At 45.0% G+C, this 144,179-nt stretch overlaps 3 protein-coding genes across 4 annotated transcripts in view; 1 reads left to right on the forward strand and 2 right to left on the reverse strand.

Annotated features, from left to right (window-relative positions):
• Positions 1–24,001, reverse strand: part of LOC144694550 (uncharacterized) — a 188,531-nt gene extending 164,530 nt beyond the window's left edge. Inside the window, exon 1 of the mRNA XM_078565109.1 lies at positions 23,868–24,001. Within this exon, the coding sequence (XP_078421235.1) occupies positions 23,868–23,925 (58 nt within the window). The 5' untranslated portion in view covers positions 23,926–24,001. The remainder of the gene's footprint in view (positions 1–23,867) is intronic.
• A 29,663-nt stretch (positions 24,002–53,664) lies between these two features.
• Positions 53,665–91,966, reverse strand: pyroxd2 (pyridine nucleotide-disulphide oxidoreductase domain 2). The gene is made up of 16 exons (XM_078565106.1): positions 91,798–91,966; positions 87,825–87,844; positions 85,699–85,792; positions 83,651–83,724; positions 79,046–79,201; positions 73,733–73,886; positions 70,058–70,119; positions 68,745–68,842; positions 66,996–67,137; positions 66,158–66,292; positions 63,654–63,726; positions 62,473–62,629; positions 61,361–61,515; positions 57,998–58,104; positions 56,353–56,473; positions 53,665–54,266 (listed from the first exon to the last, which is right to left on the reverse strand). Exons 1-16 carry the CDS (start codon positions 91,913–91,915, stop codon positions 54,196–54,198), a joined length of 1,737 nt encoding a protein of 578 aa, XP_078421232.1. The 5' UTR covers positions 91,916–91,966; the 3' UTR covers positions 53,665–54,195.
• A 6,751-nt stretch (positions 91,967–98,717) lies between these two features.
• atpv0e2 (ATPase H+ transporting V0 subunit e2) lies at positions 98,718–119,788 on the forward strand. Of its 2 annotated transcripts, none has more exons than XM_078565118.1 (4): positions 98,718–98,906; positions 108,458–108,505; positions 109,609–109,729; positions 115,769–116,293. In XM_078565118.1, exons 1-3 carry the CDS (start codon positions 98,803–98,805, stop codon positions 109,700–109,702), a joined length of 246 nt encoding a protein of 81 aa, XP_078421244.1. In that variant the 5' UTR covers positions 98,718–98,802; the 3' UTR covers positions 109,703–109,729; positions 115,769–116,293. The 2 variants fall into 2 exon arrangements, with proteins under 2 accessions (XP_078421244.1, XP_078421245.1); XM_078565119.1 differs by lacking the exon at positions 115,769–116,293 and adding an exon at positions 119,445–119,788 and having other exon boundaries at positions 98,736–98,906.
• The last annotated feature ends 24,391 nt before the right edge of the window (positions 119,789–144,179 follow it).

Raw genomic sequence — 144,179 nt, forward strand, 5'->3', positions numbered from 1 at the left:
AAAAAAAATAAACACAATCCCCTACACAGTAAGGCAAAGAAAGCATGCCATTGAACTTAGCAAAGGTACAAGAGAGCAATAAGGCTACAATTTAACCAAGTGATTCAGATGAATTCATTAACCATGAGAGCTAAATTCAAGATTAACAGCCATTCAGCAACTCATAATTTACTACGTACGTTAGGACCTCAATTAACTCATTTTGACAGCTAGAATATAACAGGGAACAGGATGATGCTATTCGTAGAGATTATCATAATTACCTGCTTTGTGAAGTGGTAGATTGCAATTGTTCTTTTTAAATTAAGTTTTGATTTTCTTACTAACACTAGAAGCTACATACACTTTCTCAATAGCTACATGCATACTTCCAGCTGAGAGGATAACCATGAGTAGGAAAACCTTGCTAGCTTTATTTAAATGTCTGCACCATTACCTCTGGTTTCCGCCAAGGATCTAACCTTGCTCCCCACCCGTCCTCAGTCTCATTAAATGCGGCCCCTTGGCGACTTTGTCCGAAAGCCCAGTGTTAACATTCACATTTACGCTAATGGCACCCGGTTCTACCTCACCATCACCTCTCTCGACAGTTGTGACGTTTTCAGACTGCTTACCCAACATCCAGTATCAGGTGAGCAAAAACTTTCTCCAATCAAATATTAAGAAGATTGAAGGCATTGTTTTCAGAACCCACTCCAAACTCCATTCCCTAGCTGCTGACTCCATCCCTCTCCCTGGCAACAGTCTGAGGTTAAACCAGATGGTTCATGACCTTGGTGTCAACATTTGACCCCAAGGTGAGCTTCCCCCAGCCACATCTTAAGAGGTCAGCCATTTAGGGCTGAATGAGGGGGTGAATCAGAGCGTGGTCGATGTTTGGAATTCTCTACCCCAGAGGGCTGTGGCGGCTCAGTCATTAAGTAAATTAAAGGCAGAGATTGATAGATTTCTAAATATTAAAGACATCAAGAGATATGGGGATAGTGCAGGAAAATGGCGTTGAAGTAAAAGATCAGCCATGATCTAGCTGAATGGTAGAGCAGGCTCAAGGGGCCGAATGGCCTACTCCTGCTCCTATTTCCTATGTTCCTATTCACGCCATCACTAGGACCACCTATTTCCTTCTCTGTAACATGGCTTCACTTTGCCCTTGTCTAAGCTCATCTGCTGCTGAAACTCTCACTCATGTCTTTGTTACCTCTAGACTTGACAATTCCAGCACACTCCTCACTGGTCTCACACATTCTACCCTCTGTAAACTGGAGGTCATCCAAACCTCTGCTGCCTGGGTCTTAACTTACACCAAGCCCCTATCACCCACTGTGCGCGCTCACTCCCTCCCAGTCAAGCAACATCTTGATTTTAAAATTCTTCTTCTTGTTTTCAAATTCCTCCATGGCCTCACTCTCCAGCCCCACCACCCTCCAATCTCTGTAGTCTCCTCCAGCCCTTCAACCCTCCGAGATATCTGTGCCCCTCTAATTCTGGTCTCTTGAGCATTCCCGAATTTAATTGCTCCGCCATTGGTGGATGTACCTTTAGCCGCATAGACCCTAAGTTTTGGAATTCCCTCCCTTCACCTCTCCATCTCTATCTCTCTTTCCTCCTCTAAGACTACTCCTTAAAACTGACCTCTTTGACCATCTGACCTCCTTATCTGGCAAGGTGTTAGATTTTGTTTTATAATGCTCTTAATGAAACATCTCGATGTGCTTAACATGTTAAAGGCAACATATGAATATAAATAGTTACCGCTGCTCTTGTTTAGGTCCACTAAGGCCAATGTTATCAACACCTCCGGCCATTGTCATCCCCACAGATGTTGTGTAACTTGGTTCAACCTAGGAATGAAGCCAAGTACCATCCTTATTTCATTAAAATATGAAGCCATGTGTTTATCCATGGTGCCATGTCGTGGTGATTTCAAATCACTTCTTATAACAGAATCTCCTGATTCAAGGAATCATCCACCTGTTCCATTAGATTACAACCTTGTGTTCACATCACTGAGTTTCACTATAAGTGAATGGAATGGGAAACAAGGCTATAGAGATAAAAATCAGAAAATGCTGGGAAAACTCAGCAGGTCTGGCAGCATCTGTGCTGGGGGAAACAGAGTTAATGTTTCGAGCCCGTACGACACATCTTCAGATATAGAGACACTGGAGAAGATGCAAAAAAAGATTTGCAGGGATGAAACCAGAATAGATCAATTATACCCATGAGAATGATTTAACAGGCTGGGGATCTGTTCTCCAGGCAAAAAAAAAAGCTTGAGGGGTGATAAAGACGTTCAGGCATGGTTATGGCACAGAAAGAGGCCATTGAGACCATGCCAGTTCTCTGCAAGATCAACCCACCTTGACACTCTCCTGCCCTTTCACCATAGCCCTGTACATTTTTTACTTCCAATTCCCTTTTGAAACTCTAATTGTATCTGCCTCCACCACACACTCAGACAGCGCAGTGCAGATCCTAACCAGGCACTGCATAAAAAGGTTTTCCTCATGTTGCTGTTAATTGTTTTGCCAAGCACCCTAAATTGGTGTCCTCTTGTCCTCAGTCCTTCTGCATGTGAACAATTTGCCCCCATCAACTTTGTCCAAACGCCTCATGATTCTGAGACCTCAATTAAACCTCCTCTCAACTTTCATTTCCCCAAGGAGAACAGTCCTACCTTCTCCAATCGATCCACATAACTGAAGTTCCTCATCCTAGAGCCATTCTCATAAATCTTTGCTGCACCCTCTCTAAAGCCTTCACATCCTAAAGCGTGGTGCCCACAATTGGGCACAATACTTCAGCTGAGGCCGAACCAGAGTTTTATAAAGGTTCACCATAACTCTCTTGCTGTTGTATCTGTGCCTCTATTTAGAATGCAGAAGATCCCATATGCCTTTTATAACCACTTTCTCATCCTGCCCTGTCACTTTCAATGATTTGTTAACATATACCTACCATAGTCTCTCTGCTCCTGCACCTTGTTAGAATTCTACCCTTTATTTATACAGCCTCTTCTCATTCTTCCTGCCAAGATGTAACATTTCACATTTCTCTGCATTAAATTTCATTCACACTTCTCTGCATTAAATTTCATTCACTATATGTATCTGCACATTCCACCAGTCTGTCTCTTGAAGTCCACTCAGGAGAATTCAGGGGAAATGTCTTCACCCAGAGCGTGATTAGAATATGGAACTTATTACCAGTAAGAGTAGCTGAGATGATTAGCACAGATACATTTAAGGGGATGCTGGACAAGCATATGAGAGAGAAAGAAACAGAAGGATAATGTTGATAGGATTGGCTGAAGATGGTGAAGCATGAAGACTAGCATAGCCCAGTTGGGCTGAATGGCCTGAGTCTGGTCTCTACATTCTATGTTATTCTAGGCATAAATTCTAAATTCAGTTACAGGCTTGTGATCACTTGCTAGTTCAAGTGCTCCCCATGTGGAGTAGATGGGCCTTTTTTTTTGTAGTTTAGAAGCAGGAGGTGATCTCATTGAAAGATATAAAACTCTTAAAGGGTTTTGACAGGGTAGATGCTGAGAAACTGTTTCCCCTTGCCTGGGGAATCAAGAGCTAAGGGTCAGAGGATAAGTGGTCAGCTATTTAGGGCTGAGATGAGGAGGAATTTCTTCAGAGGTTGGTGAATCTTTGGCATTCTCGACCCCAGGGGGGATGTGGAGGCTCAGTCATGAGAGTATATTCAAGAATGAGATCGGTAGATTTTTGGACACTAAGGAAATCAAAGGGATATAGGGATAGGGTAGGAAAAGTGGAGTTAGATGATCAGCCATGATCTTATTGCACAGAGCAGGCCTAAAGGGCCATATGGCCTACTCCTGCTCCTATTTATGATGTTTTTAATGTTGGGAATAAATGGCTTCTACAGCCAGTAATCTGATCAAGCTGTAATATTGTTTGGCAGGTTATGATGTTATTTGAGTCACTTGTTGCTATAAATTCCTTACAGCTTACTCATAGTAATCTATTACATCCTTTGCAAGTCCAAACTTGAAACATGCAAGCAAAAAATTCAACCAAGCATGACAACTAATCCTTCTGTTATTAATCTCAGGGAAAAAAAGTCATTCTTAAACAAACACACTCAAAACTACAAAGGAGAGCACGTTTTCTTTTGAGAGCGAGGCAGAGAGAAAGAGAGAGAGACGCAGAGGAAGAAAAGAGAGGCAGAGAGAGTGCACGAAGGAGTACAAGAACAAGTCTGCATTTCTGTAGCACCTTTCACAGTTTCCCCAAAGTGCTTTACAGCCAATTTAATAGCTCTGAAGCGTCATCATGGAAGTCGGGCATGGCAGCTAATTTCACGGAGTCCCACAAAACTGCAAGATGATAATAACGAGATAATCTGTTTCAATGAGGTTGATTCAGGGATAAGCGTTGGCCAAGGCACTGGGGAAAGCTCCCCTGACCTTCTTCGAAATAGCGCTATGCGGTCGTTTACCTGAGAGGGCAGGCGGGCCCTTGGTTCGATGCCTCATTGAAAAAGCGGCACTCCCAACACCGCAGCTTTGGGCATATCAGTCTAGATTTTGTGCTCATGCCCCTGGGGTAGGACATGAACCCACAACCTCCTGAATCAGAGAGGAGAGTGCTATCCACTGAGCCACAATATAGGGCCGGGGTTGCTCGGAGGTCAGACCGGAATTGCTTCCTTAAAGGGTTCTGGCTGAACCATTTGACGGTTATTTGGCAGCCGAATCACTGTATGTCATACAGTGTGACATCTTTAACATTGGGACTACCAGAGTGCCACCAAAAGGAGCAACAGGTACTACAGGTGCCTATAAAAGCTTTTAATGAAATGGGTGCCTCCAGATACCAAATATAATGTATAATGGATAGGCTGAAGTAGATTCTAAGGAGTATTGAATAGATTTGAGTTTATAAACCTAGGCTGACACTCCGGTGAAGTATTGAGGGAGTGCTGTACTGTCAAAGGTGCCGCTTTTTAAAAAAAAGAAGCTACTAGACCAAGGCTCCATCTGCCCTCTCAGGCAGGAACGATCCTGTGCCATAATTTTAATGAAGAGCAGGGGAGTTCACCTCAGAGCCTGGTCAATATTTATTCCTCAAACAAGCTCACTAAAACAGATGATCTGCTCATTGCTGAATGTGGGAGCTTGCTGTGCACAAATCGGCTGCTGCATTTCCCACAGCGACTAGACTTCAAATAAACCCTTTATTGGCTGTGCGGTACTTTGGGATGTCCCGGGTCATGCAGGCATGACACAAATGCAATTCCTTCCCTTTCTTTGCGTGGTTGAATCGCAGTGACCTCCGAAGTGACGCAACAAGCCGCTTGGCCGGCCTTAGCAAATCTGAGAGGTTTATTTTGGGGTTAGCACTGGGAGCCAACAGGCACAGTTACAATACTAAATCCAACACAAAAGCAGCACGAGTCTCAGTAGTGCTGTAAGATCAGGACAGTACACTGCATTGACTTGAAGAGTACTGTCTTCAGCAGGATCAGTGCTGATTAGGTTCTAGGACGTTCAATGAGAAGACAAAACTGTTACCTTTGTGGACACTTAGCTTGTACATAAATTAGACAAGGCCACAAAACTGTTGCGGTCCCCATGCTCCCAACTCATTGCTGCTGCACGCCTCCAGTATCTGGACACTGTATATCTCTCTCTCTCTGCTATAACGCATCGTGAATTCTGACTGGTGCACACCCCTGGCTCTGCTAATCATTAGTCTCCAGGTAGGTTTGCTTTCCCAATGTATGTGTGTTGGAAGGCACCATTATTACCAAGCTTGTCGTTTCAACCCTCCGCATTGGGCAATGCTGCACTTATACCTAGAGGGGAGGTAGCCCCAAATTTGGATACAGAGCCAGAACCTCAAAGAAGTGGGACTGCTGTCGTTATAGTCATGATAATAGTTGATTGGGGTAGTGGACTCCAGTATTAGATACTATACGGTACACTGTACTAGACCGAGGGTCACCTGACCTGGGATTTGAAGGTCAGACAGCACATGTTGGAACCCGTCTTGGTAGAATTCAGTTAGTGCAGAAATGTGTTCGCGTTAGGAAAATGCGTTATCATTAAAGTTAGCTCAGCTACAATGTCAACGGCCTGTGTGCATCATTGAAACAAAAAAAAAACAAGAGAGTTGGAGGGAGCCACCTCGAGACATGGCGGCTGCCACCCTGGGTTGGGGGTTGGGGGTGGTGGGGCAGCCGTACCTCCAGCTGCAACTTAAACACTGCAGACGGAAGGAGGGGGCCTCTGCTGGCGGGCAGAGCTGCCTGGCTCAACCGCACAAGCCCATTCTCTTGGCTCTGACAATTGGCCAGCCAATTTGAAGCCAGACAACCTGGAGAATGACCCACTTGAGAGAATGTGGCTGCTTCGGGCTGGAACAGCAACATAGGTTAATGCCTTCGGGACACGAAACAAAAGCCAGCCGTTCACTGGCAACATTCGGGAAGCTTGCTTTTGTTAAAAGGTATTGCAAAAAATTCCCAGCTGCTGCTAAAATACTTCTTTCCCCAGGAATGTAACTGGCTCGTTCAGGAATTGGCACAGTTCACGCAAAAAAAAACACGCCGGCAGCTCTTCAGTATTTTGCAAAGCATGTGATTCGTTTGCTTCCCCGATAGTTAGTGCCAGTCACTCAGCACCAGAATCAGGCAGGCCAGCATTGCAAAATTCACTGCTTTACCTCCAGCTTCACCCCAACAGGCAAAATATCCCATTGGCTAATCGCTGTGTTAAAAAGGAGGTGAAGCCTGAACCAACTACACTAACCTTCAGCAAATGGTAGGGGGGGGACCAGTTCAGAGCAGCAATACAATGTACTGCCGGCAGCAACTGCATGATACTCTGTGCAACATCACAATATAATGGAGATGCCTTAGCCAGTGCCTGAATCATCCTTGAGTTTCTCGGAGCAGCAACATCTTGCACGTATATAACTCTAATGTAGTAGGACATCCCTGGACACGTTATGGAAGTTTTACCAAACAAAATTTGACACCAAACCGCACATTAGGAGGTGTGGTCGGATTTAAGGGGCCTTTTTAAAGGGAAGAGGAGCGTGATCTAGAATGGTAGAGAGAATTAGGGAGGGAATTTTGGAGATCACGGGCAGAATTTTCTGCCTGGCGGGCGGGTGGGCACGAACCAATCTCCGGCGGGCGGGGAGCCGATTCCCACCGGAGAAGCGGGCCCCACCGCCATTTTACGTGGGCGGGCCAATTAAGGCCCGCCCAGCGTGACATCCGGTGGGAAGCGCTATGCGCTTCCTGTGCGGGCAGAGGGGTGGATTCCCCAAATGCGAGAGTGCGCTCTTTCACGCATGCGCACGATAGAGCGCACATCTCCCTGAGGCTAAGTGCAGCCTCAGGGAGATCGCTGACCACTTTTAAAAATATTAAAAATAGAAAAAAAAATTCCTTAACATGTCCCCCTCATGTGACAACGTCACATGAGATGGGATATGTTCAGAATTTACATAATAAGTTTATTAAACTTTTTTAAACCCTGCATGAAACCTCATCCCGCCAGTGGATGAGGTTTCATGTTTTCTCTATTTGCCGCCGGGGCTCCTGGCCGACCCGCCAACCTTAAGGTTGGACGGGCAGGTCCTTTAATTGTATAATTGATCCTGTCAACGGCCTCAATTGGCCATTGACAGGTCGGTGGGCCCACAGCTGATTTTGCTGCGCCCCCGCCTTCCTGAAAATTTAAATGGGGCGGGATGACATTGGGGGTTCCACCCAACATCATCCCGCATCATTTTACGCATCTGCGAGCGGGCCCCGCCCCCTGCTCGCCGACGGCAAAATTCTGCCCCAGGTAGCTAAAGGCACAGTTGCCGATGCTGGAGTGACTGAAACCGGGGATGTGGACGAGCAGCTGGAAAGGCACGGAGTGCACTGCCTTCCATTAAGCTCGAAGGAAGGAGTGGCAGATTTTTTTAAAATCTCATCGCTTATTATTGAGGCATCCCAACAAAATAAAAACTTTTGCTTAAAAGCAATGCTTCTACACGATTGCAATGACTCCTGGCTTGGTGTCCACATTCTCTTTCCTTTTGAGTTGTGGGAGAGAGAAAAGTCTTGCATTTCTTTAGTGCCTTTCACGACTTCAGGGCACCTCGAAGTGCTTCAAAGCCAAGTACGCGCTTTCAAAGCGCAGTTACTGCTGTTATGTAGAAAACACAGCAACCAATTTGTAGGCAGCCAGGTCGCACAAACAGCAAAACTACCAGATCCACTGTTTCATTGATGTTGGTTGAGAGGTTAACATTGGTACCAGGGATTCCTCCCCTGCTCATCTTCGATTAGTTTCATGGGATCTTTCACATCAAATTGAGAGAACAGAGAGGGCCTCAATTTAACGCCTCATCCAACAGATGGCACCTCCCTCACTATGAACTGAAATGTCAGCAATCCAAGCAGATTGCATAAGATCAAACAAGCTTCACTCCCTGGTCTGTGCTCATTTCATCCAAAGTACAGTGGCGGCTTGTGCAATTGGTATCAGTGCTCCTGGGTCAGGAAAGGGCGGATGGTGGCAAGGAGGAGGGGGGTGGGGGGGGGAAAGAAAAAAAAACCCCTAACAGGTTCCTGCTCCTGATTCCAACCCAGTAACCTCTGCTGCATGTGCAGGTGCAAGTATGGGCAAGAACACAAGGGTTCACCTATTTTGCCTTTTAAAGTTGCTAGCCTTGCAATACTCATCATCTAGGCTCTCACACGCCAGCAACAGCCACTGGGGCAGGTAGCAAAGGCAGTAAATTCACAGAACTGCATTGTAGCACTGTAGGTGGCATCTCCCGTGGGTGAAGGAAAGAAACAACTCCATTTCACAGCAAACATCTGCGAGGATCTGACTCTTGCAATGGACGCTTGACACATCCTCCAGGATAAAGAAAAATGGAATTCTGAGGGAAAGCAGGAACAGACCATTGGGCTCAATAAGCTGGTCCCTTTTCTGACTGCAAGTAGTTGTCAAACTTTGGTACATTGTGAACCTTCAGTGTAAATTGTTCATTATCAGCAGGTCTGGCGGCATCTGTGGAGAGAGAAACAGAGTTAACGTTTCAAGTCCGTTATGAATCTTCTTCAGAACTCTGAAGAAACGTTACCTCTGGTTCTCTCTCCGCAGATGCTGCCAGGCCTGCTGAGTTTGTCCAGCATTTTCTATTTTTATTTCGGATTTCCAGCATCCGCAGTAATTTTGCTTTCATCTTCATTATCAGTCTTGGCTGTTTCTCTACATTATCCATTATGGTGAGCTGCTGCTAAGCAATACTGACTGTGGGATGTAGCTTAGTCGTATGGTTTGCGTTCTGCATGTATGAAAGACTGCATGCAATTTGAGCCATGTCTGGTCAACTTCGTAGAGGAATTCTGGACGAAATTCTTAAAGCTGGTTCTAGTCACCATATGCCACAACTTACACTGTAAAGAAAAAATACATTTCCAGTTATATAGCCCTTTTTACAAGCTCAAGGCACCCAAATGCACTTGAGGATGCTAAACTATAGCAAGTAGATCTCAACGCATTGAAGGAATGGCCCGGTTTTTTTGGCAAATGATATTTAACTGAGAAAAACAGTGTCAAGTAAAATCGAGGGCAGAGCAAATGTTAAATGTTCATGCACCCTATAGGGAATTAGTGGAATTCTCTTCCCCAGAGACCAGTGGCGGCTGGGTCATCGACTATATTCAAGGTCGAGTTCGATAGAGTGTTGATCAGCAAGGGAGTGAAGGGGACAGACAGGAAAGTGGAGTTGAGACCCCAATCAGATCAGTCATGATCTTATCAAATGGCGGAGCAGGCTCGAGGGGCAGAATGGCCTACCCCTGCTCCTAATTCCTGTGTTGTGTGCTCTTGTGGAAGAGAATTGAAGCCAGTGGTTAATGGAAGAGATCTGGGTGACGGAGTGTATCGTTTTCTAAAGGTTCATGACCAATGTTTTAGCTGTAGCTTCACCCCATTCAAGGTTGTAAAACACTCAAATGATTGTGAATCTTTGGAATTCTCTAACCCAAAGGGTTGTAGATACTCCACTGTTGAACTGGGATTGACAGATTTTTGGTCTCTCAGGGAATCGAGGGATATGGGGGAACAGGTGGGAAAATGGAGTTGAAGCCCAAGATCAGCCATGATCGTATTGAATGGCAGAACAGGCTCGACAGGTCATAGCATCCAATCCTGCTCCCATCTCATTTTCTTGTGGGCACTAGGATGTCCTCACAGGAGAATTCCCCATAAAATAAAACATAGCATTTTGTCATTGAACAATGTCTTGGTTAGACCTCAATTAGAATACTGTACCCAATTTGGGTCCCCCAGATGGTGGGAGATATTGAGGCTTTGTTAAGGGTGGAGTGAAGGGTTGCAAGATTAATGTCTAGTTTACAACATCTTAATTACCCAGATAGGCTCAATATGCTGGGCCTATATACATTCGCAAAACATAGACTCAGGAGAGACCCGACAGAGGTTTATAGGATTATACTGTGTTTATGTGGATCAATTATTTCAACTGGATCTGTTAGGAAGGGCCAGGGTTTATGCTGACAAGTTACCAAGGGTAGAACTAGGTTGGATATTAGGCGGTTCTCATTTTCCCCAGGGAAGAGAGGAACCGGCCGCCACTTGGGCAGTGAACAATGCTTCATCGTACATCTGAGAAAGCTAGCCCTCTTTCTGGCTTGGGTGATGATCACCAAGATGTGGGTATCCTACATTTTTACACCAGGGTCAATGTGGTATCCTGGACTAGCTTTGATCGCCCAAAGGGATTACATTGAGAACTTTTTGCCCAATTAGCTTGGGTTTTTTAAATCATGGCATTACCATCCCTATTTCTGTAATCTTCTTTAGCCCTATATTCCTCCAATATCGGCGCTCCTCCAGTCCTGGCCTCTTGCATAACCCGAATTTAATCGTTGCATCATTGGTGGCCAAGCCTTCAGCTGCCTACACCATAAGAACTGGAATTCCCTCTATAAACCTCTCCCTCCTAAAGCTTACTTCTTTGTCCAAGCTTACAGTCAGCGACCCTAATCTCCCCTTAAGTGGTTCAGTGGCAAATTTTGTTTGACGGAGCTCCTGTGAAGCACCTGGAGACATTTCATCTTAAAAAAGGTGTTAGATAAATGCAAGTTGTGGTTTTGCACCTCTCCCAGACAATTTCATGCCTCTAGGTTAGTAGAGAGTGTTCATGTAAGGAATCACGAATGCATAGCACAGGCCAGCTGATCTTTTCCTATCCTGATATTATGGATGTTGCATTGGATAATCCAATCCCTCACTAACTTTGTAATTGTTTGCAAAACGCCTACTTATGTCAGAACAGCATGATAAACCAACTGCATTGCCACCCAGTTACATTCGCAACCATCTACACACAAATTTATCACATCAAAGTAACAACATGCCACCACAAGGAATGTCAAGTACAGATACTGAAGATTCAAAAGGAGAAGCTAAGTCTATTCATCATGTCATTTTAGATCCCATCAGAGGAATGTGAAGTAGAATGAAATCATCTGCTGTTAAATTATGGAGCCTAACAAACAGCTGGAGAGAGGCATTTTTGTCAATGTTCTTCCTTTATCCTCAGCTCTGACTCAGCTTGAAGCACACTCGCCTCTGAGTCAGGAGAGAGACGGCGAGGTCAACTTCAAATCCCACTACAGGGCGTGAGCACAAAATTCAAAACGGACACTCCTGCACAGAAGTGCTTTTCAGGTGAGACATAAAATTGAGGCCCCATCTGCCCTCTCAGGCAGTTAGAACCATAGAAAAGTTACAGCACAGAAGGAGGCCATTCGGCCCATCTTGTCCATGCCAGCCTGAGGACACCCAGGTGCCCTTTCTAATCCCACCTTCCTGCACCCGGCCCATAGCCCTGCAGCTTACAGCACTTTAGGTGCAGATCCAGGTACTTTTTAAAAGAGTTTAAAGCTTCCGCCTCTACCACCAACTTGGGCAGCGAATTCCGGACACCCACTACCCTCTGTGTAAAAAAGTTCCTCCTCATGTCCCCCCTACACCTTCTACCACTTATCTTGAATCTTTGTCCCCTGGTTCTAGAATTCTCCAACAAGGGAAACAATTTTATCCTGTCCACTCTACCTATTCCCCTCATAATTTTGTACACCTCAATCAAGTCACCTCTCAGCCTTCTTCGTTCTAAGGAAAATAACCCCAACCTATCCAATCTCTCCTCGTAGCTACACTTTTCTAACCCTGGCAACATTCTTGTAAACCTCCTCTGCACTCTCTCCAGAGCTATTACGTCCTTCCTGTAATGTGGTGACCAGAACTGCACACAATACTCTAGTTGTGACCTCACCAGTGTTTTATACAATTCCAACATTATATCCTTACTTTTATATTCTATACCTCTGCCAATGAAGGAGTGCATTCCATGTAAAAGATCCCATGAAATTATTTTGAAGAGCTGATGTCTTCTTCCAGGTGTATTAGTTAATATTTATCCCACTATCAACACCACTAAAAAAAAACAAATTATCTGGTCATTATCCCATTTTCATAATTAATTTTTTTTACATATATATATTCATTCACAGGATGTGGGCATCTTTGGCTAGGCCAGCATTTATTGCCCATCCCTAAACTGCCCTTGAGAAGTGGTGGCGAGCTGTCTTCTTGAACCGCTGCAGTCCCTGTGGTATAGGAACACCTTAGGGTGTTAGGGAGGGAGTTCCAGGATTTTGACCCAGCAACAGTGAAGGAACGGTGATATAGTTCTAAGTCAGGATGGTGAGTGGCTTGGAGGGGAACTTGGCAGACGGTGGTGTTACCATGCATCTGCTGCCCTTGTCCTTCGAGGTGGTAGAGGCTGCAGGTTTGTAAGGTGCTATTGAAGGAGTCTTGGTAAATTGCTGCAGTGCATCTTGTAGAAGATACACATTGCTGCCACTGTGTGTTGGTGGTAGAGGCGTTGAATATTTATTGTGGTGGATGGGGTGCCAATCAAGCGGGCTGCTTTGTCCTGGATGGTGTTGAGCTTCTTGAGTGCTGTGGGAGCTGCATTCATCCAGGCAAGTGGGGAGGATTCCATCACACTCCTGACTTGTGCCTTGTAGATGGTGGACAGGCTTTGAGGAGTCAGGAGTTGAGTTACTCTCCACAGAATTCCCAGCCTCTGACCTGCTCTTGTAGCCACAGTATTTATACGGCTAGTCCAGTTCGGTTTCTGGTCAATGGTAACCTCCAGGATGATGATAGTGGGGATTCAGCAATGGTAATGCCATTGAATGTCAACGGGAGATGGTTAGATTCTCTCTTGTTGGAGATGGCCATTGCCTGGCACGTGTGACGTGAATGTTACTTGCCACTTAACAACCCAAGCCTGAACATGGTATAGATCTTGCTGCATTTGGACATGGGCTGCTTCAGTATCTGAGTCATGAATGGTGCTGAATGTAGTGCAACCATCTGCAAACATCCCCACTTCTGACCTTATGATGGAAGGAAGGTCATTGATGAAGCAGCTGAAGATGGTTGGGCCTAGGACACTACCCTGAGAAACTCCTGTAGTGATGACCTGGAACTGAGATGATTGACCTCCAACAACCACAGCCATCTTCCTATGTGCTAGGTATGACTCCAACCAGTGGAGGGTTTTCCCCCGATTCCCATTGACTCCAGTTTTGCTCGGGCTCCTTGATGCCACACTCGGTCAAATGCTGCCTTGATGTCAAGGGCAGTGACTCTCACCTCATCTCGGGAGTTCAGCTCTTTTGTCCATGTTTGGACCAAGACAGTATTAAGGTCAGGAGCTCAGTGACCCTGACGGAACACAAACTGAGCATCAGTGAGCAGGTTATTGCTAAGCAAGCGCTGCTTGATAGCATTGTTGGTGACCCCTTCCATCAAGAGTAGACTGATGGGGCGGTAATTGTCCAGGTTGGATTTGACCTGCTTTTTGTGTACAGGACATATCTGGTCAATTTTCCACATAGCCAGGTAGATGCCAGTGTTGTAGCTGCACTGGAACAATTTGGTTAGGGGCATGGCAAGTTCTGGTGCACAAGCCTTCAGTACTATTGCCGGAATATTGTCAGGGCCCATAGCCTTTGCAGTATCCAGTGCCTTCAGCCGTTTCTTGATATCATGTGAAGTGAATTATATTGGCATCTGTATTGCTGGCGACCTCAGCAGGAGGCAGAGATGACTCAACCACTCAGCACATCTGGCTGAAGATTGCAGCAAATGATTCAGTCTTGTCTTTTGCACTGATGTGCTGGGCTCTACCATCATTGAGGATGGAAATATTTGTGGAGCATCTTCCTCCAGTGAGTTATTTAATTGCCCACCACCATTCACAACTGGATGTGACAGGACTGCAGAGCTTACATCTGAACCGTTGGTTGTGGGATTGCTAAGCTCTGTCTATCCCTTGCGCTTCCACTGTCTGGCATGCAAGTAGTCCTGTGTTGTAGCTTCATTAGGTTGACACCTTATTATTGGGTATGCCTGGTGCTGCTCCTGGCATTGGTCATGCCTACCAGTGCGGCCACGGACAGGTGCATCTGCAAAAGGTAGACTGGTGAGGACGAGGTCAAGTCGGTTTTTTCCTCTTGTTGATTCCCTCACCACCTGCCCCAGACCCAGTCTAGCAGTTATGTCCTTTAGGGCTCAGCCAGCTCGGTCAGTAGTGGTGTTACTGAGCCACTCTTGGTGATGGACATTGAAGTCCCCCACCCAGAGTACATTCTGTGCCCTTGCCACCCTCAGTGCTTCCTCCCTCCAAGTGGTGTTCAACATGGAGGAGCACTGATTAATCAACTGAGAGGACAATTGGTGGTAACCTGCAGGAGGTTTTCTTAAATGTGTTTGATCTGATGCCATGAGACTTCATGGAGCCCAGAGTCGATATTGAGGACTCCCAGGACAACTCCCTCCGGACTGTATACCACTGTGCCCGCCACCTCTGCTGGGTCATGGTGGTTTCTGGGACAAAGTCATATTCACAGAATCATATTTACAATGTCAGGCTTGACTAGTCTGTGAGACAACTCTGCCAATTTGGGCACAAGCCCCCACATGTTAGTAAGGAGAACTTTGCAGGGTGAACAGGGCTGGGGGTGCTGCTGTCACTTCCGATGCCTAGGTCGATACCGGGTGATCCGTCGGTTTCGTTCCGTGTAGACTGCACAGCAGGTTTGATACAACTGAATGGCTCGCTAGGCCATTTCAGAGGGCATGTTAAGAGTCAACCACATTGCTGTGGGTCTGGAGTCACATTTAAGCCAGACCAGATAAGGAGAGCAGATTTCCTTCCCTAAAGGACATTCATGAACCGTTGCTCATCTGTGGGGGCCGTGCGCATATTAGCTGCCACACATCCTACATTGCAACAGTGATTACACCTCAACAGTACTTTATTGGCTATAAAGCACTTTGACAGTCCTGTGGTTATGAAAGGGGCTACAGAAATGCAATCTTTCTTTTCATTAAGGTTATTTCTAGTGGAGCGTCATGCTTGGTGGGTTGGACAACACTGAGGGGGGCCGGGGGGCGGGGGGGGGGAGTCCAAGGCCAGAAGATGTAAGTTACAGTTGTGACTCTCATTCAAGCTCCGGACCATATTGTCCTTGAGAACAGTGGTTCTCAATGTGCAGTGGGGCTGAACCAGAACACAAGTCACTAGTGTGCTACATGACGGCCGACAGAAGAGCCCAGTATCCTGATCTCCACCACTGGCGAAACATCACACAACCTGACCAGCTCCCGCGTGCACAAGTTACCATTAGCACGGGCAGCAACATTGACATTTTAGAAGCAAGATTTATGTTACTGTTAATTTTGCTTGATTAATATAGAACTTAGTTTCTCAGACCATTATTGAGATGGTTTTGCAACATAGTATTGGAACGTTTCAAATACAAGTGTAGTATTAATGTTTAAAATATGAAAATGTCTCTACCTTTGCTTCTGGCATGAAGTAATTTGCTTTTGATATTTCATTTAAAAATTGCACATAAATTACACTTCTTCGCGAAAAAGTAGCAAAAATTTCATAAGCTCCCATTATTCTTATGAGTTTTTTTTTTCTGTGGCAAATGAAAGTGTGTCGGGTGCTCGCACTGTATTGAATGGTAAGCTCTGAGCCCAGGTGGTGGAAGCAGAGTCTCGAAGTGCAGGAGTTCAACCTCCTCTAACACCTCCACACTCAAACCAATGTACGCCATGCCTACCTGACCTACACACACACACACACACACACACACACACACACACACACACACACACACACACACACACACACACACACACACACACACACACACACACACACACACAAACACACGAGCCCCTGCCCTGCCTCACTCTCCTTCACACTTGTCCAAATATAAAAGCACATTTGGTTATAAATGGACACCTGACGCCCACATCAAGACTCACGCCAAACTAAGTTTCCAGTGCTACTGGGTCCTCAGACTAGCGGTCACTTGAATGAAAAGTAATGGTCCCCCATTCCCATCGACAGAACCCATTTTAGTAACAGAAAGCCATAATAAGCAGACAGAAGTAACATTGACACGCTGGTAAATGTGATTAGGTAGGCAGGTCAGATGTTTGTCACATGTCGGTGCAGACTCGATGGGCCGAAGGGCCTCTTCTGCACTGTGTGATTCTGAGTAGGTGATCCACAGGGTCTACTGTCCCACTGGAACATAGCGGCAAAGTGTAAAAGATGTCCCAGACCAAAGCAGAGAAAAGGAAAGAGATAAAGACAGACAGGCGGGCAGAAAGAATAAAAAAATGCATTTATTCAACAATTTTCCCAACCACCGGACATACCAAACCACTTTACAATCAATGATGTACGTTTGAAGTGTAGTCACAGTTGTAAAGTAGTGAAATAATTCTGTGGCATAATCTACCCATCCAAATTAGCCAAAGTGCTTTCCACAAATAGTAATTCCATTTTATTGCATGTCAAGAATGCTGACTAGCTCGAAATACTGTGTTTATTAAGTATTTCTGGGACATCCCAATATGGCGAAAACATTTCTAAAACCAGACCCTGATGTCTGATGAGGAGATTTTATTTCCCCCCCCCCACCCCATGTGGTGAAGGTCCAATTTACTGTAGCCATGTGATACAGCTGAGTGGCTTGCTAGGCCATTTCAGAGGGCATTTAAGAGTCAACCACATTGCTGTGGGTCTGGAGTCACATGTAAGGTCAGACCAGGTAAGGACGGCAGATTTCCTTCCCTAAAGGACATGAGTGAACCAGGGGGGTTTTTTACGACAATCGACAATGGTTTCATGGTCATCATTGGACTTTAATTACAGATTTTTTTAAATTGAATTCTCTAGAGCAGTATACCGGGTCCCTGGATTACTAGTCCTTTGACAATACCACTATGCTACATGTTTCATGTCTTCCAACACCACAATTTTCAGTCTCACTTACTTTAGTCAATGTATCCTCCACCCTCACCTCTGCTGAGTGAGGTGAGTGGCCTCACGCCAGTAATTGAAACATAATCTAAAATGACCCCTACTGAATACCTTCCTAGCTCTCCACCTCTCTCCTCCTGAAAGACCCTCTCTAAAACCTACCTCTTTGACCAAGCTTTTGATCCTTCTGTTTTAATACCCCCATTATCCAATATCTCAAGGTACAGCACCTCTTTCGATTAGGTGTTTACAACCTTCCAGCCTCAATATTGAGTTCAGCAACTTCAGATCATAAACATCCTTTCTGTTTCTTTGGCCAGCCACTGCTGGTAATTGTTCTGTGGTTGCTATTTACGCTTCCTCCAAAAGACCCATTCGTGGTTTCGTTATTGGTCCATTACCACCCCCTATTGCTTTGTACCATCATTCCTTTGGCATTTAATCGTTCCTGTCCTCCACCCTATCACAGTCCCTTAGGTGTCAGCTCCGATTCTGTGGGTAGCACTCTTGCCTCTCAATCAGTGGTTCTGGGTTCAAGTCCCACTCCAGAGACTCGAACACAAAAACAAATCAAGGTTGACACTCCCAGTGCAGTACTGAGGAGTTCTGTCCTGTCAGAGGCACTGTCTTCTCAACATCACAAAAACAGATTATTTGGTCTTTATCACTGTGCAATGGAGTTCCGAAGAATGAGGGGGAATCTCATAGGAACCTATAAAATTCTAACAGGACCAGACAGGGTAGAGGCAGGAAGGATGTTCCCGGTGGTGGGGGAGTCCAGAGCCAGGGGTCACAGTCTGAGGATACGGGGTAGACCATTTAGGACTGAGATGAGGAAAAATTTCTTCACCTAGAGAGTGGTGAGCCTGTGGAATTCGTTACCACAGAAAATAGTTGAGGCCAAAACATTGTATGTTTTCAAGAAGTAGTTAGTTGTAGCTCTTGGGGTGAAAAGGATCAAAGGATATGGGGAGAAAGCGGGAGCAGGCTATTGAATTGGATGGTCAGCTATGATCATAATGAATGGCGGAGCAGGCTTAAAGGGCTGAATGGCCTACTCCTGCTCCTAGTTTCTATGTTTCTACGTATGTTTATGTTTCTATTTATAGGAGCTTGCTATCTGCAAATTGGTTGTTGTGTTTCCTACATTACAACAGTGACGACACTTCAGAAGTGCTTCATTGGCTGTAAAGCACTTTGGGATGTCCTGCGATATTGAAAGGCGCTATATAAATGCAGGCCTTTCTTTCTTTCCTTTCAGCCTTTCCTTCCCCTTTTTCCCCCTGGTCTCTGTACCTGCCATAAATTTATAAATCTCTAACTTCTGCCAGTTCTGATGGAAGGTCATCGATCCAAAATGTTAACTCTGCTTCATCAACCAAAGTTGTTGTAGAAGGGAGTCTGACACTGTTCCACTCCAGGGAATTCAAAGTGTACAATCACTTTTGCATCAATGAACGACACAAAGGTGTCAATGTAACTGCAGCCTGAATAAACTTAGCAACAACACACGAGTAAAACATTCCACGAGTAGAACATTCGTATGCCATGTAACAGGCAGCACATTTTAAAAACACCCCCAACCCATTTATAACAATAACAAAATTAAAAATACCTAGAAAAACTCAGCAGGTCTGACAGCATCTGCGGAGAGGAACACAGTTAACGTTTCGAGTCCGAATGACTCTTCAACAGAACTAAGGAAAAACGGAAGAGAGGTGAAATATAAGCTGGTTTAAGGGGGGGTGGGACAGGTAGAGCTGGATAGAGGGCCAGTAATAGGTGGAGATAGCCAAAAGATGTCATAGACAAAAGGACAAAGAGGTATTGAAGGTGGTGATATTATCTAAGGAATGTGCTAATAGGTGACATTAAGGGTAGAAAGCAGGACAAGCAAGGTACAGAGAGTCCTGGTGGGGGGAAGGGAAGGGATCGAAAAAGGCTAAAAGGTAGAGATAAAACAATGGATGGAAATATATTTTAAAATAATGGAAATAGGTGGGAAAAGAAAAATCTATATAAATTATTGGAAAAAAGGGGGATCGGAAAGTGGGTGGGGATGGAGGAGAGAGTTCATGATCTAAAATTGTTGAACTCAATATTCAGTCCGGAAGGCTGTAAAGTGTCTAGTCAGAAGATGAGGTGCTGTTCCTCCAGTTTGCGTTGGGCTTCACTGGAACAATGCAGCAGGCCAAGGACGGACATGTGGGCATGAGAGCAGGGTGGAGTGTTGAAATGGCAAGCGACAGGGAGGTCTGGGTCATGCTTGTGGACAGACCGAAGGTGTTCCGCAAAGCGGTCACCCAGTCTGCGTTTGGTCTCTCCAATGTAGACGAAACCGCATTGGGAGCAATGAATGCAGTAGACTAAATTGAGGGAAGTGCAAGTGAAATGCTGCTTCACTTGAAAGGAGTGTTTGGGCCCTTGGACGGTGAGGAGAGGGGAAGTAAAGGGGCAGGCGTTGCACCTTCTGCGGTTGCATGGGAAGGTGCCGTGGGAGGGGGTTGAGGTGTAGGGGGTGATGGAGGGGTGGACCAGGGTATCCCGGAGGGAACGATCTTTTATAACAATGGCCAGCTACTTCCAAAGAGATACTATCTTTATTGATAGTAAGTTTACCAAACAAACAGTCTCAATGTTCACCAAATGCATCAACAACAAATTTAGGGCAAGTAATTGGCTGAAGCTGAAAGAAGTGGCCAACAGCACAGAGTCCAGGTCTCACTGTGTCTGCCTCTCGCTCTCTGCCCTAACCCAACGTTACACAAAAGTGGATTCGCTGCTCCCATTCTAATGACAACTACCTGCCTCCTGATTAAGTTAAATTTACTTCTCAAGGCAGATGGTGGATGGGGAAAATTCATTTGACAAGTCACCTGCCTTAAGAATGTTGCAACTTGTGTTATCAAAACTGAATCATGAAACCATCACTGTAATGGAAACAGCACGTGGCCAATCTCCCTCCATGTTTAGAAACATGGTGCCTCTTTAACGCTCTGGGGAATGTGGTTGCAAATTATTCTTGTCTTATTTGATTCCTTTTTGGTGGTCATGCCTTCAGTTGCCCAGGCCCCAAGCTCTGGAATTCCCTCCCTACACCTCTCTGCCTCTCTTTCCCCCTCTAAGACAGTCCTTAAAAACTACCTCTTTAATCAGGCTTTTGGTCGTTTGACCCATCTCCTTATATGGCTCGATGCCACACTTTGTTTTATAATGTTCCTGTGAAGCACCTTGTGACATTTCATTACATTAAAGGCACTATATAAACACAAGTTGTCTCAGTAACTTACCATGACTGCAACAATTACAACATAGAATATTCACTCCAACAACTCCATACATTCTTCTCTATCTGCATTTCCGTTAAATATAGTCAAAGAGGCTTTTCATCCCAAGGAGAGTTCTACACTAATTGTCCTGAACCAATGTGCTTGAATCTCCGTCATATTCAAGTGGCCAGTGAGGAGTGAAGCAATTTTCTTACTCTTAGTTGCTGATTGGGGGACACGGTGATCTGTCTACTTGTGGTCCTCTCAAGTAATTCCCTGTGCTTGATAGTTTATGGCATGACTTTAGAGAGCAATTCGTTTGGAGGTAGCATAGACCTGTAGACTGAACTTGCAATACTAAAGTGAAGCTGTGCCACAATAAGTGCCTTCAGGACGACGGGTAAGATTCAAGGAGTTTTGGAGAGCGAGGGTGGACAGACAGAGACAGTTCACAAGATGATCAAACTGACATGGTAAGTCCCCTCCTGACAAAAATTGGTTTCTTGCGAAATGAGCTTGGGGCAAATTTCAAACTAGTTCCTTCGATGGGAGCCAGTTGGACTTGGCACGTTCATGGACAAAAATGGTTTCACGTCAGCTGGTGTGAAGTTTCAGAAGGAGGAACAGCCAATGTAGTTTCAATATCTACCTTCCCTAAAATCAACTTGCATTTATATAGTGGCGTTAACATGCAAAATGTCCCTAGGTGCATCATAAGGGAAGGAAAGGGGAGAAGAGAAGGAAAAAGTAAATAGGTCAAAAAAAATGTTAAACCACAGTGATACTGTTTGGATGGATGACTCTCAGATTGGTTAAAAGGATTAATTTTTGAGGTTATTTTTGGGAGAGAGAGAGAAGCAGAGACGTGGATGGGCTTGGGAAGAGACTTTTTTTATTCGTTCATGGGCTGTTGGCATCACTGGCTAGGCCAGCATTTAATGCCCATCCCTAACTTTGTTTAGAGGACATTTTAAGAGTCAACCCCAATGCTGTGGGTCTAGAGTCACAGGTAGGCCAGACCAGGTAAGGGTGGCAGTTTTCCTTCCCTAAAGGGAAAATGGGTTTTCACAACAATCGGCAATAGTTTTATGGGCCAGAATATTGCCGTCGGCATGTGGGGGCGGGCCCGGCACACCGACACACAAAATGACTCGAGATGACGTCGGGCCTGCATCACCGCGCGTCATTTTGACCTTTCATTGGGCGGGCGCACGCCAGAGTCGGCTGCTCACCCGCCAAACTGTCAACGGCCTATTAAGGCCATTAAAAAAGTAATTAACCATATTAACAACGCTGCCCATCCAACCTGAAGGTTGCCGGGCAGACAAAGAGCCCAAGCGGCCTTCGCGTTTTTCAGGAAACCTCATCCACGGGCGGGGTGAGGCCTTCTGAAGGTTTTTTAAAAAATAATTGGATAAATTTTCAAAACATGTCCCAGCTCATGTGACACATGATGGGACATGTTTAAATAACTATTTACTGTATTTATTAAAAAGTTTCAAAAGCTGTTGAAAAATTCACCCCATGGTCATCATCAAACTTTTCATTCCAGATTTTTATTGAATTCAAATTTCACCATCTGCTGTGGTGGGATTCGAACCCGGGTCAAACTGATCCAGTGACAATACCACCGTGCCCACCGCCTCCCCCATATCAAAACAACAAAGATGTAGATCCTACATTAACTCTCAATATGAAATTGTTCCTTGAAGCACTGTCACCTTTCACATAGCTGGTACACTGCCATAGACACTGATCAATCTCCTTGCTGACCCCAGACTGAGACATAGCCAGTCACAAATACACCATCACAATCATTTCAAGGTATAATCAGAACAAAGCTAAGGTTAAAAAACTCAATATCCCAGAACCACACTGTGGTGGCACATTGGGCGTACTCAAAAACACACAACATTGTGTTTTGGTCAGAACCAGGCCTCCTGTGAGTCCACACGTTTACACTGAATAGCTTGATTATTCAAAGATATTAACACATCGATCCAGTGCTGCTGCTTAATCAGTGTATTCTCTGATACAACAACAACTTTCATTAACATTGCAATATAGCCTTCACAGGAACATTGACAAAATATGACACTGAACCACATAGAGATCTATGAGGAAAGATGACCAAGGGCTTGGCAAGAGTGGTAGGTTTTAAGGAATGTCTTAAAAGGAAACGAGAGAGGAGGGGATTCCACGGCTGACAGTCCAGGTAGCTGAAGCTAAAGGAGAGAGGAGAGAAAACTGTCAATGAATCAAATGCCCTGTTTTTTCTAGATGAGGTCCAACAGAATTTGGGAGCATTGCCTGTTGTATTACTATAGTACAGGACATTCCTTCAGCCTCCCTCAAAAGGCTGTGGGTTTGAACCCCACTCCAAAGTCTTGAGCACATGATTTAGACTGACTTCCCAATGTTAGAATGAGGCTGCCAAAGCCACCATCTTTCAGATGAGATAACTGCATGCACTAGAGATTCCAAAGCACCGTATCAAGAACAGGGAGTGTCCAGGACCACACTGGTCCTCTTAACCAATAAAAACCACCACAGATCAAGTCAGTCATCTCATCCCATCCCTGGGGATCTTGCTGTGCACAGATCAGCTGCCATCTTTGTCCAAAGGCCAATAATTATTGCCCCAGGAAAATCACTTATTAGACTTGGGAGGACTTTACTGGAACAATGCATATCCTCAATGAGGATCAATGCCCTTAAACACACCCTTGGTCGCTTAAAATAATTCGGAGAGGAAACACACGCGTAGGAAACGCATTTACTGTTCGGAAGACATTGCATTTTCTATATTTTTTTTTTAAAAACTCAACAATGGCGCTGATTAACTGACAACACACTTAGTTTTCTTTAAAAAAAAGGGTAAGTTTAAATAAAACCTTCAGATGATATAACTTCCTTAAATATTCGCTTAGCAGCTTCATTAGGCATTTCAGAATCATTTCCAGCATTTAGAGTGCGAGGGTTGCTAGAGGGGAGGGGGTGGGACGGGACTTCAAAACTTTCAACAAAGTTAACTTTTATTGTCAATCCCAGGCCCTCAGTTGTCAATTTCCAGCTGATGGAAAGTTTCTCAATGGGGCTAAGGGCGGCCGGTTTCCGTACAAAGATACAGCCGGGGTAGGGGGGTGAAGGCACTCACCTCTGGGGAAACCCAGGAGTCTGTAGAGGTCTCTGACTGACAGCATATCGCTCCGCATTCCGCATCCTCCCAGCGCTCACTGTCCCGGGGCTCAACAGCCGCCAGTGCCCCGGCTCCGCTACACACACACGCACACACAACCTGCCCGACTAGCGGAGGGAATGGGTCGTTGCAGAGAGATCCGTGTTTGCCATCCCCTCCCTCTCCACGCAAAGCCATATTTTTAGTGCAATTTCATGCAATGTATTGTGGCACCTCCTGCAAAATTGCATTTTTTTTCTTTAAAGTCACAATTGAAGCTTGGTGCAAAATGATAATATAAGAGAGACTGGCCTGCCAAATATCATTCAAAGCAGAGAGCAATTGTTGAATTCCTTATGCTGAATAACTGAACGCTGACAACACCCAGCTGTACCTCCACATCACTTCTCCCCCTTCCACTGCCCCTTGATTTGCTGCTGGTCCAGTTGTGGGTGAGCAGAGTTTTCCTCCAGCTAAGTTTTGGCAAGGTTGGAGTCATCATGGCCAGTGCCCGGTGGCAAACTCTATTCCCTAGCCACCTACTCCATCTGTAGAACCATAGAAAAGTTACAGCACAGAAGGAGGCCATTCGGCCCATCTTGTCCATGCCAGCCCGAGGACACCCAGGTGCCCTTTCGAATCCCCAACCTTCCTGCACCCGGCCCATAGCCCTGCAGTTTACAGCACTTTAGGTGCAGATCCAGGTACTTTTTAAAAGAGTTTAAAGTTTCTGCCTCTACCACCAACTTGGGCAGTGAATTCCAGACACCCACTACCCTCTGCCTAAAAAAGTTCTTCCTCATGTCCCCCCTACACCTTCTGCCACTTATCTTGAATCTATGTCCCCTGGTTCTAGAATTCTCCATCAAGGGAAACAATTTTATCCTGTCCACTCTATCTATTCCCCTCATAATTTTGTACGCCTCAATCAAGTCACCTCTCAGCCTTCTTTGTTCTAAGGAAAATAACCCCAACCTATCCAATCTCTCCTCGTAGCTACTCTTTTCTAACCCTCTCCCCGACCACTGTCTGAGGCTGAACCAGACCATTCTCAACCTTGGCCTTTGGCAACCTTTCTGACTCTGAGATGTGCTCGTCACCCCTTCTGCCTTCACTCCATTACCTAGACCACTGTAGTGATTGAAGGTATAACCTTTCCTACTGCCTTTAGGGGTCACGTGACTTTTCTGACAAATGAGCCCTAGCCGTGGACCTGGTTAAAGCACGCAGCTTCTAAACAAGCTCTGTAATAAAGTTATCTGTTTCAAGTAAGAAACCTGTCCAGTACATCAACTTCATGACAATTGGCGATGAGGATAAATAGCTCCAACACTGCACCTCGCCTTGTGAATGTGAGTACATCAATTCTTAAGGAAAAAAAGAAATGTATACTCACCAGTCATGCCACTCTTTGGCAGAATTGACCATGGAAGACTGGAGCGAGTACATAGAGCACTTAGGTTTTTTATTTCGTGGCGAATGAAATAACCATGGCAGAGAAGCAGAAAGCAATTCTTTTAAGTGTCTGTGGTAGCAAGACATACAACCTCATCCATAGTCTGACGGCCCTGAATGCACCCAACTCTAAACCTTTTAATGAATTTGTAGACCTCGTGAAGACACATTTTCAGCCGAAGCCATCGGTAATAATGCAGAGATTTAAGTTTAACTCCAGAGTAAGGACCCCGGGACAGTCCATCGCAATTTATATCGCGAAGCTGAAGCAGTTGGCTGAGCACTGCGACTTCGGAGACACACTCAATGACGTTACGGGATTGGTTGGTTTGTGGCATTCACGACGACACCATTCAGCACCGTTTACTTGCAGAGGTGAACATTGATTTGAAGCACACCAAGGAAATAGCGCTAGCAATGGAGAGTGCTGAGAAGGACCCGCAGGCTTTACAGAGTGTGCAACCTGGCGCCATTCTTTAGTTGGGGCAGGAACCTATCGCCGGACGTGGTGCGAAAACCAGAGATATGGCAGCGAAGCGAGAGACAGTCTCCGCTGCTCAAAAAACAAAAAGGTCCAGTGGAAGCATCTCAGCAGCAACTCCAAAATTAATCTGTTACCGATGTGGGGGTAACCACGTACCAGAAACCTGCCGATTCAAGGAGGCACAATGCCATTACAGCCACTAAAAAGGGTACGTGATAAAACAATGCAGGGTGAAATCGAGATAGCCAATCAGACAGCAGACCAAGATGATTGAAGTGAATGATATAACAGAACCAGAAGCTGCTGATACTGATATCTATTCCCTATACAACGTCAAAACAGTAAAAACTGAACCAATAACCGTCACCCTTCAAGCGAATGGGAAGCCTCTAGTCATGGAGGTAGATAGGGGAGCCTCAAACACAGTGGTGGGAGAACACACATTTAAATACCTAAATGAACGTACCAGCCACTGAATCTGGAGCAAACCATGGCTCAAATGAAGACATACACTGGAGAGTCAATACAGGTAAAGGGCATCACCACAGTACCTGTGTCCTATAGGCAACAGACAGCCCAGCTTCCAGTGGTCATAGTGACAAGTGAAGGATCTAATCTTCTGGGCCGAGACTGGTTACAAAAAATTAAGCTCAACTGGTCAGAAATATTTCAACTGAGAACAGGAGGAATTCCTGAGCTGTTAAGGAAGTGTGACAGTGTGTTTCATGATGAACTGGAAAGACAAAAGGCTTAGAAGCAAAACTATATGTAGATTCGGAGGCGACACCCCAGCTGTTTAAGGCCAGACTTGTGCCTTATGCCCTAAAGGAGAAGGTGGACGCAGAATTGTGCCTCTTAGAGAAGCTGGGCATCATCCAGCCAGTCCAGTTTTTGGAATGGGCAGCGCCCATAGTCCCCGTGATGAAACCTGATCAAACTATTTGCATCTTTGGAGACTATAAATTAACCTTAAACAAGACAGCCAAACCAGATAAATATCCTATCCCGAGAATAGAAGATCTGTACACTAAGCCAGCTGGAGTAAAACCCTACACCAAACTGGACATGAGCCATGCATAACAACAGCTCAAGCTGGATGGCATGTCCAGAGGGTATGTAACCAACAATGCACACAAGGGCCTGTACCAGTCTATGCATCTACATCTTGGAGTATCATCTTCCTGTGCAATCTTCCAAAGGTCCATGGAAAGTCTATTGCAAGGACTTTCCGGAGTAGTAGTGTACCTGGATGATGTCCTGATCACAGGGTCAGCGGAAGCCAAACATTTGGCCAACCTAGAAGAGGTTTTAAGGAGATTTTTGGAAGCCGGTGTACAATTAGAGAAAGATAAATGTACATTCCAAGCACAGAAGTCACTTAGTTGGGCCACTGAGTGGATGCCATGGGGCTGCATCCAGTGGAGGAGAAAGTCAGGGCAATCAAAGAAGAGCCCTCTCTTTCCAGTGTCACTGAACTCAAGTCTTTTTTGAACATGATAAGTTATTATAGCTGCTTCTTGCCAAACTTGTCAACAGTGTTAGCACCTTTACACTTATTGTTGAAAAATAACCATCATTGGTCATGGAATTTGCAACAAGAAGAAGCCTTTGTAAAAGTTAAGAAGCTATTATACTCATCATGTCAACTAGTACATTACGACCCATCAAAAAAATTAATGTTAACCTGTGATGCATCTCCTTACGGTGTGAGAGCTGTGTTATCACACAGGATGGATGATGGTTCCGAAAGGCCAATCGGCTATGTCTCCAGAACCCTCTCTGCAGCGGAGAAAGGTTGTTCACAATTAGAAAAGGAAGGCTTATCAGTAATATTGGAGTGAAGAAATTCCACCAGTATCTGCATGGGTGACATTTCACCATTGTGTTGGACCAAAAACCATTACTGGGTTTATTTAGTGAGGATAAAGCCATTCCGCCAATAGCCTCAGCATTGGGCTTTGATTTTATCAGTGTATGAGTATGTCTTTATGCATCGTCCTGACATGCATGTTGCAAATGTGGATGCACTCGGTCTTCTTCCATTACTAGATAGCATTGTACATGCTCCAGTGCCACAAGATGTTGTGCTTGTGCTGAATTTCATGGACTCTTCACTGGTCTGTGCGAAGCAAATAAGGAATTGAACAAACAGGGATCCAATTTTGTCAAGAGTCTAAGACCTTGTAGTGCAAGGGCGGTCGAATTCACCAGTGTCTAAAGAGATAAGACCATTCCATGCCCATAAAACAAAGTTAAGTTGTCAAGATGGAATCTTGTGGGGATCAAGAGTCATTGTTCCTTCGCAAGGAAGAGAACCACTCTTGACAGAGTTTCACGGTGCACATCCAGGCATATCGAAGATGAAGATGCTTGCGTGAAGCTATGTCTGGTGGCCAGGCATAGACAGTGACATTGAAGACATGATCAGCAACAACAGAAGTTGCCCATTTCAGCTCCACTGCAAACGTTGGAAAGGCCTGGTTGACCCTGGGTTAGACTACATGTAGATTATGTAGGTCATTTATAGGTACCATGTTTTTATTGCTTGTTGATGTGCATTCTAAGTGGATGGATGTGTATGAAGTTAGATCACCAACATCGTGTGCAACTATTGAAAAGCTGTGCAAATGTTTTAGTCTTCATGGCCTATCAGAAGTCAGTGTTTCGGTTAACGGTAATGTCTTTACTAGGAACTTAGGAACAGGAGAAGGCCATTCAGCCTGCTCTACCATTCAATACTATCATAGCTGATCGAACACTTCAATGCTTTTTACCCACACTATCCCCATAACCCTTTACGTTATTGTTAATCAGAAATCTATCAATCTCTACCTTAAACATACTCAATGACTGAGCTTCCATGGCCCTCTGGGGTAGAGAATTCCAAAGATTCACAACCCTATGAGTAAAGAAATTTCTCCTCATCTCGATCCTAAGTGGCTTCCCCCTTATTTTGAAATTGTGTCCCCTGGTTCTAGACTCCCAAACCAGGGGAAACATCTTACCTGCATCTACCCTGTCTTTTCCTTTAAGTATTTTGTAGGTTTGTAGGAAACTCCAGAGAATACAGGCCCAGTTTCCCCAATTTCCCTTCATAAGATGGTCCCGCGAGAAAGGTTAACATTCTATTAGCCTTCCTAATTGCCTGCTGCACCTGCATGTTAGCTTTCTGTGACTTATAGACAAGGTCCCTTTGTACATCTACACTTTCTAATCTCTTACCATTTAGGAAATGCACTGCATATCAGTTCCTTCTACCAAAGTGGATAACCTCACATTTTTCCACATTATATTCTATCTCCATCTTCTTGCCCACTCACTAAGTCCATCCAAAACATCCTGTGGCCGCTTTACATCTTCCTCACAACACACATTCCCATCTAGCTTTGTATCATCTGCGAACTTGGAAATATTACATTTGGTCCCCACATCCAAATCATTGATCTATATTGTGAACAGCTGGAACCCAAGTACTGATCCCTGTGGTACCCAACTGATCACAGCCTGCCAACACAAGAGTGACCCATTTATTCCTACTCTCTGTTTTCTGCCTGTTAGCCAATCCTTAATCCGTGCCAGTATATTGCCCCCTTTCCCATGTGCTTTAATTTTTCTAATCAACCTCCTATGGGGAACTTTATCAAAAGCCTTCTGAAAATCCAAGTATACTACATCCATTGACTCTCCTTTATCAATTTTGTTAGTAACATCCTCAAAAAACTCCAACAAGTTCGTCAAACATGATTTCCCATTCGCAAATCCATGCTCACCATGCCCAATCAGATCATGGTTATCCAAGTATCCATTTATCTCACCCTTTATTCCCTTTTTGATTGTAGCATTTTCCCTACTAATGATGTAAGGCTAACAAGCCTGTAGTTCCCTGTTTTTTCTCTCCCTCCCTTCTTAAATAGTGGGGTGACATTTGCTACCTGCTAATCTTCAGGAACCATTCCAGAATCTATAGAATTTTGGAAAATAATCACCAATGCATCCATTACCTCTACAGCAACCTCTTTCAACACTCTGGGATGCAGAATATCTGGTCCCGGGATTTATCAACTTTCAGTCCCGTTAATTTCTCCAATACAACCTTCATTCTGATACTAATTTCCTTCAACTCCTTATTCTCCCTAGTCCCTTGAACCTCTGAATCTGAGAGATTTCCTGTACCTTCCTCAGTGAAAACAGACACAAAGTAATCATTTAACTTCTCTGCCATTCACCTATTCCCCATTATGAATTCTCCTGACTCTGCCTGTAATGGGCCCACATTTGTCTGAGCCAAATGCTTCCTTTTTACATACCTATAGAAGCTTTTACAGTCCGTTTTTATATTTGTGGCTAGATTACATTCATATTCTATTCTCCCGTTCTTTACCAGTTTCTTGGTCTTCCTTTGCTGTATTCTAAAAATCTCACAATTCTCAGGTTTACTACTACTTCTGGCAACTTTATCAGCCTTTTCTTTTAATCTTATACAATCCTTAACTTCCTTTGTAAACCACAGGTGACTGACTTCTTTGGATTCTTGCACCTTGAAGGAATGTACAGGAAACTATATGTAAGCTCTGTAATAATCCTTTGAAGACTATTCATTGCCTATGTACAGTCATTCCTTTTCATGTATTTTCCCAATCCACCTCAGCCAATTTGTCCCTCATGCCTTCATAATTTCCTTTATTCAACTTTTAACACCCTTGCTTCAGAGTGAACTACCTCACTTTCAAACATAATGTAAAATTCTATCATATTGTGGTCACTCATCCCTAAAGGTTCTTTTACAACAAAATTATTAATTAACACTTTTTCATCACATAATACTAGATCTAAAATAGCCTGTCCTCTAGTCAGCTCCTCAACATACTGCTCTAGAAAACCACCCCTAACACACGCCAGAAACTCGTCTTCCACAGCATCAGTGCTCAATTGGTTTACCCAGTCTATATGCAGATTGAAGTCACCCATGATTACTATATTGTCCATGCTACATGTTTCTCTCATCTCCTGATTAATACCATGCCCCACATTATCATTACTGTTTGGTGGCCCATAAACAACTCCAACCAATGTCTGCTGCCCTTTGCTGTTTCTTATCTCCACCCAAACAGATTGTTCTTCCGATCTGAGATCCTCCCTTACTAATACACTGATCCCATCCCTTATTATCAGTGCAACTCCACCTCCTTTCCCTTCTTATCTATCCTTCCTAAATGTTGAATATCCATGAATATTCAGTTGCCAGTCTTGGTCACCATGCAGCCTTGTTTCCATAATGACAATTGTATCATACCCATTTACCTCTATTTGTGCCTTTAAATCATCTACCTTATTGCGAATGCTGCATATATTCAGGTAGAGTGCCCTTAACTTTGTCTTTTTGGCATCATTCCGCATTCAAAGCATACTCAATGCTCTGCTTCGTTTCGCCTGCCTTCTAGTCTCACTATTACTTTCTGTTACTAACTTTACTTTCTTCCAATTTGGGCCACCCCTCAGGTTCCTACCCCCTTGACAAGCTAGTTTTAACCCACCCCAATAGCACTAGCAAATCTCCCTGCAAGTACAACAGTCCCAGTCCTGTTAAGATATAACCCGTCCAGCTTGTACAGGTCCCACCTGCCCCGGATACATGCCTTTTCATGGCAGGCGGGCCATCATCTCACCGCTTCATCACAATCGGCGCTGCATTTAAAGTCCAGCCACGCTCAGTGCTTCCAGCCCAGTGCTTCAGCAAAGAAGACATGGCCTCGAAAGGCAAGAAGACTGCAACCCTCGAGCACCTTTTAGACGCTCTGGAGGGCCGCTATGATGTCCTCTATCCCAGGTCCGGCCGCAGGACGGGAAGCTACATTACCATTCTGATTGGTAGGCAGTGGTGATCAGTGTCAATGCTGCAGGGAAGAGGCTGGCCATCCAAAGTAGCTCGAGGAGACATAGAGTCATAGAGGTCTACAGCACAGAAAAAGGCCCTTCAGCCCATCGAGTCTGCATGGTCAAACAAGTACCTAACTATTCTAATCCCACTTTCCAGCACTAGGCCAATAGCCTTGTATGCCATGGCATCGCAAGTACACATCCAAATGCTTCTTACCTTAGATCTATGCCCCCTGGTTATTGATCCCTCCACCAAGGGGAAAAGTTCCTTCCTGTCTACCCTATGTACGCCCCTCATAATTTTATACACCTCAATCATGTCAGACATCCAGTCACAAAAACACCCCTCAACCATCACCCTCTGCTTCCTGCCACTCAGCCAATTCTGGATCCAATTTGCCAAATTGTCTCAGATCCCATGGGCTCTTACCTTTGTTATCAGTCTCCCATGCGGGACCTTATCAAAAGCCTTGCTGAAGTCCAAGTAGACTACGTCAAATGCATTGCCCTCATCTACACACCCGGTCACCTCTTTGAAAAATTCAATCAAATTGGTCAGACATGACCTCCCCTTAACAAAACCATGCTGACTGTCCTTGATTAATCCCTGCCTCTCCAAGTGTAGATTAATTCTGTCCCTCACAATTGCTTCCCAATAGTTACACCACCACTGAGGTTAGACTGACTGGCCTGTAGTTCCCTGGCTTATCCCTTCCTCCCTTCTTGAATAACGGTACCACATTGGCTGTCCTCCAGTCCTCTGGTGCCTCTCCTGTGGCCAGAGAAGTATTGAGAATTATTGCCAGCACCCCTGCTATCTCCTCCCTTGCCTTACTCAATAGCCTGGGATACATTTCATCCAGGCCTGGAGATTTATCTACTTTTAAGCCTGCCAGACCACTTAGAACCTCCTCCCTTTCTATGCTAATTTCTTTAATTATATCACAGTCCTTCTGCCTGATTTCCATACCCACGTCGTATCTCTCACTTGTGAACACTGACACAAAGTATTCATTTAGAACCCTACCTACGTCTTCCGGCTCCACACACAAATTAGCACTATGGTCCTTAATGGGCCCTACTCTTTCCCTAGTTATCCTCTTACTCTTAATGTACTTGTAAAATAACTTTGGATTTTCCTTTATTTTACTTGCCAATGTTTTTTCATGCCCCTTTTTTGCCCTCCTAATTTCCTTTTTAAGTTCCCCCCTACACATTCTATACTCCTCTGGGGCTTCCACTGTTTTGAGCCCTCAGTACCTGCCATAAGCCTCCCTTTTTCTCTTTATCCAATCCTGTATATCCCTCGACATCTAGGGCTCCCTGGATTTGTTGGTCCCACCTTTTATCGTTATTGGAAATGATCTCATCCATGCAGCCAGGGTAAGGCAACCATCTCATCACTCTAAACTCACACACTCAAGCCCACCACACATTCACTGGCATCACACTCACTGCCAGCTCAAGAGACATCATCACCCATTCTCACACACACACCCTCACATCTCCATCTGGCCTCATCCCCTTTGGAAACTGCCTTCTCAGCCCTCAGCATCTTGAGGCCACTTGCACACATCAACGTGTGTCCGCACACACACCCTGGGATACCCTCCTTCTCCAGTACAGCCCTCACCCTGCATCATCTCCCTTGCCTGAGGCCACTTCCCACCCCTTCCCCAAGCAAGACCTGGCCCTGCAGCCATTGAAAAGCCAGCCACATATGGCTGGTCTGGTAGGTAGAGATCTGCCCATGAACCCCCCCCTAAAAGTGATGTGGTGCTGCCTGTGAAGCCTGGCGCTGATGACTGCGAGTGCTGCCCGAAGCAAGGTAGGCAAACAAACCTTGAAGTCCCGAGCGCAGTGCAGCCCGCCGAGCACACGCCATGCTATTGTGAAACACGCCAGCATGTTTTCCTGCCAACCTGGGCAGACGATCCAGTGGAGGGGGGATGAGTCCGGCGGGCTGGCCCTGTAATGATACGCTGATGTATTACAACGAGGCTCCTGACGATCGATAGCGGGGAACGCGGCCCACCATCTGTGGGATGAGCGGACGATCGCGACCTGGTTTCACGACGTCATGAAACCGATTTTTGGCCTTCTCGCCATATTGTCCGCTCACGCCACTGAGCGTGCCCGACGCCAGTGGGCACAGATAATCCCAGCCCTATTGTCAGAACAATTCTGAGTGTTTCCAGCACGTTTCTGTTTTTGAATAAGATTTCCAGCATCTGTGGTGATTTACTTTTCGTTAACAAGCAGCACACTTCCAAATCCAACAAATCACAGGAGAGAAATGTCATAATTCCAAATGCAACATTTTGCAAAAAATATTTCATGATAAGGAAATAAAGGGGACATTTGTCCAAATGCGTCACATTTGCAGGGATAAACACTACTCTAAATGGACCACAAAGCAACAAGAAAAAAATAGTTGCACACTTTTGCGCAGTTCATTCTTTCCCTTTTCAATATACATGCATAAATATAAGTATCAATTCTGCAACATTCTCAGAATAAGGGGCAGGCCATTTAGGTCTGAAATGAGGAGTTTCTTCAGTCAGAGGGTGGTGAATCTTTGGAATTCTCTACCCCAGTGGGATGTGGAGGCTCAGTTATTGAGCATGTTCAAAGCAGAGGTCAATAGATTTCTAGACACCAATGACATCAAGGGATAGGGGATAGTGCAGGATGATGGCATTGAGATAGAAGGTCAGCCATGATCTAGTTACATGGCGGAGTAGGCTCGAAAGGCCAAATGGCCTACTCCTGCTCCTATGTTCCCACGTTCCTATCCTTACTCCACAAATTAAATCCTGTTAAAATGCTTTGTTGCTCGCTGACACCCAGTCTTTCTTCATGTAACTGTCTCATTCCCTTAATGGCCACTACTTTTCTCATAGAATCATTGAAGAGGGCAGCACAGAAGGAGGCCAGTTGGCCTATAGAGCCTGCATTGGCACGTTCAAACAGCAATCCAGCTAGTTGCATTCAATTGTGACTTTGATGGCCTTAATAGGCCTGTTAATTGTCGGTGGGCGCCTGCCCACTGATATATTGTGCAAGTGCGCGATGACATCCAGACGCTTGCCTGATGTAATTGCGTGTCATTTTATGCTCGAGCAGGTCAGGCACGCACCCGCCCACTCAGCGAAAATTCCTGCCCATGGGATTGGGGGTAATATATTGGCACGGATTGAGAATTGGTTAGCAGACAGGAAACAAAGTGTCGGAATAAATGGGTCATTTTCGGAGTGGCAGGCAGTGACTAGTGGGGTACAACAAGGATCAGTGCTTGTGCCCCAGCTATTCACACTATATATCAATGATTTGGATGAGGGAACCAAATATAATATTTCCAATTTGCGGACGACACAAAACTAGGTGGGAATGTGAGCAATGAAGAGGGTGTTAAGAGGTTTCAAGGCGATTTTGACAGAGTGGGAAAATACATGGCAAATACAGTATAATGTGGATAAGTGTGAACTTTGGCAAGAAAAACAGAATGGCAGAGTATTATTTAAATGGTGATGGATTGGGAATTGTTGATGTACAAAGGGACCTGGGTGTCCTTGTACACCAATCACTGAAAGGGAGCATGCAGGTGCAGCACACAGTTAAGAAGGCAAATGGTATGTTGGCCTTCGCTACAAGAGGACTTGAGTACAGGAGCAAAGATGTCTTACTGAAGCTGTACAGGGCCTTGGTGAGACCACACCTAGAGTATTGTGTGCAGTTTTGGTCTCCTTACTTGAGAAAGGATATACTTGCCATAGAGGGAGTGCAGCAAAGGTTCACCAGACTGATTCCTGGGATGGCGGGATTGTCGTATGAGGAGAGATTGGGCCAACTAGGTCTGTATTCACTGGAGTTTAGAAGAATGAGAGGGGACCTCATTGAAACGTATAGAATTCTGGCAGGGATGGGCAGACTGGATGCAGAGATGATGTCTCCTCTGGCTGGGGGGTCTAGAACAAGGGGTCACAGTCTTAGGATATGGGGTAGATAATTTAGGACTGAGATGAGGAGAAATTTCTTCACTCAGAGGGTGGTGAACTTATGGAATTCTCTACTACTGAGGGCTGTGGAGGCCAAGTCATTGAATATACTTAAGAAGGAAATAGATAGATTTCTGGACTCTAAAGGCATCTTCAGGTATGGTGAGAAAGTGGGAGTATGGCATTGAGATAGAAGATCAGTCATGATCATACTGAATGGTGGAGCAGGCTCAAAGGGCTGAATGACCTACTCCTGCTCCTATTTTCAATGTTTCTATTCGCTACTAAAACGCAAGAAAAAATAATAAAAATGCAACACATATACATACAGATTAAAAATGAGAAGTGAGTCCAGAGACAAAAGTAAAAAAAGATATACAAATCAGTCTTTGGCTTGTCTGTGAGGAGTAGATGGTGAAACATTGCGGCCGTTAAGTTGGATGATTCTGAAAGAGCTGGCCTTGGCAGTTGAGCAGTTGATTTAGAGATTCTGGGTTCTGCAGGTTAGCTGAAAGGATTTGCCCTGTTTCCTTTTTGACATGGCTTTGCTGACTTGTGACCTGCTTCCAGCAAGTCCTCCTTTTTCCCTAAATTAAATCCTGTTAAAATGCTTTGTTGCTTGCTGACACCCAGTCTTTCTTCAGAGACACTTCTTTACCTGCGAGCACAGGGATGCCTAGTTGATGTTCTTCAGTTGTGATCTGCACAGCACACACTAACACAACACACAATAGAACAGCAGACTAGCACACAGGATCCAGGATTGCGGTTGGCTTTTTAACCCCTGTTCTTGTGTATTCGTGGAAGGAAAAACACAAACTTGTCTTTCACCCAGAAACTGCTTTCTTTCGACTTAGATCATGCCAACAGTCTGGGATATAACTCAACAGGAGATAGTTTCTGCTAAGATGATAACCAGCCTTCATTACCTCCACAACCACAGGAGATTACAGTTCAGTTTTTGCATTGCATCTTTTCCTTTGAAATGCCTCACTCTGAAGTAGGCCTTAACACCTTTTGATGTGCGACATTCCGTTCTCTCTGGACTAGTTGGTTAAACGTAATCTGCATAGGAATTTTCTAGCAAGTGGTTGCTTGCAGTCCCAGCCAGCTTTTGCTTGTAGGTCCTTTATTAAAAAACACATCTTACTTAAAAGTTCAATATGTCCGTAAGTAATTCAGGCCTATGATCCGCGGTCATGACACATAAAATAGTTTTTTCTCATGTTGTCTCTGGTTTTTTTTGGCCAATTACCTTAAATTTGTGCCCTCTGGTTATTGACCAGCCAATAAAAACAATTTCTCTTTATTCATTCCATCTAAAACTTTTGTGTTTTTAAATGCCTCTACCAAATCTCCTCTTAGCCTTCTCTGCTCTAAGGAGAACAAGCCCAGCTTCTTCAATCTATCCACCTACCTGTAATCCTTCAAACCTGGACCCATCCTCATAATCTCTTCTGTACCTTCTTCAAAGCCTCACGCCCTTCCTAAAATGCAGTGCTCAGAATTGGACACAATACTGCAGCTGGGACAGTACTAATGTTTTCTAAGGTTTAGTGTAACCTATGGACATGTTATCTGGAAAGCCATTTTTCAGTTTCCAAATCCCAAACTGAATGAAGATTCAACGCTTCTGCATGCTGGCTTCATAGGAAAGAAGAAAGAGGTTTTTTTTTTTGGTTCATATCCCCATCTCAAGATATATAGTTATTTTGCCAAACGCCATTTTATTCTTTGGTGGGGGGAGCTTGTGAAGAGGCAACTGAGAAATGGGACTTAGACTGAGGGTGAGAAAGTCGGAGAGAAAAGAAGAAAGGCTGATTGATAGAAGTCTAAAAGAAAAGGGAAGAAGCACAGAGGTGTGGGGTGTGAAGAAATAACAGAAAGAAGAGAAAGAGGTGAGGTAGGAGAGTTTGGTTGAGAAAGAGAAAAGTGTGTAAGAAGCGTGGTGAGAGACAACAAGGCAGTGTAAGATACCAAAGTTGCCCATTGGTGTATTTGTAAGATTAGAAATTGGTTTAATCTCAGATGATTAAAGTTTTTGGATTCTTTTTACAGAGTGAAATGGTTAAAGGTTGTTCATTTCCTTATGCTTCAGGGTTTGATTTGTCAGGGTGTAGTTTCAGCTGTTGAATCATCAGGGTGTATACGATTTGTGTCTCTTGGCTTGCTTTCATGGACACGTCAAGAAACAGTTACCCAAGGTAGTTTTGAGATAAGAAATGGAACAATGGGATGAAAACAAATTGCCATCCGTTGTTTTGAAGAGCTTTCTAGGTGTTTTGTTCATAACAACGCTTGTCAAGCCATAATCAGTTATGACAGAGTGTTCATGAGAAACAGGTTCTAAAGATCCTAAGCTTTTCTTGGTAAGTTGTAGAAAGAGTCAATACTGCAAAAGAACTATGACAAGCTTGCCTCTACCTTGGGAAATCACAGTACTAATGTCTATTCCTCTGAATGTCTACTGTTTGAAAGATTGTATATGTCTAGACTTGGTCTTGCAAATAAACATGAGTAATTGTAAGCATTAATCTGGTGTTAGGAATCAAACTTGTTACAGTAGAAAGGACGAATGGTGCTGCAAGAAAATCTCAATGTTGTCTATTATATATTGCCCTTAACTTTACTGTTTTTGAAAAGTACATCACAAATAAACACACAAAAAGCAGAACTAGAAACAGAAAATGTTTGGATTGCATACCAGATCCTTTAGTTAAAAAGTCAAAATTTCATATGGAGTCTCTTTGCTCAACATTTCACCTGGAGGGTGGCACTTCCTGAAAATTCAGCAGCCCCTTGACATCTCTGTGCCAGCCTAAATTATGTGTTCGTGTCTTTAGAATGGGGCTTGAACCCGAAATTGTTTGTCTCGGACAGCAGCCTGCTAGCCTATTGAGCAAAGCTTGTTTGAATACTGACAGAGCTGCTATGCATTTTCTGTTTGGGTCTCACTGTTTTTCATGGTTTATTACATTTGACACAATAGCATGGGCACAATGGGCTGAATGGCCTCCCCCCCCCAGTCCGTGTTGTATGGTTCGATGTGCTTTTGTGGTGTACAGCATTCAATTCCCAAATGAAGAGTTATTTGTCCATCATCTCATTATGATTCATGCACCACAAATCCGTGGTTCTAACCACAGAACATGATGCAGATATGTTTTACTGCAACTGAGGTCAACAGCATTCAAAAAAAAACAATCAAAATATGGTTATTTTTGAAGAACTGCCTGGTTTCTACAGAACCATCCTCAACACTGTGAAATTCCCCCAAGTTCAATACAGAGTTTATAGGACCAATTTTCCAAGCTGACCCTGGTCTGGTGCACTGGCTCGTGGACCGTCAGGGCCAGGGTCGGCCTCTGTATATGTGCTGACAACACCCAGCTTGACCGCTTTGCTCTTTGCACAATCCCATGACATCAGTCCACACTGTCAGTCTGCCTACCTGATAGTAACTTGTGGTTGAGCCGGAATTTCCTACAATTGATCACTGGGATGGACCAAAGCCATCATTTTTAGTTACTGATACACGCTTCACACACTTGCTACAGTCCCACCACTATTTCTTGCTCAGGTTGAACTAGACTGCGCAAGACCTTGACTTTCTGGTTGACCCTGAAATGACCTTCAAATCACATATCCTATCCACTACCAAGATCACTTCCACCTCAGCAATATTCCTCACCTCTAACCTCATCTTGCCCTTCTCTAATCGCTACCTTCATCACCTGTAGATCTGGCTTCATCAAATGGCCCTATTTCTCCACCTTCCATAAAATTCAAATTGTCCAACACTCTGCTACAGGCATCCTCCCCCCCCCACCATTAAACTCCATTTACTCCATCCCCAATACCTCCAGCTATATATCTATTTCCCTGGCCATTTAACCCCATTGTAAAACACATCTCTTTCAGCAATGTTTCCTAACCCTTCCACAAAAAGGGTACTTGCCCTTTTCTTTCTCCTCTGTGAAGCACTTGGAATGTTTTTCTCCATTACAGATGCAGTATAACTGGAAGCTGCCATAGCTCTTGAGCCTAGGTGTGTGCTGAGTTAGCTGAAATGTGAGGTGTATTGGGCATTAGTGCACGCATATTTTTCCATAGTATTTTACATAGTTTTTACAGCCCAACAAGTTCATTTGATCTTTATACTCCAAACGAGCCTCCTCCAACCCTTCTCTATTTAACCCCATCAATATATATATATATCACCATATTTTAACCATTCTCTGGCTAAAGACGTTTCTCCTGAATTCCCTGTTGGATTTTGCAGTGACCATCTTATGTTTTTATGGCTCCTTGTTCTGGTCCCATCCACAAACACCTTCTCAGCACTTAGCCTATCAAACCATTTCATAACATTCAAGATCTCCCAGGTCACCCATTAGTCTTCACTTTTCTCGAGAAAAGAGCCCCCGCTCGTTCAATCTTCCCCGATAGGTATAATCTTTCTGTTCTAGCCATCGGGTGAGAATATAAGTGAATACCCACTATCTGCACCCACACATGAAGAATGAAAACGTGGGTGAGGGATCTAAGAGGAGCAATGGAAATGTATTCCAGCAGTAACCAGAACCTTCAGAAGAGAGGAGAAATTTTTGACCAATCCATTGCATTAATTATCAAAAAATGAGTTGCCACATTTGTCCACAAAGAGTTCTTCATTCAACAACATCTCCAGATAAGTAGGGGGGGAGTGGGGACATATGAACATACGAAATAGGAGCAGGAGTACGCCATTCTGCCCCTTGAGCTTGCTCCACCATTCAATAAGATCGTGGCTGATCTGATTGTTTCGAGTTCCACATTCCCATCTATCCCTGATAACTTTGGTTCCCTTGCCTAACAAGAATCTATCTACATCTACCTTAAAAATATTCAATGACCTGGCCTCCACCACCTTCTGAGGCAGAGAGTTCCAAAGTCGCACAACCCTTTGAGAGAAAAAATTCCTCCTCATCAATTGGACAGTCAGAATCATCGATCTCCTTATAGCCATTCTCAAGTACAAGATTAAAGTTTGTGGCATCTGCCAAGACACTCAATCTCTTCTGCACCACCCTACCCCGCCCCACCCTGAAATAAGTGGAAGTCATCTGTTGAAATGGGCTCAAATAGCTGTCATGTGTGGGGCTGGAGCTCAGGAATCTGTGACTGGGAGATCAACACTCTACTGTTACAGCCAATGGATCTTCTCCAGCCCCATTCAATTTGTCATGTTGAAAATAGCAGCATAGCACATAGTTTCAGTGAAAAATGCATAGAACAACAAATTGTATAGAATAACTTAGCATATAGAATGACAAAAGGTGTTCTCTGACCTGCTGAGTTTTGCCAGCATTTTCTCTGTTTTGGTTTTGGTACAGAATAATGGTTGGGTTGGAGAATGTTACAAGGCTTTTTTTTAACTCTGATTGAGGGTTTACAGGCCATGAGAGGGAAGCTTGATGAGCCTGTGAACATCTGTTGAGCTCTGGGATCATGTTCCAGTCAATAACTCACCATAACTCAACTGTTGTATTTTCAGTTGGATGAGTAAAGGCCATTCAGTACATTCAGTCCTACTCTTCTGGTGCCCTAGGTTCCCATTGATGGCCGAAATATCACTTCAATATCTTTCTTTACCTTTATTATACTGCTAGACAGGTTATTCCAAACACTTAAATCTTTAACAGTCAATTTTTGCTAAAAGACTCTATTGAGGAACTTAATAAGAATTTGTTAGCACACTCATCACTAGTATCGCGTGACATAATTACTGTTCATTCCAGTAATGATGATTTCCCTGATACCTATACTCAATTTACTTTGCACTCATTTCCATTTAGTGGTAAAGCTAATGCTTTTACTTAAGTGACAGTTTACGTGTGAAGGAGTCACAACGTCTTCTATGGTAGCTTTCTGAATGTTGAGGTGGGCATTCTGCTGTGTGACAGTAAGACCAACAATGCACTGTAGCCCTATACTCATTCATACCAATCCAATATCTACTCTACATCCAGTGCACTTTGATCAGGCCTGGGATGTTCTGCATATTTGCATCCGGGGACACGTGCCATTGGGGCACAGAGTAAATAAGTGTCCTGAAAGGTCATGGATAAATGAGTTAACCATGTAAATACAACAACAACTTGTATTTATATAGCTCCTTTAATGTAGTAAAACATCCTATGGTACTTCACAGGAACGTAATCAGACAAGATTTGTCACTGAAAAACAGGAAATGCTGGAAAAACTTAGCAGGTCTGGCAGCATCTGTGGAAAGAGAAACAGGGTTAACATTTGGAGTCCGGATGACCCTTCTTCAGAGTGCAGTATTTTGCTTTTAGGCCAGAATTAAAAGATATCCTGGAGGGTTATGGGGCTGGTTACAGAGATAGAGATGGAGGGATTTGAAAAGGAGGGAGGTGGTGGGTGTAGCGATATTGTCACTGGACTAGTAATCCAGAGACTCAGGGTAATGCTCTGGGGACATGGGTTCAAATCCATGGTAGATGGTGGAATGTGATTTTTTTAAAAATCTGGAATTAAGAGTTTAATAATGACCATGAAACCATTGTCAATTGTCATAAAAACCCATCGAGTTCACTAATTCCCCTTAGGGAAGTAAATCTGCCGTCCTTACCTGGTTTGGCTCCAGACCCATAGCAATGTAGTTGACTCTTAAAAATGCCCTCTGAAATACCACCACCACTTTCTCAAGGGTAATTAGGGATGGGCAATAAATGCTGGCCTAGCCAGTGATGCCCACATTCCATGAACGAATATATAAAAAAAAAGAGTATTTTACAATTGAATGCCCAAATCTCTTTCCATTGACCCTTCCGGTCATTTATTGATCCTTCTGCCCGGTTGCGTCTCAGCCCATAATCCTTTCCTGCCGCAAAGTTACAGATGCGAGTCTCTTGCAATTCCTCTGGCCCAGAGGCTCTCTTCAAATTGCAACAAGGTTTTCATTTACACGGGGACCTATAGTCACCTGAAGCAGACACAAGTTAATTGCTGCAGGAAACACTGAAGACATTCCTAGCCTGTTAGAACAGATAACCATTTTACTGTTGATCATTGAAATAAAAATGGCTCTTTTGCTAGCTGTACCCAACAGGCTATTATAATGGAGGAGGTGGCATAGTGATAATGTCACTGGACTAGTCATCCAGAGGCCTCAGATAATGTCCTGGGGGGTGAGGGTTCAAATCCCATCCCATCACAGCAGCTGGTGTAATTTAAATTCATAAATTCATAGAGTCATAAAGGTCTACAGCACAGAAAAGGGCCTTTTGGTCCATCAAATCTGCACCAGTCAAACAAGTACCTAACTATTCTAATCCCATTTTCCAGCACTAGGCCCATAGCCTTGTGTGCCATGGCATCGCAAGTGCACATCCAAATACTACTTAAATGTTATGAGGGTTTCTGCCTCTACCACCCTTTCAGGCAGTGAGTTCCAGATTCTCACCACCCTCTGGGTGAAAAAATTCTTCCTCACATCTCCTCTAAACCTCCGGCCCCTTACCTTAAATCTATGCCCCGTGGTTATTGATCCCTCCAACAAGGGGAAAAGTCCCTTCCTATCTAACCTACGTATGCCCCTCATAATTTTATACACCTCAATCATGTCCCCGCTCAATCTCCTCTGCTCCAGGGAACATAACCCCAGTCTATCCAATCTCTCCTCATAACTAAAACTCTCCAGCCCAGACAACATCCTGGTAAATCTCCTCTGCACTCTCTCTAGTGCAATCACATCCTTCCTATAATGCGGATTCCAGAACTGCACGCAATACTCTAGCTGTGGTCTAACCAGCGTTTTATACAGTTCCAGCATAACCTCCCTGTTCTTATATTCTATGCCTCGGCTAATAAAGGCAAGTATCCTAAATGCCTTCTTAACCACCTTATCTACCTGTCCCGCTACCTTAAGGGACCAGTGGACATGCACACCAAGGTCCCTTGGACTCTGGGTACTTCCCAGGGTCCTACCATTCATCGTGTATTCCCGTGCTTTGTTTGTCCTGCCCAAGTGCATCACCTCACACTTATCCAGATTAAATTCTATTTGTCACTGATCAGCCCATCTGACCAGCCCATCTATATCCTCCTGTAATCTAAGGCTATACTCCTCACTATTTACCACCCCACCAATTTTTGTATCATCCGTGAACTTACTGATCAACCCTCCTACATTCAAGTCTAAATCGTTTATATATACCACAAATAGCAAGGCACCCAACACTGATCCCTGTGGAACCCCACTGGACACAGGCATCCAGTCACAAAAATACCCCTCAACCACCATCCTCTGCTTCCTGCCACTCAGCCATTTCTGGATCCAATTTGCCAAATTGCCTTGGATCCCATGGGCTCTTACCTTCATTATCAGTCTCCCATGCGGGACCTTATCAAAAGCCTTGCTGCAGTCCAAGTAAACTACGTTAAATGCATTGCCCTCATCCACACACCTGGTCACCTCTTCGAAAAATTCAATCAAATTAGTCAGACATGACCTTCCCTTAACAAAACCATGCTGACTGTCCTTGATTAATCCCTGCCTCTCCAAGTGTAGATTAAGTCTGTCCCTCACAATTGCTTCCAATAGTTCCCCACCACTGAGGTTAGACTGACTGGCCTGTAGTTCCCTGGTTTATCTATTCCTCCTTTCTTGAATAATGGTACCACATTGGCTGTCCTCCAGTCCTCTGGCACCTCTCCTGTGGCCAGAGAGGTAGTGAAAATTATTGCCAATGCCCCTGCTATCTCCTCCCTTGCCTCACTCAACAGCCTGGGATACATTTCATCCGGGCCTGGAGATTTATCTACTTTTAAGCCTGCCAGACCACTTAGAACCTCCTCCCTTTCTACACTAATTTCTTTAATTATATCACAGTCCTTCTGCCTGATTTCCATACCCACATCATCCCTCTCACTTGTGAACACTGACACAAAGTATTCATTTAGAACCCTACCTACGTCTCCCGGCTCCACACACAAATTACCACTATGGTCCTTAATGGGCCCGACTCTTTCTCTAGTTACCCTCTTACTCTTATTGTCCTTGTAAAATAACTTTGGATTTTCCTTTATTTTACCTGCCAATGTTTTTTCATGCCCTCTTTCTGCTCCCCTAATTTCCTTTTTAAGTTCCCCCCCACACACTCTATACTCCTCTAGGGCTTCCGCTGCTTTGAGTCCTCGGTATCTGCCATAAGCCTCCCTTTTTCTCTTTATCCAATCCTGTATATCCCTCAACATCCAGGGTTCCCTGGATTTGTTGGTCCCACCCTTTATCTTTACTGGAATACCTTGGCTCTGTACTCTCCCTATTTACTTCTTGAATGAGTCCCACTGCTCTGACGCAGATTTACCTAAAAGTAGCTGCTCCCAGTCCACTCTGGCCAATTAATAAAATCTGGAATTGAAAGCTAATCTCAGTAATGGTGACGATGAAACTACCATTGATTGTCATAAAAACCCACAGGTTCACTAATGCCCTTTAGGGAAGGAAATCTGCCAGCCTTACCCAGCCTGGCCTGCATGTGAATCCAGACCCACAGCAATGACCCACTTTCCTTTGGAATAACCTAGGAAACCACTCAGTTCAAGGGAAATTAGGGATGGGCAACCATAACCCATGAAAGAATTAAAAACAATGGTGGAGGAAGAGAACCAGAGACAGGAGTTCCAGAGAGTGAAGCACCTCTGGCTGAGACAGCAGTGTTTTCAATGCAAGTTCTGGAACAGGAAAAGAGGGGCTTTCGTTTATCCAGCATCTTTCACAACCACAAGACACCCCAAAACACGTTACAACCAATGAAGTACTTTTCAAAGTGCAGACATTGTTGCAATGCAGAAAAGGCAGCAACCAATTTGCACATGGCCAGGTTCTCTCAGTTTTTGTTGAATATTTATTTAGGCCAATGATCAGTCTGTGCTCATCATCCTCTTGTAATAAGTGTTCCAAAGCACTGATCATTTTCTGAGATTTACAGAAATAAGACCAAAGAGACTCCAGACTATATGATTCCTGGGTGGAAAGAGAGCTGCAATATTGCATAATAACTTTGGCTACTTAGTGAGGCTTGAAAACAGAGTATCCCTGCTGTAGGATTTGTGCTGTAGTTGTTCCACTATAATTATCAAAACTAAGAACTTAAAGATGGATGAACAATGTGCCTGGCTGTGCAAGCTAATTTACTTAAAAGATGGAGAATATCTTCAATGTAAAGCTTTCATCCATCAAACATATACTGTAGCTAACCAGTGACTAACTTCTTTCTTTAAGGTAAAGTAAATGTGATGTCAATGGGTCTCATCAGCTCCAAAATAATACATCAGGAAGACTGGGACAGATTCAACTCTTGGTAATCTGATAATAAATCAGGAAGGTTCAGAGTACTCCAGGATGCTGCTCTTGATTAGTCAACCTGTCTGGTTCCATGTCTCATCAGGGTAGGCCTGTCAATGGAGATTGGTGTACTTCTCACTCAACTCCTGGTAACCCTGCAAGCAATGGTTGATTGAGTAGGGAGGTCCCACCCGACAGGGAGGATACTGGTTCTCTACAGTGATAGCCCAGCAGCATCCCTGGCCAAAAACCTCAACACTTATTAAACTGAACCCAAGTTCTCTGGGTGTTGGGAAGTGGAATATGTCCCTAACAGGAAAAGCATGCACACTCTATAAACAGACAGAGGCTCTACTGATGTGCATTTCTCAGTATTTTGAATTTGAGACTCTTCTAAGTTTGGTCTGGATTGCTGTGCATGTCAGACATACCTCACCCATCACCGAGACTGTCTACTTCCACTTTACAACCATTTCTTACCTTGTCCCCATCTCATCTCTAATGCAGCTGAGAACCTCATCTATGTTGTCGCTGTTTTAATAAAAGTGGAAACTTTAATCACATGCGGCTTCCTTCAGCTTTGGGTGATGCCAGGAGCCCGTGTCTGTCCAGGTGGGGTTGAGCTCTCACTGGCTCCAGGCACCCTCTCCGCAAGCTGCACATTCTCCGCTCAGTGCCATCTGCCTGTCTGTCAGCCAGCTCTGCACTGCACAGGGTTTCTCCAACACTATCCTCACTGCTCACACAAATTCCACCCTAGGTGAGAACAGATGTTACTTTTTCAATATATTTTTGGGGAATATCGTATTATTCTGTGAAGAAGAGTGTGTGTGTGTGTGTGTGTGTGTGTGTGTGTAAGACATGAAAGGATAGAGGTTTGTGCATTTATCAGAAGATATTATGGTGGTTTGAGGTACAGGTAAATAGGTTGGATCTAACATTTGCATTTTTAGATAAGTTGAGAGTTTGTTTGAATATCAAAGGGAAGTCAGAGGTGACCAGAAACATTTTTGCATCTTACAGGAGTTCCAAGGGTAAACAGAAGAGGGTATATTACATTTTATTTACCTAAAAGCAGAGACAAAATAGAAACATTGAAAGATTTTATATTTGGAAGCATTTGAGTTTCAAAGAGGTTGAGGACAATGTAACCTGAGATGAAAGGGGAGGGGATGGGGGGGGTGGGAATGGTATTTTGAGGTACTGTAGAGAGCTTAGGGTGGCTGTCGGTTGTGCGAGGAAAATCTCCTGGAAACAGCTCTAGGCTGAGAGGAAGATGCAGTTTGAATCAGCTGTCCAGACAAACCAGAAAAATCTTAGGCTGCAAAAAGCAGTCTTGTTCTGAAGCCTTGGATTTCCACAGCAGAGTAGAAGAGAGTTTAAGAGGGTTGTGTGGTATGCCTGTATTAAAGCTATAGTAGTAATATTACTTGAGTAATATTACTTGATTTTTATAGTTAAACATCTATAAGGGAGAGTTGCCTGGAAGGTATTTACTTGTGGGTCTGACCAAGTAGGGAGTCTTTTGGGGGAATGTCTTGTAAGACTAATTTTAACTGTGTAACTAATCTTGTTTTCTTTTCTTCTTGTTAATAAAACTTTTACTTTTTAAAATCCCAGAAGTGCTACTGGGCTTCTCGCTGCTGAGATCAGTAGGTTTTCTTCTCGTTTTCAGAAATCAAAAAAAGGTTGTGGCCCGTAAGCCAAGTTTCCCCCTGGGATTTGGTTTGCGCAGCAATTCACACCGGCTGTGGTCATAACAATAGTCATGCTCCAACTCACCTGAAACTTTGCTGCCTACATCCTATTCCCACCTATCACTGCTGCCCTTGCTAATCTCAAAATACTCTGATTGATGTCAAAATCCATGTCTTTGCTTACAGGCACCAATTTATGGCTTCCTCCTTCGCACCATCCAATAATTTATATAGATTTTTCTTTTCCCGCCTATTTCCATTATTTTTAAATGTATTTCCATCCATTGTTTTATCTCTACCTTTTAGCCTATTTCAATTCCTTCACCCCACCCCACCCCCACTAGGCCTATCTGTACCTTGCTTGTCCTGCTTTCTACCCTTAATTAGCACATTCCTTAGATAATATCACCACCTTCAACACCTCTTTGTCCTTTTGTCTATGACATCTTTTGGTTATCTCCACCTATCACTGGCCCTCTATCCAGCTCTACTTGTCCCACCCCCCCCCCTTAAACCAGCTTATATTTCACCTCTCTTCTATTTTTCCTTAATTCTGTTGAAGAGTCAAATGGACTCGAAACGTTAAGTGTGTCCCTCTCCACAGATGCTGCCAGACCTGCTGAGTTTTTCCAGGTATTTTTATTTTTCCTTATATTTGTCACCATTTTGGCTCTTTGGTAATTCAGGCCTACACAAGGGAGCAGCCCATCTTCCGTCAGTCATTTCATCGTCAACCAATGACTTGGTCAAGGATCTAGTGGATCACAGTGATGGCATCCAAAGGCACGATGACATTCACACAGCTCAAGAACGCTTGAAAAACAGATACTTTCCCCTCGCTGAGAGCAAGCACCGGATTGCGAAAGAGAGGTTTACAGGGCCTAATTGCCATTAATATCACGGTCCAAAGCACTAATGTTATTTGACGAAGCAAAGGGCCTGAGGGTGATATTCTGACAGTTAGGCACCAGTGAGATCCTTCATTTTCCCACTCAAGTGACAACATTGGATTTCTAACGAACCAAACTGAATTTAAAACAATCAGAATGGCCGCATTGATCCACCTCGTGGAGTTTTCACATTGTCTCGTTCTTCCCACTTTCCTCAGAGCAGGGCCTCTTGTGTAATTCTCTTCCCATTTTACTTTTAAGTTCACTGGGCGTTTTCACAAGGTCCCATGTTGGAAAGTTGAGACACGGCAGGCTGGTATATCAACCCTCCAGCATTGGCCTGGAGTTCCCAGGACCACTAATGTGGGAAAAACAGGAGCAATTTTACCAGTGGCAGGAGGGGGTGGCATTGGGTGGCCTGTTCTTAAGTGGGCAACTAATGCCCATTTATGGGTCTCATCCCAATGCTTCTGGAATTTAACCCATGGAGGGAGTGGCCTATGCCAAGGATCAGCCCAGCAGGTGGATGTCCCTCCTTAACAAACCCCCTGGGTCCATTAGAGGCTTCCCCCCACCTCCAAGGTGTTCCCCCACCCTCGTCCCAGGTTCCCCCTTCCCCTCCCTGACCTCTCAAATCCCAGCAACAGTACCCACCCCCCCAACCCCTCGCCAAGGCCAACCACCACATCCCCAGTGAGACCCCCAACCACTTACAAAATCCTGACCCAGTGCTGAACACCTCCTCAAGCACCCCTCCCCCCCGACCCCAGTGCAATACTGGCCATGGCCACCACTCCCAGTAGCGCTGCTGGTGCTGGAGAGCTGCTGATCTCCGATTGGTTGGCAGCTCTCCAAGGCGGGACTTCCAGTTCCTGAAAGGCAGAAATCCCTCCCTCCAGTCGAAAAATGACCAATCGCCTGTGAAATTCCTCAGTGGTAACCATTCCTCGGCTGCCGAACTCACCCATGACTTTACAGTCAGGATGTAGGGACCTGGGCGTTTCCTTGAACACATGGTCTAGGTTGAGACCCCCAGTGCAATACTGAGGGAATGTTGTATTCAGCATTGCCAGCTTTCTGATGAGATGTTAAAAGAAGGACCAGTCTGCCCTCTCAGGCGAATATAAATGATTCCTTGGCACTATTAGACCAGCGACTATGCTTCAATAGTACTGTATTAGGTGTGATGCACTTAGGGACACACTAAGGTCATGAAAGGTGCTACATAAAAGCAACCTCTTTTCTTTCTCTGATCATAAAAGCGCCTGTAGTGCGTGGATTGTAACTTATTGTTGGCTTAGTCTTCAATAACCCCTCATAGCCAGAAGCTGACAAAATATTTTGCTTGCTCCAGCGCCTGTCTTGTGTCAGTTGTGCTGGTTAATCCCTCTGCACCATTGCATCACTCGGCAGGTAGATGCCGAATGGTGCAGAAGCCCAGGATTACTGGATCTGCTCAGATCGGCGGTGCCCCATAAACCTTTACAAAGAGAGATAACAGTTAAGTTGGCCGACCCATGCTCCTATCCCAGTGTTCGCACGTGAATGGGAGCTTTCAAGATTTATTCACTTCTCTCAATAGAAAGGATCAAAGCCATCAGATCATTTGTCAAATTAAGCTTCTATTGTTAGTATTTCCCATTCTGGCTGTTGGTCATCACTTCCAGTCCCCTATAGGAAACACCCTGGCCATGTGAAAATCCTGTCCATTGTTTTCTCAGGAGGCTAGGACAGCAAAGTTAGACTCTCTCTCCAGTCGCATTTCTCAGGTAGCAGGAGGTGAGACTGTCTGTCTGGAGAGATTTCCGCACCAGGAGCCACATTTATCTTCGGCCCAAACAGGTAGAAACAGGGGCAATTCCAATATGAAGTGCAGACAAGGTGAGCTGGGGTGGGGGTGCGGGAGACACACAGGCTGATCCCAGTTGGCAGGGGGGTGGGGGATGACCTTTTCTGTCCACCCGAGGGGAAAAAAAACAGCGCCTCAGTTTAATGTCTCATTGGGAAAACAGCACTCCTGACAGTGCGGCACTCCCTCAATGCTGCACGGGGAGTATCAGCCTGGCCTTTGAGCTCAAGTCAGTATGTTGTATTATTTATAACCTGCTTTAGCTTCCCTCAACCAATATAACTGAAAAGAAAAGTTGGTTATTAACTCATTGCTGTTTGTGGCTGCTTGCTATGTGCAAACTGGCTGCCTCATTTCATATGTACAACAGTAACATCACTTCAAAAGTATTTCATTGGCTGTATAGCACTTTGAACCACTCTGATATTGTGAAAAGTGCTGTAGAATTTTTTCTCAGTCCTAATAGTGTAGAAGAACTGGCGACAGGTTTATCTTACCATTTTCCCAGCATGCACCTTGCTCTGCAAAGGAACATGGGCCCAGATTTTCCTCACCGGGTCGGGTTCACCAAGTCGGGAGGTTTCCCGGCCTCAGCAAACCCGGTTTTCAAACATGGCCGCCCGTAGGTCGGACCTTGGGTTGTGGGGTAGGGCCGGGGTGAAAAACAAGCTGGGGCAGGTGACCCCGGAATGAGTGCGGAGGCTGCCGGGTGCAGAGGCGGGCTGGGCGTAAGGCCTGCCTCTGTGCTCCGGCCATCTGTTTAAATAAATTTTTAAAAAATCATAAAACAAAAACATTCCTCCAGCCCTCACCCCACCCCCAAACACACACACACTATGTCCCATCCATGCCAACCTATGGCAACCCATGTCCACCACCCACCCATGGCCCCTACACCCCTAGACCCACACTCCTTGGCCACTCACACCCCATGCCAAGTTAATGCCCCTCTACCCACCCCCATTGCCCGATAGCTCCATGTCAACATAGTGCCAACTTATGAAAACTCATGCCCCCATTTCACCACCCTTTGCTCTTGCCCCCACCCACGCCAACTCATCTGGTATCCTTGGACAGTTCCTTGACAGCTTTGAAACTTCTTGGTTAGCTTTGACAGCTGGACAACCGCTTTAGAGCTGGACAGTTCCAGTAAGTCTGTGCGTAAAAAGTGCGTTATCATGTTCACTTTTAACAATCCCAAAGGGTGCCCTACCTCTCCCAAAGGTGTCCTGGGACCCTATCCAAAGGTGTACCCCGACGAATCTACCGAGTTCAGACCTCCTCTTACCTGTTCTAATTTGCACACTCCAGATCCCACACTTCCCATCCTTCCAAAACCCCACTTCAGTGGAGGCAGCTGGTGATTTAAGCGGCTGGCCGTCTCCACGAATCACGCGAACCCCGACTCCAGTCCCGCCCCCGCAAATATGGGAAATATCCAGTTCAGGGGTGGGATATAGCACTTGCGGCCATTTCCAGGGTTTTCGCAACAACGGAGAGGCTCTCCGCCGTGGTGACAATCCAGACGACCGAGTCCAGTACGCCGACACAAGCATTTGATTCTGCCATTTCTCCCTTGGCGAGAACACTCCTTGGGTTGGTTTTGTTGCCGAATGCTTGTACCTGACAGTCTCAGACTGAGAAAATCACTGACAAGGTGGTCAGGTCGCTCTATTGTTAATGATACACTTCACTCTGAAGATAGCATCACCTGACCACCTTTATTGAACTGAACATCAAAGTAACAATAGATATAAAAACAAAAAACTACTGCGGATGCTGGAAATCCAAAACAAAAACAGAATTACCTGGAAAAACTCAGCAGGTCTGGCAGCATCGGCGGAGAAGAAAAGAGTGGTCGACTAGGCACTTTACAGCCTTCCGGACTGAATATTGAATTCAACAACTTTAGATCTTGAACTCCCTCCTCCATCCCCACCCCCTTTCCATTTCTTCCCCCTCCCTTTTGTTTTTTCCAATAATTTATATAGATTTTTCTTTTCCCACCTATTTCCATTATTTTTAAATCTATACCTTTAATGCCCTGTTAGTCTTTCCACCCCACCCCCACTAGAGCTGTACCTTGAGTGTCCTGCCATCCATTCTTAATTAGCACATTCTCTTAGATAATATCACCACCTTCAACATCTCTTTGTTCCTTTTGTCTGTGACATCTTTTGATTATCTGCTCCTATCACTGCTTGCTTGTCCCTACTACCACCACCACCCCCCTAACTTCTCCCCCCCCCACCAGCTTATATTTCACCCCTCTCCTAATTTTACTTAGTTCTGCTGAAGGGTCATGAGGACTTGAAACGTCAACTCTTTTCTTCTCCGCCGATGCTGCCAGACCTGCTGAGTTTTTCCAGGTAATTCTGTTTTTGTTATCAAAGTAACAATGGTGTTTTTGCAAATGACAACAGCCCTAATCCCAAAATGTAATCTACAGCCCAGTTCTTTGTTTCGCTAGTTTGAGAACAAATAGCAGTGGAACTTCAAGCAATTAATTCACATCTCAATCGCTGGCAATCAGGGGGAGTCTCATAAAACACTATTGACATTAACAGGCATTGTATATGGGGAGGCAGTGGCGTAGTGGTATTGTGGCTGGACTGGCAATCTAGAGACCCAGGGTAATGCTCTGGGGACCTGGGCTGGAATCCCATCATGGAAGATAGTGGAATTTGAATCCAATAAAAAAATCTGGAATTAAAAGAAGTCTAATGATAACTATGAAACCATTGTTGTAAAAACCCATCTGGTTCACCAACGTACTCCAGGGAAGGAAATCTGCCATTCTTACCTGGTCTGGCCTACATGTGACTCCAGACCCACAGCCATGTGGTTGACTCTTAAAATGCCCTCTGAACAAGGGCAGTTAGGGATAGGCAATAAATGCTAGCGACACCCACACTAAATTTAAAAAAAGGCCAGGATGCAGCTTTTGAAATATCGCTCTATCACAAAGAAACATGACTTAAAACTCAAGTGGATAAAATGTCAATAGGCTGTTGACTCCTCGCAGATTTTTGCTGATATTTTAAACACGCAACATTCCTCAAATTGTCATTAACTCGGCTAATTCTTCACCAAAGATTTCCATGCCTGAGCCAAAATCCAAGCAGCTAGGTTAATTTTCAGTAAAGCAAATGGAGTCCACTTTAGAACTGGTTTAATCACAGCTTTTAATGACAAATAAGAAAAACCTCAGAAGTATATTTTCCAAGTTTTCTTCGGATTTGCATTCTCCTTTTACAGATTATCACATTTAACTAACCTGAAAATGAGAAGGCTGAACTAACTTTTTTTTTTAAAATCAAGTAACATAGCAAGTTGCTCTTTCACACATTGAGTGAATGGAATCTGGAATGCAAGGCCAGATAAGGCGATGAATAAAGGATTCACTGGTAGCCTTCACAATGGAATTGTAAAATACTCGAATGAGAAAAAAATTGCAGGAATATAGGGAAAGAGTGGGGGAGCGGGGACTAACTGGATTGCTCCCTCGACAGAGCCAGGACAAGCTCAATGGGCCAAATGGCCTCCTTTTGCGCTGTACTATTCTATGATTCTTTGAATGAATATTCAATTAATAAAGCGTTTTACTATTTAATAACCATTCCAAGCACAGAGCAGGCAGAATGCATGAGCATCTTCGTTGGCGGAGGTGAACTCAAAAGCCTGGACCTCCCACGAGGGTCGTCTACCGCCGTTTCAGGTCAGACATGACGACGTGTGCTGCATTACGCCCTGCTGATCCCATCACTCCACCGCCTGATGAAAGAAAGGGGACAGTCACCAATCAGCTGTTAACAAGCATCCCCGCTGGCTCCGATCCTGTTTTCACAGCAGCTTCCCAAACCCATCATTTCCAGCACCAAGCAGGGCAACGGCAACAAGCACATGGGAATACTATCGGCTCCAAGTTCCCCCTCCAAGCCCACACATCATCCTGACTTGGAACTATAATTGCCATTCGTTCAACATCGCTAGGTCCAAAGTCCTGGAACTCCCTCCTTAACAGCACTGTGGGTGTATCTACACCACAAGAAGGCAGCTCACCATCACCTTCTCAAGGGCAATTAGGGATGGGAAACAAATGCTGGTCTTGCCAGCAATGCCCTCATCCCGAGAATGAATATATAAAACAAGCTTGACGCTCATGCACTTTCCGACAGAGGGTTCTGAATGGTGCTGGATAGAAAGAACAATGATTGATTGCTCTAGCTATTTACAATTCCACTAAACTTTTCAATTGTATTTTCAATTAGAGCACAATGGCTTCTCAGCTTCATAAAGGTAAATTTTGCAGTCCACATAATGTCTCAGAATTTGCTTCAGAATACCTGTGACATACGTGCATACTGAACCTCCAGGGTTTGTTGTGGAAGTGGACTGAGAGAGGCCTTGCTGAAGCTTGTTGCTGTATTTTGAAGCTGTTTTTCCCAGGAAGAAAGACTTGCATTTATGTAGCACCTGTCATACCCACCTGACGTCGCAAAACACTTTCCAGTCAATGAAGGACATTTTGTAATGAAGTCACCGCTGTAGGAAACATGGTGCCTAATTTGCATAAAGCAAACACCCACAAACAGCAATGTCATAAAGACCAAACAATCTGTGTTTTGTGCGTCGATTGATGGATAAATATTGGCTGGGATGCCAGGGTAAGTCCCCTGTTCTTCTTCAAAATAATGCCATAAAGTCTTTCATGTCGCTCAAGAGGGCCGACAGGGCCTCGGTTTAACGTGGCATCCAAAAAATGGCATCTCCAACACTGCAGCTCTTCCTTAGTGCTGCACCCGAGTGCCAGCCTTCAGCTCAAATCCTACAGCGGGACTTGAACCTACAACCCTCTGAATCACAGGTAAGAGGGCTACCCACTCAACTACAGCTGACCCTTGATGAAAACAAAAGCAAAATACTACAGATACTGGAAAGTGGACACAAAGTGAAATTATTATTTAAATGGAGAGAAACTTCAGAATGCTTCAGTGCAGAGGGATCTGGGTGTCCTCGTGCATGAATCGCTGAAAGCTAGTATGCAGGTACAGCAGGTAATAAGGAAGGCAAATGGAATTTTGGCATTGATTGCTAAAAGAATAGAGTATAAAAATAAGGAAGTGTTGTTGCAACAAGTGTTGTACAAGGCATTGGTGAGACTGTACCTGGAGCACAGTTTTGGTCCCCTTACTTGAGGAAGGATGTAGTTGCACTGGAGGCAGTTCAGAGGAGGTTCACTAGGTTGATTCCAGAGATGCGGGGCTTGTCTCAGGAGGAGAGATTGAGCAGTTTAGGCCTATACTCGCTAGAGTTTAGAAGGGTGAGAGGAGATCTATTTGAGGTATATAAGATGCTGAAGGGGATAGACGAAGTAGATGTGGAGCGGATGTTTCCCCTTGTGGGGCATTCTAGAACAAGAGGCCATAGTTTTAGGCTAAGGGGTGATAGATTTAAATCAGAGATGAGGAGGAATTACTTTTCTCAAAGGGTCATGAATCTGTGGAATTCACTACCTCAGAGTGCAGTGGATGCCGGGACGCTGAATAAATTTCTGGAGGAGATAGATGAATTTTTAACTGGTAACGGGTTGAAAGGTTATGGGGAAAGGGCGGGAAATTGGAGTTGAGGCCAAAATGAGATCAGCCATGATCGTATTGAATGGCGGGGCAGGCTCGAGGGGCTGAATTGCCTACTCCTGCTCCTAGCTCTTATGTTCTAAAGTATCATAGACCTGAAATGTTAACCCTCCTTTGCTCTCTCCCTCTGTCCGTCCCTCCACTGCTGTTCGAGTCTGTCTGAGTCTGTGGGTAAGCCCAGAGTTCTTTATTTTCAAAACAGTCACTAATTAGCTACTTACCTGGATGAGCTCCACTTCCACACAGGTACAGGCCTTTGATAGGCGATCTGTAGTTCGAATAGGAGGGCAAAGGTCGTGTCATGTACAGCTGATCAAGTGACATTGCTCCATGGAAAATATTCTGCCAGAAAATAAGCGCAAATTGTAAATAATTATCCATTTCTAAGCACTGCCTTTGGGAGTGATACAGAAGTGTAATGCAGTGAGAAGCATGTTACGGGATGGTTTTATGGGTATCCCTTGCAAATCCCCTCAGCACCTTCTCCAAGGCTTTGAAATCCCTCAAGAGATGGTGTCCAATTCTGGACACAATGCTCTAAATAGGGCTTAACCACAGAAAACAGGGCCTAATCATTGAGACTGGTTGACTGTGATTATCGTCCCTTTGTTTCAGTTTAAATTGTGAGCATTGAGGTCAACACCTGTTGTCTCAGATAGAGATTTAGCAAATGAAGATAGGTAGCTATATCAAACAGGGGTGGACAAATGGCTTTCACTGACATCAATTCAGGCCCATTCCCCCAGCCATTTATCCCAAATGGACACCAGGACTCTCAGAGAAACGAAACAAAAAAAAGATTGTTTCAGTCTTTTTTTTTGAGGGTTCGAGGGCCAAAATCAGGCAGAAGTGAGTGCAGTAGCAGCTTCAGTTTCCTCGGGTGGTGAGTGCTACTGAGCCAAGGACAGTGGGACGGGTATATTTTTGCCGCTGAGGTGTTAATGTGAAATAATTTCAATGGATTTTGTTTTAATGAAGTCAGTAGAATGTTGACTTGTACAGCCAAAACAGCAGAATGCGAGTCAAACTGTACAATCTGCTCAGAGCATGTCTGGAGTACAGAGCAGTGTTCAATCTGGCCAGTGAGACACCAGCAAGATGTTAAAATCCTGGAAGCGGGTGTGCGGATTAGAAATTGGATGATCCCCAGTTTTAAGGATTTGAGTGATGAAGAAAGACTGAAGAGAATGAACTTTCCCAAACTTTTTAACCAGTGCAACACCAAAGGAAAGAAAACTGTCCAAGGGCCATGAATCACTCCATCATTTTCAATGTATTGATTTGTAATCTTAAATCGGCTTTTCTTACAGTACTACTAACCCCTCCAGTTGAGTACCAATACTAACCCCTCCAGTTGAGTACCAATACTAACCCCCCCAATTGATTACTACTACTAACCCCTCCAGTTGAGTACCAATACTAACCCCTCCAGTTGAGTACCAATACTAACCCCTCCAGTTGAGTACTACTACTAACCCCTCCAGTTGAGTACCAATACTAACCCCTCCAGTTGAGTACTACTACTAACCCCTCCAGTTGAGTACTACTATTAACCCCTCCAGTTGAGTACTACTACTAACCCCTCCAGTTGAGTACTACTACTAACCCCTCCAGTTGAGTACTACTACTAACCCCGCCAGTTGAGTACTACTACTAACCCCTCCAGTTGAGTACTACTACTAACCCCTCCAGTTGAGTACTACTACTAACCCCTCCAGTTGAATACTACTACTAACCCCTCCAGTTGAGTACCAATACTAACCCCTCCAGCTGAGTACCAATATTAACCCCTCCAGCTGAGTACTACTACTAACCCCTCCAGTTGAGTACTACTACTAACCCCTCCAGTTGAGTACCAATACTAACCCCTCCAGTTAAGCCAAACACCTCCTCCAGGTCTGGTGGCGTCAAGATGTCACGTCCGATCACGGAAGCCTTGAAACCTGGAGCATACTGCTCAATGCAGTCAAACACTAAGGAGAGTCAGAGAAGACCAATTATCATTTATATGTTAGAGGAAAGGGAATTAGGCTTTTCGCAATCTTCATTTATCCTTTGCTTCTCTCCTCCTCTCCTGAAGGTGCTCACTCTTGTTAGCACACCCTAGTGACGTTTTCACATCTCCATTCCTGGTGTGAGCGGGCAATTTGACTGTGCAGGGCATTGTGACTGAACCTAATCCGGTCCTCACAGATTGTCACACTCCTGCGTTTTCCAGCAGGGATCGCTTTCTCGACAAAAACCTGGTTAATTATTCCCAGTCTGTAGCGCAGGGGCATTGAAGTCAATCTTCACAGCTGAACTGCTGTCCTAGCTGAAGTTGTGTAACTCAGCACAGACCATGGGTTCAACTTTTCTGCTGCATGTGGCTTAGTACTGCACCAAGAAATGCCATTGTAGAGCCGTTTTAACTAGCCATCAACCTATAGTAGAAAATGTGAACATCACTGAACCATAAAAAATCCCATCAAATTCATCACCGACTGTCCTGTGAAATGTTGCATTGAACAGAGGCCTGGGAGCTTACAAATAATAACACTGCATCAAAACAAAGGTCAAAACTAATCTCAATGTGCACACTGAGCCATTTCCGCCATATTTTTTTTAACCGTCTCAATACCGGACGAACGCAATGGAAAATTTTGGTTGGAAATTAGGTATAGACTTCAGGGAGGATGGGGGAAAAAAAACTCTAAAGTCAGAGTCAGAAGAAAGAAGGGTGCAGGTGGGCACTTTCAGGGGAACGTTGGCATTTCATGGAGGCACTTGTGGACAAAGATGAGAGTTGCCAGTGGGCATTGGCAAGGGCAGGGCTGATAGTTGGGGAGCCAGTGACAAGGGTCATTCATTTCAGAATGTGACCAAGAGAGTGAAGAGAGAGGTTTGCAGAAATTTAGGAGCAGGTTTGTTGGAGCATAGAATAATTTCCCACAGTGAACAATTAAGGTAAAATACACTGCATCTTTTAAAAGGAAAAGCCGATAAACACTTGATGTAAAACAAAAACAGAAAATACTCTCTCCTCCACCCTCGACCCTTTTTTATCCCCCTTTTTTCAATATCCATTTTTATTTTTTTAATTCGCTTATTTTTATTTATTTTCATTTTTATTTGTTGTTTTATCCCCATCTTTTATCCTATTTTTGATCTTTTTTTCCCACCACCATCCCCTTCCCCCACCCCACCCCCACAAGGACCATAAGACCATAAGACATAGGAGCAGAAATTACGCCAATCGGCCCATCGAGTCTGCTCCGCCCGACCACCTGTCACTTGTTCATGTTGTTCTTTCCAGAGTCCTTACCCTTGTCGCGCTACTATCACATTCTGCTTTCTGACCGTAGTGCCACCATCAGCACCCCCTTTAGCCAGCACCACTACCATTAACACCCCTTTGTCATTTTGTTTGTGTCATCTTTGTCAATCTCTCCTTTTCTCCCCGCCTATCACTGGCCCTCTATCCAGCTTCACCTGCTCCACCTCCCCCCCTTAAACAATATAAATTTCATCATATTTTTACTTCTCTTTAGCCCTGAAGAAGAGTCATACGGACTCGAAACGTTAACTCTGCCTTTCCCTCCACAGATGCTGTTAGACCTGCTGAGTTTTTTCCAGCATTTTCTGTTTTTGTTTCAAAGCATCCGCAGTATTTTGCTTTTAAACATTTGATGTGTAGGAGGACACAGGAATTATGGCAAGAGTGTGGGATTACCTTTGGCTCTAGCAAAGAGCCTGCACAGAAACAAAAGGCTGAGTGGCCTCCTTTTGTGCTTAGATGAACTCTGGTTCTTCCTGTCATTAACAGAATGTTGCTAAAGGTTCTTAAAATCCTAACTCGTTATCTGGTTGGAATGCAAAAGGATTCGTAACAGAAGAACAGCGATTTATTTGCCATCTTCTGCATCTTACCCCGAAGCAGTGATCACAAGCGGTTATGAAGCACAATGACCTTTTCAGCTCTCACTCTGTCAACTCCCTATTCCGTGAGTTCACACACATCACAGGCTGGTGAGAGCTGGGGGTTAAAACTAGGCCTCAGGTGAATTGAAACATTCTGACAGACCCTGACTTTCAGCAAATGCCTCCCGCTGCCTGTCTGTGGACCAGTAAGTCCATTCGCCCCATCCAGGCTCTTCTAGCCCCGTCAAGAGCCCTAAGATCAGCTGTTAATGCAAGAGTCGAAAAAAGCAACTGGGGGCCTTCTGGAATTGGGAGATCAGGGACTAAAACATCCTAATATGTGGCTCGGTGTCAATTTTTGTCTGATTACACTGCTGTGACATTAAACGTTAAACATAACATTAAAGATGCTATACAAATGCAAGTTGTTGTTGTTGTTGTTGTTGTTAGGCCCAGCATAACTATCCGAATGAAGGAAGGGCCCACCCGCCTCATTCTAATTCAGCCAGTGCCCCAGTGGGAAATCGTCTACGGAAAGATGGCGCAAGGACCGATCCCAACACCATCTGCAAGTTCAGGGCTTTTTGATATATGTTAGACGCCACCTTTTCCTGGGATGTTTTCCCACATCCAAAGCCCAAAGGGCCTGCAGCTGCGTTCCTGCTTCCTGCCTGCTACGCAGCCAAGGTTTGGCAACGGGCACTGTCCAGCAAGAACCTGCTGGTGTCCGGAGGAGAGGGAAAAGTTGTGCGTCTGCCAGACATCTGCAGAGGAATAATCACCCCAGCTGCCTTTTCGAAGCAAGTGCTCTGGGAAGCTTTTACAGATGTGCAGTCCCAGCCTGGAGACGCGCCCGTCGGGAGACGGTATTGAGAAATCGTAGCCGACGCGCCTGCGATTTCCTGATGGGCAAGACTCTGCAAAAACTTTGTAAAACTGGCTTTCCTCCTCCTCCAGGTACCGTCCCTAAGAGGCCTTTGGCAACCATGGACTTCCATTGGATTGGTCCGTGATTATGCTTGGCAGAGTACTGCAGAGGTTTGCTGTTGCCTTTTGGAGTATGGCCGACCAGGAAACTCTCCCGCTCTTACCGTCTGCCATCAGGATTGGAAAGAGTGACAGGTTAGTAATCGACCTTATTGAAAACTGGCCTTGCTGCATCAACATGACCAAGGACCAGACAGTGCAGGGATTTAAATATAAATCATGTAAAGTGCACAGCCAAATCCCTCAGTGGTGTATTTTGATTAAACTCCTTATAGAGTGCCCCTTGGCAAGCCCACTAGTTCTAAGCGACCCTCTGGCACTCCATTGTATTGCGGTATCTACCTCTATCAGCATAGCAATTCCTCTCCAGCTCGTCCCATTCTTTCCCTCCTTGCAGATAGTACGGTGTGTACTGGGTGAAGATGGAGATGACGTGGCAGGCTGGTGGAGCGATGGTGGGATCCAGGATCGAGGGGATGCATAACTCCAGCAATGGTCTTGTTGGATGGAGGAAAAGAAGAAATAAATTCATGTTAATCGTTAACACACCTTCCGAAGGGGGGTTTAATGAGATGCAAACACGGGCAATTTTTTGCTAGTGCCCTGAGTTCCAGAACCGAGGGCACAGATGGAAGATATGGAAATCTGAAGCAAACAGGCAATTTAGACAGAATTTCTTTAATGAAAAGCTGGATATATGTAGATGGGAAAAAAAAGAAAAATCAAAGAGAGGAAGATAGGTAACTAAAAGCAAGGGTGAGAGAAAGAAAGAGAGAGCGGGAGAGGGAAAGAGGGGAGAGAAAGGAAGAAAGAAAAAACATCTTTGTCTTTAGTGTGTCCCAAAGTATTTCACAGCCAATGAACTACACTAGGAGCCCACTATAACACGGGCCAAGGGTTCATATCTTGAGGCTGCATTATAAGCGAGGCCACGTTATTTCATAGCTGGTGCTTTGTGCTCAGGCTGAATCCTGGCCAATATTGTGGGCATGACCTTACAGTTTCCGATCCTCAAACTCCAAAATAAATGAATGAAGCAGGTGCTCTGTAAAATCAATTAACTCGTCAAATGGCTGTTTCTTTATTAAAGTGGGCGGCTGTGTTCATAATGGGGGTTGGGGGAGGGGGGAGGTGCAGTCTTGTGGCCACATTTGCGGAATGAAAATTTTGGGGGTTGAGGGTGGACCCGCATTTTACCAGGCTATATACCAGGACCGCGACCTGGCTGGGCCCCAGTGAACTTCAGAAGAGCAGTCACTGTTGCTTTATAGGGAAGTAAAGCCGCCAGTTTGCACGCTGCACAGTTCCACAAAAAGCATTAAGATAAAGGAGCAGTCAAGCTGATTTTTTTTTTGGTGGTGATGGTTGAGAGATGAATGTTGACAGGACAGTGGGAGAACTCCTCCCCTGTATGTAGAATTGTCACCCAGCACAACCGATTCCTCCGATCATACCTGGTGGATGGAATCCCTCGGCAGGCTTCCTCGAAAGCCTCTTTGATATAGGCCATGTCCTCACAGTTCAAATGAATGGTTCCAGCTATACACTGGGAAGGTGCAATTCCATCATTTCTAGGTACGGCCAGAAAGTTTGGTAAGCGATCCACAGCAACTGGCAACATCAAAACAGAAACAATATTATAATTTTTCATATAGGCCACTTTTCTTTCAGAGTTAGCATACAGGTGCAGTTATTCTGACCTACATTGACTGCTGGTCTGTCATTTCCTCAGTTTTAAAACTGGTTTTCAAATGCCTCTGTGTCCTTGTTCACTCTCCTATCTCTGTGACCTTCTCTGGTCTCAGGACCCTCCGGGATCTCTGCGCTCCTTGCGCATCCCAGATTTTAATCACTCCTTTATGAGTGAGCCTGCCTTCAGCTGCCTAGGCCTTAAACTCTTGTAATTCCTTCCCTAAATCTCTCCACCTCTCTCTGCTCCTTTAAGACCTACCTCTGACGAAGCTTTTGCTCAGCTGCCTGAATGTTCCCTGATGTGGCTCAGTGTCAAATTTTGTTTGACAACACTCCTGCGAAGGGATATTTTACTACGCCAAAGGTGCTACTTAAATGAAAGTTTTTGTTGCTGCTGTTCTTCCCATTTTCTATCCTAGCCTTCATTATCAGTTGAATTGGATCGGTGGGGACCAGATACTCTGGGTTGGGCTGGGAGATTGCTCTTTACTGCTGGGTCCAAGGTCCAAATCCAGGTCAGAGTAATGGGGTGAACCCCAAACAATACCAGGTTCCAAAAGTTCCATAAACTGGCCTGTATTACCCTCGAGTTTCGAAGATTCAGGGGTCACCCAATTGAGGTGTTTGAAATGACAAAAGGATTTGATACGAGTGAATATAGAGAAGCTATTTACCCTGGTGGAGGAATCAAGGAGGCACGATCTTAGAATTGGAGTTAGGTTGTTCCGTAGTGAAATCAGGAAGCACTTTTTCATACAGAGGATAGTGGAAATGGGGAATTCTCCACCCCGGGCAAAGGGCTGATTACTCCTGGGCCCCCATCACGCGCCTGCCATCAACTGAGTCAAGAATAACAATGACATCAGCCGGGGAACAAGTCACCCTGTTACCCATGCTCACGTCAACCAAACCCATCTTGCCCTCCACCGAAGAGTCCGCATACCATTGATTTTTGTGACGGGAGAGGTGTAGTCAATGGATGAAACTTCCTTAATAAAGTCTTTGGACAGCGAATCCTGGAACAGACAGAAATCAGGTTCAAATTAAAGACTTGCGTTCACTGAGCATCTTTCACAACCTTTCTCCAGATAGTCAGTGCTGTAATGTTGGCTCCCAATGTGATAATGGCCAGGTAACGGGTTTCCCATGACAATGGTTGAAGTAAAAGTATTAGCTAGGAACACCGGGGAGAACTCTCCTGCTCTTCTTTGAAATAGTGTCACAGGATCATTTACACCCACCTCAGCGGGGAGATGGGGCTCCTTCAGAACCAGAAGTCAGCCTGGAGTGGGGCTTGAACCCACAAATTTCAGACTCAGAAGTGAGTGCGCCATCCACTGAGCCACAGCTGTCACTTAACATCGGACAAGGAAGCTGCCTGGGTAGATGTTCTACTTGCTGCCTGGTGATAAAGCTGATGTTGCAGATTGCCTCTACACAAACGGCCTGATATCCATTATCATTGCCTTATCGTGCCTGCTGTTCAGGTGTAGTCTCAGACTCGGCCCAGCAGGAGCACCCTCAGAGTCACAGCTTTTCATCTGAACTCAGGGAACCGGGCAGGGGGTGACTGGAGATGAGAGGGGTGTTTAAAATGAAATGGTTTTACCCAATCTATTCCCACCTCCACTAAGGAGACGGATGATGCAGACATTCTAGTTAATGAGGAGGAGTGCGAAACATTAGATACAATGAGCATAGTGAGAGAGGAAGTACTGGAGCAACTGACATCCTTGAAGGTGGATAAGTCACCAGGGCCGGATGGATTGTATCCCAGGCTGTTAAAGGAAGTCAGGGAGGAAATGGCGGATGCTCTGAGGATCATTTTCCGATCCTCACAAGATACAGGCGAGGAACCAGAAGATTGGAGGTCTGAAAATTATAGATAGTTTCTTTTTCATCTTTTTCTGGCCGGCACAGACATAATGGGCTGAATGGCCTCTTTCTGCGCTGTGACTTTTCTATGGTTCTATCCTGGTCTGGCTGACTGTGGTTTGAAATCACAGCAATGGCACTTGCCTAAGCCAACAGGCCTCTTCTTTAAGTATATCATCATGGCCTGGCTGCAATATTAACTCAAGACCTTTGCATAAGAGCAGTGGTGCCTTCCTCACAACAACATATGTTCTTGGATCAAAGGCCCAAGTTTAAATTTGTTGGCATTTCCATGTGGGCTGGGAGGAGGAAGGGTATTTCCCTGGTACTTGCCCAACCATAACTGCGATAACTCATACAACCAATCTTATTTTCAGGAATTGTTCCATCAGGGCCATAGCTGAGACCTCCTGCTGTCAGAAACACTGCCCGACTGTTCGTCACTACTGCCAGTTTGGCTGGAAACCAAACTTCTCCATTAAACTGAGTGGCAGGAACTAAAACCCTTCCGGCTCTCTCACATTGTTGGCATGTGAGTTTACCATTCACCTTGACCCGCCTCCGACCCCTCCCCAATGCAATGACCCCACCTCCTATTCAAATCAGCCCCAAGGTCCATCCACGTTTACTAGGCTGAAATATTCTGCACGTGACTACTCCAATGCTTGGAACTGAGCCCTAAAGAGCAACAAGATCCCAGCTATGCCACTCCATCACTGCCTAGCTAATCTCAGTCATGTTTTTTTTAAATTCATTTACAGGATGTGGGTGTCGCTGGCTGGGCCAGCATTTATTGCCCATCCCTAATTGCCCTTGAGAAGGTGGTGGTGAGCTTCTTTCTTGAACCGCTGCAGTCCATGTGATGTAGGTACATCCACAGTGCTGCTGGGGAGGGAGTTCCAGGATTTTGATCCAGCGAAAGTAAAGGAACAGCAATATAGTTCCAAGTCAGGATGGTGTGAGACATGGAGGGGAGCTTCAGATAGTGGTGTTCCCATGTGTCTGCTGTCCTTGTCCTTCTAGGCGGTAGAATGTGTGGGTTTGGAAAGTGCTGTTGTAGGAGGCTTGATGAGTTGCTGGAGTGCATCCTGTATATGGTACACACTGTGGCCACTGTGCATTGGTAGTGGAAGAGTGAATGTTTAAGGTGGTGGGTGGAGTACTAATCAAGCGGGCTGCTTTGTCCTGGAGGTGTCGAGCTTCTTGAGTGTTGTTGGAGCTGCACTCATCCAGGCAAGTGGAGAGTACTCCCACAGTGAGGATTTTGACCCAGCAACAATGAAGGAAAGACAATTCATTTACAAGTCGGAATGAGGCGTATGGCCCGGGCGGGGAGTTCAGGAGCCAATTAACCTCCATTAATCAGTATTGGAAAGCAAGCATGAAATGGTGAGCAGATAAGGCTGCGATATGGGCTCCCCATCGTTAAGCAGTCTGCTGACATTCGCTCTCTAAAGAATGGGTACCTGAGCGAGGTTATCTGAGGGTGCACAGAAACCTGGAAGTGAATGAGTCTCCACCTTAGAAGGGGAGTGCAAAGGGTATGGAAAAAAAGACATTATCCACTCTCACCTGTGGAGTCAGCTTGAGGAAGGTCACATGAGCAGTGGCATTGGATAAAACCACTTTGCTTCTTATCTCAGTTCCATCTTGCAACACAACTCCCTGTGCTGTCCCGTTACTGTCCACTAGGATGGAGCTCACTGGCTGGTCAACACAGGGACAGAGAGAGAAATGTATTAACTTACAGTGAGGATGTTAAAAGAGTGAATATTATTAAATTTCATATTTATCAAAGTACTGAAAACTTGGCGGTAAATTGCTCTATGATGCCACAAGAATGGATGTGTCACAGATACAATGGGGTTGCTACCCTAAGCAGAATGGTTAAGGCACATGGTTGAAATAGAGGAAGATTTACCCTTGTGTCTATCTACGCTTATGATGCTTGCTTAGAGTACCAGCATTAGGTGAAAAAGCAAAAGGAGTTTAATTCTCCACATTTATGCTCCACAAATAGAGCACAGAAGGATGCCATTCAGTCCATCATGCCTTTGCCAGCTCTTTGAAAAAGCTATCCAATTAATACCACTCCCCTGCTCTTTCCCCATAACCTTGCAAATGTTTCCTTTTCAAGTATTATCCAATTCCCTTTTGAAAGTGATTATTGAATTGGCTTGCACCCCTCTCTCAGGGAGCACATTTCAGATCATAACTGCTTGCTGTGTAAAATAAAATTCTCCTCATCTGCACCCTGATTCTGTGGCTAATTATCCTAAATGTGTGTCCTCTGGTTACCGACCCTTCTGCCAGTGGAAACAGTTTCTCCTTATTCATTCTATCAAAACTTCTCTCTGTGACATAAAGAAAATGGAACTGAAATGGTCAGACCAGTGGCTGGAACACTTACCTTTTCTGTAAAGATAGAGGCTCCACGATCTGCGGCTGCACTGGCGATAGATTTGGAAAGTGCACCCATCCCACCTTCCACATAACCCCAAGCCCCCTTAATCCCCTCCAGCTCCCCCATCACGTGATGAAGCAGAACATACCTAAGACAAACAAGAGACGAGAAAACAGTTCACGGACATCTTAACATATGAATCATTAATTGGCCGTGTTTCATTTGACAAATATCATTTATTTCTATGTATACAATGATGAATGGATTTGGGAGAGCCTTCGGAATCCTGATGCATTCTGCCACCTAATATCTAGCATCTGTAACCACATCATGACATGTGACATCATAAGGCTGAATGGGAATGTTGACATAGCAAATAACATTGTCACAAAGTTCTCTTTTAAATTTGTTCCTGGAACGTGGGAATTACTGGCTAGGCCAGTATGTATTTCCCATCTGTAGTTGCCCTCGAGAAGGTGGTGGTGAGCTGCCTTCTTGAGCCGCTGCACTCCATGCGGTGTAGGTACACCCACAGTGCTGTTAGGGAGGGAGTTCCAGGATTTTGACCCAGTGACAGTGAAGGAACGGCTGATATATTTCCAAGTCAGGATGGTGAGTGGCTTGGAGGGGAAATTGCAGGTGGTGGTGTGATCGAATATCATGCCAACAGGAAGCAAGGTTTGTGAATCTGACGTGACACCTGTGCAAGATTTTTAAGTCACAAAAACAAAAATACCTGGAAAAACTCAGCAGGTCTGACACCATCAGCAGAGAGGAACACAGTTCGAGTCGAAACGTTAACTGTGTTCCTCTCCGCAGATGCTGTCAGACCTGCTGAGTTTTTCCAGGTATTTTTGTTTTTGTTTCAGATTTCCAGCATCCGCAGTGTTTTGCTTTTATCTCAAGATTTTTAAGTTGTGGGTGCTGGGTGCTGGGTGGTGGGTGGGGTGAGGGGGGTTAATTGAAATCAAGGGCAGCATTTTCCCGTTGGCGAGCGGGGGGTGGGGCCTGCTCACCGATGCGTAAAATGACGCTCGGTGACGTCGGGCGTGTGTACCCATCGTCACCGTGCGTCGTTTAGACTCGGCTGCACACCCGCCGAACCGTCAAAGGCCTATTAAGGCCTGTTAAAAACTAATTAACTCAATTTAACGAGCAGGCGGCCTTCGCATTTTTCATCAAACCTCATCCACGGGCGGGGTGAGGTTTCGTGAACTGTTTTGAAATCTAATAAAAGTTAATACGTTTATCCTTCGACATGTCCCAGCTCATGTGATAGTGTCACGTGAGGGGACATGTTTTAAAAGTTTTAAAATCCTTTATTTTAAGCTTAAGACTGAAACAAATCTCTGCCCCCCACCCCCACCCCCCGCCCCGGCCGAACAGGGAGCGCTCGGCGCCTCTGGGTGCACGTCACGCAGGGTGGGCCTTAATTGGCCCACCCATGTAAAATGGCGGCGCAGCCCCGATCGGGGGCGCTGATCGGGTTCGCGCCCGCCCCCGCACAACCCCCCCACCAGCGGGGGGGAAGTTTCTAGCCCAAAAGACCGAAAAGGTTATAATTTTTTTTGCTAGATAAGAGAATCAGAGATTTGGAGCAGAGTCGGATAAGTGACATTCAGATACAGATTGGCCAGGATCTTATTGAATGGCAGAACTGGTTTTAAGCCTCCTCCATATCTCAGCATTAATATGTAAATTTGATACGTAAATTCATTTGCAACAAGTAAGCAAAACAGCTGATAAGCCTCCTACCCGCTCCCTGCGGCCTGTGGGCTTATCATTGCACCAATAACTCCATCAGTAGCGAGAGTGGCCTTCAGTGGTTCCGATTCAAACCAGTGATTTAGAATCTGCCAAGAATAAACCATAGACAGCAAGTTGGCAAAGCATAAATATCATAGGTTAAGCCTGGAACTGATTCCGCTGGTATTAATTTCACACAGGATATTTACAGCTGACAGACAGTTAGTTTCCTCCACCCTGCTTCCCAAAGGTGCTGATTCACGTGGAAACACAGGGAGGGGATTTTAAAATGGGAATGGACTGTTAATAGTATGTTCATTATATCGTTAAGATACACCGGTGAAGGGTATTGTTTAATTAAGTACTTTGATCATATATAAATAGGGGATAGCTGGGACACTGTGGGGGAGAGGAGAGCTACAAGACTGACCAAGTCAATAAACTCTCTCAAGAAAGAAAAGGTCTGTGTCTTGGTTTTGACTTCACCAACTAGCTTGGATTCCCCCCCTCAACTTCTCTCTCCCCCCGCCCCCCACCTTAGACCAGCTTATATTTCACCTCTCTCCTAACTATACTTCAGTTCTGCCGAAGGGTCGTGAGGACTCGAAACGTCAACTGTTTTCTTCTCCACCGATGCTGCCAGACATGCTGAGTTTTTCCAGGTAATTCTGTTTTTGTTTTGGATTCTATTAACATAGGTATCTGCTGGGAAACAGCTCCAGGGCACAGCGGATCACCTTGCTTTGCAATTTTAACCACCAGGCTTCATCACTGTCAGTCCATTTCTCGCCCAGAACTGGGCAGAAAAAGCTTGCTTAGGTTCCAGCGGCAGACCGGGAGTTTTGGGAGGGTCGGGTAGGATTAGAAAGCCTGGGGCAGGCAAGGCCTGAGCTTTCCTTGTGGGGCTCGGAGGAACCCACCTGCTCTTCCTGGCCCCAAAAACGTTTCTCAGACACTAGGGCTTCCTCTCTACTTCCCGGCAGCTACTTGGCCCGGGGGTTATGATCGTGGGTGAGAAAGGCAGGTTCAGAGTGGGTAATCCATTTGCTCAGCTTCAAGTACTCGTCTGCCCAGTTTCCACCATTGCTTTGTGAGAAGAACAGCCCAAATTTCTTGATCATTGTCGATGGCGGGGTGGGGCGGTGGGGTCCATGTTAAAATCAGCCACTATTGTCTTTTTTGTGCCTTGTCCAAATGGCCATTGGAATCTTTATTCCCCAAGCACAGCAACGGGTGGTAATAGGGACAAGAAACCCAGGGTCAAGGCATGGTGTAACCACGAAGCAGCAATTTCAAGAGAGAATGTTAACTTGTGCACTTACTTTAGATATCGGAGCAGTCAGTAATTCGTAGAACTGTGGAATGTGTTTCCCCAGCTTAAAACCTGTAAGGGTAAGAAGTGAAATCAAGAATATATATGAACATGAGAACCAGCAGCAAGTGTTGACCATTCAGCCAATCGGACCTAATCCACCATTCAATAAGATCATGACTGACCCTCAACCTCAACTGACTTCCTTGCCCAAACTCCACGCCCCTCGATTCCCTCAAGTGTCCAAAAATCTGTCAATCCCAGTCTTGAATATATTCAATGACAGAGCATCCATAGCTCTCTGGTGTAGAGAATTCCAAAGATCCACAACCCTGAGTGAAAAAATTTCTACTCATCACAGTCCTAAATGATCAACCCCTTATCCTGAGGCTGTGCTCCCGTGTTCTAGACTCTTCAGCCAGGAGAAACAGCCTCTCAGCATCTACCCTGCCAAGACTGATCAGAAATTTGGATGCTTCAATGAGATCATCTCTCATTCTTCTAAACTCCAAAGAGTAATGGCCTATTCTACTCAATCTCTCCTCATAGGACAGCCCTCTGAGCCCAGGAATCAACCTAATGAACCTTTGTTGCACTGGTAACTTGAGTCCTGATGTTGTGTTAAACATGTTAAAAGGATTTATAAATGGGGCAAGAACTCTTGGAGTTTCACTCCTCTGCTGAGGGCCCTATTTGAGGGGGATGCGGTGGTATAATGATATTGTCACTGGACTAGTGATCCAGAGACCCAGGGTAAAGCTCTGGGGACCCGGGTTTGAATCCCACCACGGCAGATGGTGAAATTTGGATTCAATAAAAATCTGGAATTAAAAGTCTAATGATGACCGAAAACAATGTCAATTTGTTAAAAACCCATCTGAGTTTACTAATGTCCTTTAGTGAAGGAAGTCGAAAGGAAATATCAAACTGATAAAAGGAACGGAGCTGGATGGACCTAAGCACTGGAAATGACAACAGCAAACTCAGCCATGTTGGAGGAAGCACTGAGGGTGACAAGGGTGCAGAATGTTGTAGTTGGTGCTACTGAGCCACACTTGAAAGCACAAACCAAGCTGGCCAAGTTTTAAATGGCCTAGCTGCTAGACTGGGTCTGTGGCAGGTGGTGAGGGAAGCAACAATAGGGAAAAACACACTTGACCTCATCCTTACTGACCTGCCTGCCACAGATGCATCTGTCTATGACCGTATGGGTAGGAGTGACCACCGCACAATCCTTGCGGAGACGAAGTCCCATCTTCACATTGAGGATACCCTCCATTGTGTTGTGTGCCACCATGCTACATGGGATAGATTTCAAACAGCAACTCAAGACTGGGCAACCATGAGGCGCTGTGGGCCATCAGCAGCAGAACTGTATACAACCACAATCTGTAAACTCATGGCCAGCATATCCCCCCACTCGACCATTACCACCAAGCCAGCGAATCAACCCTGGACATGCCAGGAAGCAGCGCCAGGTATACCTAAAAATGAGTTGTCAACCTAGTGAAGTTATAACACAGGCTACTTGCATCCCAAATGGCATAGGCAGCAAACGATAGACAGAGCGAAGCAATTCCACAACCAACAGATCAGATCTAAGCTATGCAGTCCTGCCACATCTAGTTGAGATTGGTGGTGGACAATTAAACAACTCACTGGAGGAGGAGGCTCCACAAATATCCCCATCCTCAATGATGGGGGAGCCCAGCACATCAGTGCAAAGGATAAGGCTGAAGCATTTGCAACAATCTTCAGCCAGAAGTGCTGAGTGGATGACCCATCTCGGCCTCCTCCTCAGGTCCCCAGAATCACAGATGCCAGTCTTCAGCCAATTCGATTCACTCCATGTGATATCAAAAATGGCTGAAGGCATTGGATACTGCAAAGGCTATTGCCCTGACAATATTCCAGCAATTGTACTAAGACTTGTGTTGTAGAATTTGCCGCGCCCCTAGCCAAGCTGTTCCAGTACAGCTACAACACTGGCATCTACCCGGCTGTGTGGAAAATTGCTCAGGAATGTCCTGTACACAAAAAGCAGGACAAATCCAATCCAGCCAATTACCACCCCATCAGTCTACTCTCAATCATCATTAAAGTGAAGGAAGGGGTCATAAACGGTGCTATCAAGTGGCACTTGCTTAGCAATAACTGCTCACTGACTCAGTTTGGGTTCTGCCAGGGTCACTCAGCTCCTGACCTCATTACAGCCTTGCTTCAAACATGGACAAAAAAGCTGAACTCCCGAGGTGAGGTGAGAGTGGCTGTCCTTGACATCAAGGCAGTATTTGGCCAAGTGTGGCATCAAGGAGCTAAAACTGGAGTCAATGAGAATCAGGGGAAAACTCTCCACTGGTTGGAGTCATGCCTAGCACAAAGGAAGATAGTTGTGGTTGTTGGAGGTCAATCATCTCAGTTACAGGACATCACTGCAGGAGTTCCTCAGGGTAGTGTCCTAGGCCCAACCATCTTCAGCTGTTCATCAATGACCTAACCCCCGGCATAAGGTTAAAAGTGGGGACGTTCGCTGATGATTGCACAATGTTCAGCACCATTTGCAACTCCTCAGATACTGAAGCAGTCCATGTCCAAATGCAACAAGCCCTGTACAATATCCAGGCTTGGGCTGACAAGTGGCAAGTAACATTCACGCTACACAAGTGTTAGGCAATGACCATCTCCAACAAGAGAGAATTTAACCATTGCCCCTTGACATTCAATGGCATTATCATCACTGAATCCCCCACTATCAATATGTTGGGGGGTTACCATTAACCAGAAACTGAACTGGACTAGCCATGTAAATACTTTGGCTACAAGAGCAGGTCAGAGGCTAGGAATCCTGCAGCGAGTAACTCACCTCCTGACTCCCCAAAGCCTGTCCACCATCTACAAGGCACAAGTCAGGAGTGTGATGGGATATTCGCCACTTATCTGGATGAGTTCAGCTCCGACAACACTCAAGAAGCTTGACACCATTCAGGAAAAAGCAGCCCACTTAATTGGCACCCAATCCACAAACATTCACTCCCTCCACCACCAACGCACAGTGGCAGCAGTGTGTACCATCTACAATATACAGTGCAGGAATTCACCAAGACAGCATCTTCCAAACCCATGACCACTTCCATCTAGAAGGACAAGGGCAGCAGATACATGGGAACACCTCCACCTGGAAGTTCCCCTCCAAGCCACTCACCATCCTGACTTGGAAATATATCACTATTCCTTCACTGTCGCTGGATCAAAATCCTGGAACTCCCTTCCTAACAGCACTGTGGGTGTACCTACACCACTTGGACTGCAGCAGTTCAGGAAGGCAGCTCACCACCACCTTCTCGAGGGTAGTTAGGGATGGGCAATAAATGCCTAGCCAGTGACGCCCACATCCCATGAACGAATATATAAAAAAAGTGTGGGAGATCTTTTAAAGTTATTTCTCCTCAGTGGTCAAGATCACAAAAATTATTAATAATTGAGCATTGTTCTGCTTTCATGCTCAAACCAAGAGCAAAAGCAGCTTATTTGTTTGTTCCTGTTATTTGTGTGACCTTGCTTTGGGCAAATTTGTGCTGCATTTGCCTAAAAAGGAGTGACTACACTTCAGAAAATATTTCAAAGTGCCTTGGGTTGCTTGGGGGCTGTGAAGGGTGCTATGCAAATGCTGCATTTTTTTGATTACCTGCTTGCAGAAGGGGTTTCACAGTACGTAACGATTGTATCCTCTGCCTCAGTGAGCTACTGGTTAGTGATGGGACATCCACGGGTACTGCATCCAGTAGAGGCTCAACAGCTGTGGCCATGCGATTGATGAAGGCCTCATACTCAGCATATGCCTAGCAAGTAAAGCACAACTCACACTTGGATGACAGAAAGCATGGAACAAGGTCATTCAGATCATTATGACAGCACTTAACCCCCTTTGTATGTATTGAGCATAAGCATTCCCCTTGCTCACTGAGCATTATCAAACTGAATCCAAGGTATTTGCCCATCCTCACATGTCCACTACTCAACCCTGGCCTGTTGTCCTCTATAATGCATCCTCCAACCCTCTCCTTCATGACTTCACAGCACAGGGGCCATTGTGTCCCAAGAAGTATTTGGTCATCTCAGTCTCAACTGTCCAGATGACCACTGGTTGAATGAAGTGGTTAGGGAAATAAAAGACAAGTGTGAGGGGACTTGTTAGTTCAAAAGAAAGAACAAATTTTCATTTATATAGCACCTTTTGTGACCTCGGGTCGACCGGAAACGCTTTTTTAAAATTCATTCATGGGATGTGGTCTTCGTTGGCTGGGTCAGCATTTATTGCTCATCCCTAGTTGCCCTTGAGGTGGTGGTGCTGTGCTGCCTTCTTGAACCAACGCAGTTCACGTGGGGTAGGTACACTCACAGCGCTGTTAGCAAGGGAGTTCCAGGATCTTGGCCCAGGAACAGTGATATATTTCCAAGTCAGGATGGTGAGTGACTTGGAGGGGAGCTTCCAGGTGGTGATGTTCCCATGTATCTGCTGCCCTTGTCCTTCTAGGTGATAGCGGTCGTGGGTTTGGAAGGTGCCGTTGAAGGAGCCTTGGTGAATTCCTGCAATGCATCTTGTAGATGGTACACACTGCTGCTACTGTGCGTCGATGGTGGAGGGAGTGAATGTTTGTGGATGTGATGCAAATCAAGTGGGCTACTTTGTCTTGGACGGTATTAAGCTTCTTTAGTGTTGTGGGAGCTGCACTCATCCAGGCAAGTGGGGAGTAATTCCATCACACTCCTGATTTGTGACTTGTAGATGGTGGATAGGCTTGGGGAGTCAGGAGGCGAGTTACTCATCGCAGGATTCCTAGCCTCAGACCTACTCTTGTAGCCATAGTATTTATATGGCTAATCCAGTTCAGTTTCTGGTCAATGGTAACCCCCCAGGATGTTGATAGTGGGGGATTCAGTGATGGTAATGCCATTGAACATCAAGGGGCGATGGCTAGATTCTCTCTTGTTGGAGATGGTCGTTGCCTAACACTTGTGTTGTGCAAATGTTACTTGCCACTTGACAGCCCAAGCCTGGATATTGTCCAGGTCTTGCTGCATTTGGACATGGACTGCTTCAGCATCTGAGGAGTCGCGAATGGTGCTGAACATTGTGCAACCATCAGCGAACATCCCCACTTCTGACCTTATGATAGGAGGAAGGTCCTTAATGGAGCAGCTGAAGATGGTTGGGCCCAGGACACTGCCCTGAGGAACTCCTGCAGTGATGTCCTGGAATTGAGATGACTGACCTCCAACAGCCACAACTATCTTCCGTTGTGCTAGGTATGACTCCAACCAGCGGAGAGTTTTCCCCCTGATTCCCATTGATTCCAGTTTTGCTAGGGTCCCTTGATGCCACACTCGGTCAAATGCTGCCTTGGTGTCAAGGGCAGTCACTCTCACTTCACCTCGGGAGCTCAGCTCTTTTGTCCATGTTTGAACCAAGGCTGTAATGAGGTCAGGAGCTGAGTGACCCTGGTGGAATCCAAACTGGGCATCAGTGAGCAGGTTATTGCTAAGCAAGTGCCGCTTGCTAGCACTGTTGATGACCCCTTCCGTTAATTTACTGACGATGGAGAGTAGTGGGGCAGTAATTGACTGGGTTGGATTTGTCCTATTCTTTGTATGCAGGACATACCTGGGCAATTTTCCACCACCATTCATGACTGGGTGTGGCAGGACTACAGAGCATAGATCTGATCCGTTGGTTGTGAGATTGCTTAGCTCCATCACTTGCTGCTTATGTTGTTTGGCATGCATGTTGTCCTGTGTTATAGCTTCACCAGGTTGACACCTCATTTTTAGGTATGCCTGGTGCTGCTCCTGGCATGCCCTCCTGTACTCTTCATTGATCCAGGGTTGATCCCCTGGCTTGATGGTAATGGTAGAGTGGGGGATATGCCTGGCCATGAGGTTATAGATTGTGTTCGAGTACAATTCTGCTGCTGCTGATGGCCCACAGTGCCTCATGTCTTGAGTTGCTAGCTCTGTTCGAAATCTATCCCATTTAGAAGGGGGATAGTGCCACACAACATGATGGAGGGTATCCTCAATGTGAAGGCAGGGCTTCATCTCCACAATGACTGTGCGGTGGTCACTCCCACCAATACTGCCATGGACAGATGTATCTGTGGTAGGCAGGTTGGTGAGGATGAGGTTAAGTATGTTTTGCCCTCTCGTTGGTCCCCTCACCACCTGCCGCAGACCCAGTCTAGTAGCTATGTCATTTAGGACTCGGCCAGCTCGGTCAGTACTGGTGCTACTGAACCATTCTTTGTGATGGACATTGAAGTCCCCCACCCAGAGTACATTCTGCACTCTTGCCATCCTCAGTGCTTCCTCCAAGTGATGTTCAACATGGAGGAGCACTGATTCATCAGCTGATGGAGGGCGGTACGTGGTAATCAGCAGGGAGTTTTCTTGCCCATGTTTGACCTGATGCCATGAGACTTCATGGGGTCCGGAGTCTATGTTGAGGACTCCAAGGGTAACTCCCTCCTGACTATATCACTGTGCCGCCACCTCTCCTGGGTCTGTCCTGTTGGTGGGACAGGACATACCCAGGGATGGTGATGTTGGTGCCTGGGACATTATCTGTAAGATATGATTCTGTGAGGATGACTATGTCAGGCTGTTGCTTGGCTAGTCTGTGAGACAGCTCTCCCAATTTTGGCACTAGCCCCCAGATGTTAGTGAGGAGGACTGTGCAGGGTCTGACAGAGCTGAGTTTGCCATTGTCATTTCCGGTGCCTAGGTCGATGCCGGGTGGTCCGTCCAGTTTCATTCCTTTTTTGAGACTTTGTAGCAGCTTGATACAACTAAGTGATTTGCTAGGAGAGGGCATCTAAGAGTCAATCACATTGCTGTGAGTCTGGAGTCACATTAGGTCAGACCAGGTAAGGACGGTAGATTTCCTTCCCTAAAGGTCATTAGTGAACCAGATGGATTTTTACAACAATCAACAATGGCTCCATAGTCATCATCAGAATTTTAATAATATTTTTATTGAATTCAAATTCCACCATCTGCCGTGGCAGGATTTGAACCTGCATCCCCAGAGTATAACCCTACCTCGCTGATTACTTGTCCAGTGACACTACAACATCACCTCCCCTGCTTCACAGCCAACTAAATATTTTTGAAGCGTGGCTACTTTTTTAATGCAGGAAACATGGAAGCCAATTTGCGCACAGCAAGCTCCCACAAACAGCAATGTGACAATGACCAGATCATCTGTTTCAGGTGTTGGTTGAATATCTGAATGTTGTCCAGGACACCAGGGGAAATTGCTCTACTCTTCTTAGAAATGGAGCCATGGGATATTAATAGAGACCTAAACAGATATATGCATGCTCTGCTCTTCTCTCTAAATCCCCTTCAGCAACCTAACTCTTGGTTTTGAGTTGGGGTAGCCATTTCTTGTTGGGTATATTCCTAAAGATTTCATCCCATGACCTCCCGCCTTCGACCTCCCCACCTCGTCGACCCTCATCTCCAATATTCTTTTAACAAAGAAACAAATGGAGTTCAAAGAAGATGAAACAAAAGAAAAGGATGATTTTTTTTTTAAATATCTCTATGATTTTTCTCCAAGGCAATGTCCAAGAGGTTATACTTCAATTCTTGGAAACTCCAGGGCAATTGCGTAAATGAAGATAGTGCAGTTGATGTAGTCTATGTGGACTTCAGTAAGGCTTTTGACAAGGTCCCACATGGGAGGATGGTCAAGAAGGTAAAAGCCCATGGGATCCAGAGCAATTTGGCACATTGGATCCAAACTTGGCTTAGTGGCAGGAGGCAGAGGGTGATGGTCGAAGGTTGTTTTTGCGATTGGAAGCTTGTGATGAGTGGTGTACCGCAGGGATCGGTGCTGGGACCCTTGCTGTTTGTAGTGTACATTAATGATTTAGATGTGAATATAGGAGGTATGATCAGTAAGTTCGCAAATGACACAAAAATTGGTGGTGTCGTAAATAGTGAGGAGGAAAGTCTTAGATTACAGGGTGACATAGATGGGCTGATTAGATGGGCAGAGCAGTGGCGAATGGAATTTAGTCCTGAGAAGTGTGAGGTGATGCATTTTGGGAGGACTAACACAGCAGGGGAATACACAATGAATGGTGGGACCCTAGGAAGTACAGAGGGTCTGAGGGACCTTGGTGTAAATGTCCATATATCCCTGAAGGCAGCAGCACAGGTAGATAAGGTGGTTAAGAAGGCATATGGGATACTTGCCTTTATTAGCCAAGGCATAGAGTATAAGAGCAGGGAGGTTATGTTGGAGCTGTATAAAACGCTAGTTAGGCCACAGCTGGAATATTGTGTGCAGTTCTGGTCGCCACACTATAGGAAGGATGTGATTGCACTGGAGAGGGTGCGGAGGAGATTCACCAGGATGTTGCCTGGGCTGGAGCGTTTCAGCTATGAAGAGAGACTGGATAGGCTAGGGTTGTTTTCCTTAGAGCAGAGAAGACTGAGGGGGGACCTGAAAGAGGTGTACAAAATTATGAGGGGCACAGATAGGAAGAAACTTTTCCCCTTAACGGAGGTGTCAATAACCAGGGACCATAGATTTAAGGTAAGGGCCAGGAGGCTTAGAGGGGATCTGAGGAAAAAATCTTTCACCCAGGGGGTGGTTGGAATCTGGAACACACTGCCTGAGGGGGTGTAGAGGCAGGAACCTCACAACATTTAAGAAGTATTTAGATGAACATTTGAAATGCCATAGCGTACAGGGCTACAGGCCAAGTGCTGGAAAATAGATAGGTGCTTGATGGCTGCCATGGACATGATGGGCCGAAGGGCCTGATTCTGTGCTGTGTAACTCTATAGCTCTTTGACTCTATGACTCTAATTCTGGAGGGTTGGCAACCCCCTCGAGTCCCTGCAACGCCTTGGGAGGATGACTTGTAAATGGGAAAGAAAAGTTAAATGGTTAAAAAGGCAAAAATAAACTCCTGTCATTTTCAGTTACCTGTGCATCCTTCACCGAGAACTGAGCGATTTGTTTTTGGGTTTCTTCCATGTTATTCCCCAATAGGAGTGACCGAGGTGGTTTCCCTCCAACTCCATCTTCCAACATTGGCGTGAAAGAAGATGGGTTGCGTATATATATCTTTAGTCCATGCTTCTGTCACAGGAAAATAATATAAATTCACACTTGGAAAATTATTTTTCCATTTTAACTCAACCGAGCTCAAACCAACAGGTATAATGGAGGCATTACAGTGGGATTTTGAAGTGGGGAATAAGTGAGGAATAGTGATAACAAAAAAAAAGGAAAAGTGGTGTTGCTATTGGCTCACAGAGTCAGCTTTGTTCTCTAACGTAGCAAGGTGTTAGGATCCGGAATAGGCTGCCTGAAACAACAGTGGAAGCAGATTCAACAATAACTCAAAAAGGAATTGGATTCATGTCTGATAAGGAAGCATTTTTCAGGGCTAAGGTGAAACAGTAAAAGGGGGTGGATAGCTCTTTCAAAGAGCTGGCACAGACACGATGGGCCAAATAGCCTTATTCCGTGCTGTACAATTCTATGAAATCCAATGCAAAAGGGAAAACAAGAGAGTATAGGACCACTGGCTAGGGAAACAGGAGCTAAGAGTGGTGAGTATGTGGAAACAACCAACATAAGTAATTAGCAAAGCTAATAGAATGTTATTGTTTATTGTGAGGGGAAGTGAATACAAGAGTAGGGAGGTTATGCTTCAGTTGGTGAGACCACATCAGAGGACTGTGTACAGAATTGGTCTCCTTACTTAAGGAAAGAAGTAAATGCATTAGAAGCAGTTCAGAGAAGATTTACTAGATTAATGCCTGGAAAGGCTGGACAAACTAGGCTTGTATCCACTGGAGTTTGGAAGTGCAAGAGGCAACTTGATTGAAATATATGAGATCCCGAGGGGATTTGACAGGGTGGATATGGAGAGGATGTTTCCTCTTGTAGGAGAATCCGGAACTCAGGGTCAGGTGTTTCAAAATAAGGGGTCGCCCATTTAGGACAGAGATGAGGAAAATTTTTTTCTGAGGGTTGAGAGGCTTTGGAATTCTCTTCCTCAAAAAGTGTGGAAGCAGAGCATTTGAATATCTTCAAGGCAGAGCGAGATAGATTCTTGATAAGCAAGGAGGTGAAAGTTTATCAGGGGATCGGCAGGAATGTGGGGTTAAAATTAGATCAGCCACGATCTTATTGAATGGCGGAGCAGGCTCGAGGGGCCGAGTGGCCTACTCCTGCTCCTAATTCCTATGTTCGTATATTAAATGAGTTTTACAGTTCAATATTTACAACAACTTGCATTTACATAGCACCTTTACTGCAGTAACACATCCTAGGCCGCTTCACCAGTGCATTATCAGACAAAATTTGACAACCAAGTGAGGTAAGGAGATAACAGGAAAGGTGACCAAAGGCTTGATGGAAGAGTAAGATTTAAGGACTGCCTTAAAGGAGGAGAGGGGATGGTAATGGGGCAGAAACACGACCGAAGAAGCTAACAGAATGAATGTTACCACTGAGCTGGCAATGCTGATGGAGAGATTGGAAGCTTAAGGTTCAGGCGGCTTGTCAGGAAACATTGCTGAGAGGTTATTGAATCAGTTTCGATGGCAGAGGCCAATTTAAACCTGTTCAAGGCAAAGTTGCACACTGGCTTGAAGAAACAACAGATCATCGGGCACAAATAAAAACAGAAAACGCTGGAAAAGCTCAGCAGGTCTGGCAGCATCTGTGGAGAAAGGAAAACAGAGTTAACGTTTTGAGTCCAGATGGGTGTTCTTCAGAGCACTAGAAACCATCAGACGCACTTGCTGGGACAGCAGGAAAGATGATTAAACGGGGTCTACAATCTCTCTTAGCCTACAGCCAACGCTTTCTGCATCCCTAAAATAACACACAGCAAAAGGGATCATGGTTTCTGCAGAGTGCGTTAGAAAACAGAAAGCGTTCGGTTTTACTGGGCTACGCCTTGTCAGGGTTCAGACACCATTAGAGGATGCGATAAAGGTACCGTCTGTAAAAATGCAAGTGAGGAGACCAGAGCGCAGCAGGTAATGAGGAGAATGAATGAAGAAGTCAGGCTTTACGGCGCTGTTAGAAAACTGTAAAGAAATATTAAAAAGGAGCTCATTCCCATTTACTAAGTGTTATGCAAGTGACGTAGAGGAAAGAAAGGGCTACATTTCAACACTAAATTTTTTAAAATTCTTTCTTCAGGTGTGGGCGTCGCTGACATGGCCAGCATTTGTTATCCATCCCTCATTGCCCTTGAGCTGAGTGGTTTTCTGGGCCGTTTCAGAGTCAGCCACATTGCTGTGGGTCTGGAGTCACATGTAGGCCAGACCAAATAAGGACGGCAGATTTCCTTCCTTAAATGACATTAGTGAACCAGATGGGTTTTTATGACAATCGACAATGGCTTCATGATCATGATTATTGAGACTAGCGTTTTTTTTTAATTTAAATTCCACCAGCTGCCGTGGTGGGATTTGAACCCATGTCCCAAGAGCATAAAGTACTTCGTTGGCTGTGAAGTAACTTTGGACATCCTGAGGTTGTGAAAGGTGCTCCAGAAATGCAATTCCCTGTTACTTCCTTTTTTACAATCTACTTATTCTAATACAAAATTGCTTATTTTGAACTCATCATTAATTTGAATTGAAATAATGCCTAAAATGTCTCCACTGTTGTTGCATTAAAAATACTTAATTCCATTCACTAAAAAAATTTGTGTTTTTTTTGGCAAGCTAGAATGGCTTTGAGTTAACAAGAGTGGTTTGCACATTAATGGTGCTGCACAATGTTTCTCTGTTCAAATTCTGTCATTAGGCAAGTAGGTGCAAGGCACTGGCCATTGTGGTTTCAGGAGGAGGGAATAAGGAAAGGAGTGTGACAAGTAAGTGAATTGGTGTAGACTACTGGGAGCTCCTCACTTCATTGCTGACTCTCTCTGGAGATCTGTTATGTAATTCCACCAATGACCTGGTATTGTAGATCAGAACATATTATTGGTGTAAATAAACAGAAAGAGAGCAGTCACTGTGTAGTTACGCAGAACCAATCAATGACCCCAATCTATAGGTTGGTTGTTTTCTACATGTACAGATCCAAAAAATAATAAGAGATAGGAGCAGGAGTCAGCCATTCAGCCCCTTGAGCCTGCTCCACCATTCGATAAAATCATGGCTGATTGTCTACTTCAACTCCACCTGCCTCGATTCCCTTAGTTCCCAAAAATCTCTCGATGCACTGCACCTACTTGAACTAATGAACCTGGACAGAAAAACATTGTGCAGCACCATTAATGTGCAAACGACTTGTTAACTCAAAGCCATTCGAGCTTGCCAAGAAAGAACGCAAATTTTCCAGTGAATGGAATTAAGTATTTTTAATAGAACAACAATAGAGACTTTTTAAAAATGTTTTTGCATGATTTTAATTTAAATCTATCGAATACATGCAGCAATTGGACATCCGCAATCTCTGGGCTAGAGAATTCCAAAGATTCACAACTCTTGAATGAAGAAATTTCGCTTCATCTCAGTCATAGAGATGAAGTTTCATCCAGAGGTCATGCCTCCTAGTTATAGACTCTCCAGCCAGGGAAACCTACATCTCCACATCTACCCTTTCCAAGTCCTCAAAAAAAATTGTTTCAATGAGATCACCTCTCATTCTTCTAAACTCCAGAGAATACAGGCCCACTCATACCCACAGTCAACGTTTCAGCCTCCCAAGGTGTTAATTGCTGGGTGACAACCTCTTCATGTCTATACATTTTCACTTCTCCCGTAACAAGTGTGGAATATCCTCTTCAGTTGGGTTGGTTCCTAGGATATTCTGTTCCTCCCTCCCCATGGAGGTAAATATGACTGAACATTGCTACTTATTTTCTCCCTTCCCTCCCACTCACCAGGGTATGGGCACTGGCATCATGAAGGCTGATAATTCTTCAAGTGTGGCACCAGCAAGATATTTGACTGTGGGGAGAATCACAGTACAGTCCGCTCCTGTTCTCACCCCGGTAGCCAAACCTCATTCACTTTGAAGCAGGGGCTCACACAAGTCAGCAGTCAGGAGCAGCAGCCCCAGCTAATTATTTTCTATCTATGGGATGCCTTGACCAATGTGGTTATTGCAGTGCCTCAACTGCAGACTTTGGCTGAGATCAACTTAGGGAGGTGGTGGCATAGTAGTATTGTCACTAGACTGGTAAACCTAGGGGTAATACTCTGGGGACCAGGGTTCAAATCCACAGTAGATGGTATTATAAGTCTAATGATAACTGTGAAACCATTGCTGATTGTCATAAAAACCCAACTAGTCCACTAGGAAAGGAAATCTTCCATCCTTACCTGGTCTGGCCTACATGTGACTCCAGACCCATGTGGTTGGCTCTTAAATGCCCTCTGAATTAGGGATGGGAAATAAATGCTGGCTGGGCCAGTCATGTCCACATCCAATGAATGAAAAAGAAACCTGACTCAGCGTGGATCCTGAGCTGCCCCAGATAATGCCTTTCATCATAGGGGAGTGTTTTAATATTTCAATGATAATTTTTTTTTAAAATGGAAGTTGCCTCACCTTCAGCTCCAACTCTTTGCAGATCTGAGGTCTCAGCAAACTGAGCACGTAAGAGGCTCGTGAAAACTTAAAACCTGCAGCAGCAAAAAGCACAGTGTCAGATACATAAGCAGCATGTGGGTTTTTAAAGGGGGCTGCCACTTCAGGCTATGTGAATGCCAGCATTGCATTATGAACATGCTCCATTAATCTTAACAAAATGTTTCCTGCATTTAAAATATCAATGAATATAAAAACACCAAATCCATCAACATAACACACCCCAACCCTCCTTGCACCTACATTTAATGGCAGTCGATGCTAGGTCAATTGTTAATTTTAAATCTGAGACTGATAGATTTTTGTTAACCAAAAGGTATGAGGGATATGGGGCAGAGCTGATATATGAAGTTCAGAAGATAAGAAATAGGAGCAGGAGTAGCCCACACAGCTCCTCGAGCCTGCCCTGCCATTCAATAAGTCCTAAATCCCTTATCCTGTGACCAAAATTGTACATAGTTCTCCAAGTGCAGTCTCAGCAAGCCCCTGTATGATTGTAACGATTAATTGATTCCACTCTTGCAATAAATGGCTAACATACTTTCTATCCCATCATTTCAGTCATTAATGAGTTTCCAGCACAGATTCTTATGGGACACCACTAGTTACGTCCTGCCAATTTCCCCTACTCTGATTCCTGCCACTCAGCCAATTTCCCAACAGGGTCAATAATTTGCCTTCAATGCCATGGGCTTTTTCAACTGGGTCAATTCATTGGCCGTGCAGCGCCTTGGGAGGTCCATTCCATCAGCAGGTAGCTGGCCTTTTGGAACTTATTAATTTGCTGGTTACTTTCTTAGTCTAACTTGTCTGTTGCATAAATATATTTCCCCAGGCTAGGTTAGTTATTAAAAACTACCTGCTACAGTGCTCAGTCTCAACTCCTGTGTGCTAACGTGGCTCTGAAGAGCTCCCTCTGAAGGGCTTCTGTGCAATTACATGATAGATGTCGTAGGAAGAATGAACTTCATTTATATATCCCCGTTCAAAACTTCAGAGGGCATTTCACAGCCAATAAGGCATTTTTAAAGTGTGGGCACTGCGGTAATGTAGAAAACACAGCAACTAATTTGCGCACAAGTAAAATGGGCTGATGGTACCTTTCTCACATAAGCTAATCTTAAAACTACAATGAATAAATGCTTTTCTGACTGAAATGCTTTTTCCCCTCGGGAGATGGGCATCATCAGCATTTATTACCCATCTCCAATGGCTCTCGACAAGCTGGTGGTAAGCTACCTTCAGTGTGTCAGCCATAGCTCAATGGTTAGCACTCTTGCCTCTGAGTCCAGAAGGTTGTGGATTCAAGTCCCGCTCCAGGATTTTACACCCCAATGTGATACTGAGGGAATGCTGCAGTGTCAGAGGTGCTGTCTTTTTGATGTTAAACCAAGGCCCCATCCACCCTCTCAGGTGGATCTAAAAGATCCTACAGCACTGTTTCAAAGAAGAGCAGGGGAGTTATCCCTAGCGCCATGCTCACTATCTATCTCTCAATCAACAATACCAAAAAAAAACAGATTATTTAGTCATTGCTAGTGCACAAGTTGCCTGCCACATTTCCTACATTACAACAGTGACCAAGCTTCAAAAGTACTTCATCAGCTTTGGGACATCTTTTGGTTGTGAAAGCCACTATGTCAATGCAAGTCTTTCTGGTTTCTTTTCCTGATGGTTACAGTCTGTGCAGTGAAAAGGTTTCCCCTCAATAGTGTTAGGAAGAGAGTGTTCCAGGATTTTGACCCACCAACGGTGAAGTAATGGTGAGATATTTCTAAGTCAGGATGTTGTGTGACTAGGAGGGGAACTTTCAGGTGGTGGTATTCCCATGTTCTTGCTGCCCCTGACCATCTAGATGGCAGAGGTCATGAGTTTGGGAGCAGAGAGGCTCTGGTTCATACTTTCACAAGCTTGAAGCCTGCAAGGGCTCCATGCCTTGCAGGTCAAAGGGTATTCTTACTGAAACCCCAGGGGCCTCTTGTATCCGGCCTGGCTAAAGCTGCTCCTACCTGGAATGAGCTCCTCCGTGACAGTGGCCCCACCAATCACATGACGCTTCTCTAACACAGCAGTGTTCACTCCAGACTTCTGTAGGTACGCAGCCTGCAAGAGACAAGGCCACAGTCAAACTTCCAGAGAGCTTCCAGTCCTGAAGATCAAGTTTGGAGAGACGTGTGCGAAAACATTCTTAAAAAATATTGCACAGACATCAAATTAGTGAGCATATGTGGGATAATCAAGGGCGACCGGCAAGGATTTGTTAAACACTTGGGGAGGTGGTGGTGTAGTGGTATTGTCATTGGACTAGTGTTCCAGAGACCCAGGGTAATGCTCTGAGGACCTGGGTTTGAATCCTGTCATGGGCAGATGGTGAAATTAGAATTCAATAAAAATCTGGAATTAAAAGTCTGATGATGACCATGCAAACATTACTGACTGTGATTAAAAACCCACCTAGTTCACTAATGTCCTTCAGGGAAGAAAATCCCTGTGTAAAAGTGAGCAAGTTTGGCCGGTTAAAACACAGTGCACAATTTTAGAGGCCACAATAAAACTGCAGAGCACGTGCAGCATTGATTTGCCAGAATGGGAAGCTGGGATCATGAGGAGATTTGACACTATTCCCACTGAAACAGAAAAGACAAAAAGGAGATTTTTTTTTCAAGTTTTGGAGCAGTTGTTTGTTTCCCCCCACTTGTACGGTGAGGATCTTTGTTGCAGATGCCTGTTTAAATTCCTGTGAAAGAACGCTTCACTCAAAACATTAACCTCTCCTCTCTGTTTCAGAAGCTTTGAGAGTTACCGTTTTTACTACAGGAGATGGAGAGCAGGGATAAGCTGAACTTTGAACCAAACGGGGTTACTCTGGGGCAGCCGTGTGGTAGGCTCCTTGACAACGCAATTAAAAAGGTTTGGTGTATCTGAATCTTGATCTCTTAAATTCAAAGTTCAGATTTAGCCAAACCATTCACCCATAAATTGTGTGTTAACACGGAAAGTTCTGGAAATACACGACGGGTCAGTCAGCCTCTGAAAAGAGATAAGACAGGTTAATGTTTCAGGTATGGGTATTCCACTCAAAGTCTAAAGAGGTTAGCACTGATACATTATCTGTCTTTTCTCCTCCCAAGGATATGCATTTTCAGACCTTTTTTGTTTTTAATTCCATAGTTTCAGCAGGCACGAAACTTCAACAAAAACAAAAAATGCTGGAAAAACTCAGCAGGTCTAATAGCTTCTGTGGAAAGAAATACAGTGTTAACGTTTCAAGTCCGTCTGACTCTTCTTCAGAGCTCTGAAGAGTCATACGGACTCGAAACGTTAACTCTGCCTTTCTCTCCACGGAAGCTGTCGGACCTGCTGAGTTTTTTGCCAGCATTTTCTGTTCTTGTTTCAGATTCCCAGCATCCGCAGCATTTTGCTTTTATCTTAGGCAAGAAACTTTAATGTTTTCTTCTTAATCACGACAATAGGACTGGGCAAACTAGGTAAACGTAAATTTTGGACTGATAAAAGGAAGGTCGTCTTCACACACTCAATATTCAGAATGTACCCCCAGAATAGAACAGCAAAGAGCAGAATCAGGAATCATTTAAAAAGCTACAATGGTGGGGTGTGGATTGTAGAGTCTAGATGAATGAACGAAGAGGGGTCGAATGGCCTGGCTCATCTTAAATTATCTTGGAAATTCCACTTTCTTCCATTATTTGACAGCCACTTTGATTCTATCCTGCTAATCTGTTTTTTGCGAGTATAAATTGTCCTTATTTGCCCTCAGATGCCTCCCCGTGCCCAGTCTCTCTCTCTCTCTGGCTGAGACCGAGTCTGCCAAAGACTGTCCACTGTTTTTCCAACGCCTGGAAATGACCATCAGGAATCAGGAGACCAGTCTTGCTCCTTCTGCCTGTCCAGAGATGTTGCCACATGGAGCCTTCATACTGGAGGTTTTGGCCAAGGCTTTTCCCCATTTGGTCAAAGCTTATAGCATGGTGAGGTAGCAGCTTTCAGACTGGGCTGTGCTTGTCTGGCCAAGGCCAAAGATCTGAAAATTTCTCAAATAGCAAGCAAGACGTGTAACTCAGTGTAACACCCAATAAAATGTAACCAGAAGAAAAGACAAAAAGATTGTACATACAGCTATCAGTCCATTATGGCCTGAAAGATAAAGAAAAGAATGTTCATTTTCTTATTGTTTAGATACAAGATAATGTTATACATCGTATAAGCCAAATAATCTGTTTTAGCACTTCATATGTCATTAACTAACAACAACTTACATTTATATAGTGCCTTTATCATGGTAAAACATTCCTGGGTGCTTCACAGGAACATAACCGGACAGAAAATTGACACCAAACCAAAGAAAGAGGCATTAGGACAAGTCCCCAAAAGCTTGGTCAAAGAGGTAGGTTCTAAGCAGGATCTAATGGATGGGGAAGAGGTAGAGAGATTTGGGGAGTGAATTCCAGAGCTTAGTGCTAGACACTTGAAGGTACAGCTGCCAAAGGCAGGGAGAAGGAAGTGGGGGAACTGCAAGGTGACAAAGTTGGAGCACCACAGAACATTAGGAGGACTGGGGGAGGTCACAGAGATAGGGAGGGGCGAGGCCATGGAGATCAGTTTAGAATTGACACCCCAAGCCAATCCCTTGAATCTGCTGCTTTTCAGTACATCAACTTCTCACATCTCAAAAGGTTTCACATGCAAAAAAACTATTCATGAGTCTAGTGATGCTGCCGCACAGACGAAAAGGGGCAGCCATTTTGCACCTGCAACATCCCACAAACAGCACTGGGATGAACAACTGGTTGATCTGTTTTTTGATAGTGCTGGTTGAAGGGTAAATGTTTACCAGACATTGGGAAAATGCTTGCCCTTACTTAAAGTTCCCATGAAGATGAGTATTGCTGAAAAAATAGACATGCTGTCGAAGGTTTTCGTCTTGCACTCATCAGGATAGATTCGCAAGAATGCCAATTGTAAAGGGGACACAATTTATACTACACAAGAAGAGAGTTTGGCAAGTGGACTCTGCGGGATAATAGCTATCCTGATCAGATCATTTCTCGCTACATATCACACAAACTCATTAATGGGCCTAAGGCAACCACTTTTGATCCTGAAAACTGCCCAGTCTACCTCAGATTACCCTGGAAGGGAAAGGCGTGTCAAAAGTTTGAGCAATGGATGAAGCTAGCCACTTCACGCTGCTAACATGCAGTAGTAACATGAGTAGTATTCTCCACTAACAGGATGCTGTCGTCGATCCAAAAAGGCGTTCTGCCTATCGCACAAATGAGTGTGTGGTATATGAATTTTAGTGCCAGTGTGATGCCAGGTATGTAGGCCGCATGTCCCACTGACTGACGGATCATATCATACAGCACGTCCCTTTGGCTGCTCGCAACAGGCAAAGTACTGACCGTACCCAGCCAGCCCTTGCTTGCAAAACTCAAAATATAGTGTCCAACATTAGATGCAATTCCACAATTGGACAGCACTTGCTAAACAATCCTGAGTGTGCTAAGAATTACACTGGCCACCAATTTAAGATTATCAGTCAGGTTCGCAATGTGGCTCACTTATACATGCTAGAATCCACATATATTCACACACAGAATCCTGTCCTTTGCAGGCACAAGGAGCATGCCCATGCATTGCATCTTTCAACTAACCCAAAGCCTGGGGAAACACTTGGCACATCATAACATTCAAGGCTATTGGCCAAGTGTTGGTAAATGGGATTAGGTAGGTAGGTCAGGTGTTTCTCACATGTCGGTGCAGACTCGATGGGCTGAAGGGCCTCTTCTGCACTGTGTGATTCTGTGACCAGCCGTTCCCTGGTTCACTCCCCATGGCAATGTCTTGACCAGTGTCTGGTATGAATATAAACAAAAGCTTGGCTGGTGCATTCTCCTTAGCAACACCTCTAAAATTAGAGTCCACTTGCCAACCAATCAGCACTCTTTTCTCATGCCATATAAACTGTTGTTCCCTTTACAATTTACAATTGGTATTCTCTGTCCTGATGAATGTAAGATGAAAAGCATGTCTCTTTTTTCAGCAATACTCAAATTCTGTTCTACCAAATAGCTATTCCCATGAAATCTTTAACAGCCGATCCAGGAAACAAAACTTTTAACAATACATACTGAGAAGTATTGGCAGCATCTGCAGAGAGGAACACAGTTAACGTTTCAAGTCCATATGACTCTTCAACAGAACTAAAGAAAAATAGAAAAGAGTGATATATAAGCTGGTTTAAGGGGGAAGGGGGGGGGACAGGTAGAGCTGGATAGAGGGCCAGTGATAAAATGATGTCATAGACAAAAGGACAAAGAGGTGTTGAAGGTGGTGATATTATCTAAGGAATGTGCTAATTAAGGGTAGAAAGCAGGACAAGCAAGGTACAGATAGCCCTAGTGGGGGTGGGGTGGGGGGAAGGGATCGAAATAGGCTAAAAGGTAGAGATAAAACAATGGATGGAAATACATTTAAACGTAATGGAAATAAGTGGGAAAACCCCCTCCCACAACTCTTTCTCCGATACATCGATGATTGCTTCGGTGCTGCTTCATGCTCTCGTCGGGACCTGGAAAAATTTATTAATTTTGCTTCCAATCTCCACCCCTCCATCATTTTCACATGGTCCATCTCTGACACTTCCCTTCCCTTCCTTGACCTCTCTGTCTCAATTTCTGGTGATAGACTGTCCACCAATATTCATTACAAGCCTACCGACTCCCATAGCTACCTCGACTACAGCTCCTCACACCCCGCTTCCTGTAAGGACTCCATCCCATTCTCTCAGTTCCTTCGCCTCCGTCGCATCTGTTCTGATGATGCTACCTTCAAAAACAGTTCCTCTGACATGTCTTCTTTCTTCCTTAACCGAGGTTTTCCACTCACGGTGGTTGACAGGGCCCTCAACCGTGTCCAGCCCATCTCCCGCACATCCGCCTCACAGCTTCCTCTCCCTCCCAGAAATATGATAGGGTCCCCCTTGTCCTCACTTATCACCCCACCAGCCTCCGCATTCAAAGGATCATCCTCCGCCATTTCCGCCAACTCCAGCATGATGCCACCCACCAAATACATCTTCCCTTCACCCCGCCCCCCCCCCCCACCTCCCGGCGGCATTCCGCAGGGATTGTTCCGTCCGGAACATCCTCCATCACCCCCTACACCTCAACCTCCTCCCACGGCACCTTCCCATGCAACCCAGAAGTTGCAACACCTGCCCCTTTACTTCCCCTCTCCTCACCGTCCAAGGGCCTAAACACTCCTTTCAAGTGAAGCAGCATTTCACTTGCACTTCCCTCAATTTAGTCTACTGCATCCGCTGCTCCCAATGCGGTTTCCTCTACATTGGAGCGACCAAACGCAGACTGGGTGACCGCTTTGCAGAACACCTTCGGTCTGTCCGCAAGCATGACCCAGACCTCCCTGTCGCTTGCCATTTCAACACTCCACCCTGCTCTCATGTCCGTCCTTGGCCTGCTGCATTGCAGGGTGGGGAAGGGGGCGGGGGCGGGGAAGAAGCCGGTGGGGGGGTGGGGGGGGGGTCGGGGCAGGAAAGTGGGCGGGGGTTGGGGCGGGGTGAGGAAGGGGGCGGGGGGTGGGGTGAGGAAGGGGGCGGGGTGAGGAAGGGGCAGGGTGGGGAAGTGGGCGGGGTGAGGAAGTGGGTGGGGGGGTGGGGAAGTGGGCGGGGTGAGTAAGGGACGGGGGGCGGGGCGAGGAATGGGGCGGGGATTAAAGATGGGTAAGGGGACGGTCCAATCTCCCCACAAATGCAATGGTTAAGATGGATTGCGAGGATATTCAATGTTCAATGAAATAAAAACCAATTGCATGAATCAGAGTAATTTGCAAAGTAAGATGAATATCGATGAGAATATGTTAGATACATTATTGAAGAAAATCAGACAAACTCTGGTATTGGCCTAACTCTGTTCTCTCAATGTGAAGACAAATCTGCAGCATTGTTATCGCTGCTTAAAACCCATTTACTTTAAGTTAAATAAACTCGGTTTTGGGGGGGAGAGACCCCCACTCGCGCCCCTCCAGCTGGAAGTTGGACAGTGGTTTCCCAGTGTCTGCAGGTTTACCTCCCCCTATAACCACCGCCTCATACTGTGGTCGGAGAGCCGTCCCTGAGCTCCAGCTCCTGCCGACGGGACCCTGAAGGACTTGGCAAAGCCTGCCCCGGGCTGAGGTGATCGCCATAACAAAACCAAACTCTTCCCACAACAGCGAACATTAAGTTTCACCGCAACCAGAATCCAACGGGCGGTGAAACAGTGCCAGGACCGCCCAGGGGCCGGCCAGAACTAAGCGACACCCCCTTCCTGCTGAATTCTTCTTCTTGTTATTGGGTCAAAGCCCCGAAGCGCGGAGAGGATTGACACAGGCTCTCACCTCCTGTCTCTGGACAGGAACTCAGCACGACAATTTCACCAGTCTTATGTGAAAGAGAGAAAGATAAACTCATGAAATACAGACAGAAAATGCTGGGAAAACTACACCAAGTCCCATTTCACATACCCCCCATAGTCTGGCCCCCTCCTTTAATCCCCTCCAGCCCAACAACCTTCTGACAACGACTGAGCACCTCAAATTCTGGACAAATTGTCTGGGCTCAAAGAATTGCCTTCATAAACATCTACAGCTGTCTTTCCTCCTTTAAGATGTTCTTTAAAACCTACTTCTTTAAGATCAAACTTTAGGTCAACTGGCCTATTATCTCCTTATGTGGCTCCATGTCAATTCTGTGAGCTTGGGATATTTTAGTATGTTTAAAAGGTGCTATACAAATATAAGTTGGTTGCTGCAGCTTTAAAAATAATTTCAGCTCTTTGTCACCATCAAGCATTTCTTTGTACCTTACTCTGGATATTAGACTGCGTATTACAGCAGTAGATAGAATCAAGCAGCACATAAGGAAATTACTTGGCCCAGTTGCCAGCTCTTTGAAAGACTTACCAATTAGTCCCACTCCACCCCCTGCTCTTTCCAATAGCCCTGCAAATAATTTCTTTTTAATACATAACCAATTCCATTTTGAAAGTTACTACTGAATCTGCTTCCACCACCTTTTCATACAGTGCATCCCAGGTCAGAAAAACTTGCTGAGTTAAATCATTTCTCCCTATCTCCTTACTGGCTTTTGTTTTTTTGCCAATTATCTTAAATTATCTGTGTCCTCTGGTTATCAGCCCTCCTTCCAATGCAAACAGTTGCTCCCTATTTACTCTTATCAGAATCCTACATAACTTTGGACACTTCTAGCAAATCTCCCCTCAGCCTTCTCTTCTCCGAGGAAAACAACCCCAGCTTCTCTCGCCTCTCCACATAATTGAATTGCCTCACCCCTGCTGCCATTGACAAATTACAACACAGAAGGATGCCATTCAGCCCATTGCACTGTTGCTGGCTCTTTGGTGGAGCAATCCAATTAGAACTAAATTAAATCCCACTGAAATCACAGGGGGTCTCAACAGAGTAGATAGAGGGAAACAGTTCCCATTGGTGGCATAGTCGAGATCCACAACGCACAGATTTAAGGTGATTAGCAAAAGAACCAAAGGCGATATGAGTAAAATCTTTTTTTAAGCAGTGTGGTTACAAACTGGGATGCACTGCCTGATAAGCACCTGAAGGGGGAAAAATTGCAGGGCTAGAGAGGAAAAGGCTGGGGAGTGGGGCTAGCTAAATTGCTCTTTAAGAGAACTGGCACAGACACGATGGGCCAAGTGGCCTCCTCCTGTGCTGTAACCCTGACACTTGCTTACCAAAGTGAATCTTCTATGGAGATCTTGAGTTTGGGGTATGGTCTCACAGCGGTCAAAGGAAGCGCTACATGGACACTCTGAAGTCTTCACTTAGGAGTTTTGATAACAACTTCAAGTCCTGGGAGAAGATTGCCCCAGCATCGCTGCACCTGGCGCAACCAAATAAAAAATGGTGCCACCTCCTTCGAAAGCAAACGTGTATCAGAGGCAGAGAGAAAACACAAAGAGAGGAAATCCCAAGCCAGCAACTTGTCCAAACACAATCATCTGCAGAATCCTGTCTGATTTATAGCAGAACCTTCTGGAAACAGATTGGCCTTAGCAGTCAGCTACATACCCACCAGAACCCTACCAAACGCCCCTGATGATGATCTTTGAAGGATTTTTTTTTTGGAAAAATGTCCTTTATTCATAAAATATCTGAAAGAACATTACAAAACATTTCAAAATGGCCTTCACAAAAAGTGCAATCAGATTCAATTTTCCTGCATAGATCATGAGGTACTTCAATACAATCAATGAACATTACAGATATTTCAACATGGTCGTTATAGACAGTCAGGCAGTGCAACGGTATTCAAATTATCGACATAGATCATGTTGCACTCTGAGGTGCTTCAATTATGATACATTTAGTATTCACTACATACATTCTTTGTGAGTCATACAGCCCGAGGGGTCTATACAATTTCCAGCCCCTCGGTGCACTGTGACAGAAAGGTCTCAGACAGCAACCTTTCCCCATTGCGCCTTTGCGGTGGCTGCCCCAAGCTTTAGTGCGTCCCTCAGGACGTAGTCCTGGACTTTGGAATGTGCCAGTCTGCAACACTCAGTCAAGGACAACTCTTTGCACTGGAAAATCAACAAGTTTCGGGCAGACCAAAGAGCGTCTTTCACCGAGTTGATGATCCTCCAGCTGCAGTTGATGTTTGTCTCGGTGTGTGTCCCTGGGAACAGCCCGTAGAGCACAGAGTCCTGTGTCACAGAACTGCTCGGGATGAACCTCGACAAAAAACCCTTTGAAGGATTTTTTTTTGGAAAAATATACTTTATTCATAAAATATCTGGAAGAACATTACAAAACATTTCTAAATCGCCATCACAAAAAGTGCAATCAGATTCAACTTTTACAGATGGATCACGAGGTGCTTCAATACAATCAATGAATATTACAATCATTTCAATATGGTCATTACAGACAATCAGACAATGGTATTGGAGTTATCAACATACATCATGTTGCACTCTGAGGTGCTTCAATACAATTATAATACAACTAGTATTCAATGCATACATTTATTGTGAGCTGTACAGCCCGAAGGGCTCTAAACAGTTCCCAGTCCCTCGGTGCACTATGACAGAAAGGTCTTAGACAGCGACCTTTCCCCATTGCGCCTTTGCGGCGGCTGCCCCAAGCTTTAGTGCGTCCCTCAGCACGTAGTCCTGGACCTTGGAATGGGCCAGTCTGCAACACTCAGTCAGGGACAACTCTTTGCGCTGGAAGACCAACAAGTTTCAGGCAGACCAAAGAGCGTCTTTCACCGAGTTGATGATCCTCCAGCTGCAGTTGATGTTTGTCTCGGTGTGTGTCCCTGGGAACAGCCCGTAGAGCACAGAGTGATGTGTCACAGAACTGCTCGGGATGAACATCAACAGAAACCACCGCATCTCTCTCCAGACCTTCTTTGCAAAGGCACAATCCACAAGGAGGTGAACAATGGTCTCATCCCCACCATAGCCTCCTCGAGGGCAACGTGAAGAGGGGGTGAGACTCCTGGCATATTGGAAGGATCTGACGGGGAGAGCCTTTCTCAGCCAAACTACATCTTGGTGCTTGTTGGAAAATTTTTCTGGCGATGAGGCATTCTGCCAAATAACTTTGACAGTCTGCTCGGGGAACCATCCCACAGGATCCACCCTCTCCTTTTCCTGCAGGGCCTCTAGGACATTACGTGCCGACCACTGCCTGATAGACTTGTGGCCAAAGGTGCGTCTCTGCATAAATTTTTCCATGAGGGACAGGTGGTATGGCACGGTCCAACTACTTGGAGCGTTCTGCGGCAGCGTGGTCAGACCCATCCTTCGCAACACTGGGGACAAGTAGAACCTCAGCACGTAGTGACACTTGGTGTTTGCAAACCGAGGGTCTACGCACAGCTTGATGCAGCTGCACACAAAGGTGGCCATCAGTATGAGGGCGATGTTGGGCACGTTTTTTCCCCCCTTATCTAGAAGCTTGTACATCGCATCCCTGCGGACACAATCCATTTTCGACCTCCAGATAAAGCAAAAGATGATCGCCATCGCGCAGGAGTGTGGAATGGGCCAGGTACAGCAACAGTGAGAGTGCCTCACACCTGATGACCAGGCTCTTACCCGCAATGGAGAGGGAGTGTTGCTCCCACATGCCGAGTTTTCTTTGCACCATAGACACTCGCTCCTTCCAGTTTCTAACGCATGCCCCAGTCCCTCTGAACCATATCCCCAGCACCTTCAGGCCATCAGCCCTGATGGTGAAGGGAACAAAGGATCGGTCAGCCCAGTTCCCAAAGAACATGGCCTCGCTCTTCCCATGATTTACCTTGGCTCCCAAGGCCAGTTCGAACTGGTTGCAGATGTGGATCAGTCAAAAACCCTTTGAAGGATGAACAAGAAAGAACCATCCTGCAATTCGTTCTCTTGTGGGTTCTTTTTTGCTTTGGGTATATCGAATTTCCTTTTAAATGCAAAAACAGAATTACCTGGAAAAACTCAGTAGGTCTGGCAGCATCGGCTGAGAAGAAAAGAGTTGACGTTTCGAGTCCTCATGACCCTTCAGCACTTCAGCAGAACTGAGTAAAGTTAGGAGAGGGGTGAAATATAAGCTGGTTTAAGGTGGTGGGGGGGGGGGCGGGTGAGGGGTGGGGAGAGAGAAGTTGGGGGGCGGGGTAGTTGTAGGGACAAGCAAGCAGTGATAGGAGCAGATAATCAAAAGATGTCACAGACAAAAGGACAAAGAGGTGTTGAAGGTGGTGATATTATCTAAGAAAATGTGCTAATTAAGAATGGATGGCAGGACATTCAAGGTACAGCTCTAGTGGGGGTGGGGTGGAAAGACTGACAGGGTATTACAGTTATAGATTTAAAAATAATGGAAATAGGTGGGAAAAGAAAAATCTATATAAATTATTGGAAAAAACAAAAGGGAGGGGGAAGAAACGGAAAGGGGGGTGGGGATGGGGGAGGGAGTTTAAGATCTAAAGTTATTGAATTCAATATTCAGTCCGGAAGGCTGTAAAGTGCCTAGTCGGATCTGTTCTGATGATGCTACCTCCAAAATCAGTTCCTCTGACATGTCCTCCTTCTTCCTTACCCGAGGTTTTCCATCCACGGTCGTTGACAGGGCCCTCAACCGTGTCCGGCCCTTCTCCCGCGCATCCGCCCTCACACCTTCTCCTCCCTCCCAGAAACATGATAGGGTCCTCCTTGTCCTCACTTATCACCCCACCAGCCTCCCCATTCAAAGGATCATCCTCCGCCATTTCCGCCAACTCCAGCATGATGCCACCACCAAACACATCTTCCCTTCACCCCCCCTGGCGGCATTCCATAGGGATCGTTCCCTCTGGGACACCCTGGTCCACCCCTCCATCACCCCCTACTCCTCAACCCCCACCTATGGCACCTCCCCATGCCCACGCAGAAGATGCAACACCTGCCCCTTCACTTCCTCTCTCCTCACCGTCCAAGGGCCCAAACACTCCTTTCAAGTGAAGCAGCATTTCACTTGCATTTCCCCTAACTTAGTCTACTGCATTCGTTGCTCCCAATGCAGTCTCCTCTACATTGGAGAGACCAAACGCAAACTGGGCGACCGCTTTGCAGAACACCTGCAGTCTGTTCGCAAGAAAGACCCAAACCTCCCTGTCGCTTGCCATTTTAACACTCCACCCTGCTCTCTTGCCCACATGTCTGTCCTTGGCTTGCTGCATTGTTCCAGTGAAGCCCAACGCAAACTGGAGGAGCAGCACCTCATCTTCTGACTAGGCACTTTACAGCCTTCCGGACTGAATATTGAATTCAACAACTTTAGATCTTAAACTCCCTCCCCCATCCCCATCCCCTTTCCGTTTCTTCCCCCTCCCTTTTGTTTTTTCCAATAATTTATATACTTTCCCACCTATTTCCATTATTTTTAAATCTATAACTGTAATACCCTGTCAGTCTTTCCACCCCACCCCCACTAGAGCTGTACCTTGAGTGTCCTGCCATCCATTCTTAATTAGCACATTTTCTTAGATAATACCTCTTTGTCCTTTTGTCTGTGACATCTTTTGATTATCTGCTCCTATCATTGCTTGCTTGTCCCTACAACCAACCGCCCACCCCAACTTCTCTCCCCCCACCTCCCCACCACCCCACCCCCCCTCTTAAACCAGCTTATATTTCACCCCTCTCCTAACTACACTCAGTTCTGCCGAAAGGTCATGAGGACTCGAAACGTCAACTCTTTTCTTCTCCACCGATGCTGCCAGACCTGCTGAGTTTTTCCAGGTAATTCTGTTTTTGTTTTGGATTTCCAGCATCCGCAGTAGTTTTTTTTTGTTTTTATTCCTTTTAAATGTGCTAATGGGTAAGTAATGCAACATTTTAAAAGTCTAAATTTTGGAATGATTAAAGGCGAATGGTATTTTTGTCCCAGGTTGGGATTTGTGAATGAATTCCGTCCGCAGGGTGTAAATTTCCAATTTGCTGGGCTTTAATCGATATGACAGTGTTGCAAACAAGCAGAAAGTCGGGTCCGCCCCTCCGATCCGCCTTTTAATGACTGACATCTGTCTCAACCAATAGAAACCCCAAAATAGGAACAATGAGCCAATCACAATCACAAGGTTAATCTGGTCTCCCCCTCCTTTGGTTTGCGGTACGTCACAAAGGGGGGATGCCCCCCTTTGTGACGTACCGCAAACCAAAGGAGGGGAGACTAGATTAACCTTGATACAAATGATAACATTTTTACAATAAATTTGGATGAAAGAACAAGGTTTAAATGAATTGATGGGGAAAATCCCAGGTGCTAAAGGTGAAGGTGGAAAATAAACTGAGGTGGAGGTGGGGGGGGTGAAATAACAAGGTAAATAAAAACAACCAATCACAGGGCGGCATAAAGGGGTCGGGAATGATGGGCGTGGGGAGTTGACCAATTGGAACACCATGGTGTCATCGCCGGCCAATAAGGGCTGAGGGTGGGCGGGGTCGTGGTTAAGAGTGTGATTGGTGGATTGAGTCGATAGAGAAGCCGCCGGCCAAGCAGCGGAGAGGCAAGACTGAGACAAGGACAAGATGACCAGTCATTCAGTGACCATCCCCATGGTCTGCTTCACTATCTTCTGGGGGCTCGTGGGCTTTGCTCTGCCTTGGTTTGTCCCGAAGGGTCCCAACAGAGGGTACGTGTCCACACAGTGTTTCTAGATGGTGGTGAAGGTTTCAATGGAAGAGAAGGCTTTAGGGGGTTTGACAGCCTGACCAAACTCGCCCATATTTTAATGCCTTTAAATTTATTATCAGCCTCTAGCCTAAAGATTGTCTTTTTCTCCTTTGCACTATGGGGGAGGATCTCCAAATGTAGAAGGAAGGTGTTATAATCTTTTATTGTGATGCTGCGTTTGAATCTATGTTTTTTTAATTATCTCTACACCAATGGCTATTATTTTTCCCCTAACTTGTGTGTGATTACCCCTCTACCTCCTCTCTCCTCCTTTAAGACACCCTCCTTTAAGACCAAGCCATCTGTCCTAATAGCTGCTTAATTTAGCTTGGTATCACATTCTGTTTGTTAATGGTCTGAGAGACATCTTGGGGCATATTTTTTTTATTATGCTAATGTTATATAAATGCAAATTGTTATTAAAGAAAGACTTGCATTTATATAGTGTCTTTCACGCCGCAAGATGCCCCAAAGCCCTTTACCAGCAAAGAAGTATTTTTGAAGAGTAAGGCACTGCCCACTTGTGAACAGCAACTATCCACACGCAGCAATGTGATAATGACCAGGCAATCTGTTCATGGATTCATAGAATAGTTATAGTGCAAGATGAGGTTATTTAGCCTGTCATGTCCATGTCAGCCTAGTTAGTCCTGCTCACTTTTTCCCACAGCACCTTCCCCCACCCCCCTGTTCCCCTTAGCCCTGCTCGTTTTTCTGTGATTTTTTTTTGAGGGATAACTATTTGCCAGGACACTGGGGAGAACGCCCCTGCTCTTCTTTGAAATATTCCATCCACCTGAGAGGGCAGTCAGGACCTCAGTTTAACAACTGATCCGAAAGACAGTCCCTTTGATAACACAGCACTCCCTCGGTACTACACTGGCATGTCAGCATTGATTTGCATGTTAAAGTTCTGAAATGGGACTTATTCCCACAACCTGTGACTCAAAGAGTGATGCTTACTGAACCATGGCTTTTGTTGTTGTTCTGGGTGACCCTCTTAATATTTGTAATTGAAGGGAGCCTCCAATCCTGGTTGTGTTTGGGCTGTACTGTATTAGCGATGTTAAGGTGTTGGTCATTCATTTATTTGCATGTTTATTGGACGGATTACTTAGATACTGATAGAAAAGTGTTTAATCAACTTATGAAGTAAATGTTTGATTACAGGTGTGTAGTGTTCTTTAGCAGCAACTTAACATTGAGTGGCCTCTTGGTCCATTTTGGACAGCACAATAGTGATTCTTTACAAATTCCCGGTCTCAGATATACTTCCCCTACAGAAGATTTTTTTTTTGTTTAAATTGATGCACTGTATAGTGTGGCCTGCATAAGTTAGTGAATCAGTGCAGCCTCCTTTTTGAGTACTTATGCAGCTGGGTAGAGTGTTCCTACATTTCAGTCAGTTTATTTATAATGTTGAAGGGAACGGTAGTAGAAACAAAATAGTTACCTGTCCATCTTTCTTAATGAGAGCAAGAGATCTTTTCTTACACAAGTATGATTCTGAAGCTTAAATGGCACTAGAAATGGCCGCTTCAAGATCATCGCAGCGTTAGAGCTGACCAGTATCTCAATAGCTGGGCCAGATTATAAGGTATAAAAACAGAAAATGCTGGAAAAACTCAGCAGGTCTGGCAGCATCTGTGGAGAGCGAAACAGAGTTAACATTTCAAGTCCGTATGACTAGTATTCAGAGCTGGTCCAGACTCAAAACGTTCAATCCGTTTCTCTCTCCACAGATGCTGCCGGACCTCCTGAGTTTTTCCAGCATTTTCTGTTTTTTATTTCAGATTTCCAGCATCCGCAGTATTTTGCTTTCACCAGATTATAAGGGGCCTTTTTTAGCCAAACTTATTCTTGTGAAGTTAAGGACTGAGGAATATCTACTTTAGGCACAGCACCCTGCTCTTCCCCACCCCCACCCCCCACGCTAACATCCAACATACTCCCACGACATTTCACACCTCCTACTCAATTTATATTGCATACTTCCAACCCATTCACGATGGCTTTGAGATGAAGTCACTAGTATAATGCTTGAATTAGAGCTATTTTTGCACTGGAGGCTATACCCAGTAGATCTGGGACTGAGACTGCACCAAACTCACCTACAACCACCAGGCAGGAGAGACTTTCATGTTACTTTTCAAAAAAATGTACTTTATTCACAAAATTCCTAAAAGTACTTTGCATAACAGACATTATATAATGTACAATACAGTTCAGTTTCTTTCAATACACTGTGGTACTGTGAGCGGACTCACTACCCTTATAAATTAAACCCGTAACTATAATATACATTTCATGTCAAACATTCTCTGGTGCATACGGCCCAAGGGGGTTTTACACAGGTTTCAGACCCACGATGCACCATGGCAGGAGGGCCTTAGACTGTGGCCTTTCCCCCATTGAGCCTTTCCAGTGGCTGCTTCGAGCTTTGGTGCGTCCCTGGACCTTGGAATGTGCCAGTCTGCAACTCGGCCATGGACAGCACTCGGCACTGGAAGGCCAAAGAACGTCTTTCACCGAGTTGATGATCCTCCAGCCGCAGTTGATGTTCAATCTCCACCTGCAGCCCTGGGACCATGGTCCGGCTCAGGATGAATCTCGGCTAAAAACACTTCATCTCCCTTCAGACTTGCTTTGCAAAGACACGTATTCCAGACTGAAGTAAGGTGGGCGATGCTCTTCTCGCCGCCGCAGCTATGCTTTCAGCCACCATACAGAGGAAGCTTACATAGCCAATAACTGGACTGGATTGCAAGCCTTGCCTCGGTGAAAGAGCACAGATAGATAACCTGCTGTGCCACCAAGTCCCCTCTTGGCTGGATATTAGGAGCTCAAATGAATAGATGGTAGGGACGGGAGCTTTGATACAGGGACATTGATGCCCCCACTATCAACATCCTGGGGGTTACCGTTGACCAGAAACTGAACAGGACTAGCCATATAAATACTGTGGCTTCAAGAGCAGGTCAGAGGCTAGGAATCCGGTGTTGAGTAACTCACCTCCTGACTTCCCAAAGCCTGTCCACCATCTGCAAGGCATAAGTCAGGAGTGTGATGGAATACTCCCCACTTGCCTGGATGAGTGCAGCTCCAACAACACTCAAGAAGCTTGACAGCATCCCGCTTGACACCAAGCAGCCCGCTTGATTGGCACCCCATCCACAAATATTCATTCCCTCCGCCACTAACGGACAGGAGCAGCAGTGTGTACCATCTATAAGACGCACTGCAGAAACTCACCAAGGCTCCTTAGACAGTACATTCAAAACCCATGACCATTACCATCTAAAAGGACAAGGGCAGCAGATACATGGGAACACCACCCCCTGGGGGTTCCCCTCCAAGCCACTCGCCATCCTGACTTGGAAATATATCGCTGTTCCTTCACTGTCGCTGGGTCAAAATCCCGGAACTCCCTTACTAACAGCACTATGGGTGTACCTACACCACAAGGGCTGCAGTGGTTCAAGAAGGCAGCTCACCACCACCTTCTCAAAGGCAATTAGGGAAGGGCAATAAATCCTGGCCTAGCCAGTCATCCTCACATGCTATGAATGGAGTTAAAAACAAATTAGATAGAATGTACAGCATAGAAACAGGCCATTCAGCCCATCTGGTCTGTGAGAGTATTTAGCAAGTTCCACAGTCCAAGCCCTCTCTGGGTAAAGATATTTCTCCTGAACTCCTTATTTGATTTATTGGTGATTACTGACTTATGGTCCTGAGTTTTGGATTCCCCACAAGTTGAAACATCAGTTTGGCATGACCATGATGGTCTCTACTTCACAGTTCAATTCTTCTGGGCTTGGTGTATGTAAATTATAGACTTTGTGCTATGGAGTAATGCTTTTTATTCATTTCTTCAACCCTAAGGTGTTGACTACATCACAAGATGCACACCACAACCCTCCCCATCTCCATTGTTTTACCCACATTGCCATTATTTATGTGTGAGCCTTGAGAGTCAAAGACTTGCATTTATATAATGACCTCAGGATGTCCCAAAGTGCTTTTCAGCAAATTTTTTTTTTTTTATTCATTCATGGGATGTGGGCTTCGTTGGCTAGGCCAGCATTTATTGCCCATCCCTAATTGCTCTTGAGAAGGTGGTGTTGAGCTGTCTTCTTGAACCACTGCAGTCCATGTGGTGTAGGTACACTCACTGTGCTGTTAGGAAGGGAGTTCCAGGATTTTGACCCAGCAACAGTGAAGGAACAGCGATATATTTCCAAGTCAGGGTAGAGTGTGGCTTGGAGGGGAACTTCCAGGTAGTGGTGTTCCCATTTATCTGCTGCCCTTGTCCTTCTAGGTGGTAGTGGTTGTGAGTTTGGAAGTTGCAGTTTAAGGAGCCTTGGTGAGTTCCTGCAGTGCATCTTGCAGATGGTACACACTGCTGCTACTGTGCGTCGGTGGTGGAGGGAGTGACTGTTTGTGGATGTGGTGCCAATCAAGCGGGCTGCTTTATCCTGGACGGTGTCAAGCTTCCTGAGTGTTGTGGGAGCTGCACTCATCCAGGCAAGTGGAGAATATTCCATCACACTCCTGACTTGTGCCTTGTAGATGGTGGACAGGCTTTGGGGAGTCAGGAGGTGAGTTACTTGCAGCAGGATCCCTAGCCTCTGACCTGCTTTTGTAGCCACAGTATTTATATGGCTAGTCCAGTTCAGTTTCTGGTCAATGGTAACCCCCAGGATGTTGATAGTGGGGGATTCAGTGATGGTAATGCCATTGAACATCAAGGGGCGATAGTTGGATTCCCTCTTGTTGGAGATGGTCTTTGCCTGACACTTGTGTGGTACGAATGTTACTTGCCACTTGACAGCCCAAGCCTGGATATTGCCCAGGTCTTGCTGCATTTGGACATGGGCTGCTTCAGTACCTGAGGAGTCGCGAATGGTGCTGAACATTGTGCAATAATCAGCGAACATCCCCACTTCTGACCTTATGATGGAAGGAAGGTCATTGATGAAGCAGCTGAAGATGTTTGGGCCTAGGACACTACCCTGAGGAACTCCTGCAGTGATGTCCTGGAGCTGAGATGACTGACCTCCAACAACCACAACCATCTTCCTTTGTACTAGGTATGACTCCAACCAGCGGAGAGTTTTCCCCCTGATTCCCATTGACTCCACTTTTGCTGGGGCTCCTTGATGCCACACTTGGTCAAATGCTGCCTTGATGTCAAGGGCAGTCACTTTCACCTCACCTCTGGAGTTCAGTTCTTTTGTCCATGTTTGAAACAAGGCTGTAATGATGTCAGGAGCTTAGTGGCCCTGGCGGAAACCAAACTGGGCATCAGTGAGCAGGTCATTGCTAAGCAAGTGCCGCTTGATAGCACTGTTGATGACCCCTTCCATTACTTTACAGATGATGGAGAGTAGACTGATCGGACGGGAATTGGCTAGGTTGGATTTGTCCTGCTTTTTGTGTACAGGACTTACCTGGGCAATTTTCCACATAGCCAGGTAGATGCCAGTGTTGTAGCTGTACTGCAACAGCTTGGCTAGGGGTGTGGCAAGTTCTGGAGCACAAGTCTTCAGTACTATTGCTGGAATATTGTCAGGGCCCATAGCCTTTGCAGTATCCAGTGCCTTCAGCCGTTTCTTGATATCATGTGGAGTGAATCGAATTGGCTGAAGACTGGCATCTGTGATGCTGGGGACCTCCGGAGGAGTCTGAGATGGATCATTCACTCGGCACTTCTGGCTGAAGATTGTTGCGAATGCTTCAGCCTTATCTTTTGCACTGATGTGCTAGGCTCCTCCATCATTGAGGATGTGGATATTTGTGGAGCCTCCTCCTCCAGTGAGTTGTTTAATTGTCCATCACCATTCACGACTGTGACAGGACTGCAGAGCTTAGATCTGATCCATTGGTTGTGGGATCACTTAGCTCTGTCTATGCACATTCTGCACCCTTGCCACCCTCAGTGCTTCCTCATGGAGGAGCACTGATTCATCAGCTGAGGGAGGGCAGTAGGTGGTAATCAGGAGGTTTCCTTGCCCATGTTTGACCTGATGCCACGAGACTTCATGGGGTCTGGAGTCGATGGAGCAACTCGCTCCCGACTGTATACCCGAATGTGGTGCCACCTCCTCTGGTGGGTCTGTCCTGCTGGTGGGACAGGACATACCCAGGGACGGTGATGGTGGTGTCTGGGACATTATCTGTAAGGTATGATTCTGTGAGTATGTTGCTTGACTAGTCTGTTAGACAGCTCTTCCAATTTTGGCACAAGCTCCCGGTTGTTAGCAAGGAGGACTTTGTAGGCGCCTAGGTCGATGCTGGGGCATCCGTCCGGTTTCATTCCTTTTTTTGTAGTGGTTTACTAGAGGGCACCTAGCATCATTGCTGTGGGTCTGGAGTCACATGTAGACCAGACCGGTAAGGACGGCAGATTTCCTTCCCTAAGGGGGCATTAGTGATCCAGGTGGGTTTTTACAACAATCGACAATGGTTTCATGGTCACTTTTAATTCCAGATTTTTTTAATGAACTCAGATTTCACCATATGCCATGTTGGGATTCAAACCCAGGTCCCCAGAGCATTACCCTGGGCCTCTGGATAACTAGTCCAGCGACAATACGCCATTAAGTACTTTTGAAGTGTAGACACTGTTGTGATGTTGGTAAGGCTATCTAACTACAGGAGGCATCACAGACCAACCCAAATTCTGTCCTCACTTGCTGGAACTGCACTTGAGTCACCATCAAAGGTCACTGATTCGTGTTCGGGGCAGAGGACCTTTTGGTTTTTGCTTCCCTAACCCAGGAGCAACAAGGCTCATTGTAGTTTTCCTATTACTGCCCAGGCTACGATTAGCTATCTCAGTGCAGAGCTGAAATGTGACCTTTCTGCTGTGTTTGGTTGTAGGATGGTGCCCGAGCAGTATGAAAGCCGTCACAGATTCATTTCACTGAGTGGTTTTTCATCTGCTCGGCCCAAACCTGACATCAAAACGGAGAGGTTATGCCTCAGGCTGGGGCTCTAGTTCCCTAGAAAAGGAGAAGGCTGAGGGGTGACCTGATAGGAGGTTTTTTAATCAAAATCCTTTGAAATTATTAACAGGCGTTTCCATTTTTTTTGGGTGGTGGGGGAAAGGCCAAAACAAAGGGTGATTTTTATTGAGAACATGAAACTTTCTAACCACACAGTAGTTGAGTTGAATAGCACGGATACATTCGAGGGGAGGCTAGATGAATACACGAGGGAGAGAGGGACAGAAGGATGTGTTGATAGGGCGGGATGACATAAGAGGCAAGGAGGCTCGTGTGGAGCATAAACACTGGGCAAAGGCCTGTTGGGTAGAATGGCCTGTTTCTGTGCTGTAAATTAGGAGGAGATGGTGATATAATGGTCATATCGCTGGACTAGTAATCCAGAGGCCCAGGCTAATGCTCTGGGGACATGGGTTCAAATCCCACCGTGGGCAGCCGGTGGAATATAAAATTCAATAAATCTGGAATATAAAGTTAGTGTCCATGAAGCTGACTCTGACAATTGTCATAAAAAACCCATCTGGTTCACCAATGCCATTTTAGGGAAGGAAATGTGCCGTCCTTATCTACACGTGACTCCAGACCCACAGCAATGTGGTTGACTCTTAACCGTCCTCTGAAATGGCCTAGCAAGCCTCACTGTTCAAGGGCAATTGGCAGCGATTCCCACATCCCGCGAAAAATCTTTTATCGTTTAAAGTATTTTCAATTTTTACTTAACTTGGAGAGACTTTTTTTGGACTGCATGAGCTGCCAAACCGGTGACCTCTGCCCCTTAGAAAGAGAGAAGGGTCGCAGCTCCATCACCTCCAAGTCACACGCCATCCTGGCTTGGGAATTTATCGCTGTCCCTTCATTGTTGCTGGGTCAAAACCTGGAAACCTCCCCCACCACACCTCCCTAAAAACACTGAGTGTACCTATTACCACACAGGCTGCAACAGTTCAAGATGGCCCACTGCCACCTCAAGGCAAAACTCCAAGATAGGCAATAAATGCTAGCATTGTCAGCCACGCCCACAACATTATTAATACCTTTTTATTGCAGCAAAACAAAATGTAATAAAACATCCCTGGGTGCTTCACAGGAGTGTTCTAAAGCGACGTTGGACACTGGACCACCATAAGGCGATATTAGGTCTGAGGACCAAAAGATTGATCATAGAGATGGGTTTGAAGGAGGGTAGAGAGATTTAGAGAGCGAATTCCAGGGCGTAGGGCTTTGACAACTGAAGGCCTGGTCACCCAGTGGTGGAATGATTAAAACTGGGGATGCTCAAGAGGTCCGAATTAGCTGAGCGCACAGATCTCAAAAGTTTGTGGGGCTGGAGAGGATTACAGAGATAGGAATTCCCACAGCCCAAGAATGAATTTTGTTACCACCGGGCCGGGAACAGTGTGTGAATTATCAAGTCCCATTACTCCCGCAGGCCACTCCATTAACTTAAATGTTTAATTTTCCCACCAAAATGGCCAATTGTTTACCTAATACCTCTAGTACCCAGAAGAAAAACCCAGGTTTCTTCCAAAGACTCGGTGATTCATTTATTTTAAAACAAAACATCTTTTAACAAGTTGCAAGTACCGGTTAACACACAATTGTAAATTGGTAAGTATAACTATCTATCTCTTCCTAAAAAGTTTCCCCTAGCCCACACATAGACATACACACAGGTAAACGAAGGCCAAACAGAGAGAGTCTCTCTGCAGACATGGGCTTTGGAGGGCAGGTATTATAAAATAAAGGATAAAATCCGCAGGGTCTCGATGCTGTCGGCCTGGAGTTCCCTCATGTGAAGATGGGCCACTGGTCCTGGTGGATGTCTGGAGGTTCTCACTAACTGGCCTCAGCTTTGCAGGTCCAAACGCAGACTAGTTATTCTCAGATGAGGGTTCTCTGGCTACAGGTTGATAGCCACACACAATTTTAGACAAGGCAGAGAGAGGGAGCCAGTCAAGGTAACAGTCTTTTCCTCAGCTTGTTCCCCAACAAGACTGCCTTTAAAACGAGCAGGTTCACAACTGAAGGTTTTTTCCACCTCTCTCCCATGTGATTGCCTTTTGTCTCCCAGTATTTTATTAATTAAAGTGCTTGGCAGTTCAATTCAAACAAGTCCTTTCAAGTACCATATAGACCAGGTGATCTCCTGGAAGAGGCCTGCTTGTTGACAGTTCCAAGGTGAACTTACGATCTTTTTTTAAAAAAAAAAATTCCAGGTGAGTATCCAGATGTCCAGATCATGCCGAATCCTTCCATTTTGTAAAAGAAAACTTCAGTCTTGAGAGAGATGATTCCAACGATTATTTAATGAAAATAAAATTGTGGGTGTTTTTGATATATTGTTCCTCCCCTCTTCCTTCCACTCCTTGACCCACAGTTGAAGGGACAGAAGGTGGCTGAGATCCCCAGTTTCTCTAATATATTGCCTGTCGTGTTGTTCAGTTACGAGTGTTGGCATCTCTTGTCCATTTTTAATTCCGACCTTCTGTTTATTTTGTAGCGTAATAATAACCATGATTGTGACCACGGCTGTTTGTTGCTACTTATTGTAAGTACCCAGCTATGGATTGCATCTCTGCATAATAAAAGAAGCTAGGAAGTTGATAGCAGGGTCTCTGTTCCATATACTTACGAAAAGGATTGTGCCGGGGGACTGGTGGAGAGCTAATGATGTCCTAGCTCCTTTTGAAATGTAGAACAAACACAGGACCTGTAGACCAATTAGCTTAAGGTCAGTGGGAAAGATAAGGAAATTGTTACTCAAAGATGTCATGGAAAAACACCAAGAAACCAAAAATATAATGAAGAATGTCAGCATGAATTTCAATAGGGAAAGGTCACACATGCCCAACCTTATTGAATTCTTTGAAGAAATTTGAAGAGAATAGATAAGGGTGGTGTAGTAGATGTAATTTCCAAAAGGCATTTGATAAAGTACTGCATAGTGGATGTTAATGCTGCAATCCTATCACGATGCTCTAGTTGTAAATAAGAGTAGCTGTTGGTAATTGGAGAAAGGTTAGGGCATTATTCTTAAGTATATATAAGAACCAGTTTTCACCTGTTGTTGGGGAGAAAAAGGGAGCCTGTGCCTTTTGGGTTATGTGAATAAACCTATGCTAAGGAAAGACTGGCTCCAGATTCCTCCTTTGCTCAGTGAATGAGCAGTGAATTATAACAGTATCAAGCCGGCTACAGGACAGGAATCTGATGCCCCTTGGAGCTGGATTGTGGACGGTCTGTTGCTACTCAACAGTGCAGATTGCGCCCTGGCTCCCCATCCCGCTCTGGCTGCCGAGTACGTATCAGAACCTACGTTAAGATCTTCACATAGTTATTAAAGTGGGATTATATCCGCAGTCTGTGCGCTATTGGTTTAATCCCTTAGATTAAAAAAAAATAACATATTGCAGCTGCTAGACCTGCCTCGAATGAATTTGGTACATTTTAATAGATTGTAACAGAAGCAAAATAACCTAGCGTGACTAGACCAAAGTATCAGATCTGGGTGGGTGGGGGGTGGGGGGGCGGGCGGTTACTCGAGATCTGCTTTGTTACCAGAACGAGGTAGCTAAGAGAGTCGGCGTTAGTTAATCCACCCATGATGTCACGTTGTTTGATTTTAAATTCTAATTTCTTTCTTTCCTTTAGCTGGCTCATCGCCATCCTGGCTCAGATGAACCCGCTGTTTGGCCCTCAGCTCAAGAACGAAACTATCTGGTATCTCCGATACTTCTGGGAATAAGAGAGAATTGCATTGGACCCGTCAATGGTACGGGGCAAGAATATGAGCTGAAAGGGGTTGGTGGCGCTGGGTGGGTGGGGGGTCGGGTGGAGGGTGGGTGTTGGTTGGGGGGGGTGTGGCGGATGGCAGGGATGGTGAAAGAAAGTTGATGTTGGTGCTCCTTTCATCTTAGATTTGGTGCTTTAAACGAAGCTAGCTGAATCCATGAGCTGTTTGATGTTTGGCTTCAGTGTCCCTTAGGCTTAAGGAGTGGAAGATCGACTGCAGTTCCCGCCACAGTATTGTTTGTCACCTTGTGACCACCCCCTATTGTTTAAAGTGCGTGTGCGTCAAAAGATGGGAGTCAGTTGAATTCAGACAAATTGGCTGTGCGACCATAATAAGGGGAAGGGAATTCTGGCCTTTCGTGCATTCCATCGCCCTGCCATTGGCACCAGTATCTTCACCTGTCTGCCCTAAGCTCTGGAATTCCCTCTCCCAGCCTCTCTACCTCTCTCTCCTCCTTTTAAGATGCTTCTTAAAACTGACCCCTTTGACCAATCCTTTGGCCACTGTCCCATTATCTCCTTATGCGACTCGCTGTCCACTCCTGTGAAGCACCTCGGGATGCTTTGCTGTGATAAAGGTGCCACATAAATGCAAGTTGTGGTGGTTGTGATTAGAGGAGTGCGGCCCTGAGCGACTCCAGGGCTGCCAAATGCCACCCTATCAAGTCTGCCCAAGTCTCGATGACCTGATGGGGCAAAGCCAATGCTATCCTTACGTTAGAAAGGGCAGGTCCCAAAGTATAAAGGGCATTGAGCGAGGGTAACTATAGGAACAGGAAGAGGCCATCCAGCCTCTTGAGCTTGTCCCATAATTCATTTAATCTTGCCTGATCTGTACCTCAAACTCATTTACCTGCCTTTATTCTATATGCTTTATGCCCTTGCCCAACAAAAGTCTATCACCATCAGTCTTGAGAGTTTCAATTGTCCCAGCATCCACAGCCTTTTGTAGGAATGAGTTCCAGGTTTCCTCCACCTTTTTATATGAAGTCGTGTTTCCTGACATTAGCCCTGAACAGCTCAGGGCCAATTTTAACACGATTTGCCCCACCAGACGAAATAGGGTCGAGATGGGGGAAAAAAACTATGGAATGATGTAAAACGCCTCGATCAGATCGTCACTCAATCTGAATCCAAGGCAAGTTTATGCCACCCCTCCTCACGATTTAACCCCTTTATGACCCGGTATCATTCTCAACGTATCCTTCCCGGGGTCTGATGACACGGGGCTCAGAACAACCTGCTTACAGGTCACTACACCTCAAGAAGTGATTCAGTGTGTAGAGCACGTGAAAGGTAGTTTTATAAATACAAGTATTAGATTGTTGGTTGGAGAGGAGGGGGAAGGACGTTTCTGTGTATTAAAAGGCACAAAATAATCCAGATTATTAACACCATCTGGTGAATGTTTGGTCAGGATGGGACCAATTATTCAGGTTACAGTCTGGGTAATGAACCTAAGGCAACTGAAGAAATGTCTCGAGATTATTTGAAATACAATGAGATGTAGTAATCGAAGAGGAAAATTACAAGAGGGCTGAACTTCAGTGGGTTGATTTTTGGCTCTTCTGATCATTGACCTTACTCATTTCTCCCCTTTTTTTAATTTGAGTAGGAACCAACTTCCTGTCTCTCCTCCTCTCCCATTCCCCCCTTCACTCTCAAACCCTGTATCGTATCTAATAAAACCTGGGTATCTTTCATCTTCCAAGCTCATCATAGGAGAGACACCAAGCAGTGGAACAATATCAATGTGGATCTGTCTCTTGGGGTTTCAAGAGGTGCAGCTTGACTTTTTTATCAAAGAGTGACCAAGATTAAACCCGCACATCTCAGATTTGCACAGACAAGGAACAGAATAATGAAGTGAGTTACGGGTTGGAATCTAATAGAGGGGTTCAGCTGTTTTTTTTTTATATATAGGATAATGGATGCCCAGGACTGAGTTATAGATCATGTCATTAACTGTCAGAGTGCAGTTTAAATTAGTAACCATCCTCTGTTTCTTTGAGAGTAGACTACAGCCTTTAACTTCCTCCCTGCCATCAGGTTTAATTTTTCTTTGGAAAACAAAAAGCTATTTTTTTCCTTTCCACCTGTACTGCCCTCAACATGTGAAAACAGAGGCGTTCCCCATCTGGTTAACTCAACAGCCAGCGCCAAAATCATTTCGGGCAGAGGTTTTACCCGAGTGACTATCTCAAGGTTACTCAGCCAACTCCCGGCCACCAAGAAACCACTAACCCACTGGTAAAGGGCAGGATCTGTGCGATGTTTTCGTGGATGTAGGTCAGACTTCATTACTACTTTATCGTGGGATGGAAAACCTTGGGAGTGAGGGGAAGAGAGAGGGTCTCTGCGTTTTTATCTTACAGCGTACCTGTGTGCAGGAATGAAGGCACGTTCAATATAACTAACGAAAGCAGCATCGTGCAGCTTTGTTCTCCAGAGTTTTGAATTTATGTACAGTGGACCCACGTATGAAGATGTTTTTTAAACACTTTACAATGAAGAGGAAGCCAATGCGATGTGAAAGCAACAGAAGGCATGGCCAAAGGAAAGGAGCATTTGAACAAATGGGACAGCCTTTTTCCCCCGTTACCTCCCACCCCACAACAACTGTAGTCTCCGTGTCATTGAAACCCATTTGTTTTAAATTTCTGCTAAATTTAGGACCAGGCACCATTCAGTGTTCATCCACCATCAAATAGCCAACAGCTGTAAATTTTCCAGCATAGTGGGGAATTTTGCTGTTTTTTTTACCAGCCCCTTTCCCAATCTTGTGGGCATTGAGTCCAGTTGTGCTTGCCTGAGCACAGTCTCCATCGAGAGGAACTGGCTCCTGGGTGAATGGGGGTCAAACTTGGCATCTCTTGATCTGCATTGTTCAGGAGCACGAAGCCATTTGCCATGTGGCCACTTCCCTGATGAACGTTCCTCGACCCTGTGCTAATTACTGTTACTCACTATTACTCTTATTTAAACATGTGGACGGTTTGGTGTGTTATTTTGTTGCACAGTGCATCCTGTTTAAAATAATCTGCCTCTGTTTCGAATTCCACGTTAAGCTGAGAAATGCTGCCCCTGTTCCTGTCACCTGATGGCGCTGTGGTACCATATTGCTCCTGGGGAACAACACTGCCACTTAGTGTAAGGGAGGCAGTATTACAGGTAGAAAGCATTCTGCCCCTGACTGTTCTGTTCCCAAGGGCTCTTTACAGTATGAGTCTTGCAGTCCACATATCAAAGATTTGATCCCTGGTCTATTTTGATTTTAGCTAATCTCGGGCAGGGCCACTATCATTAGCTTTTGAGTCCATGTCTAGAGAAGGGGCAAAAATAAAAAGCCACAATATCCACTCCTGATTGCTCTCATGTAGTCCCCTGATCAGAAGTTTCCCATGAGGGCCAGGCATGATTTCCTACATTTGAATTGTCTATTCCACCCAGAGCTGAAGCTCAGGCTACAAATGAAGCAAGAGATAGGGTGGGAAAATGGAGCTGAGGTGGAAGGTCAGTCATGACCTATTTCTTAGGTTGGGTGCGGTGAGAACATGCACTGTTAATGTAGCCTTAATGTGTTCTCGCTCACACTCTCTCTCTCTCTTCCTTCTCCCTTCTTACTCTCTCGCTTGCACTCTCTCTTTTCCTTCTCTCTCTCTAATTCACTGATACAATGCAGCTATTTCTCTTTCGAAGTAAGATTGATTTTTTTTTGGCATTTCCAATATTGCTGGAACTATAAAGCCTCACTGTGAAGAGGAGTAATTACTGGGAGCAGTGCATGATTCGGGATGTATTCGGTACGTCAAATTGGTTTGTGTTGGGAGGGTTGGGGTGAAGTTACCCCCAGAGAGAGAGGTCAAAGTCTACTGCGTTCCTGCATTTTACTATTGAGGGGTGATGGGCAGTGAGGGGGAAGGGGTTGCCTGACAGAGTCCAGCCATTGAAATTACACCACACGGATGAATACTGTACATAGTTCAGATCTTCACCCTATCAAAAGGACACAGCCAAGGAGGAATTGCAAAAAAAGGTTTACGGGGATTTTATCAAATCTGCGAGATTATAGCTATCAGGAAAGGCTGACCAGGCTGGGGATTTTTCTTTAGAAAGGAGAAGACCTTAGGCATGATCTGTTGGAGGTCTTTAAAATCACGAATGGGTTGAACAGGGTTGATGTGCGGAGAGGATCTTACTACTTGTGGGAGAATCCAAAATTAGGGCCATTAATACAAGACGGTTATTAATAAATCCAATAGGGGAAATAGAGAAATTACTTTGAGGCGATTGGTTAGGAAAATAGGAACAGGAGGAGGCCATTCAGCCTCTCAAACCTGTTGCATTGTTCAATGGAATCATGGCTGTGCTAAGACCAAAGTCCATTTACCCACATTTGTTTATCTCAATAAAAAAAATTTTTAAAACTGAAACTGATCATTTGTTAACTCAACAATGGAATGAGAATTAATTGCCATTTAGGGTAGAGAGTGACAAACCTGTACCGCCCTTTGTGTGTATAAGTATTCCATAATCTCACTCCTGAAAGGTCTAGCTCCAATTTTTAGTCTCTGCCTCCTGGTCCTAGATATGCCAAGTAGGGGAAATAATTTCTGTCTCCACTATCTGTTCCCGTCAATACCTTACACTTTAAGCTCTTAGTCAAATTGCCCCTTAGCCTTCCAAATTTCAGAGAACACAGCCCTGGTTTGTGTGATCATTCGTCATAGTTTAAGCCTCAGAGTCCCAGATAACATTCTGGCGAATCTGCTCTGTGCTCCCTCCAAGGCCCTCACCTCTTTCCTGAGGTGTTGTGTCCAGAACTGAGCGCAGTACTCCAGGCGTGGTCTTAAATTATGACAGAGGTGGGATTCGAACTCACGTCCTCGCAGCGATTGCAACCTTAATTCAGCACTTTAGGCTGCTCAGCCAGGTCTACTAGACAAAAAACTGGTCAAGCAAAGTTGGAATTGCAGAGCAGAAATACAATAGTTAAATATTGAGCAAAGCGGCATAGTTGACCAGTGTAGGGACTGAACCTTCAATGGTGAGGTTAGAACCATCTGAGCTTAAAAAGCTCACCACAGGAAGTGGTTGAAACAAATAGCTTAGATGCTTCGAAAGGCAACTAGATGAGCGCATGAGAGAGAAGGGAATAGAAAGATACGCGGAAAGGCTGGGTTGAGGCAGATAGAATGGGAGGAGACTGTGGAATATAAATGAGGAATGGGCCATGTGTTGAATATTCTATGTAAATGATGGGGAGGGGGGATAAACGTTGAGGAAATATGTCCAGATACAAGATTTTATATATTATAGATATTGATCTTATTATCCATAATATACAAGTGAGATGTAATAAAAGAAGAAAAGTCTATATTAAAAGTTTTGCATGGAGAATCCTGGAAGGATCACCTCCCCCTCCCCCCTCCCACCCCACCCTTTTGCACAGAACTTACAGCACAAAGAGTTCATTCAACTCAACTGATCCATTCCAGTATGTATGCTCTCCACAAGCCTCCTCCTAACTCTATAACACATTCTTCCGTTGCCTCAGCTATTCCTGTGGTAGTAAGTTCCACATTCTCACCACTCTTTGGATAAAGAAGTTTACCCCGGATTATTATTGGACTACTTTTCATAATGCTTTTTCCCATGCTGATCTCACTCACCATCATTGTACAACACTGCACCCTCTATGCCATGAGCAACACTGTGGGCTCTCTGCACTGGCTCCCAAGACTTCCATTCACTCAGCAAAGCTGGGCAGCTGACAGGCAGTATATTTGGATGCTCAAACAGTTTCACCCTTGTCGTTTTATAACTGAAGGAAACTGGAGGGAGGAGGTCGTGTGGGGGAATGGGAGGAAGAACATCTTTGGTCATTCTAACGTTGCCTCTCTATCTCTCTCTCTGTGATTTCCCTCCTCTTCCCCTTTGCTCTATTGCTTTCCATCTGTGCCCTTTCCCAGTTCTGATGAAGGGTTTGTACCTGAAACATGAACTCTTCTCTCCACAGATGCTGATTGACCACCTGAACATTTCCAGGCTATCCCGTTGTCTCTCCATTCCCTACAAACATCGCACCTAGTAAGAAGTTATGTTGCAAGAGATTGTTTTTTTTTAACTCTTCTATAGAAGTAAACTTCTGGCTTTCGTTTCTGACCAAGGTCCAGCGCACGAAGTGATAATTGCTGCCTCACCAAATCCAGGAGCCCCTCACCCGCCCCCACCAGTGACAATCACAAAGGTTTTGTGAATTTTGGTTTAAGGAGATTATAATTTAACTGTGTGCAATCCTCAGATACAGTTTGCTGTTGTTTCTCTTACCTTGTCATTGAAATACCTCCCAGGAACCTGCTCCCATTCACAGGCCTCCATTTTTTTTAGCAGATTTCTGGCCATTGTGGAGTGTAGCTATACTGTGATGCTATATTTAAGTTGTGCTGTGATAAATCATGTAACAATGTTTTGATCTGTAAGGGAGTATTTATTTTGTTGAGCGTTATATTTCTGAGTATATTAAAAGTAAGAATTGATGTTCGATGCTGTAATCTTTTTTTTAAAAAAAATCTTCACAGTGCAATAAAATTAAAATGTGTCCAATCCCCAAACTCTCTTCCATCTCTGTACAACCCCACTGAAATCGATATGGGCACCAGTGACCAGGCCAGCGTTTATTGCCTGTTCTTAATTTCCTTTAACTGAACGGCTTGTCGGGCCGTTTCCTGAGAGCAGTTAATATCAGCTACATCGCAGTGGGTCTGGAGTTACACTTGGGCCAGAGTCAGTAAGAAAGATAGTGCCTCGGATGGGTTTTTAACAACAATCTGGTCGCTGCACATTACTGATATTAGCTTTTTAACTCCAGATTGATTTCAGTTCCCTATTTGGCACAGTGGGATTTGAACTTGCTCTCCAGACCGTTCGTCCAGGTCCCTTGATTACTAGTTGAATAATATAACCACGGCGTGACTGTTTATTTTTTCGGGACCTCGGAATTGATCTCCGTGCCACTCCTGCTGTCCGCGGGCATCTTAAAGAAACTCAATTTGGTGTTGTTTTAACTATTGTTTTCTGGTTGTGCTGTTATCCATCCTCTTTTCCCCCCACCCCCTCCACTCTCTGTTGTCCCACAATGGGAAATCAATGCCAGCCTAGCCAGCAGTGCCCACATCCCATGAAATTAAAAAAACCCACACGCTTTGCTCCTTCAACCTAGTTTTGCATTTTTTAAGCACTTTTTTTTTCTGCTTTGCTTCCCAACTTATTTTTCTCCTGAAGATTTGCTACGTCACAAATGTTCCAGTTGCCTGATAACTGTCCAGGGTCTTTTCCCTCATGTGTGAGCCTGGACTTGAGGTAATAGTGAACGGCTCCCACCATGGGAGCACAACATTCAATGAATTCCTGTTGCTGTGTCCGACAGGTGCATTTCCAACAAGGGCCACTGGACAGAGATGTGTAGCCAGGAATTTCACCTAATCTTTCATTAACCTAGATTATTGAAGCCATTGGTAACTGCCCCTCTACAAGTGACTGACCTAACGCAGTCTGGTGCAGGAAGTGAAGCTAGGTCATTCCTGACCTGTTTCAGTCTAGACGCTCACTAACTCTAATCAGTTCCAGAGCAGAGGCAGTACTGGCTCTTTAAATTAAGCTGCGCCAGGGGATTTGTGAAATTCTGCTTTGTTTCCACCTCTCTTGGCTACTTGCTAAATAAACCAGGGGAAGCCCAATGGATTTTTTTCTCTCTTTTTTTAATGTTCCCATTTGGTCCCATCCATGGCTCTGAGTCAGCAGGCTGTAGGCTGAAGCCCCAATCCCGGAGACTTGTGCAGTACTGAAGGAGTGCTGCGCTGTTGGAGGTGCTGGTTTTCAGGTGAGACATTAAACAAGCTCTAAGTGCCCCGTCATGTGGATGTCAAAGATTCCATGGAAGCCTTGATGGCTCTTCCAGATCTATTCATGATCTATTGTCCATTTCTAGAATGTTCTGATTCCATCCCACACTGAATTGGTATCTTCAGCTGGTTTAAATCAGGATGTTGATCAGGATGGATGGATTTGGTCTTATGGACTGCGAACAGCTGATTTTAGGTTTTAGGTAAATCTATGATTGTTACCAGTTAATTTACAGACTTTACAGTAATTCCCACTGACTCTATTGGATCCTCCACCAAAGGATGGTCAACCTTTCCTATTCTGCATCATCTTGTACCTGTTCCATGTTGGTGAAAGATGCATATTGACCACTTGTGGTTAACTCATTGCCAACTCAAAAGGATAGATTATCTGATCACCAAAGCAGCAACCTGGACGGCAAGGGGAACAGAAGAGACTATTGCAGCCCATTCTGAATCCATCTAGCCACTTCCAGAGAAAGAACTTATGTTTAGAGAGCGATAGTCACATCCTCAGGGCATCTCCAAATGCTTCAAAGCGAATTTGGTTACTTGTTGAAGTGTAGTCACTGTTACTATGCAGGTAAACACATTAACTAATTTCCACAGAGCAAGGTTCTGCAAAGTTGACGTGTTTTGGTGATGTTTGAGAGAGGAACTGCAGACAGGGTACTAGGAAAACTCCCTGATGGTCTTAAAACAATAGCACAGGATTTTTTTCATCCCTATCAATTGATCTACAACAGATCCAGACACAAGATACAGAAAATTCCAGCACCTTATCTTTAAATGGTAAATCAGAAGCTCACCATGTGGGAGAGATGCAGGTCGACCCCCCTTTTCACCACAGTGAAGGTTATTGTTGTGGTCCAGACAGTGGCTAGTCTTCTTATCGTTTCCACGGACAGTCTATGCATGGCCCAGCCAGAACTGGACACATTTTTGCACCTTGTTATTGAATTCGGCAAGATCTGCAACAGTGCAGGGTTCCTCTAGCGATAGGCATTGCAGGAGATGTCGCATAGTCTGTGGCTCAGTTCCACATTCACAAGTTGTCGGGCAGGTTGTATATCGCCATTTGCTTAGTGACACCTTTGAACGACCTACACCAGTCCTAAGTCTGTTAAGGCACTTCCAGGTTGCCCAGTTGCAATTAGCTCCTGGGGGAAGGATTTCATCCGGTAGAATTTCCATCGCTGGGGGTTGTTCGAGACTGGCGAGCCGGTCTTTCCACAAGGCGATGCGGGCTTCAGATGGGGTTGATTGTAATGGAACAACACTGTTCATGAAGCTCTTGACTTTAGGTGGCTGGGTGTAGGTGTATAACCATGTAGAGGGTGCCACTCATCTGATGTTTGATGGAGTCGCTCCTTCTTGCTGGCTACCGTTCTTCTTATATCAGGGGGAGCGATACCCGCCAGGATATATAGGCTGTTGGTGTTTGTTGGTTTTAAACAACCTGCTAGTGAGTGAGGGATTGGTTGAGTTTATGGCCATTGGCAGAAGGCACCTTGATGCTTGAGTGCTGGGTTTGGAATCATGACTCTATACCAACCTGGTCCTGCCACTATCACCCCCATAAACTTGGCCCATTTCTTTCATCATGTTACTGACCAAAATGGCAGCTGCCGAATGGCAGCAGCTCATAAGTCGGGCAGTTTGTATATATCTAACTGCAGCCAATAGCAAGAGAATGGTGTGTTTGCCATTAAGAGCGGTGATGGTGATGTGTGTTAGAATGTGATGGCTTTCTGTTTGCCAATTGCTTTTGAAATGTTTTTTGTTTTACAGGGGGCTGAATTGCCCTCCTCAATTTGACATTAGAAGGGTGGGGGCAGGTGAAGGATGAGGCTCATTATTAATGCAAAGTGTGCTCTGCATCAAATAGTGCCCCTCATAGTAAAATGGAGCTGTTAAGCTCAGATTCCACCTGGTCCCAATGTACAGCAAATACCATCACCTGAACAAGACAGATGTTGCCAACACTTCAAAAGGATGGCTTAAGGGAGATACATTGCTGTTGTGCACCATTCATCGGAGAGAAGAGTAAGTGTGTTATTGTGTATCCCTGTAGTTCCCCTTCTCTGGCTGACAGATGTTGCTCCAGCCCTTTCAAATAAAATAAGTAACAACAACTTGCCTTGATATAGCACCTTTAACATAGCAAAACATCCCATGGTGCTTCACAGGAGTGAATATCAAATAAAAAGTCAACAATGAACGACATAAGGAGATATTGGGAATGGGTGATCAAACTTTCAACCAAAGACAAAGTCTTAAGGAGCTTCTTAATGGAGGAGAGGGAAATCCAGAGTGAACAGCCTTCACCCATGGTAGAGTGGTGAAAATCAGAGATGTATTCAAAGCTCAGGTCGCTAGATTTTTGGACAGTAATGAAATCGAGGATAGGGAAGGAAGGTGAAGTTGAGGTAGGAGATCAGCCATATTGAATGGCTGAGCAGAGTTAAGGGGCCATATGGCTTCTACTCCTTTATTCACAGGATGTGGGCAGGGCTGGGCATACCCTTGAGAAGATGGCGGTGAACCACCTTCTAAACACGGAGTGGCTTGCCAGACCATTTCAGCAGGAAGTGATGAATCAACCACATCTGGTCCGGAGTCACATACAAAACTGACCAGCTAAAGACGGCAGATTTCCTTCCCTAAAGGACATTTGTGAATTAGTACAATCCAATAGTTTTGTAATCACCATTATTGATGCCAGCTCTTAAATTCCATTAACTAAGTTTGGAAGTCATGTCCCTGTAACCACTATGTTACTATTCCTCCCCCCCCCCCGCCCCCCCCGCCTGCTCCTAGTTCTTACGCTCTTGAGCTTTCCTTTCAGAATATTCAAAGTTTTTGTCTTCAGAGGAAGTTTTTTTTTGAGGTTTTAAAATCATGAGGGGGTTTTAATTAGAGTAAATAAGGCGAAAACTGTTGCCTTCGGCAGAAGGTTGGGTCACCAGAAGACAGAAATGTAAGGTAATTGCCAGAAGAACCCGAGATGAGAGGAGGGGGATTTGTTTTTTTTTGCAGCGAGCTGTTACAATCAGGCATTGCCTGAAAGTTTGGTGGAAGCAGATTTGAAGCTAATTTTCAAAGTGGAATTGGGTAAATGGTGTTTAATCGGTGGATATCCATTTACCGCATCAGGCAGCAGGAGACATTCTGTGAATCGCAACTGTTTTATTGTTAAACTATAGTTCAGTACAAATAACAGTTTCCACTCCTCCCTTCAGGGTCCTTGCCCTATCCAGACGCAGGAACCCTCCTTCCGAGGGAAAACCCCGGCTTTTTAAGTACAGGCTGCAATGAGCATTGCCTGCTCATAATTCACTCCGAAACTTGTCCTGATTTACTCTTAAAGGGACCTGTATTTCTAGCATTGTCAATGGGGAGAGGGAGGGGGAGTAACTTGGAAAGCCCTTTCAAAAATCGGGTACAGGTATGATGGACTGAATGCACTCGTCCTGTGCTGTATTATTGTGGCTCTGCTATTCTATAAGATAGCTGCATAGTTCAACAACTATGGTTAAAGGGTCCAAATTATTCCTAAAACCGATGCGCCATGTCATTCTGAAGGCGCTGGAGATGCCGAACTCTTGCAAGTTAATCTCAGACAGAGCACTGAGGACAATGAGGAGACAATGGCAATGAGTTGACTGGCTCATTTAGAAACCCAGTTGGTTTAGACAACAGGGTGTTACCATCAAGATAACAACGCAATGTAGTACAGTTGGCAGTCAACACGGTGGTCGTCATGATCTCATTTTGACCCTTTATGTTGAAATGTTCAAAATTATCACCCTGTGCATTTCATCTACCTCATAAAGGTGACGTTGTAAAGATCTAATCCCGAATAAGATGGCCCCATTGGTTTCCTCCTCCCCCCACTAGGGGCTGCCAATCCTCCAGGTTTGCCCTTGAGCTCCCAGGAACGAAACACTAATCTCCAGTTACAATGCGACGAGCAACCCAGGAGGAAAATCAAAAGGGTGTGAAAAAAATCGTGTTTTTAAAATAAATTCTTTGAACAATTTTGTTAACTAAGTTGTAAAATAAAATATCAGAGAGATGGGGAGAAAAAGAATGTTTCGCTGATGGCCGGGTATCATCCAATCGGCAATGGGGAGTCGCTGTGGGGAAGGTGGGGCACAGTAAGGATGAATGTGTCGGGTGACCAATGGCAGGAGTATTGGGACGGGGTGGTTGGAGACTGAAGGGTATGTGCTAAAACCTCCAGAAATACGCCCGACCAGAGTTGGCAACGCCACCAGACCCACACTCCTGCCCAGTAGTTTGTACAAGGCAAGGGATTTTACCTGCCAAGCGTAGGTTTCACTTAGGACTGGAGCTTGAAGTTCCCGTGTGTGTGTGTGTATTTATTTTGAAACAGAGAATAAGGTAGATTGGGTTCTAGGTCACAACTTTGGCTTTGGGCCCAATTACATTCTGAATTTGGGTGTTGATGGGCACACCCCATAAACTATCTTCCGGTGCGCCATTGGGCTAATCAGCAGTAACTTGCTGCTTCATGCACATTAATATACTTCTGTGTGTTTGTCGTTCGACTTCTTGTAGTGAAAGCTAAGATGGCCTGTGTTTGTCATGGGGGGGGTGGTGGCTAGCTGAAAAGGGGAATTTTAAAAAAAAAATGTGATACTAGAAACGGTCAGGAATGAAACTGTGGATGCAAATTTTATAATTAAATTAAATGTTTGGCTGTGCGCCACTTGTTCACAGGACCTGAATGTTGTCTGTTTTGATTATCAAATTGATTATCAAACCTCCCAAAGGCACGAGGACACTGTCCTATCACCTTTGGAGCTGCACGTGTGTTAATTGTAATGCATCAGCTCCTTTTAATAATTCCAGGCCCCACAGCTTTGCAGCCACTACAGGAGCCTTTACCAGATGCTGTGTGAAGAGTTTTCGCTCATCGGTCGTAAACCCATATCTCCATAAAGCCTGGGTGATCTCCAGCCTTGTTTGACTGGTGGCCCATAATCACATTGCTGTTTAGTGGGAGTTCGGTACCTAATTAGCCACGAGGGGCCATGGGCATTTCTCTTTATTACAGAGAGAGAGAGAGAGGTGGTTCGATAGCTTGAGAGGCACCATTTTGCATCAAACACGGGGCAAGGTAAGGAGGTAACTCTCCAACAACCATCACAGCTGGTACAGGGATTGAACCCGCATCATTCTGCATATAGCCAACTGAGCTAACCAACCCCCTTGTGGGAGCTTGCTGTATGCAAATTGGCTGCTGCCATTTCCTAAACCTAGGTTGACACTTGAGTGCAGCATTGTCGGGGGTGTTGGCCTTCGGGTGAGACATTAAACCGAGGCACCGTCTGCTCTCGCGGGTGAACATAGAAGATCTCACGGCACTATGTTGAAAAACAGCAGGGTACTTCTCCCTGATGTCCTGGCCAATATTTATCCCTCAATCAAAATCGCTAAAAACAGATTATCTGATCCTTAACACATCACTGTTTGTGGGAGCTTGGTGCATCCAGATTAGCTGCTATGTTTCCTACATGACAAGGGTGACTATACTTTTTTTTTACTTCATTAGCTGTAAAGCGGTTTGGGAATGTCCTGAGGTCAAGAAAGGCACTGTTGAAATGTATATCTTTCTTTCGTTCTTCTTTAGCGCAGTATTCTAAAATTGCCTGTGATAAAACATATTGAGCATTTTTAAGGTTTATAAATAAATGGCAGACCTCGCATGGCATTGCTCGTAGGCAATCAGGGTCCTGAAATGCAGTTGGGATGTTTACTTGCCAAGGTGGAGCCCTGTGGAACCTGGTCTGTGCCTTCAAGGCCACTGCTCATCTCGTCCTCGAGGGGGGGGAAGTGATGTCAATAGGCACGTGCTGAAGTCAACTAGAGGCTAATTGTTGTGGGAAGTTTCCTTGGACTTTGTGAATTCCTGGCTCAGGTCTTTTTGGGGGAAGAAAAGCCAAGGTCAGAGAAAAACCTGCAGGACACGATTGTAAAGTTTAAAAAAAAACAAAGATTTTTGACAATGTGGACAGTGAGGTGTAAAGTATGGAAGATGCACTCTGGCAAGACGTGAATCTCCAGTTGCACTGCTCTTGTAGATTGGAAGATATAAAGAAATGAGCACCACAGTGCATGACTCTGCTGCCAATGCGTGTTGCCCAGTCTATCCTTTAAAGCCCACACGGTTTACTTGGCGTAAATAATCATCATCATGGGATGTGTTGGAGGCTCTTGCATTGATCCTGAGGTCAAGCGGAAGATTATTTCCTGTTGCTGGGCAGGTTTTCTTCTGAAACCAGCAGGAAATAACAGCATGAAATTTATCTTTTTTAAAAAAAAAGTTGCTTCACGAGTGCAATACAGATCATTTACATGTGCAATGAAATGTCATGGTCATAGGTGGGACCTGTCACAAGCTCCTCCCACTCCCCCACTATACAGTGCATCTACTGATCTTCTACTCTAATGAACATCAGGTTACTTTCCCCATCTTCTCTGGCATATAAGCAAGCAGCGCTGTCAATATCGTTCTCCTCCAACAAATAATGTCTCAATTGCCCCTTTTTAAAGGTTTTGATTGACCCTTCCAGAGAAGGCCCTTCCTTCTCTGGGATACCCATTTTCCTGCTTTGTTTATTTGTTAGAACCATAGAACACTACAGCACAGAAAACAGGCCATTCGGCCCTGTCTAGCATGAACTTAGAACACAGGGCACATTACAGCCAATGAAGTACTTTTTGAAGGGTCATCATTGTTGCAACAGCCAATTTACACACAGCAAGTTCCCACACACAGCAATGAAATAAATTACCAGCTAACCTGTGTGGTTTTTTTTTTAAGGGTTGCTGGTTGAGGGATAAATATTGACTAGGACACTGAGAATAACTTTGTTCTTCTTTAAAATTGAGCCATCAGATCTTTTACATCCACCTGCAAGGGCAGACAGGGTCTCAGTTAAACTTCTCATCCATTGGCACCTCCAATATGGAAAACAAGCATAGAACATTTATAGCACAAGAGACCATTCAGCCCCATCATGTGTGCACCAGCTGAACAAGAGCTATCCAGACTAATCCTACCCTCCAGCCTTTGGTTCAAAGCCCCGTAGATGACAACACACCAAGTGCCTGAGCATTTTAAAAAATACAATGAAGGTTTCTGCCTCCAGCAACCCCTTCAGGCAACGAGTTCCAGAACCCCATCACTCTCTGGTTTAAAACAAAAATCTCTCCTTCAAACCCTTAGACCAATTAAGAAGGGTCATCTGGACTCCATGCTAACTGTTGCTCTTTCCACAGATGCTGCTAGACCTGCTGAGATTTTCCAGCATTTTCTGTTTTTGTTTCAGATTTCCAGCATCTGCAGTATTTTGCTTTTACTTTAAATCTATGACCTCACTGCTAAGTCAGGCTGCCAACTGTGATTAAATATATTCCTGGAGGTTTCATCATATAACTTGCCCTCCCCAACCCCACCCAACCCCACCTCCACCCAACACCCACACCCCCAATTTTTGGAGACCCAAGGCCAATCCAGGAGGGTTGGCAACCTTCCTGCTAAGGGGCATTGACCCTCCCCAGATATTGTGTTCGAAGTCTATGGAGTAGGACTATGAAACCACACCAACTTCTGAGTCAGAATTGAGTGCTACCCACAGGGTCACAGCTGACACCGGGATACTTGGCTACAGGGAGCGTCGTGACCAAGTCCGACTTTGCCTTCAATAAATGTCCGTTCGTGCACATCTTCAGGGGGGAGGGGGGCCACTGGACACGGATCAGACGCTGACATTTGCTCCCCCGTCTCGCCCAAAAGGAGTGAGGTTCACCGTACCAGTCCCGCCCGGTCAGAACCAGTAACTGGTGCATTCACCGACCAAGCCGTCGGGGGAGGCGGGGAGAGGATGCCCTTTGGACAGACTTAAAACAAAAAGAGACGCCGGAATATTTGTAACTTGTATTTACCCCCTGGACACCCCACACACGGGGCGGGGGGGGGGGGGGGAAAGCACCCAAAAAATTTACCGTGGGAGCCGACATTAATCGCAGACATCCTCGCTTTAAGGCTGCAGATGACAAGGGAGCATGTGACTGGGGAAGGGGGAAGGGGGAGGGAGGGAGGGAGGGGGGAGGGTTTGTGGAGTTGGTCATATGATCACGGAATCAAAACAAACCGAGTAACAAAACTGAGAAGGGGGGGGTGGGCTGAAGGCTTGGTTTCAGGATCTAGGGGTGTTGCGAACTTCCAGGAATCTGCTACAAAGTAAGTTAATTGTGTCCGAATGTGTCAGTTTCAGGCTGGTTGGTTTCAGCAATGGGCTGGATCGCTACAATGTTGCCGCTTGTGTGTTTGTTGTTGTTGTTGTTGCAATCTCGCTGATCTGCCGTCTGGGGTTCTTGGCTATATATAGGTGCAAACATGAGTAAGCGCTGTTGGTGCACTTTTGCTTAGTCTTCCCCCCCCACCCCCCCGATCGCCCTGATATCAGCGCAGTGTTGTCGGAGTGTTTGTTCGCTTCGTGGTTCCGTTCCCACCCCCCCCTCCCTATCATCGGATTGGGCTCGTCTCAACTCTTGCCTAATATTGTCAATAGGAAACTCTTTTTTTTTCTTATATAAGCCTGGTAAAACGCCAAATAAACCCTAAGAGGTGCAAAATTGACAGCTCAGTCCAACGAACTGCTTTTTTTTTTAAATATTAAGCAGCTGACATTCAGTTTCAGGTATATGGTGCTAGAGGCTGGCTGGGAGGCGGAAATCGCCTTTAGATTAAGAGTTAAGGTGCAGAGCAATCGAACTGGAGGCCGTTTCCTTAATTAAATTGGAGTCCTTTTAAAGGGTCACTGCTCTTCACGGTGAGGGCAAGGTGTTTGGTTCTACTGTTCTCTTTAGAAAGTGCAATACTGTAAATTGCAAACTACAGATCCGGGGAGGCCATTTTATCCAGTCTGCCACAGAAGCGGATGTCCCCCTTATGCAACTGTCCCATGAATTATTCCAGAGTAATTTGTCTTCGTTCTTTCTACCCAAAGGCCATTCAAAAAGTGTTTTAACTCGTTCTAAAGAAGTGCCGAACTGGTCTTTTGCCAGTTTATCCGGCAGTTTATGCATTAACACTTTGTGTCCCATACCTAATTCCCCGAATGCTGGTCTGAGGACCATTAAAAAAGGCTGAAGAGGGCACCTTTAATTTGTAACCTTGTAACTTCTGTCCCCTTGATGCTGTGAACCAGCCCCATGGGCTTTCCTTGCTTGAATGTTGCATCAGGCTGTATCAAGTTAGTTGCTTGCAATATCTCATGACAAATCATATTCAATTCGTCTTTTTTTCCCTCAAACACACAAAAATACTGGTTTCTTAAGACAAAGCTCCTTTACAATACCGCAGAATTATTATTTTTTTGCCCTTGATTAATACGAAGATGCATCTCAACTTGAATTGAAAAGAGTTATTTTTAGGTGTGCAGACTCCCCACATTTGACAGATCCTAACTTCAGGAATTACAGAAGATGGCTGGAGATTTTTGTTGTATTTAGGGGATGCCAATTGTGTGTTGCAAGGTGCTATTTGCAAAGTGCTATTCTTAGTACTGGATTTGTGTGAGTGACCCTGGGGAAAAAGCAAACTTAATTCATTGGTTACAACACAAAATGTAAATAGTTATAAAAACTATAATAGTTTTAAGGAAGGATGTAAATGCATTGGAGGTGGTTCAAAGGAGGCTTACGAGATTGATACCATAAGACCATAAGACATAGGAGCAGAAATTAGGCCATTCGGCCCATCGAGTCTGCTCCGCCATTCAATCATGGCTGATAAGTTTCTCAACCCCATTCTCCCACCTTCTCCCTGTAACCTTTGATCCCCTTTCCAATCAAGAGCCTATCTATCTTGGTCTTAAGTACACTCAATGACCTAGCCTCCACAGCCTTCTGTGGCAATGAATTCCATAGATTCACCACTCTCTGGCTAAAGAAGTTTCTCCTCTTCTCTGTTCTAAAAGGTCTTTCCTTTAATCTGAGGCTGTGCCCTCGGGTCCTAGTCTCTCCTACTAATGGAAACATTTTCCCCACGTCCACGATACCTGGAATGAGTGGGTTGTCTTATGAGGAAAGGTTGGACAGACTGGGCTTGTTTCCACTGGAGTTTAGAAGAGTGAGGGGTGATTTGATTGAAGTATACAAGATCCTGAACGGCCTTGACAAGGTGGACGTGGAAAGGATGTGGGTGAGTCCAGAACTAGGGGACACTGTTTTAAAATTAGGGGTTGCCCTTTTAGGACAGAGATGAGGAGAAATGTTTTCTCTCAGAGGGTTGTGCGACTTTGGAATTCTCTGCCTCAGAAGGTGGTGGAGGCGGGGTCATTGAATATTTTTAAGGCAGAGGTAGATAGATTCTTGTTAGGCAAGGGAATCAAAGTTTAACGAGGTTAGATGGAAATGTGGAAATCAAAACACAAGATGATCAGCCATGATCTTATTGAATGGCGGAGCAGGCTCGAGGGGCCGAATGGACTACTCCTGTTCCTATTTCTTGTATTCTTATATTATGGTGAGATAGGGGACAGAGGAAAGAGTGTGTGTGTGTGTGAGAGAGAGTAATAGGGAAGGACTGGGCTGAAGATCAAGGATTGGGGGATGGTGACACACTGAAAGGGGGTAGAAAAGTGGATCAGTTTGGGCAAACGAGAAAGAGCGAGATCAGTGTTGCCATAGAAAAAGAGGCAGGAAAACATACAGAAATGTGTGTAATGATGGAAAAAGCAGCTTACAATGAGAATAATTGTCGAATGAGGTAGAAGCAAGTTCATGGTAATGACAGGAAAAAGAAGAGTAAAATCAATCTGAATCATGGCAGAAAACAAATGGTAGTGAAAGAGAGACAGAAAAGTGAGGGGAGAGAGAGATTGGATAATTGGACAAAGGAGAGGAGAAAAAGAGATCCAAATTAATGAGTGGAAAGGAGAAAAGATAAGGGTAATTGAAAAAGGGGAGAGACATTAGGATAAAGAGGAAAAGCAGGATGATAATTGGGAAAGGCTATCAGAACAATGACTGGAAGGCATGGATGAGAGGAGTGACTGGGAAAGGGAGATAGAGAGGGTGGAAATGATTAGAAGATAGAGGAAGTGGCGAGAGATGAGAGATAGAGATGAATTGTTATGACAGTATCAGGCAATCACCAGGATCATAGAATGCAAACTTGATCAACCTTGGGTCTCTTTTAATCAAGCAATGCCTCTGTTCCAGAATGGGGGATTAGGCAGCAAAATTTTGGAATTTGAAGCTCACAAAGATGTTGCAGAGAGGACTGAGGTGGGGTGGAGAACAATATTAGAGAGTTGGAAGTAGGTGATCTTTGTGATGGAGAGTATGTGGGTCTGGATGTTCAGTTCAGGGTCAAATAGAATGTTGAGGCTGCAGTTACCTGGTTCAGAGTGTGACACTGAATGGGAAGAGGCAGAGAATCAGTGGTGAGATTACAGATTTTGTTGCTAAAGAATAATGTTGTTCACAATGATGACTGAAGGAGCTTGCAGCCTTCATAATGTTACGTAGCAGTTGTAGAGCTGAGGGGGTCTCGCAAAGTTGTATCTTGGAAAAGTTCTGGAAACTATAGTTCAGGACAAAATCAATAATCATTTAGATAAATGCAGGATAATTAAGGAAAGCCAGCATGGATTCATTAAAGGAAAATCATGTTTAACTAACTTGCTGGAGACTTTTGAAGAGGTAACAAAGAAGGTTGATAAGGGCAACGCTGTTGATGTGGTTTATATGGATTTTCAAAAGGCATTGATACAATACCACACAACAGACTTGTGAGCAAAAATCTAGCTCATGGAATAAAAGGGAAAGTAGGCACTTGGATAAGAAATTGGCTGAGTGACAGGAAACAGAGAATAGTGATAAATGGTTGTTTTTCAGATTGGAGGAAGGTTTGTCGTAGAGTTTCCCCAGGGATCAGTGTTGGGACCCTTGCTCCTCCTGATATATATTAATGACCTAGACTGTGCTGTTCAGGGCATGATTTCAAAATTTGCAGATGATACAAAGGTTGAAAAAATTGTCAACTGTAATGTGAACTTCAAAAGGACATTGTTGGTGGATTGGGCAGACAAGTGGCAGATGAAGTTCAATGCAGAGAGGTATGAGGTGATTCATTTTGGCAGGAAGAATATGGAGGGACAGTATAAAATAAAGGGAAAAACTTTAATTGAGATGCAGGAACAGAGAGACCTCGGTGTTTATGTACATAAGTCATTGAAGATGGCAGGGCATATTGAGAGAGCAATTAATAAAACTTATAGTATCTTACGCTTTGGTAATCAAGGCATTGAATACAAGAGTAAGGAGGAGGTCATGTTGCACTTGTACAAGACATTAGTTAAGCCTCATCTGGAGTCTGCATCCAGTTCTGGTCGCCATACTTGAGGAAGGATATGAAGGCTTTGGAGAGAGTGCAGAGGAGATTCACAAGAATGATTTCAGGGATAACGAACTGTAGCTGTGAGGATAGATTGGAGAGGTTGGGACTGTTTCATTGGGGAAAAGGCGGCTGAGAGGAGACTTGACAGAGGTTTCAAGGTCCTGAGGGGTATGGATAGGGTAAATAGTGAGAAACTGTTCCCATTCAAGAGAACATCAAGAACTAGAGAGCACAGGTTCAAAATAATTGGAAAAAGGAGTAAAACTGATGTGAAGAAATTTTTTTCACCCAGAGGGTGGTTGGAATCTGGAACGATCTTCCCGAAAGGGTGGTGGAGGCAGGTTCGATCGAGGTATTCAAAGGGGAATTGGTTTGCTGTCTGAAAAGAGAGAGAATGTGCAAGGTTACAGAGATCAGGCAGGAGAGTGGGACTAGGTAGAATGCTCTTTCAGAGAGCCAGTGCAGACTCAATGGGCCAAATGGCCTCCTTCTGCAATGTAAAGATTCTGTGATTCTTCGCCGAGGTAGAGCTGGGTGTCATAATTGAAATATATGGAGCTTTGTTAAGTGAGGGTATCAAAAGGACATGAGGTGAAGACAGGAAAACAGAGTTAAGTTGCAGATCTCCCTGATCAAGTTGAATGAGGGTGCCAGCCCAAGGGGCTGAATGGCCTGATTCTGAAACGTTCCTGTCATTGCAGCAGTGGAAACCCGAACCCATGTCTGTGGTTGATGTTGCCAAGGGCCAGCAGGTATATGAGGAAGTGGAGTGGGTCAAGGAAGGGTTCCGGAGGTAATAGTGTGGGAACAGGCAGGCTTTTTTAGCTATGTTTGGATAGGTAGGAGCGAAACTATGAGGGCAATGCCACTTAGCTGGACAATGGAGGAGCAGCATTGAAGAGAATGGTATGTTGACTCTTGTCCAAGTCTTCAGATAAGTTGACATTACAGCCTGGAGGATCTAATTTCTGAATTGATTCAGGGCTGTGACAGGAGCAGAAGTCTGATTGGGGAGATTTAGACAGGCTTGTGAGAACAGATTTGAGAGAATTTGGCACTATGTTAAAGGATTTTGCAGAAGAAAGGGAGGCTGGAGATGGATTAATAGTTGGTAGAAACAGGTGAGGTTTGAGAAGTGGGACGATGATGGCAGTTCTGAAAGGAAGGAAGAAGTTGCTGATGACAGGCAGTCCCAGTTACATGTCAGCTCACGTGTGGGGTTGAGGGCAGGGTGGTGGGTCAGGAAAGGAGATCGAGTGGTCAGCAGTTTTGTGGGAATGTGGTCAGGAGCAGGAACTGGGTTTCATACATCGGACCAGCCTGGAGGGGTCATAAGGGGAGATGGAGAGGAACAAACAGGATCAAGTGTAAGGCATGGGGGAAGACTGGAATGCTGTTTGGCTTGGTGGGAAATGGGATGATGATGGCGGGGAGAATGAGTGGCATTAGCAGAGGCAGCTGAATGGATGGTTTCAATCTTGGTGACAAAGGAGCCCATGGGCTCCTCGCACTTTTAGGTAAGGGTGGAGAGGCAAGTAAAAGGGGTTTAAGGCGATTGTTGGTAGTAGAGTAAAGGAGCCAGGGGTCGTCTTTGCTCTTCAGGATGGTGCTGGAGTACTGCACAGTTTTGGCAGAAGAGAGGGAAACCCGTTGTTGCTTGATGTAGGTCCATCAGACCAGACGATGGCTGCTCAACCCAGTTCTTCAACTGTTATGCTGAAGTCTGTGTCCATTGGATTTGAATGATAGAGGATAGCACCCATACCAGGGGAGAACTAGCAGGATGGGAAGAAGGAAAGGTTTTACTGGGGAAAATGGCATTAAAGGTGAATTTTAAAAAATTCACTTATGGGATGTTGGTGTCGCTGGCTAGACCAACATTTATTGCCCATTCCTAATTGTTCCTGAGGAAGTGGTGGTGAGCTGCCTTTTTGAACTGCTGCAATGCATGTGGTGTAGCTACACCCACAGTGCTGTTCGGGAGGGAGTTTCAGGATTTTGACCCAGCGACAGTGAAGGAACGGCGATATATTTCCAAGTCAGGATGGTGAGTGGCTTGGAGGGGAACTTTCCGTTGGTGGTTTTCCTATGGCAGTAGTGAAAAAAGGGGCGTGATCTGGGTAATAACAGGAAAAGGCAGGGGGTGGTGGAGTGAGAGAGATAGCTCGAGTAAGCTTGAGCTCACCAAAACCGTTGCTGACTGAGTCTAAGTCGTACCAAATCCCATTCACTAATCATCCCTGGGCGCAATGTGTAATACCTCAATTTTTAAGGTTTTCATCCTTGTTTTAAATCCTCCTTGGCCTCGCTCCTCCCTGTCTCTTACAACGTCACCCAGCTCTACAACCCTCTCAGACCTCTGTATTCCTCCAATTCTGGCCTTTTGCACATTCCTGATTTTAATCGCTCTACCATTGGCAGCTGTGCTCTCATCCACTTAGGTTCCAAGTTCTGGAATTCCCTTCCTCGATCCCCCTACCCCTCACTTCTCCTTTAATATACCCTGTGTCAAACTTTGTTTGAAAATTGCTCCTGTGATGCACCTGGAGATGGTTTATTATGTTGAAGGTGCTAAATAAATGTATTGTTGTATTGACTGAAAGGGAGTTGGGGAGAGATCAAGATATTGATCAGAAAAGTGGGGGAAGAAAGATAGATTTGGAAAATGACTGAAAGGGGGAGAGGGTATGGACTGAATGGGGAAAAGTTGAATATCTGGGGAATGACTGAATGGGGGAGAGAGAGATATGGGTAATGACTGGAGGAGAGAGAGAGGGATGTAGAGAATGACTGAAGGGGTGTCAGACAGAGAGAGAGAGAGATGAAGATATTCATTGGAAAAGAGTGAGGGTTTAGGCTTTTGACTAAAAAGGAGAAAGTGAAAGAAATTTTACAGCTCACCGTCTATGGTAGAGGTCAGTTTGTATCACAAGCAGAAAACGAAAGTGAGGGCATTCAGGATCATGACTAGAACAAAGTGAGTCAGCATTCCTGGAAATATATAACGGAAAAGAAACCAGACTGCTGTTGCTTTAGATATGAGAGTGTTTAATTTCCTGTCTTACTCCTGTTCTTGTTATCTCTCATCCCAGTCTGTGCAGGTACAGGTGTACTGAAGCAAGTGCTACACATGCATTGGATCCTTCCAGTTCAGTTGGTGCCGTATTCTTTCAGCCCCTTTCTGAACCAATGCTTTAATTCACCTTTGGGGATGCATGTAAAATGATGGGGAAGGATGACTTTAATCTCTATAAGGATACAAAATCTGAATTGCCCCACTTGTGGATTTTGCTGTAAAGCAACAAAACCATGATTAAATCATGTATGTTCCAATGTGTTAATTTTAGACATTTTTTAAAGTTCCAGCCCAGAAGTGAATATTTTGATTGGGGGATGTTTGGACACTGCCCCTTATTTGCGAGATAGTGAGGTCGATGTTTAAAGTATATTTAAATAGGTTAATAAAAGCAAAATGAAAGCAAGATTGCCCTGCGAAACAGTTTCGAAGAAGAGTCAAAATGTCATTGACTCTGTTTCTCTCTCCACAGATGCTACTCCTGCTGAGTTTTTTCATCACTTCTTGTTTTTATTTAAATGGGTTGGTTTGTAAGTAAGATGATCTGCAATGGTTTATTAATGTATAACTTGGATTCCACTGTTCAGGATACATTAATCAGAATGGCAGTTAGAATGGACTTTAACATAAATAGGTTTGGTTTATACAAGTGACTTGAAGCTGCAAAGGACTATTTGAAGGTTGGAACCAATTTGTACCTAGTTAACTGGCAAAAAATTAGGTATTATAATTTTTAAAATGTTTAAAAAGAAGTCATTTAGCATTCAGTCCCGATTAAAACTAAATCTTTTAATTAGAGATCTGTGTGGTGCTTAACAAACCCAACTAAAATTGGTTAATATAAACCATATGGATTCTAAATATTTCAGTTTTTCATTGCTTGAAATTAGCGCTGTAGGGAATTGAAGAAACATTTCAACAATTAATTCTTAGATAAGTCTGAAATAGAATAGAATCATAGAATGGTTGGAGCACAGAAGGAGGCCATTTGGCCCATCATGTCTGCGCCAGCTCTCTGCAAAAGCAATTCGCCTAGTGCCACTTCCCTGCCTTTTCGCCATAGCCCTGCAAATTTTTACTTTTACAGATAATGATCCAATTCCCTTAGAATATCATCATTGAATCTGCCTCTGCCACACTGTCGAGCAGTGAATTCCAGATCCTAACAACTCGTTGCAGGAAAAGATTTTTCCTCCTGTCACAATTGTTTCTTTTGCCAATTACCTTCAATCTGTGCCCTTTGGTTCTCCACCCTTCCACAAAAGGGAACACCTTCTCCCAATCTACTCTCTCCAGACCTCTCATGATTTTGACTACCTCTACCAAATCTCATAACTTAATTTTCTAAATTCTCTTGCTATACTTTTTGTTTATTCGTTCATGGGGTACGGGCATCACTGGCTAAGCCACCGATTATTGTCCATCAGTTATTGCCCTTGAGAAGGTGGTGATAAGCTGCCTTCTTGAACCACTGGGGTCCATGTGGTGTAACTACAGCCACAGTGCTGTTAGGGACGGAGTGCCAGGAATTTGACTCTGCAGCAGTGAAGGAACTATTTCCAAGTCGGGATGGTGAGTGACTTGAAAAGGAATATCCAGGTGGTGGTGGTGTTCCCATGTACCTGCTGCCCTTGCCCTTCTAGATGGTAGCGATCATGTGTTTGGAAGGTGCTGCCTAAGGAGGCTTGGTGAATTCCTGCAGTGCATCTTGTAAATGGTACACACTGCTGCCACTTTGCGTCGGAGGGAGTTGTTTGTGGATGGGGCGCCAATCAAGTGGGCTGCTTTGTTCTGGATGGTGTCAAGCTCCTTGTTGGAGCTGCACACAAGTGGGGAATATCCCTGCACACTCTTGACTTCTGCCCTGTAGATGTTGGACGGGCTGATGGTGGATAGGCTTTGGGGAGTCAAGAGGTGAGTTACTCACTGCAGAATTCCCAGTCTCTGACTTGCTCTTGCAGCCACAGTGTTTATATGGCTGGTCCAGTTCAGTTTCTGGTCAATGGTAACCCCCTGGATGTTGATAGTGGGGGATTCAGCAATGGTAATGCCATTGAATGTCAAGAGGAGATGGTTAGATTCTCTCTTGTTGGAGATGGTCATTGTCTGGCACTTGTGTGGCATGAATGTTATTTGCCACTTACCAGCCCAAGACTGAATGTTGCCCAGGTCTTACTGGATATGGGCAAGGACTGCTTTAGTATCTGAGGAGTCACGAATGGTGCTGAACATTGTACAATCATCAGAGAATCACAGAATCACACAGTGCAGAAGAGGCATTTCGGCCCATCGAGTCTGCACCGACACGTGAGAAACACCTGACCTACCTACCTAATCCCATTTACCAGCACTTGGCCCATAGCCTTGAATGTTATCACGTGCCAAGTGCTCATCAGGTACTTTTTAAAGGATGTGAGGCAACCCGCCTCCACCACCCTCCCAGGCAGCGCACTCCAGACCGCCACCACCCTCTGGGTAAAAATGTTTTTCCTCACATCCCCCCTAAACCTCCTGCCCCTCACCTTGAACTTATGTCCCCTCGTGACTGACCCTTCAACTAAGGGAACAGCTGCTCCCTATCCATCCTATCCATGCCCCTCATAATCTTGTACACCTCGATCAGGTCGCCCCTCAGTCTTCTCTGCTCCAACGAAAACAACCCAAATCTATCCAACCTCTCTTCATAACTTAAATGTTTCATCCCAGGCAACATCCTGGTGAATGTCCTCTGCACCCCCTCCAGTGCAATCACATCCTTTCTATAATGTGGCGACCAGAACTGCACACAGTACTCCAGCTGTGGCCTCACCAAGGTTCTCCCTACATTTGTAATCTATACCTCGATTGGTAAAGGCAAGTGTCCCATATGCCTTTTTCACCACCCCACTAACATACCCTCCTGCCTTCAGCAATCTATGGACACACATGCCAAGGTCCCTTTGTTCCTCAGAACTTCCTAGTGTCATGCCGTTCATTGAATACTTCCTTGTCAAATTACTCCTTCCAAAGTGTATCACCTCACACTTTTCAGGGTTAAATTTCATCTGCCACTTTCTGCCCATTTGACCGTCCCGTCTATATCTTCCTGTAACCCAAGACACTCAACGTCACTGTTAACCACCCGGCCAATCTTTGTGTCATCCGCAAACTTATTAATCCTACTCCCCACATAGTCATCTATGTCATTTATATAAATGATGAATAATAGGGGACTCAGCACAGATCCCTGTGGTACGCCACTGGAGACTGGCTTCCAGTCACTAAAGCACCCTTCTGTCATCACCCTCTGCCTCCTACAACTAAGCCAATTTTGAATCCACCTTATCAAATCACCCTGTATCCCGTGTGCATTTGCCTTCTTAATAAGTCTTCCATGTGGGACCTTGTCAAAGGCTTTGCTGAAATCCATATAAACTACATCAACTGCACTACCTTCATCTACACACCTGGTCACCTCCTCAAAAACATTCAATCCCCACTTTTGACCTTATGATGGAAAGAAGGTCATTGATGAAGCGGCTCAAGATGGTTGGGCCTAGGACACTACCCTGAGGAACTCCTGCAGTGATGTCCTGGAGCTGAGATGACTGACCTCCAATAACCACAACCATCTTCCTTTGTGCTAGGTATGACTCCAACCAGTGGAGAGTTTTCCCCCTGATTCCCATTGACTCCAGTTTTGCTAGGGCTCCTTGATGCCACACTTGGTCAAATGTGGCCTTGATGTCAAGGGAAGTCACTCTCACCTCACCTCGGGAGTTCAGCTCTTTTGTCCGTGTTTGAACCAAGGCTGTAATGAGGTCAGAAGCTGAGTGGCCCTGGCGGAACCCAAACTTAGTGTCAGTGAACAGGTTCTGGCTGAGTAAGTGCCACTTGATAGCACTGTTGATGACACTTTCTATCACTTTACTAATGATCGAGGGTAGACTGATGGGGCAGTAATTGGCCAGGTTGGATTTGTGATGCTTTTTATGTACAGGACATACCTGGGTAATTTTCCACATAGCTGGGTAGATGCCAGTGTTGTAGTTGTACGGAAACAGCTTGGCTAGGGGTGCAGCAAGTTCTGGAGCACAAGTCATCAATACTATGCTGGAATATTGTCAGGGCCCATAGCCTTTGCAGTATCCAGTGCCTTCAGCCATTTCTTGATATCACATGGAATGAATCGAATTGGCTGAAGACTGGCATCTGTGATGCTGGGGACTTCAGGAGGTTGAGATGGCTTATCCATCTGGCATGCCTGGCTGAAGATGGCTGCATAAGCTTCAGCCTTACCTTTTGCACTGATGTGCTGGGCTCCCCCACATTGAATATGGGGATATTTGTGGAACCTGCTCCTCCAGGGAGTTGTTTAATTTTCCACCACTCACGACTGGATGTGGCAGGACTGCAGAGCTTAGATCTGATCTGTTGGTTGTGGGATCGCTTAGCCCTGTCTATCACTTGCTGCTTATGCTGTTTGGCATGCAAGTAGTCCTGTGTTATAGCTTCACCAGGTTGGTGCCCCATTTTTAGGACTGCCTGGTGCTGCTCCTGGCATGCCCTCCTGCACTCTTCATTGAACCAGGGTTGATCCCCTGGCTTGGTGGTAATGGTAGGGTGGGGGATATGCCAGGTCATGAGGTTACAGATTGTGGTTGAGTATAATTCTGCTGCTGCTGCTGGCTCCCAAGCCTCACAGTTGCTCAGTTTTGAGCTGCTATATCTGTTCGCAATCTATCCCATTTAGCACTTTGGAGGGGGGAGGGGTGTGGGAACAGTAGGTGGTAGTCAACTGGTTTCCTTGTCTATGTTTGACCTGATGCCATGAGATTTTATGGGGTCTGAAGTCAATGTTGAGGCTTCCCAGGTCAACTCCTTCTTGACTGTATACCACTGTGCCACCACCTCTGGCAGTGGGGCAGGACATATCCAGGGATAGCGATGGTGGTGTCTGGAACATGATATGTAAGGTTTGACTTGGTCAGGCTGTTGCTTGATTAGTTTTTGGGGACAGCTCTCCCAATTTTGGCACTAGCCCAGCCGCCAAGAGGACTTTGCAGGGTTGACAGGGCTGGTTTTGCCATTGTTGTTTCCCAGTGCCTAGGATGCCAGGTGATCCTGCTGGTTTCATTCCTCTTGTCGCAGTTTGATGCAGCTTGCTCAGTCATTTAAGAAGTCAACCACATGGCTGTGGGTCTGGAGTCACCTGTAGGCCAGACCAGGTGAGGACGGCAGATTTCCTTCCCCAAAGGGCATTAGTGAACCAGATGGGGTTTTAACAACCATTGATTTATGGTCAACATTTTAATTCCAGATTTTATTAGTGAAGTTAAATTCCACCAGCTGCCATGATGAGATTTGAACCCATGTCCCCAGGGCATTAACCTAGCCTCTGGATCACTAGTCCCAGTGACATTACCGCCTCCCTCCTACACTTGCCCTATAAATAATTAAAATGCTGGGTGCACAATTTTTGGTTTAAAATGGAGCTTTGTTTTTGCAACAATTGTTAAGCCGAATGCCGGTAGGTTGTGGCTTTGTGTATTATCCCTTGTTTGACAATAAAAAGTTATTTTTTTTTTAAAGTGGCGATTTATGTTTTGGGATTTCGATCATGTGAGAGGAAAAAAAATCACGAATTATCTTCGGCTATAATTTAGGTTGGATTGAATTGAAAAGTTTTTAGCCTTTTTATTCGGAAGCATCATCCAACTGGTTAAAGTTAGTTGCAGTTTCATGTTTTGTGAAGGAAAGCGGCTCGGGAATTCCCGGTATTCGCTGTCCAGGGACAATCCCCACCTGGCGGAGCAGGACTGCGGTGTGACTGTGGGACAAGCCGCTGTGCCGGCTGCACATTAAACCGGGACTGGGTCACCGGGGGGACCCAGTGTGAAAATCCGCCCGAAACCTCGCGAACATCGGATATTGACCAGGGACTGAAACCCACTGGAAGCGTCTCTCTCTCTCTCTCTCTCTTCATTCTCTCTCTCTCTCTCTCTCTTCATTCTCTCTCTCTCTCTCTCTCTTCATTCTCTCTCTCTCTCTCCCTTTCGCTTTTTCTCTCTCTCTCTCCCTTTCGCTTTTTCTCTCTCTCCCTCTCCCTTTCGCTTTTTCTCTCTCTCTCTCTCTCTCTCGCTTTTTCTCTCTCTCCCTCTCCCTTTCGCTTTTTCTCTCTCCCCCTTTCGCTTTCTCTCTCTCTCCCTCTCCCTTTCGCTTTTTCTCTCCCTCTCCCTTTCGCTTTTTCTCTCTCTCTCTCTCCCTTTCGCTTTTTCTCTCTCCCTTTCGCTTTTTCTCTCTCCCTTTCGCTTTTTCTCTCTCCCTTTCGCTTTTTCTCTCTCTCTCTCCATTCTCTCTCTCTCTCTCTCCCTTTCGCTTTTTCTCTCTCTCTCCCTTTCGCTTTTTCTCTCTCTCTCTCTCTCTCCCTTTCGCTTTTTCTCTCTCCCTCTCCCTTTCGCTTTTTCTCTCTCTCTCTCTCTCTCCCTTTCGCTTTTTCTCTCTCTCTCCCTTTCGCTTTTTCTCTCTCTCCCTCTCCCTTTCGCTTTTTCTCTCTCTCTCCCTTTCGCTTTTTCTCTCTCTCTCTCCCTTTCGCTTTTTCTCTCTCTCTCCCTTTCGCTTTCTCTCTCTCTCCCTTTCGCTTTTTCTCTCTCTCCCTCTCCCTTTCGCTTTTTCTCTCTCTCTCTCCCTTTCGCTTTTTCTCTCTCTCTCTCCCTTTCGCTTTTTCTCTCTCTCTCTCTCCCTTTTGCTTTTTCTCTCTCTCTCTCTCCCTTTCGCTTTTTCTCACTCTCCCTCTCCCTTTCGCTTTTTCTCTCTCTCTCTCTCCCTTTCACTTTTTCTCTCTCTCCCTTTCGCTTTTTCTCTCTCCCTTCCCTGTGTGTGTGTGTGTGTGTGTGTGTGTGTGTGTGTCTCGCTGTTTCTCTTTGAGGTGTCTCTGTGTCACTGTCCCCAGTTATTTCCAATAGTTACAGGACGTTGTCTAAAAATTGACTGCAGTTTTTTTAAAAAACGAGTGGAGGTGCAGGTTGCAAACTGCAAAACAGCTTCTCGTAATTTCAAATTCTCCAAGAGAAGTTGACATTTTGGAAGGGGTTACTGTTTGACTCTTGTGAGATCTGACACATGTATCTTTCTCTAAGCTGGATATCATCTGTGACAGCATCAAGATTAGCCAAATAATTTACATTGCAATGTGGAGGAGATTCGGAACTAAACAGCCATGATGATGGTAAGTAAATTCTTGGTGACTTGCACCTTTTTATTAATTTTTAAAATACATATGTAGTTATTGTAGATTGTTACTTCGAAGTAAGCTTTCGTGGAGTTAGTGGTCTTGCCCTTTCTGCTTTAAGAGCGGGAGGCTATTTATGCTAATGCCATGGGGAGGAAACAGTAGGTTAAAGTTCATTGGTCTTGACTTTTTGGTCCTTTCAGTGCCTGGATGTTTCTGTGGGTGTTGTTGGATGATGCAGAATTTCAACTTGTTTAATGCTGAGTCAAAACCCTCTATTCAATGATATCCCTTCAGACAGGCTTTAGGAAGGCTGATGGTGCAAATCCTTAATGCTTACAATGTTTACTCTCTGATAATATCTGCTTAACTCAAACAATCTAATATTTTAGCAAGAGATTCCCTCTTTGCTTTATTACTTTACATTTTACTTCATTCAAATTGTTGGAAAAGATGTTTTTAGTGGAAAAATGTTTTAAAATTATTATTTTGTAGGGTGTATATTTTTCTCTCTAGATGTGAAGGGAAAAGTTAAGAAAAATAAAATATTATCCTTGCACCTCCCCCCACCCCCAATTTACTCTTCTTCCCGACCCATGCTGTGATCAACATACTTGGGATGGAATTCACTGTGAAGGTGTGTTAAAGATCACTCGGAGTCAGGGTCGCTATAGCAACATGCACGTTGCAGTCTACATGCATAGTGATGGGAGAGGCTTCAGCTTTCTACCACATGGCTGGTGGAACATGTCCTTGTTCTCCCTTAGATTCACCAGCACACATTCGCTTTCTGGAGCCGGAAGGGCCATCCCTGACACCAGAGGACATGGCTGGCCAGGAACCTCTCCTGCCATTGGCACCTGGTGGAAGGATTTACAAATTGGAACTCAACCTGTTTGGCCATGTTATGAACCCACCTTCTTTGGCCACCAAAGTCCTGGGGTGGGACTTGAACCCAGATCTCCTGGTTCCGAGGCAGGGATGCTACCCACTGCACCACAAGACCTCCCTCGCTGCAGGGAAAAGCAAAGCACTTCATGTGGAGACAAAAAAAAAATCCAGCAAGGGACTATTACTTAAATGAAAAGAAGATAATGTGCATGAAACTTGAATATTGCTCAAAAGAGAGGCATAAAAGAGACCTGAGGGTCCTGATTGACAAATTGAAGCAATTGCAACTATGTCCAGTAGTAGTGAGTAAAATATATCAAATGTTGAGATGCATTAAAAGGTCTATATTGAGCTAAAATAATGAGGTAGTCATGCCACTTTATAAATCATTGGTACAATGACACTTAGAATATTGTGTGTAGTTCTGGCTGTCACAGTACAAAAAGGATATTGCAGGTGTTGAAAGGATACAGATGTGAGCATCCAGATTGAAGGGATGGAAGGTATGGGATATGGGGAGTGATTATGTAAATTGGGTTTGTTCTCATTAGGAAAGAGAAGGTTGTGAGCTAAGAGGTTTGCTGTTTTTGTAATTCTAAAGGGGCTAGATAATGCCTGGCATGTCAAGATTTAAAATAGTTGGCAAAAGAACCAGAGGGAAAATGAGCAGATGTCTCTGGTTAAGATCTGGAATGCTCTATCTGCAAGGGTGGTGGAATCAGAACTTTCAGATGGCATTGAACATGTTTGAGAAATAATTCGCTGAGTTATGGGGGGGAAAGTGCTAGGGACAAAAGTGTGAATAAATTGGACAACTTTTTCAAAGGGCTGGCACAGGCATGGCTGGCTGAATGGCCTCCCTCTGTGCTGTAAAATTCTAGAATGTGAAGCTGTTCTGTCTGGAGTAGCAGAACCAGAGAACACAGCCAACATTTGGAGAGATTATGGGTTCAAAACAAATTTATGAAAATAATATTTCCGTGATCAAGTGGTCAATCTATGGAATAGATTCCCTAGGGAGACAGTGGAAGTGGAAATGATTGATTAATTCATATGTAAACTCTATAGATTCCTTTCAGAAAATTACATCTTGGGATCCAGTATGTGAGTAATTGGAGACCTACGTGTGATGAGTGTATTGTGGCTTGGTGAGGGGGGAACAATTGATTTTGAAGCCATGGTTCCCAACACAACACAAGCAACACAAGTTTTCCTCAACTCATGTCTGGGTCTGTTGTGGACCCATTGATTGAGGGTGATGAACAATCCCATTTTGATGTATTAGGTGGTTACCAGGATGGCAGAAGGCGAACTAGATGGACTTTGTTATTTTTTTCATCTAAAAATTCCTCCATTCCTATGAGGGACTTTTTAACAGATGCCAGCAATATCTGGCGCACAAGTAGCCACTAAAACTGAACAGTGCATGGCCAAATAATGTGGCAACAATAAGAGCTTCACACTTGTCAACATATGACTTCATTACCTGGACTTGCCAGGAAGATATGGTGATGAGGGAATGTAATGAGCATTGGAATTAATTTTGGATTGCTCCAGCATAGAGATGGCACTGATCTGAAGAGTTGAATGACCTCTTCCTTGTATGTGTCCTCTATGATGATATTACTTGGCATGCATTTCTTTCCTGTGGAGCGAAGCAGTTTATGGGTCAAACCAGTCAGAGCTTTGTCTAGTGTTGATCCTGTCTGCCTTCGGAGAGTTGGAAGAGGTACATGTGCACAGAGGATCCATCCACAACATGGTTATGCTCCGAGGTTGCGACAGCCTAAAAGGAGATGGATTTGGGGCAGTGTGAATTATCAAATCAAATGCTCAAAACCACATATGGGAGTGACTGACACTGCTAAACCTGAGAAAATATCTATGGCAGTCACAAATATATAACATCCCCATACCAGCCATCCTCTTTGTCAAAGGGTTTAGGTCTCTAACATCCCCAGTAAATCTTTTGGTTCTTAAATGCTTTTTCATTACTGGCTTGCTGACCATTTGAAACAATCAATCACTGATGATGCCAACATGGATTTCACCCCATCCTTGTCTGGATGCAAGTACAGGTTGTTGATGAGGGTGGGGGATTTGGGTAACTGAGGTTATTCCTTTCCCAGAGACTGCAGGCGTGGCTGCTTGCCTGCACTCCCTGTGACTGGCTGGGTAATGTAGCCTGGAGAGAATTGAGGAGAATAAGGAAATGAAAAAGCGCATGGCAACCAAGGTCAAAGGTTACTGTAACTATGGGTGTGAGGCATTTATGGTATGCAAACTCTCACCTACTCATTTCGTATATCAATATCTCCATACCGGCACCGCCAGGCAAACGTGCGGTTGCATGATAACAGCAAGGAAAAGCAGAAAGGTGTTTTGTCTGGGCCATCCCCAATGCTTAAGGCTCTGGATCAAGATGGTGGCTTTTTGCTTGGGCGCTTGCAGCACATCAGCTCCTTGCCAATTACATTCTTCATGTAAGTGCTTCGATGTTGAGCAATTTGAGCATAGAGGGCATCACATTTGCATAGAATTACATTGCGTAGAAGTTACAGCATAGAGTGGTACAGCACAGGAAGAGGTCCGTAATGTCTGAGTGGGTTTTTTGTTTCTGAAGAGCAATGCAGTTAGTTCAGAAACGGGCCATTTGTCCAGTTGGTCTCAGCTGGTGTTTCTGCTCCAGCTCTTCCAAGGTGTAGCAATCAGGATCATTTTGTACTTTGCTGTCTCTCCCTCGCCATCGCTTGCTTGCATTCTGTTGTACAGTGACTATATGCCGAGGAAGTGGAAGCCTTATACTATGCATAGCTTTGTGCAACTATATAAGGTGGTTTTGTTTTGGAGGAAGCTGCTGCTCAACTACTTATTTATGGCTGGTTTTCTGTCACATGGCTTTATCAA

Source organism: Cetorhinus maximus, chromosome 20 (assembly GCF_964194155.1).
Source record: "Cetorhinus maximus chromosome 20, sCetMax3.hap1.1, whole genome shotgun sequence".
NCBI classification, from domain to species: domain Eukaryota; kingdom Metazoa; phylum Chordata; class Chondrichthyes; order Lamniformes; family Cetorhinidae; genus Cetorhinus; species Cetorhinus maximus.

Excerpts from the sequence above, each read along its gene's own strand:
- pyroxd2 (XM_078565106.1), bottom strand. The coding sequence starts at position 91,915 with ATGGCGATCACCTCAGCCCGGGGCAGGCTTTGCCAAGTCCTTCAGGGT. Across the intron at positions 63,727-66,157 it reads TCCTCAAGCTGACTCCACAG|GATTCGCTGTCCAAAGACTT; the intron begins GTGAGAGTGGAT and ends TGTCTGTTCCAG. Across the intron at positions 62,630-63,653 it reads TCCCGTCACAAAAATCAATG|TTGCTGTGGATCGCTTACCA; the intron begins GTATGCGGACTC and ends TGATGTTGCCAG.
- atpv0e2 (XM_078565118.1), top strand. The coding sequence starts at position 98,803 with ATGACCAGTCATTCAGTGACCATCCCCATGGTCTGCTTCACTATCTTC. Across the intron at positions 98,907-108,457 it reads CCGAAGGGTCCCAACAGAGG|CGTAATAATAACCATGATTG; the intron begins GTACGTGTCCAC and ends TTTATTTTGTAG. Across the intron at positions 108,506-109,608 it reads GCTGTTTGTTGCTACTTATT|CTGGCTCATCGCCATCCTGG; the intron begins GTAAGTACCCAG and ends TCTTTCCTTTAG.